The sequence below is a fragment of the Aulonocara sp. 'chitande type north' Nkhata Bay genome, linkage group LG12, assembly GCF_057382095.1.
Source record: "Aulonocara sp. 'chitande type north' Nkhata Bay isolate Kocher_YH1m ecotype deep benthic linkage group LG12, A_spYH_male_GT1.1, whole genome shotgun sequence".
Lineage (NCBI taxonomy): Eukaryota > Metazoa > Chordata > Actinopteri > Cichliformes > Cichlidae > Aulonocara > Aulonocara sp. 'chitande type north' Nkhata Bay.
In genome coordinates, this window is record NC_141355.1 from 35,204,638 (window position 1) to 35,314,515 (window position 109,878).

The 109,878-nt window shown below is 40.2% G+C and overlaps 8 protein-coding genes and 1 long non-coding RNA gene across 27 annotated transcripts; 5 read left to right on the plus strand and 4 right to left on the minus strand.

Annotated features, from left to right (window-relative positions):
• The first annotated feature begins 548 nt into the window (after positions 1-548).
• Positions 549-3,197, plus strand: LOC147317938 (sperm-associated microtubule inner protein 10-like). Its single transcript, XM_086315360.1, has 4 exons — positions 549-939; positions 1,632-1,740; positions 2,812-2,984; positions 3,100-3,197. The coding sequence occupies exons 1-4, from the start codon at positions 908-910 to the stop codon at positions 3,143-3,145; spliced, it is 360 nt and encodes a 119-aa protein (XP_086171486.1). The 5' UTR covers positions 549-907; the 3' UTR covers positions 3,146-3,197.
• Positions 3,198-7,930: 4,733 nt separating this feature from the next.
• Positions 7,931-26,856, plus strand: slc12a2l (solute carrier family 12 member 2-like). The gene is made up of 26 exons (XM_086315361.1): positions 7,931-8,666; positions 10,270-10,392; positions 11,461-11,536; positions 12,374-12,469; positions 12,621-12,760; positions 12,848-12,958; positions 13,436-13,544; positions 13,665-13,792; positions 14,078-14,162; positions 14,442-14,590; positions 19,475-19,582; positions 19,752-19,875; positions 19,971-20,072; positions 20,359-20,514; positions 21,480-21,579; positions 21,854-21,965; positions 22,062-22,202; positions 22,285-22,391; positions 22,655-22,734; positions 22,807-22,947; positions 23,445-23,558; positions 23,876-23,987; positions 24,103-24,189; positions 24,534-24,669; positions 24,757-24,824; positions 26,224-26,856. Exons 1-26 carry the CDS (start codon positions 8,217-8,219, stop codon positions 26,357-26,359), a joined length of 3,291 nt encoding a protein of 1,096 aa, XP_086171487.1. The 5' UTR covers positions 7,931-8,216; the 3' UTR covers positions 26,360-26,856.
• A 990-nt stretch (positions 26,857-27,846) lies between these two features.
• nudt12 (nudix (nucleoside diphosphate linked moiety X)-type motif 12) lies at positions 27,847-33,493 on the plus strand. Of its 5 annotated transcripts, none has more exons than XM_086315383.1 (8): positions 27,847-27,956; positions 29,097-29,303; positions 30,019-30,322; positions 30,404-30,671; positions 30,762-30,929; positions 31,297-31,410; positions 31,569-31,768; positions 32,007-33,492. In XM_086315383.1, the coding sequence occupies exons 2-8, from the start codon at positions 29,098-29,100 to the stop codon at positions 32,115-32,117; spliced, it is 1,371 nt and encodes a 456-aa protein (XP_086171509.1). In that variant the 5' UTR covers positions 27,847-27,956; position 29,097; the 3' UTR covers positions 32,118-33,492. The 5 variants fall into 5 exon arrangements, with proteins under 5 accessions (XP_086171509.1, XP_086171508.1, XP_086171511.1 ...); XM_086315382.1 differs by having other exon boundaries at positions 27,858-27,956; positions 29,057-29,303; XM_086315385.1 differs by lacking the exon at positions 27,847-27,956 and adding an exon at positions 27,969-28,207 and having other exon boundaries at positions 29,057-29,303; positions 32,007-33,493.
• Positions 32,216-44,432, minus strand: LOC147317941 (interleukin-6 receptor subunit beta). The gene is made up of 15 exons (XM_086315363.1): positions 44,154-44,432; positions 43,008-43,112; positions 42,487-42,607; positions 42,274-42,401; positions 42,028-42,158; positions 41,385-41,532; positions 41,198-41,277; positions 40,874-41,087; positions 39,468-39,668; positions 37,558-37,656; positions 37,117-37,254; positions 36,809-36,934; positions 35,643-35,727; positions 35,090-35,171; positions 32,216-34,707 (listed from the first exon to the last, which is right to left on the minus strand). Exons 1-15 carry the CDS (start codon positions 44,251-44,253, stop codon positions 34,201-34,203), a joined length of 2,265 nt encoding a protein of 754 aa, XP_086171489.1. The 5' UTR covers positions 44,254-44,432; the 3' UTR covers positions 32,216-34,200.
• A 177-nt stretch (positions 44,433-44,609) lies between these two features.
• Positions 44,610-68,260, minus strand: hira (histone cell cycle regulator a). Its single transcript, XM_086315362.1, has 25 exons — positions 67,964-68,260; positions 61,889-61,951; positions 61,596-61,706; positions 60,704-60,794; positions 59,451-59,545; positions 58,991-59,086; positions 58,701-58,861; positions 58,400-58,567; positions 58,193-58,306; positions 57,876-57,946; positions 57,546-57,651; positions 56,253-56,474; positions 55,855-55,940; positions 55,225-55,425; positions 54,906-55,049; positions 54,611-54,833; positions 54,391-54,498; positions 53,488-53,636; positions 52,909-53,070; positions 52,642-52,700; positions 51,842-51,947; positions 51,630-51,752; positions 51,374-51,537; positions 51,044-51,132; positions 44,610-48,296 (listed from the first exon to the last, which is right to left on the minus strand). The coding sequence occupies exons 1-25, from the start codon at positions 67,998-68,000 to the stop codon at positions 48,180-48,182; spliced, it is 3,066 nt and encodes a 1,021-aa protein (XP_086171488.1). The 5' UTR covers positions 68,001-68,260; the 3' UTR covers positions 44,610-48,179.
• LOC147317943 (uncharacterized) lies at positions 67,973-78,302 on the plus strand. Its single transcript, XR_015131903.1, has 3 exons — positions 67,973-68,251; positions 72,703-72,908; positions 78,044-78,302. It is a non-coding gene; the product is annotated as an uncharacterized LOC147317943 (long non-coding RNA).
• On the minus strand, positions 69,855-82,292 carry slc2a8 (solute carrier family 2 member 8). 5 transcript variants are annotated; one of them, XM_086315380.1, is made up of 12 exons: positions 82,268-82,292; positions 81,831-81,900; positions 81,493-81,628; positions 79,701-79,863; positions 78,095-78,301; positions 77,386-77,485; positions 74,770-74,981; positions 74,496-74,645; positions 74,043-74,151; positions 73,834-73,956; positions 72,728-72,873; positions 69,855-71,124 (listed from the first exon to the last, which is right to left on the minus strand). In XM_086315380.1, the coding sequence occupies exons 3-12, from the start codon at positions 81,579-81,581 to the stop codon at positions 70,978-70,980; spliced, it is 1,446 nt and encodes a 481-aa protein (XP_086171506.1). In that variant the 5' UTR covers positions 81,582-81,628; positions 81,831-81,900; positions 82,268-82,292; the 3' UTR covers positions 69,855-70,977. The 5 variants fall into 5 exon arrangements, with proteins under 5 accessions (XP_086171506.1, XP_086171505.1, XP_086171503.1 ...); XM_086315379.1 differs by lacking the exon at positions 82,268-82,292 and adding an exon at positions 82,030-82,236; XM_086315377.1 differs by lacking the exon at positions 82,268-82,292 and adding an exon at positions 82,030-82,236 and having other exon boundaries at positions 81,811-81,900.
• Positions 81,581-91,457, plus strand: LOC147317945 (tetratricopeptide repeat protein 16-like). 11 transcript variants are annotated; one of them, XM_086315371.1, is made up of 15 exons: positions 81,581-81,906; positions 82,245-82,469; positions 82,779-82,957; positions 83,238-83,328; positions 83,508-83,645; positions 84,410-84,510; positions 84,697-84,826; positions 85,546-85,760; positions 85,879-85,996; positions 86,090-86,216; positions 88,504-88,648; positions 88,764-88,929; positions 89,314-89,447; positions 89,549-89,720; positions 89,829-91,457. In XM_086315371.1, exons 2-15 carry the CDS (start codon positions 82,437-82,439, stop codon positions 89,862-89,864), a joined length of 1,785 nt encoding a protein of 594 aa, XP_086171497.1. In that variant the 5' UTR covers positions 81,581-81,906; positions 82,245-82,436; the 3' UTR covers positions 89,865-91,457. The 11 variants fall into 11 exon arrangements, with proteins under 11 accessions (XP_086171497.1, XP_086171496.1, XP_086171500.1 ...); XM_086315370.1 differs by having other exon boundaries at positions 81,582-81,906; positions 85,879-86,002; XM_086315373.1 differs by having other exon boundaries at positions 81,591-81,906; positions 86,090-86,186.
• Positions 91,458-95,069: 3,612 nt separating this feature from the next.
• mymk (myomaker, myoblast fusion factor) lies at positions 95,070-98,911 on the minus strand. The gene is made up of 6 exons (XM_086312998.1): positions 98,777-98,911; positions 98,543-98,657; positions 97,253-97,401; positions 96,838-96,954; positions 96,537-96,677; positions 95,070-95,279 (listed from the first exon to the last, which is right to left on the minus strand). Exons 1-6 carry the CDS (start codon positions 98,909-98,911, stop codon positions 95,070-95,072), a joined length of 867 nt encoding a protein of 288 aa, XP_086169124.1.
• Between the last annotated feature and the right edge of the window lie 10,967 nt (positions 98,912-109,878).

Genomic DNA, 109,878 nt, shown 5'->3' on the forward strand with positions numbered 1-109,878 from the left:
TTAACCTTTAAAAAACAAACTTAACTTACAGAAAACTTTACTCACATTTTTACAGAAATTTAGAAAGGTTTATTTGTTGTGTGCATATATTTTTATAGCTAGTCCCAAAATCAATCCCTTAGCATGCCGGGTGCAGGGCCGATGAGTTAAAGGCTACCAATTTTAGCCAGTATTACTCTGGATTAACTTCTGTGCAAAACTGTAAATAAAAGCTGAGTGTCACTTTAGAGTCTAAAACAAGTAAAGCCAAAGCTCAAGTGTCCTAAGGGAAACACCTCTGGTTACAATGAGATTACATAGAGGTCTATGGCGAAATAATCCTATGCTTCCTGGTTCTGTGACCACAGTAAACGGTTTCCTGGTTAGTTTATGGTCTCAGTCACTAGTTCTCAGTCTTATTAAACACCAGCATTATGTTTAATTCGTGATTTATGGTCCTATTAAAATGAAAAAGACACGACAGCCATGCAGTGTGATGATCATCCAGATTCATCCCTGTCTTGGAGTATCTGGTTTCCAAAATCTAACAGTGAGGACAAAAACATTCAGGTGAAGTTTAAAAAATGACGATATGACCATACAGCAAAGAAACACATGATGTGGAGCTGTAAGAGGGAAACACATTAATATTTTTTCTTCCATCAGTCCTACTGTATGTTATCCAGTTGCTAAATCTTAATTTATTTCCTCAAAGATCCATTTTACACAGCTTCAGTTGGTGGTGTTTTATTTTTTTCCTGAGTTACAGTGTATGTGATGTAGGAAACAGAAATTACTCGCTGCTCTTCTCCATCGCTGACTGAAGTTACACAAACAGCCCCAAAGTGTCTACTTGTAATTCTACCCAAGACCCATAATGCACTGGGGGGAATGAGGGTTTCTATGGTGACTCTGACAGTCAACAAACATGGCTGACACAGGGAGCGCTGACCAGCACGAGTAAGTACATTTTCTGATTATTTCACACTGAACACAGAGCTGTAAAGTGTTATTAAATGCACGGACGTACTTCCTTTCTCCAACCAGCATTCTGCACAGTCCGATTCAACAAATGAGTCCCGCTTTTCAGTGTAACAGCAAATAATACAAGAAGTTAATACCATCTGTTTTATTTAGTACATTAAATGGTTTGTTACCGAAAATAAAATCTGTACAAAAATATGTGTAAAATCAGAAAATGTTCCCTTTTTTTCTGAATGTATTTTAGATGCATTATCTTATTTCAAGAATCTATTTTAGTTCTTCTGATATGGAGAGTAACTGCAACCATCTCCCAGTGTTTCAGACTGTATTGGGGTGGAGTGGAGTCTGTGAACCAAAGGAAACTATATTCAAGGAAGCAGGCAGTTCATTATTGACTTTAAATCAAGTTTTTTTTTTTAATTCAATAGAGATTACTGGGACTAATTTAGAAAAAAAAATGACCCAACGTGATTGCATTGCACTTCCATTTCCTCAGGCTTATCTACTAACACTAAGAGGCACAGTCTTTGCAGCACAGCAACACCAAAACTGCAGCTCCTTTAGTTGTCTCTAAACTTTACAAACTAGCAGATAAACTGAACCAAACTGCATGAATCCTCCAGAGTGCCCAAAAGCCACACCTCATATCCTGTTCTATTTACTCCCAGACGATCATCATGCCACGTCCCAACATTTTCAGCCCGACATCCAATGATCCCCAAACTCTACGTGATGCCGTGGAAGCAGGACATGAAGAACCGGAGACTCCTGATGAAGGCAGGTGTCAGTCAGGAGAACACATCCAATCAGATTTCTTTATGGCAGAAACAATGTTATTATTGGTTTGTATTTTTTTTTTAAATTTATATTTGCTTTGGGGGGGTTTTAAACTAAGGACAGCGTGGTGTGTGATGGGTAGGACGACTCCATCATCTGGCTCTGTGGAGTGTGTCTCTTGCCCTGTGGCAGCTGGCTGAACCAGATAAGCAGAATAGGGTACATGGGTGGAAGTTTAGAAAAATATTCTCATAATAAAGTGTGTGACATATTGTGTAATTTCCCAACATTTACTGCATAACTTTTCTACACAAAAATGCTTACCAGTAGAAGGGTTAACAGCTTAATGCTTTAAAGGAAAATGTAAGCTTTTTTAATGTAGCGAACAATTAAAACATTTTATGACAAAGGTCTAGCGGCTCCATAGTGTGGTAGTTTACTCATTCACCTAACAAATGAAAGATCCCTGATTTTATCCTGGGAGGAGACAAATCCATTTGGGATTGCATGAAGAAGGGCGTCTGGTGTAAAACTCAGGTGACCCCTGTGAGTAAAGGAGCATTCAAGAGCAGCTTGAATGGGAAAGGCCTAATCATTACAATGCCTCTTGTCCACACACCACCTTAAGAGGTGCAAGTCATATTAAGTTGAAAATGACACCCTAAATACAGAAAAATTACATGAGGAATGTCAGGAAAGTAGGATCTATTATGAAGTTTCACTTAGAGTAAGTTTGCTCTTTATAGCTTTCTTTTTCCTGTTGAAGCTTGTTACACGTTAGCTTTCAAATTGTCATCTTTTTTAATACTGGCTGTTTTGGTATTAAGATATATATATCGTTTTAATTAATTAAGTATAAAGTATAAACACAGGCATGTATATAGTGCAGTCTCACTAAGAAAAAGCTTCCTTGGGCTTGTTGTGAAAGTCATGTAAATGTAAAAAAAAACCAAAACTTTTTCCCATTGATTCAGTTTCATTTCCCCTTTTCCTAAAAGTCGGTTTGTATTTTTATGTCAGTGAACTAAACTGATTTTCTCACTTTTTGTTAACTATGGTACGATTGCTCAGAACGCAGCTCTGGCGGGGATCCCCATGGTTCCTCTTGAGGAGTCTTTGTGTTTCTGTGGTCGAGAACGTCTCTGCCACAGCCAGGACTCCGCCTACAGAACCACCTCTTCCTCCTCCTCACCTCCGTTCAGCCAGACAGGACTGCCCGCTCATTGCTCCTCCCACTTCTCCAGGTGAAACCCCACAGAGACTGACTGAGAAAAGGCCAGCTGTAACCACCTATGCCAATAAATTTTTGGACGATTTGCTTAAAATAAAATAAAATCTTTGCTACTTTTCTCCTCACAGGTATAACAGCTCTGCGGTGACGACCAGAGGGCTTTTCCAAACCTGAGTACAGATCACAGAAACACCAATAAAACATGCATATCTGATATAGAAACAAAGCTCTGAATCCTGTGTGTTTTGTACTAATATCCAAAATATAAATGTAGCAGAAATGCTTGAGTTTAAGTATTTCTTTGGCTGAACTTGAGCCGCTAGTAAAGAGTAAGAAGACTTGAACAACTTTAAAGCTTCTTCCATAAAAACAAAAAAAGAAAGGTAGAAATAAAGGTGGAGACAGGGTCAATGAAGGACATAAGAACTGTGAGCACCAGGAGTAAAAGTGAAAATAAAACAAATAAAAAAGCAAACAAATAAAAAAAAACAGATAATTTGACCTTAAACGTGTTAAACGCTCCTTCTGAGAAGAGAAAACACGCACTTACTCAGGCTTGAGTGTCCATTAATGGGCCCATTGTTCTGCTTGTCTTATCAGATTTCATTAACTTCAGGTTTTAAGGTGGTAAAGTTGTGCTCAGGGACAGGGAGGCTCACAAAGCTTCCTATTGATGAAATTCTAAGAAAAACTCTATTAATCATGATCCTTTCTAAGAATTTCCCCCGAAAGTTAGAATAGTAAATCCTGGTAAAGATAAATGTTATTCCCAAAGCATCCTTGCCCCCAGAAGAGTTCAGGTGGAAACCTGTTAGGAGCAGGTAGGAAGGATTTTAAGAGCTTTGAAAGTTTTGTTAAGCAAAGGAGACAACATGCTGCCAGTGTTTCCTCTCCAAGAGAGCAAACAAAGTATTTGCACAATCTGATAAAATTTATCTTGTTTAAGCTTTAGAGCAGGGGAGTCAAACATAAGGCCCGGGGGCCACAGTCAGCCCAGCAAAGACTCCAGTCAACAGGACGGCTTTGGAAAATGTTAAGGAAGGTATAAATTTTGGACTTTTAAGTGTATTTTCACAAGTTTTACAGCTTTGGCTACTGATGAACACCTTCCCCATTCATTCAACACCAAAATATCATGTTTAGAGACAAACGATAAAATTCCAGAAAAGCTCCCTTTTTTTCCACTATTTACTACAGAAATCTGAGCGTTTTCTGTTTGTTTGTCCAAAGAGTCATGCTGATGGATTTCTTACATTTGCTACAGCAGCATGACATTAGAAAAAAGAGACCTCTGTTTGTAGTTGTACTTCTTTTCCTTATATTAAGTTCATTAAATGTATATTATGGTTTTACACTAGCAGAAAAGGGAGTTTCACTGCTCCAGGCCACTTAAGATCAAAGTGGACTGTTTGTGTCCTGCAGTGTAAAATTAGCTTGAGCTGCTTCAGAGGCTCAGATTATTATACAACATGAAAAAACAAACTGAATGGACAACGCTGGCATGTTCATGTTTAACATGTAGTGATTAATTCACAACAGTAATATGAAAGAAACCAAGACAGACAGAGTCGGTGTCGCACTAGTTATTTAAAATGTCTCAAAAACTTTCAGTATTAAATAAATCTATCAACAGAATATGAAGAAACAACTGTTTAATGTATACATGTACACACTGTGAAAAAGTATTTTTTCACATTAAAGTATTTAGTATTAGGCAAACAGTAAATACAAAATAAGGGAAACAGCTTTCCAATGCTGTTAAATGCTACAGATTAAATTGTGCACGGGTCAGTCTCATCAGCTCTCTCACTGAATACAACGTCTCAATCAGGGCAGAAAGTGCGGCGCTCACCACAAGAAAGGACGACTGAAAATGTGAAATATGCAAACAGAACAGGAATGATGACTTGGATCTTTCAGAGCCTTTTAACCTGAGTTCCCCTGAAATATAAACTGTTAATCTGAGAGTGCCCAACACTCTGAGTGAGAGCATGGATCAGAGCAGTGGTGGAATGCACCTTAGTACATTTGCTCAAGTACTTTACTGAAGTACAGTTTTAATGTACTCTGTTTAAGTATTTCTGTGTTATGCTGCTTTCTTTTTCTGCTTCACTCCATTACAACAATCTAACCTTTAACAGGCCGGAGTCTTGCTTCCAGTTTATTCAACAGAGATGTTCACTGCATGAAAGTTTTGATAATTGCAGTATGCAGTGTAAACAGAGATTGTATGATAAGGTTATTTTTTTATGACCATTAACTATTAGATCATTGTCACTACTTTTTGTGTTGAAGATAAAACTCTTGCTCCTTTCCCTACTCAGAGTTGCTCGAACTTTCCTTAATCCATAAAATCACATTTTAGGCTCAGTTAAAAGCTCTAAGAATGTTTGTTAATCCCGGCCAATCATTTTGTTTTTCTTTGAGAAGTGTTAAACATTACTCATCTATGGTTTGCACAACTGTTTCCCATCCGTGAGTCTTATCCTTGTTTGAGCTTAACTTGTTATTTCCTAGAACTGTTTCGTTGCACTTTCTTGCCTTGCAAACAGTTTCAGGGTCAGTCTTAATGCCAGATGACCTGGTGCCCTGGTTTAGCTGTGACTGGCTGATGATTTGTGTCTGTGGAGGGAGGAGATGTTTGAACAGATTAAACAAAGCTTAACCTGAAGTGATAATGATGGGACTTTTTGTGAGGAGTCAGTCACTTTTTTGAAATGTGTCCTAAAATATAGACCCGAAACCACGTGGTTTCGGGTCTATATTTTAGGACAATCTACACCAGTACTGGTGTAGATTTTGTGGGGGTATCTTTACCTTTAAATTGCATAAGTAAAGACTGTACATTGTCAGTGAGAGTACCATCAACCAGATGTTCTCCTATGAGCAACATTTGGAAAAAGTGTAAAGGAAGAATTCTCTTCTAACAGGAAGACCACCAAGAGAACCAGGAAGAAGCCTTGGAAGGCTGATATGGGATGAGGGAAATGGAAGGAGACAAAAGAGGAGCATAGAGAGACCACAAATAAGAAACAACTACAGAAGAGACAAGAAAAAAAGTTCATTGTATTAAACAAAGGTCTATAAAACATGGGGAGTGAAGGAGAAGGTCTCAGTCCATCATGGGAAATCCACCAGTAGCTTCAGCCTACAGCAGCAAGTCTACAGGAATCTAAAAAGTTTAATCCTGATGACATCTCTCTGGGTGCTCTGGCTTCCTCCCACAGTCCAAAGTGGTTAGTGAGGTTAAGTTAAGCCATTCTAAGCTGGTCATAGGCGTGAATCTCTGTCTGTTAGACCGACAACAGACTGATGACCTGTCTAGAGTGTTTCCTGCCTATCACCCTGTGGCAGCTGGGATAGACTCCAGGCCTCCTGTAACTCTGAATTGGTTAAGTGAAAGAGAGTGGATGGATAATTTGTTTTAATATATTATCCATATGAATTATATCTATACACCATCATCATCATTATATAAGTCATTGTACTTTTCATGGTCCAGCCCACTTGGGCACCTGATCTAGAATGATTTGTGTCTTATCTACTTTCAGGAGTCGAATTATCCCAGTTGTTAAAGCTAAATAAAGTATTATGAGTATTATGTAAAATAAAATCAAGATTATTTTTGTATATTTTCTAAGATGACGATTGTCTTTAAAACAAAGTAAAAAAAAAAACAGTGTAAAAAAATTTGTTGGGCTCTGAAAGCATAATCATGTAAAACAAAATAAAAGAGAAACACCCAGGGACACTCAAAGGAAAGCCAGGTTTATATAATAAACATCAACTCACATAGTAAAGACAGCTTTGCGCCTGCACCTCAGTCATTATCAGAACATCCTGGCACACTGCTATTTCCTGTCAAAACCAGTGATGAGCTGATAGCAAGACTGCAGGTTTAAGCAAACACTGCTCAATTAGCAGTTCTGCACGGTTTTTTATGAAAACCACATTTTGCTTTTAAATATTTTCAAGACCAGAACTTCTGTATTTACAGGAAAGGCAAATGCATCAGATCATCAACTCACAGTTCACAAAAGCCAACCAACATTTGATGCTGGTGTTACTCATTTCTCATACTCCAGTTTTCAGGATTCACTCTGAAACTTTTCATCATTCCATTAATATTCGAACGTTAAGCTGTTAAACCAATGCAGTCCTTAAAATCAGGGTTAGCAGGGTTACCAAGGCAATAGCAGTCAAACATCTCTCATTAGTTTTGCAAAGTTTAAAAAACGTATCTGAGTTATGATGAAGTGTTGCCACTAACTCACAAACCACATCCTAAATAAAGATTAGATGGTCAGGTTGAGTTAACTGGTTTCCGTCACTCTTTGTTTTTATTGTTCGGTGTTCGGTTTCAGCATCAAGAGCTTCGACAGAGAAAGCAGCTGTTGTTCCCCATGCTAATGCTGCTGCTGCTGCCTCGCTTCGTGCGTATCTAGGCCTCTGTGTGAATGTCTCAGTGTGTCACCAGCAGTGATTACAAATGTCATTGTTTAATGCCAACACACACTCACATGCAGCGGAGCGAGAGGGGGTGGTAAAAAAAAGGGAGTTGGTGTCTTTTACATATATTATTTACGGCAGTGAGCCTTGATGCAACAGAATAGTAAATTAAAGTCATTGTGTTTGTGTTTATAATGATTTTACAGTTTACTTTGCACCTACTGGATGAACTGGCACCAAAACAGTGGTTTTTCTTCCCTGCGCAAGACTGCCAATGAAAACTAAACATGCTCGTATGCTTTACAAACTTTATGAGGAGGAACTCTGTTGCTCTACCCTTTGTCTAAGCGTCGTGTTAGTCTCTTCCTCTTGACTGAAACGCGCTGGAGCGCGTGCCGGAGTTTGGTGCGTAATGGACACCCATCCATCCTTTCTACTCTTGCCTCCTCCTCATTGTTCTCCGTGTTCCTGGCATGCTGGGCTGTCTCCCGAGTCCAGAGAGAGGAGGAGACAAAGCCAGAGATGACAATAAATCGTCTGAGTCACCATCTGAGGGAGAGACAGAGGGAGTGAGAACGACTTCGTGTCCTTTACGCATGTTATGAGCACTTTCAGACACGCTTGTCGTGCGTCCTGGCGCATCCAGTGATTAGAGGTTTCCAAAGTACAGCGGAATAGTAAATGACTATATTTCAGTTTATCCGTGTTTGGAATTAAATGTGGCAGCTTCCCTGTAGTTTTGGAGCAGGTGCTTTTTCCCGCTAACCGTTTGTCTCTCGGTGCATCACTGACAGAAATGTCGGGTCAGAAACCGTCGTTGAAGAGCGACGATTCCGCGCAGAGCCGCTTTCAAGTGGATGTGGTAATGGAGGCATCATCTGCAGCGCCCGGTCCGGCTGCCCCTTCTGCTCCGGCATCCACTGATGGATCCAGACCTCCCGAGGAGTCCAAAGGCCGGTTCAGGGTGGTGGGCTTCATGGATTCGGGCGCGATGGACATTGGACTCCCACCTGATGTCTCCCATGAGCCGGACACGGCAAAAAGCGACTCAGTCAGTCTCCATTCAACTGGCACGGGGCACACTCACATCTCTGACTCCCACTCCAACACCTACTACATGAGGACCTTCGGACACAACACTATAGACGCCGTGCCTAACATTGACTTCTATCGGCAGACAGCCGCGCCATTTGGGGAGAAGTTGACCAGACCGTCGCTGTCGGAGCTACACGACGAACTCGATAAGGTAACAAAAACATTTTTTTTATTGGCTTCGTTATTAAATGATGCTATTAAATTTGTTATTAAAATAGTTGATCTCAAGTTTCACATCAAACACAACGAAGGCGACAGTAAAGAAAGAGTCACGTTATGGTAAAATCGTCAACTTTAAAAGGCAGTTTAGACGCCGAGAGTTGAAAGGTTATTTCCCAGATTTAAAAACAGAACTAACACATCACTACGCACTTCCCTGTTCACCGGACACAAGTCAGTTCATTTTTCAGTAAACAGAAAAGATTCCCTTCGCTCTTCCCTCTACACAATACCGCTTCTCATGACCCTGCAGGCACCCCCAGCCGCGCTCCCACTCCTTACATACAGTTCAAGGTAACAGACCACCATTGTACAATAACAGTGAGCCAGAACACCAACTGGGCAAAGCACCACCAGGACCTTTAGGCGTGCCTTCATTTAAACAGTGAAAAAACACGAAAATCAGGCATCTCGTAAAGGTGTCGCCCTACTTCCAGTCGTGCTTCTTGTTGAACAAGTTCACTAAAGTACATCCAAAGTTATTGTTTTGGTGATGGAATTGGACAGTCTGACACATCTCTCCAAATTCTCCCAGTCTGGCAGTGGATTGGGATCCAGTGACAGTGAAGGCCACATGAAGTGCTATGTGTCATTTATCATCAAGTCCTCTTTGCCTCTGATTCACTCACATTTTTCGTTTGATTTGTCATAGAAATGAGATGTGTTTTTCTTGATTATATGCGTCAAAAATCATAAATTTCACTGGTTCTAATTTCTGTGGTTAAGCCTATAAAATGCCTTTATGACTGGACTCAAAATCAAACCTGATGGACTAAAGTGCCAAACTGGAGGCACTTTAGGGTGTTTAGTGGAATCGTTCCTTGTATGTGCACATACACAGATATTTAGCCATCTCACAGAATCACCAGGATACACATACACGGACATCAGTTTGTTTGCTTGAGCGAGGCTGTGGATAACTAACTGCTTTGCTGCTGTGGGGGTCATGGAACATGAGATATACTGCACATGAAATGATTTCACTTATTATATAACAAAGCCACAGAAAACTAATTAACACACTATCTTTATCCTTATTGTGGTGAAACGCCACCTTTAAACCAAAGATGTAAGTTTTCCAACCCAGGTAAGTTTAGTTAACTAAACAGTTTTACATTTTCAGATGTCATATTTCAATTTGAATCCACTTAATAAGTAGATAATTAAATAGTAAAATGTTTTAAATCAAATATATATTGAAATAAATAAGATAAGACCACATTTATTCATTGCTTTTATTGCTTTTATTTTTTCCTGTATACTATTGACCAGTCAATCAACTTATTTAACTTCTACCCAGAGTTTCAGATTTTCTGTTAGGATTAGCATTACATAAAGCATATATATATATATATTTATCATTTGACTAAAAAACTTCTCTCTCACAAAACTAAGACCACTGACTGTCTAATCAGAACTCAAGAGTCGCAAGTTCTCAACTTTTAAGTGATTGTAATTATCCTGTTGATTGTTAGGCTTCACCTCTGTTCAAGTTTCTGCTTTCCTGACTTGTCTGGATTTTTTTTTCCCATCAGGAGCCCTTTGAGGATGGTCTGGCCAATGGAGAAGAACCATCGGCAGCTGAGGAAGCGGCCGCACTGGCAGCGAAGGAGGCCAAAGGAGGAAGTGTCAAATTTGGTTGGGTTAAAGGAGTCCTGGTTAGTGTTCATGTCATGAATGAAAGCACAAGGTGCACTCTGCTTCTTCTTGTGGTATTTAAATGTGTTGAACTACTTAAACAAAACTGTAAACAGTCAACTTTCTTCCCACAGAGCGGGCAAGAATGAAACACTTTAGTGTCCCATAATTAGACAATCAAATACATAATCTCATCATCTTAAGGTATAAAATGTATTTTCTCTGGTTATATTCCTGTCAGGTTGGATCATTTGAGAATAATTCTAGATTTAGGAAATGTAAACGAACTTCAAAGATCCCTATACAGACAATGAGACACTCACTTCTTCTCTCTATAGCTACAGTAAGCTAAGCTAAAATATTGCAGAAACTGGTTCTGCATAGAGTCTACACAGTGGTGATCAGGGGTGGAAATGTGCTGCCTCTCATCCGAATATTACTGCATCAATGAGAATGCGCTGTATAGAAGTATAGAAGCTTGTCTGTCATATTGCACATGAAAAGCTTGTTATTAAGGTTGGTGCAGGAAGGAAGACAGTAAACTCTACCCGAAAGCAAATGATGTACGACATAAATATAGCATCGTCCTTTTCTCAGATATTTTTAGCTTTCTTTTTGGCAGCTGTAAGGTTTAATTCAATTCAATTCAGTTTTATTGAATTGAAGCGCCTTGAGGCGACGACAGTCGCCTCAAGGCGCTTTAAATTGTAAGGTAGACCCTACAATAATACATACAGAGAAAAACCCAACAATCATATGACCTCCATATGAGCAAGCACTTTGGGACAGTGGGAAGGAAAAACTCCCTTTTAACAGGAAGAAACCTCCAGTGGGACCAAGCTCTGGGAGGGGCGGGGCTATCTGCTGCAACCGGTTGGGGTGAGAGAAGGAAGACAGGATAAAGACATGCTGTGGAAGAGACAGAGGTTAATAATGAGTGTGATTGAGTGCAGAGAGGTCGATTAGCACAGAGTGAATGAGAAAGGTGACTGAAGAAGAAATACTCAATGCATCATGGGAATCCCCCCAGCAACCTACACCTGTTGTCTGTCTTTACGTTTTAACTGACTTCTGTTTGTGTGTTGCAGATCCGCTGCATGCTGAATATCTGGGGTGTGATGCTCTTCATCAGAATGTCCTGGATTGTGGGACAGGCTGGAATTGGTGGGTACAAACAATTAGTGACTCAGGGAAATGTGTGACACCCTTCATCACCCAGTGCTCATATGACAGGCTTACATGCAAACAAACGTTGCTTTGCAAGCCATCAGAATATTAAAAAGCTTGTTTGCAGAAAGAAGATGAGCTGAGAGGCTGAACCAAGATAAATGAGGATTGTTTTGAACTGATTCATGTTATTCATGCATGCGTAAGGAGGGAGGCTGCTTTTAAGGTCTGATTTTGTTCAAGCTCCTCTAATAAAGTCTAAGCATAAAATCACGGAGTCTGAAATAAGCAGAAAAGGTCTCTTTTAAATTTAAGTAGAGATAAAAGTATTAAACAGTCCTCCACCCACACAGTAAAACACTTAAATGGAATGCATACTATCTTTAAGTTGTGCATAAAGGTACAGTAGAACCAGCTAGGAAATGGTGTGCTGGCTACACACTGACAAGATTTCAGATCAATTACATTATACATTACTGCTCATTTCTACTGATAAGTCATTAAAAATAGCTCCTCTATGTTTTGCAGACTGCTTATTGACCACATAAGCTCGTGTACAAATATAGCAGGCACTAGCTCTAGCTAGTTAGTGTACTACAATAGTTTTTTCTTAGAACTTTATTTAATCTTACCTGTGATGATGAACTGAATCTAAAAATAAATAAATAAATAACCTGCGAGGAAGCCCATTCGGCCCATATGCATGTTTTATATTTTGTTTTCAACTGTACTGATTTGAACTTGGATAACATTATCGTGTTATTTTATTGAAGACTGCTGATTTTTGCTCAGTTGCCTGTAACTTCACATATTTTTCATGTTTTTGTAAAACAGGACTGACCATTGGTATCATCTTGATGGCCACTGTGGTCACCACCATCACCGGTCTGTCTACATCTGCTATAGCGACCAACGGCTTTGTACGAGGAGGTGAGACCCATATAAGACATTTTACTTTTACAAAAGGTCTTTAACATCTAGAATTTTAAAACTAAACCTACAAATGGACTAGAAACTGCTCAAAATGTATGACAGCAGCAATAATTTATATCACTTAACATCTGAATGTCATGCCATCCAGGAGGAGCATACTATCTGATCTCCAGAAGTCTGGGGCCTGAATTTGGAGGCTCCATCGGTCTTATCTTTGCCTTCGCCAATGCCGTAGCTGTGGCCATGTATGTCGTAGGCTTTGCAGAGACAGTCGTTGAGTTGCTCAATGTAAGAAATGCTCTGGTGTACTTATGGAAATCTCTCTGTGATATGCAAAAGATTCTCATTTCGAATCAACCTGTTAATTGGTTGCAGGACGTTGATGCCTTGATGACTGATGAGCTCAATGACATTCGTATCGTTGGGACTTTGACCATCATCTTGTTGTTGGGAATCTCTGTAGCTGGGATGGAGTGGGAAGCCAAGGTATAATTACAACAATGTCCCGGAAAAAAACGTCAAAACCAAAGGCTTCAGTGAGATTTCAATAAAAGGGCATAAATCATTTGTGTCCTTAAAAATGTTGATTATGTATTTCTCGTCAAAGCTGCTGAGTTAACTTTGGGATTTGGAGCTTTTAAGAAAAAGTCTGCCAGTGTATGTGTTCATTTCTGAATGCAAATCTGCAATCAAACTAAATATAAATTAAAAAAAGAAAAATTTTTGGTGCGTTAGCACCAGAATTAAGCATGTACTTCATTTAGAGGATATAAAGTACTGATACAATTGATATCTGGATCGATCCCTCCACCTCTGCCTCTACCTACCTCTGTATACATTGGTGATTTGAGTCTCTGCACAGACAAAGCAACATACATGTTTGTAACAGGGTGATTTTAACTGAGAAACTGGAGCAAATCTCTCTTCTTTCTTACTCATGTGTTTTCTTCTACTGTCCATCAGGCTCAGATTGTCCTCCTGGTGATTCTGCTGGCAGCCATTGTTAACTTCTTCTGTGGATCCTTCATGCCATCAGAAAGCAAAGAGCCTAAAGGATTTTTCGGATACCACAGTCAGTCTGCATTCTTGTCATTTCTTCACACGGGGATTAGCATCCTCTAAATTCAGTGTTAGGATTCATGTTGATAATCTATCTTACATAATCTTCTCTCTTGATTCTTCTCTCTTTTAGCGGCCATCCTTTTAGAGAACTTTGGTCCAGAATTCAGAGATGGGGAGACGTTTTTCTCCGTATTTGCCATTTTCTTCCCCGCAGCTACTGGAATTCTGGCTGGAGCCAACATCTCTGGAGACCTAACCGTGGGTTTTTCATCTTTGTACATTTATATAAATTCACGTGATGATTTTGGTCATATGTTGTGACAGTATTGCTTTTTGTTTACACAGTAACCAGATCACACAGAGACTTGTGAGAAAAGAAAACTCACCTTCCAAAGTTGTTTTTTTTTTTACATAGAATCTTTTTTATTAGTTTATCATTTTTGAGTTTAGTTGTTGCTCATACTTCATGCACCTGATGTTTGAGATGTATAACATAATTCATCCTTTCCAATAAATTAAAAATGTATCCCATTCTCTCTTTAGGATCCTCAGTCTGCAATCCCTAAAGGCACTCTGTTGGCAATCCTCATTACAGGGCTTACCTATGTCGCTGTCGCCATCTCTGCAGGTAGATACACTTTAACAGTTGTGAACCTGAGAGAGAGAGAGAGAGAGAGAGAGAGATAGATAGATAGATAGATAGATAGATAGATAGATAGATAGATAGATAGATAGATAGATAGATAGATAGATAGATAGATAGATAGATAGATAGATAGATAGATAGATAGATAGATAGATAGATAGATTGATTGATTGATTGATTGATTTAGAAGTAAAAGCTTTGTATACATGTCACTTTACCGATTACTGATCTACATTTGTGTCCTGGTTGTGCCTCCTGCAGGCTCCTGTATTGTGAGAGATGCAACTGGTGACCACAATGACACAGTGAGCCCCACAGTGAACTGCACCGATGCGGCCTGCACGCTCGGCTATGATTTTTCCATCTGTAAGGAGGGAGGCTGTCCATTTGGCTTGATGAATGACTTCCAGGTAACACTGAAGCAGATGATCTTAACACTACCTGTTTTCTTGGTACTTACTGTGTTGATTGTTCCAAAGATTATGGCGAATATATCACAATTCATAATTCATATCATAATTGTGACAATGACCAGTTTTGAGTTTGAGTATAACTTTGGCATAAAACTGTGTAAAATAAGTTATTTATAAAACCCTGCTTTGATGTGGGGATACTGCGCGTTTACTTTATGACCACTGTGATAGGAATTATGAGATCTAATCAATTAAGTGCAAGATGCAAGGTGCTTGAATTATAAACAGGATGTCATGTTCCACAAACAGTGGGTTAAATTAGCAAGAAGTTGCATTAATAAAAGACAAAATTGTGCTTTTAGGAGGGAGAGAGGAAAATATATTTTGTTTCTCTTTTGGTTCACGGCCATTAATGACTAAACCTTCATTCATGCGCTATTATCTGTGAGTAAATATCAAAGCTGTTACTATCTGTGTAAGTAGATTTTTTGGCTCCCAGCTGCACATGTGAGACTATTTAAGTTTTTTATTTATTTATTTATTTTTATGATGAGCATCTTTTATGGATCAAGTGTGTGCACACCACTGGGAAGGATCTTAAGATTAAGTTCAAGTAAATGAGAGTCTGGAGCACCACCTGGTGCAGCATCCCTTCTTCCTCTTGTGGCTAAAGGCAGTTTATTTTGACTCAGCTGGATGTTTGGGCTCTTTGCTTTAATGCTAATCAGATGATTGCTTGGTGACGCTGCTAAAGGTCAGGGGCTGAAATTGGTCCGTTTCTTCCTGCTGCTATGAAATATTAAAAGTACTTTATGCTCAACTAGGGTACCGATGATTTCACCCCGGCAGAAAGATGCGTCGGGATACAAGCAGAGAAAAAAGTCAAACTTAATTTGTATAGCACCTTTTCATGCAGGTCAGTCAGATCACTGACAAGCTGTTTATAGGCCGGAGCAAAACTAATTGTAAAAACACCGAAAGTAAAATAAAGTTTCAGTAGACTACAATTACACTACAATGAAAGAAATAAAATAAAAAGAGATTAAATAATATAATACTGGATAAATTGGATTAAAAGGAGAACATCACAGATGAGTACACATAAACAAATACAATTAAACTGTAGTAAGTAAAGCAGAAAACATTAGTAAAGTAAGTAATGTCTAAAGTACAACCAAGCCAGAATAGAACTGCTTTAAATTTACATTTAAAAATTTAGTTCAGTTTTATTTTGCATAGCGCCAACTCACAACAAAAGTTTTGGGGTTTTTTTTTATATAATAAAGAACCTACAAAAGAGAAAACACCAAGATACAAATGACCTCTATGAGCTGCACATGGCAACAGTTGGAAGGAAGAACTCACTTTTAACAGGAAGAGTCCTCCAGCTGAAACAGACTCAGCGAGGGGGAGCAATGTGCCATGACTGGTTAGGGTCTGCAGGGAAAGCAAAGTAAGAAAAGGAGAGCATCAAAAGAAACGATGAGGAAAATGTGTGTTCGCAGCAAGGTGGGTGAGGTGACCAGGACGCCACCACCGTATGGAAATTGATGCTTTCAGCTGATATTAAGACACATTAAGAGATATTTATTGTTTACTTCAGTCAAAAATTCCAGACAATCCTAGGAAGTTGTATTACATAAAGTCGTTCGCACACAGGCAGCTTGACGTGAATTGAATCACCCACTTCTATTGTTTCCAGTGGAAGCCTACACACTGGCGTCAGTGCTGTGTCAGGATGCAAAACTGTCCCATTTCCTGTCGTCCACACACCTCTACAAAAACAGCTGTTTAATCAGACTGACAGCGTTTTTACACATAAATTGTGTGAGCAGTGGGTACTCGAAGACACAGACACACAGGTGAAAGTAGTCAAGACAAGTGAAGACTGAAAGACATAAAGCCAAAAAAGACACAAGTTAAAACTAACTATACACTCAGCAGGACAAGACTGACCGTAAACACAGTAAAGATGAGCATACAGACCAGGAAACACCAGGAGACAAAAAAACAATAATTAAAATTAAAAAACAAATATCACCAGTCCAACTTCTGTGGAACCAAATCTCTCTGTAGCATAAAGCAACAATCCAAATTCAACAAACTATGATAAATGTATTGATTTTCTTGACTGAGCAATATGATGGCATATATGGCAAGACAACTGAAATCTCTGTATGCGTTTTATGTGGACCAAACTGTATCTCAGAGGACTTTTTGAGACATGCAACAATCTAATCCAAGATATTTTCATTTAATGGGTTAAATTAAATGTCAGTAAACTGTCTATGTATATGTTTGACAGTCTGGGTGTCTGCACAGGCACTGGGTGCACATTTCTGCTGTGATTATAACTCGTTTATATAAGTCATACTTAAAAAATGGATGAGCAAGACTGCTGCTCTGACCCTCTTTCACTGTATGTGCATGTAATGTAGATGGCTGGAGTGTGTGTGTGTGTGTGTGTGTGTGTGTGTGTGTGTGTGTGTGTGTGTGTGTGTGTGTGTGTGTGTGTGTGTGTGTGTGTGTGTGTGTGTGTGTGTGTGAACAAGAGAGAGAGAGAGAGAGATGAAGCTGTTCTCAAACAAAGTGCAGCAGAAATAATAGCGACTGTTGTTTTGAGTCACAAGGTTCTCGTGGCTCAGTGCTGAATGAGAGCATTGAAAACATCCACCTACACACACACACATACACATACACATGCGCACACAGAGCTCACTGACACTGATAGCGCTGACATGTTGCAGCACTACAGACCGAAGCAGCTGCTCGAGTTTCATTATTACTGTTGTTGAAGGAGAAAAGCAGATCTGAATGAATCTGATCGTCTTTGACCCGATAATGCCTTTGAATCATATTTGCTACATGAGTTTCTGAGACCTCTGTCTCATCAACATGATCAATACTTGCCATAATGTCTAAATGTTATGGACAAAACTCTTTTTTTGTCTAAAATTAACACCCAAGGTATCAATTGCGATACAAAAAAATATAATAAAAATATATCACACACAACATGATATAGCAAAAAAAAATGTGGATTTTGTTATAAGGGTTAATGAACATCTCAGAAAATCTGAATTTTCTGGAAATTTTTTTGATGGGTTTGGTCTTCGACATCATACATTGTTCGTAGGTGACTGTGTAGAGCTGTCCTCCCTCCTTCACTTCCATCAGATATGAAAATATTCTCTCTTGAGATGATTTATACAATCGGCTCCTTTAGGAACAAACTCAGTTGAATGGGTGATGTTTTTGCACCAAATATCTACGTCACTGCTTCATAATGATGCACCTCGTCCTAGTGAGTTGAGTCAGTCCTGCTTCAGAATACACTTTTAAAATCTCAGAGTTGCTTTCTCATGTGCAGAAATGTTCATGTGGATTGTGATTTTCACCAAAAACACACAAAAAACGTTCAGGACCTCCTACCCGACCGTGTAAGAACAAGCTGTTTCCAGCCATTTTTAGCTAACTTTTGCTACCAGGACCATTTTCTAAGCATTATTTCAACTGTATTAAATAAAATTTCTAATAAAGTCATGACTGAATACAATGGGTGTGAAATTTAAAAACAACATTGGTATTCAGACTTTCAATATAATGTTTCAAATATATCTGTGAAGGTTCTCAGTCATCCAGGTCCTCGTAGTCAAAGGAGCTTACAAAGAAAAGCGTCTGGACTTCTTTAAGTTGCTTGAAGACGTTTCACCTCTCATCCGAGAAGCTTCTTCAGTTCTAAGGTCAAAAGGTGGGGAGTCCCAGATTTAAACCTAGTGGGAGTGACCCCCGCAGAGGGACAAAAAGACCCCCTGATGATCCTCTAATCGCCTGAGCCAAGGTGTGAAACTGGGTGTGGGTCCCAATCAGCCAGAGTTTCGGGTGGGTTCATTGTGAAACCTGGCCCCACCTTATCATGCGAATTCCTGAGGTCAGATGGCCCAGGATGTGAGTGGGCGTTAAGGTGTCTGGGGAGGGAACTCAAAACTGGATTATAGATGGCAGGTTTAAATCTGGGACTCCCCACCATTTGATCTTAGAACTATAGAATATTTTTCTTGCAGCAGAAGGGCGGAGGGCACTAAAGTATCAATCAGTTAGGGGTGCTCAACTGAACATATGTGTCACAGTAGTTAATTAAAACTTTAGTAATATAAGTAAAAGTGTTATGACATCATGCGCCAAAAGAAAACTTTCACGAGTTAAAGGCAACAAAGTAACAAAATGCAAAACAAGCATCCACTGATTCTGAGATCTTCTGTGAGGGGTCAGCTATGACCGACAAAACTATATCTGCAGCCTATAACTTGGAAAACATTGTATTATGCAGGTATGCGTGCTTTCATGAACTATAATATTTGTGCTAAAATGGTGGGAAGATTTTTCAGATGTGTTTGATTTTATAGAAAAGTAACTAAAATTCAGAGGGGGACAGTTGTGTCACTTTGCCGTGCACACCTGTCAGAACCTCTGTCCCAGACATATCAATATTATCAGAGCAGAAAAAGCAATATTCAATCTCAAATATCAGAAACCTCAATACTGAACAGAGTTCATTTAGAAGCAAATTTACAGAAAACACCTCTGTGGAAATGGCACACGAGTGACATAAACAGAAGAAACACAGTCACACAGGTGGAATATTGAGTGAACTATTATTATAATAATAATAATAATTAATGAATTATTGAAAATAGAAGAAATTAAGGTCACACTGCACACCATCAATTATCTACAAAAAAATCAGAGACTTTAAAACTCCACTAACATTGGCCAATGTATATAATCTATCTCTCAAAATACCTGAATCATGTGACTTTTTATATACTCTAGATGTTTATTGGTCAGTGTGACTTTTAAAGATGCTCCTATGTCGTGCAGGTTATGAGTCTGGTGTCTTCCTTCGGTCCTCTGATCACCGCGGGGATTTTCTCAGCCACTCTGTCGTCAGCTCTGGCCTCGCTCGTCAGTGCACCCAAAGTCTTCCAGGTCAGAACCATAAAGCTCCAATTTACTTCTGTTTCAGCTGTTTTCTGACTTATTTCCTCATCTGCCTGCTCCTGATTGTTTCAAAGTTGCTTGACGAACCTGCCAACATTACTTCTATATTTATTAAACTGAGTGATTTCTAAGTTAATAAAAGCTGTATTTATTCTAGGCTCTCTGTAAGGACAACATCTATCCTGGACTTAGTGTGTTTGCAAAGGGTTATGGCAGGAACAATGAGCCGCTCCGTGGTTACGTTCTGACCTTCTGCATTGGTCTTGCCTTCATCCTGGTTGGTAAGCTGTTTAAGTAAACCTTCAGCTCCTGCATAAGAAACATAAAGAATAAAAATATCTACAAAAAAAAGTTAAACCTGTCTTTTGTCCACTAGCGGAGTTGAACATCATTGCTCCAATCATCTCCAACTTTTTTCTGGCCTCGTATGCTCTCATCAACTTCTCAGTTTTCCATGCCTCCCTGGCCAGCTCTCCAGGTAATCTGTGGAACTGTAAAGGAATTATGACTAGATTATAGATTATATGAAAATTACCATAGTGTTATGCTGGTATTTCTGAAAGTTTTCTCAATCTTCCTTGTCTTGACTCATCTCTTAATGGCATTTTAGCTAGTATACAAATTGGTGAATGATGTTTATAGTACAAAAAGTTCTTTGTTGTTGTTTTTTCACTGAACTAAACATAATTTCTATTAAAAACATCAAAAGAAATCCCTCTGTTTGGCCTGTTAACATCTGATCTACTCTCGCCCCTCCACTACAGGGTGGCGCCCCAGCTTCAAATACTACAACATGTGGGTATCCCTTGCCGGGGCGATCCTGTGCTGCGTGGTGATGTTTGTCATTAACTGGTGGGCGGCCCTCGTTACGCTGCTCATTGTCCTCGCACTCTACATCTACGTCAGTTACAAGAAACCTGGTAAGAAGACAATGGCACAATATTTTATCCTTTCCAAACTTCTAACAACGACCTGCTCGCCAATATGAAGCTCTGGGTCAGGTACTTCCAGCTGATTTCACACGGCACCATTTAGTGGCCGTTTCTTTAATGGCTACTAAATGCTGGGTGTCACCAAAGAACATCTAAATACTCAACACCTCCCATTCTCTGGATGTCTGACTTCTTGAGAGAATGAATGCACTGGTGTCATCCTCCAGTCACTGGGAAATTAAATAAAAATAGAGCAACTGCAGCAAAAAATAATAAATAAATAAATACAAATAAATAAAAAAATGCATGGTACTGATACCTGAGCTCAGGACGGCGGACATATTTAATGTATGTAACTCTTAGTTGTGCCCATTCTTTACTTGAGCGTTTCCATGTTTATCCACTTTAAACTTTTGCTCCAGTAGGAATTTTTTGGCTTTTTAATCAATATGTTTGATTTCTCCCAACATTTTAAAAGAGATCTGTGTGTTAATTTAAACGGTGCAATGAACAGAATAATAATCATAATCTTATAAATGAAAGTTTTCTGGCCTACTTCAGTTTTGACTCTGTATAGGTTCTGCATCTTGGCTTTTACGAGCTATCTGAGGAATTCAAGCAGCTCATGGAAAACAAACTAAATATAATCACTTAATAAACTGTGATGTATTATTTAAAACATATAATGCAAAGCAGTTAACATTAGTCCCACCTGCACGACCTGCAACAATACTTATTGTATTAACATATTAATATTGCATATACTGTATTATCCACTTTTACTTTCTTTAATGTTTATCTTGCTTTATCTAATTACAAATTCATCTTTTATATGCTGCAATTAATAATAACGACCATGATGATGATGATGATGACTATCATTATTATATTGTGGATAATTGAACTCCATGAGCTGACCAATCTACTCAAATTCAAACTGCTGTTTCCTCTAGATGTGAACTGGGGTTCATCCACTCAGGCTCTGATCTACAACCAGGCTCTGACTCACTGCCTGAACCTCACCGGAGTCGAGGACCACGTTAAAAACTTCAGGTCAGCATGAAGCTTTGAGTGGAGCTGAACTCATGGACTAAAAGTGACTGAAACAAAAACCAAACCCTACCTTTAACTCTAGACATGCTTAATTCTCGGCACTCGTTACCAACACAAAGGCATTCAGTAGTAACAGTGGAAACTTGGCTCTAACTGAATTTAAATGATCAAAATGTAATCCAATTTTAAAAGTAATTATTTAAACCAAAATAACCTGACTTCTTGTTTTAAAACTACCATAACTTGACCTTCTGTATAAAATGTATATTGACAGGCCGCAGTGTTTGGTGTTGGCGGGTTATCCAAACGCTCGACCCGCTCTGCTTCAGTTGGTGAATTCTTTCACCAAGAACGTCAGCCTCATGGTCTCCGGCCACGTCAGAACTGTACGTACCAAATGTCGTCTGTTAGGTCTGCATGTTACGCTTTCTTTCACACGGCTGAAACGTTTTGTGCTTCATCTCCTCCCACTCCTGCTCCAGGTGTCCCGTCGGTCGAACTTTAGGGAGCTATATCAGGATTATGCCCGCTGTCAGCGCTACCTCAACAAAAAACGCATCAAGGCTTTTTATGCTCCTGTTTTTTCAGACAACTTGAGGCACGGAGCTCAGTTACTCCTGCAGGTACAGAAGAAGCCTTCTTTTTGCACCCTTCATCTTATATTAAAGTCACCATTTACAAATATGTGTTTCCTCCCCATGCTAGGCTGTTGGTTTAGGTCGTCTGAAACCCAACACGCTGGTCATGGGTTTCAAGAACAACTGGAGTGATGGAAACATGAGAGATGTGGAGAATTACATCAACACTATACAGTAAGGGCTAATGCGTCTTTTTAAAGAGCTACCAACAACCAATTTTACAATCATACTGTTTTTTGTAGTGCTGTTATCATTAATTGTGTTAAAATGACGTTAACGCCATGTAGGCTCTCTCTATCAGATTGTAATGTTAAAAGTTAAGGTTAAAAAAGTGGACTAATCTTTGTCTTTGATGCAATTTTGCAGCTGAGGTTCTGCATCACACTTGGAGTCATTTTTGTATAGCGTTTCATTTATTTATTTATTTTTAATTCCAGTGATGCCTTCGACCTTTTGTTCGGTGTGGTAATCCTGCGGCTGCAGGAAGGACTGGATATTTCTCACATCCAGGGACAAGGTACGTCTGTCTTTTTCTTCATATCCATCACTTTGTCTACCTTCTGTTTATACTGTGTTTGTACTCCTGCAGACGAACTGCTATCATCCCATGAGAAGCCTCCAGTCATCACTAAGGATGTGTTGATTTCTGTCATTCCGGCTAAAGACTCAGATTCTGACTCCTGTCCTTCAAAAACCACCAGCAACCAGAGCAGCCCGCTCATCACGAGAGGTAAACAGTGAGGAAGAATTAAAATTATACCTCAGCTTAGCCTATTGCTCTAATGTTTACTTTTTATACAACTCTCACTGTCACAGGACTTGTTGTTCTTATATTTTATTCAAGTATTTCCATTTTAAGGCAGCTCATCGTTAGCGGTGAACAAAAAGGAAGAAATTAAATTGATCTCTTTTTCTTTTCTAGCCATGTGCTATGCTATGGAAATTATTTAAAATCAGCAATGATTGAAATTGACTGACTTCTCGTCCAAAAAACATTTGGCACAATCCCTGCACAGTCTCACGGCTAAGCTTGTGAAATATTCCATTGATTTATGTTTCTAGCATTTTTTTAGCAGCAAAAGTATATAAAGAATTAATTATTTGAACAGCTAAGGCTCTGTTTTACTATACTGTACTGTTGTGAACCCTGGTGATACAGCTCAGGAGCTTTTGTGTTTCTTTGACTTTACCTCGTCTTGTGCTCTTCCATGTGATGTGGCCTACCAGAGACCAAGTCTCCTCTGAGCCTGACCGACCAGCGTCTGTTGGAGAGCAGTCAGCAGTTTAAGAAGAAACAGGGCAAAGGAACCATTGATGTTTGGTGGCTCTTTGATGATGGAGGTTAGTGTTCTCATTGTTATATGAAAATAAAAACATATCTGGTGAACTGACTTTGGGTCCTATGATTCTGTCAAAAAGTCTAAACATAGCTAACTGTTGGTTGTGCTTTTCGATTCATACGTGTCACTGTCGTAAAAAGTAAGGTGAAAAATGAATAGACTTAAAAAACATTCAAATCTGTGGTTCCCTGATCTACACAGCAAAATCTCCAGTGTTAAATTAACACTGGAGATTTTGCTGTGTATACTGGAAAACAGATTTTTGTTCAGTTTGGGGTTTTTAATGACCTGTATAATCTCTGATCTGTTGGTTTGCAGGCCTGACTCTGCTGATCCCCTACTTGCTGACCAACAGGAGTAAGTGGGGCGACTGCAGGATCCGCGTGTTCATCGGCGGAAAGATTAACCGCATCGACCACGACCGCCGAGCGTGAGTCAACAGCTGCTTATCCACCTATGCCAAGCAATAAACTTTACTTTACTACAAACTTGACTTTATATCCACATACATTTATTATTGTGTTTTTGTTTTTGTGTCACGTCAGGATGGCCACGCTGCTCAGCAGGTTCAGAATCGACTTCTCTGACATAAACGTCCTCGGTGACATCAACACCAAACCCAAGAAACACAAGTAAGTCCTCTGAAACTTCCTGAGCTCAGCAGCTTGATCACTATGGATTTGCACTAAACACTATTGTTTTTAATGTCTTTAGCGTCTGTGTTACGTGTGTAAATTGCTTACAAAGTGTTGGAAAGCCAAAGTCAAAAGGTGAATGATTTGTTCATGAATCCTCTTTTTTAATTTATCGATTACTTGATGACTGTGAAAGTCAACATGTAGAAAGTTTGTAATACTAAAAGTTTAAGTGCTTTGAAATATTTTTTTAAATGTTCTTTAGAATGAAGCATCACGTGGGGAGGATGAAACTGATAGCGCTACTCTAAAAACCTAATGTATGTGTTTTGTTTTTACAGTAAGCTGACCTTTAAGGAGCTGATCGAGCCGTACAGGCTGAAGGAAGATGACATGGAGCAGGAGGCTGCTGAGAGGCTGAAGGCCCAGGAGCCCTGGAGGATCACTGACAACGAACTGGAGCTCTACAAGGCCAAGGTCTGCCCTCATGTTGCAGACACACTCAGACCAATCACAGTGCTCTGTTCAAGTGGTTTATGTAACTATACTGTGTGTTACTTTCAGACCAATCGTCAGATCAGACTGAACGAGCTGCTGAAGGAACACTCCAGCACTGCCAAACTCATCGTCATGTAAGAACTTCGTAATAACTTTGTCATCATCGTGTCATCATTTGTTTTAATTTACAGACAAACTCGCATTTAAAAAACCTGGTTAACCCGGCTGCTCATTTCCATGAATCAGGTGTTTCTGTGTGAGCTTGCATCTTCTCCCTGTGCCTGTGTGGGTTCCCTCTGGGTACTCCAGCTTCTTCCCACACTCTAAATACATGCGTGTCATGTTAACTGGTGATTCTAAATACACCGTGGGTGTGAATATGAGCATACAGCTGTCTGTGTTGAAGTGGTGACTTGTCCAGTGTCCAGTGTGCACAACAGTGTCTTTGGATCCTGGAATACTCACTACCAAAACAATCATTAATTGACAAAATAATGCATGACAAGCCAATCACTGCTTGTATGGACACCACTTTCTGCAAAATGAAATAAAACCATAAGAGGCCAGATTAAATTCTTATAACAATGAAAAAGAACACCAGTGAACTTACAAAAGCTTTGGACATTTAGCAAATGCACCAGGGGGATGTTAAAGAAGAACAATCTCCAGGAGAAAGCCATAAGTTCCAAGTTCAACCATAAAGAGAAGACGCCAATGACAGAAAATACAGAGGATTCACCACAACCATTTATCAAACTCAAGAACAACAAGTTAAACTTCACCGAAAAAACCTTCACCAATTCTGAAGCAGCATTCTATCTGTTCAAGTCAACCTGTAACAAAGCGACAACAGTGTGGAGAAGTCCTGGAACCATGTTTTATGCTTCGGAGCCGAAGCATAAAACATCAGCAGCAGCAGAGCTGGTGTGACGCAAGGGCATGCTTGGCTTCCATCCATGTGTGCAGCAGATTGTGAAACATGTTCCATCACAGTATTAAAAAAGGCATTTTATATGTGATTGTGTTAACTTGTCCAACTAAACTGGAACCCAAAAAACAGTTAGCTATCCCGCGGATTTAAAGTTGAGAGTCTGAAATTTTGACTATATCTTAAACTTTGATACTGAAGAAATCTTAAGACACTGATGACACTCAGGGAACTTCAGAAGCATTAAAGTGGATGATCCATAATGCTCTGAGCTCCAGAATTTATAGTTAATATTTTATAAGCTGTTCACGGTTAATTCAGTGCAGTTAATTGAAAAACAAGCAAATATAGTTAAAATAATGAGACATAAAGTGTGACTCATCACAGCTGTTACATATAAAGTAAATTAGACCTCTCACATTGAACTTAACACGTCAAAATAATTTGACCTTTAAGCTTACATATTAATTTAATGACATTAACTGCTCATAACTCATAATTACAAGATCATGCAGTCTTCTTTCTAACGCTGCTCTGGGTTTGATTTTGATATATATAAATATCATAAAAATTAAATTTTTCTTTCTCTCTCTGTGTGTGGCTAGGAGCATGCCTTTGGCAAGAAAGGGCACAGTGTCGAGCGCCCTCTACATGTGCTGGCTGGAAACTCTGTCCAAAGACCTCCCACCACTGCTGCTGGTGCGAGGAAACCACCAGAGCGTCCTCACCTTTTACTCCTAACACACACACACACACACACACACACACAGAGTCATATACCTACTCTGCTCACGCACAAACATACAGTGTGTCCTGCTCTCCATATTTATTACAGTATGAGAAAGCCTCCGTCTGCACAAAAACAGAAACGTCGTCGTGCTTTAAGCTTGTGAAACTGTCCAGCTGTGAAGGGAAAAATTATTAGGACTAATATCTTTTTCCACTTGTCTTAAATCGATTGTTTTTAACATGTTAATTAAACTCAGTCAACAGATTTGACCATAACACTAACAGGTTGCTTGTTCCGTTTCCTCTGTGAGTTTTATGTGAATGAGAGTAACTACAGGTAAATTCATGTAAAAGTTTATTTATAAGGATAAAAGTTTGGATTTGAGAATGTAAGCTTCTGTGATTATAAAATGACGTTTTTATGGTTTTTCCCCACTGGGTTCACAAAGACAGATGCTCCATCTTTGTTAACTTTATTTTGTACTTTATTTTAATAAAGGATTAACTAAAACATATGCTTTATTGAAGTTTGGTTTTTGTCAGCTTTATTCCTGTTCCTGTATTAGTGAAGTACTTAAAGTCAAAATCAGAAAATAATCTCATCCTCAGCAATGTAACTTTAATCTGATGACACAATTCTTTAGTGAAGGGCTGAAAAAAACAATTCACATAAACTCTTTTTTATTTGTATGAACTCCGTAAGATAGTGGCATTAGAGTAGAACAATGACATATACACTCAATAGCCACTTTATTAAGTATACCTTGCTAGTTGGACCAGCTTTCGACTTCAGAACGATCTTCATTTTTCATGACATAGATTTAACAAGATGATGAAAACAATCCTCAGAGAATTTTGTCCATGTTGACATGATCGCTTCACATTTGTCAGCTGCACATCCATGATGAGAATATCCTGTCCCAGCCATCAGAAGAGAAGCATACTGTGGTTATAATGGGATGGACATGGTCAGTGACAATACCTGATGCTTTCATGCTGTTTACACCAAATTGTTCATTTTAATTATAGCCTCAGTTTTCTGTTCTGGAAGCAGGACATTGTGTTGTGTATTCAGAGATGCTCTTCTGCATAACTTCTTTTGTAATGACTGGTTATTTAAATTATTGTTTCCTTCCTATTTTCACACAGAAAACTGATGGCTACTTTCTGATGATTATTGGGAACCTTTCTGTTTCTAAAAAGTCAAATCAGTCTCTCTGACACCAGCAACTATGCAATGTTCAAACTCATTTTAATTACCTTTCAGTGAGATTCTGATGCTCAGTTTGAACTTCAAAGGGTCAACTTATCAATGGCATTATGCCTAATTGCAACAGATTTCTTCTATGTAATAATTAGAGGACTCAGTTAGCAGTAATACTTAATATAGTAGCAGGTGAGAGCATATAGGAGGAAGCAATTTTACTATGTAAAGAACTCTAACACAGCTTCATTCTTCTATGACAAGCCTTTACAAGTCGGAAATACTACAGCGCCGGGAGGACCTGAAGGCAGCACCACCCCTAATCAGCGTGGTTGTTGCTCTTGAACACACCTCGTAACATTTTCTCCAACAGGAGACGGAGGGGAAGTGAACGCCGAGCGAAAGGCAAGATATGACGCATTAATAATCTTTCACATGAAACTCAAAGTGAAATGTGATGCTTGGTCTCGTTTAAACGAAGCTTAACCGGCGAAAGGCGCTCCTGTTCGTTCGTGTTTTCGTTTCCTGAACTGTTAGTGAAACAGAGCCGATTCAGAGGCCTTTTAAAACCACATGACAAACAAACACTGTGTCCAAGCTTAATCTTCAACACTGTGGGATTTGTAAAAGCAAACCTGCAATTCAAGGTGATTCCTGTAAGTTTATTTCGCAACCATTGTCGAGGTCAAAGGGTTCAGTGATTGACAGCTCGATGCGCTAATGAGACAGGGAGGACTAATTAAAGGGACAGTGTAGAATTGATGCTGTAGGTTTGTTTTTGTTTTTTTTTACTAAATTATAAGTTTATTAACTTATGCATTTGCCATTTTTGTTGCCAGAAAATTACAAAATTTGATAAAAAAAAATTGTCATGGAATTTTTTTTCAAAATAACTATTTTGAAATAGTTAAAAATATTTCAAAATTAAGTGCAGCTGTCAAGTGAATGCGAATAAAAAATATTTTGTCTAAATCATAAAGAGCACAGCGATATCAACTGAAGTGAACAAGGGTCAAGCTGTTCTTTACAGTAATACCAGTGAGTGCCACAAGATGGCACAGTTAGTTAGTAACTTTAATTAAATTGGAAACATTGTAATTAGAATAATTGGAACCAAATATTCTTGGGTCTAACTGTTAGTAAACAAGAGCAAAATGTATTTGTTTTCCATATTTTAGTCTTTCTCTGGATGTTATATCAAACCACTCAATAGGAAGAATAGATAGCATTCTAGTGAGATATCAGTATTTATTTGGGTCAATTTTGCTGTAGTACTTTTAGTTTTTTCAGCATTTTAAACTCTGAGCTATATTTTGAGGTTGTTAAACCCAAATTCCCATTTCTTGACATTAATCATCAATCAATTATTCAAAACGTTTTACCTTTTTATCTATGATTTAGCTTTAGCTCTTATGTGTCAAATGAATACTTTTAAAATACTTTTATCATTTTTTTGTAAGTAGCTGCTTCATCTGTTCATAATATCTCCTCTGACATTTTGCCAGATCATTCCCCAGGTTTCATTGTCTTTGTCTCGGGATCCAGGATGACGAGCTATCAACTGAGCGCGAAGGAGGACATGGTGGAGAAGTTTCTGGATGCTGCAGCAAGAGGAGATATGTCCCAGGTGTCCACCTTGCTGTCCCATGTGCCCTCGCTCATAAACCAGACAGGATACAGCGGCTGGACCGCACTAATGCTTGCAGCTCGCAATGGACATTCTCATGTGGTGGAGAAGCTGCTGTCACATGGGTACATCACTGCATTTAATAATGATAATAATGGATACTTTATTGATCCCCATGGGGAAATTACTTGTTTTTTTCTCTGCATTTGACCCATTCACTCAGTGAAGCAGTGGGCAGCCCACTAAGCAGGCGCCCGGGGAGCAGTGTGTAGGGACGGTACCTTGCTCAGGGGTACCTCAGGGTAGCCGTTAAGTGGATTCGAACCGCCGACCTTCCGATCATGGGGCGACCACTTTACCTACTGAGCTATCCCTGCCCCTCTTAATTTGTAATGTTATTAATGTACCATTTGCTTTGAACAATACTAAAGAGATATATTGTGGAATATTTATTCAAAGCTGCATTAATAATTTTTAGCATTTAGGGAATGCGTCTATTCCACATATGTTATGTTTAGGTAAGTTGCAAGAAAACCAAACAAGACAAAAAATAATAAACCTGCATGCGTGATGAGGCAAAAACCTTTACTGAAATAAATCAATATAAAAGCTGAAGAGACAAAAACTAGTAGCAAAAAAAAAACCATTTAGTATAGAAAAACATCCTCAAAGAGGCTATAATAAGCAGGTACGGAAAAAATATTGGTGCAATTTAAATGAAAACATCTAAAAACTTAAAAGTCTAAGTTGTAAAAGCCCCAGACTTTGATGTGTTGTAGCCTTGAATGTATAAATGGATTCCTGACTTCTCTAAAACCTCTTTTTTCTTCTGTCTTTTAGCTGTGATAAGTTCATAGTAAACAGTTCATCACAGACCGCCTACGATGTTGCCAAGTTCTGGGGTCACAAACACATCGCTAACCTACTCTGCCAGACAGACGATGGCTGCCGGCGAGTCCTGCCGGGCTCCGACATCAGTCCGCAGGAAAACTACTTCAGCAGGGAGACGCTGGACCGCCTGAGTGGGAAGAGGACTGACAAGGCCTGGTTGGAGGCCAAACAAAGAGAACCAGATACTGTCTACCTCATATTCTCGAACCTCAGCCCCATGCTCAGCACATCCCAGGAAGACGACAGCGCAGTGGTATGTTTATGACCTACAGCCTACGGCTAGTTTACATGACAAAGATGAAAGTCATGTGAATTGTGAATCTGATTGCAACAGGTTGAGAGCAAACTGTGCCGGTTCAGATATGAGGCAGTTAAGGATCTTCTGCAGAAACCTGCAACTGTGCTCATTTTCCTCGGAGTGGAGAAGAGGAAAAATCCCTCCCCTTGCTCTCCTGAGGAGGGTATCCGGGAGGCTCCTGCTTGGTTTGCTTTCAGCACTGATGAAGATGCTGCTGACCTTGTTAAACGGTGCAGGGAGAAGAACTGCTCCTTTTCAAAGATGCCAAACAGAGACCTGCTGAAACTAAACGAGGAAGAGGCCGGTGAGACACACAAAACGTGTGTTGTTGTTTGATCACCTGCCTCTCTTGTGTCACAGTATAATACTTCTTCCTGCTCTCCTTGTCTGCAAGGAATCGTGGCTCAGGCTCGATCGGTGTTGGCCTGGAACAGTCGCTACAGCTTCTGTCCGACATGTGGCAGCAGCACCAAACTGGAGGATGGAGGACACAAGAGAAGCTGTCTGAACTCTGAATGCAGGAGTCTAAAGGGGGTCCACAATACCTGCTATCCACGAGTTGGTATGAATCTGCTCATCTATCAGCTCATCTCCACTGTAGTTAATACTGTGTAGCATCATGCTGTGCACAAAAAACATTACCAAAAAACGTAAAAGCTAAAAAGAACAGAAAACTGTAGTTTCTCCAGTGGCTTCTTGAGGCTGGCTCTAAGTCAAGTCCTGCAGACCCCCATATTAAAAAAGCCCAACGTGGGTGCCTGTTATGCTGGTTGAAGGCACGGCCATATGCAGCAGCCTGGGCATGATCCTGACCTGTAGCCCTTTCCTGCTCTCTTCCCCCTTTTTGTTGTCTACTCTTTATTGTTGCAATGTCAGATAAATTCAAAAATGTCCAAAGTAACAAAGTTTGCATATGTTTGTGATTTCAGACCCAGTGGTCATCATGCTGGTGATCCACCCAGATGGAAACCAATGTTTACTGGGAAGGAAGAAGGTCTTCCCAGCTGGGATGTTTTCCTGTTTAGCGGGATTTGTAGAGCCTGGTATACCACACTCACACACACACAGAAAAACAGAAAAACTGCTCAGCTGTTAAACAACTGATGTGAGCCTGAAGCTCATCCTCACAGGAATATTAACCATAAATCAAGTCTCAGCTATAAAAATTAGGGTGACAGCTTCTCCCTGTCCTACCCCGCAGGGGAAACGATTGAGGATGCAGTAAGGCGGGAGGTGGAGGAGGAGAGCGGCGTGAAGGTCGGACCGGTTCAGTATGTCTCCTGCCAGCCCTGGCCGATGCCATCCAACCTCATGTTTGGCTGCCTTGCTGTCGCCATATCAACAGACATCAAAGTGGATGAGAATGAGATAGAAGAAGCTCAGTGGTTCACACGGCAACAGGTAAGTAACAGTGCGACTATTAGTGGAACTGCTAACAGGGATCATGATGTTAAGAGTTAATAATAAGTCTACTGAAGATAATTTTATAACAACAACTTGGAAACTGTTAGCATCAGCTGTATCAACTAGAAATTCTCCAGAGCTTTCATGCATATCCCATGGCCAATTCTTCTAATGCTTAATAATGAACAATTCTAGACATTAATGAGACAGTAATCCAACTTTTCTGCTTGCTCAGGTAATCGACTCCTTGTTCAGAGGAGCATCTCCAGCTTTTAACATCCCCCCCAGGCAGACCATCGCCCACCAGATGATCAGACATTGGATCGGCATAAACGCTAACCTCTGACAGAACACCTTCATCACTCGACCACCTGCCCAGCTGAGGTCGTCAGATGGATAGGAACGAGTTTGTCCCCAGTAGATTAACTCACCACATTCCTCAGATTGTTCATGTTGTGCTTTAATATTAGTTTACTGCAAAGTGACTTTACGCATGTACAACAATCTCAGGTTTGACATTTCACCTCGGAAATATCTGCAGTACGATGATGAAATATGGAAGAAGAAGCATGCTCTGTCCAGATTCAGTCCAGAAGTAGTTGTCAGAAACTGTAATTATTTAAAATAAATGTATTTTAAAAAATGTAAAGTAGTATTCTCCTCGCGTGTTTTATAATAAACTATATTCAACTTTCCTTGGATTAAACAAAACATTTTTGACAAGAAATTAATTCTCAAACATCCATTTCATCTGCCAAACCATTCAGAGTCCTCAGGGTGGGGGGCCTTTTGTTTATGTTTAATTTGTTTTCATTTACTTTAATAAGTTCATTAAATCTAAATATTTCAGTAAAATTGCACAAGAGATTCTGATGATTGCTGGATTATTTCTAGGAGCCAAAATAAACTTCAAGTATTAAATAAATTAAAGCCTATCCTTTGCATCCTTCTGTCACACCAACCCTATGTGACCACATCATTGACTCTTCTCTGTGGTCTTCCTCTTTTCCTCCTGCCTAGAAGCTCCATACTGAGCATCCTTTGTGCATCGTATCCACTATCACTCTTCTACACTTGTCCAAACCATCTCAGCCTTGCCTCGATTACTTTCTTCAAAATGGTCAAATTATGCTGGCGCGACAGCTCATTTCGAATCCTGACCTTTCTGCTCACTTCCTATGAGAATCTTAGCATTCCGGGTTGCAAGAAGTCTGAAGCCCATCCCTAAATATATAAAGGTTACCCCAATGACTCAGTTATATATTCCCAGAGTTAATTCACAAACAAGGTTCCTTCTAAAACAGACAGCGATTTTGTCTGATTGTCTTCAATGCTTCAATGATCCATCTGTCTCCTGTGCATTCATAGAGAGCATGGTTTGCTTTATGAGAAAAGCGTCGCTTTTCAATAATTCATTTAATAACTTGAACTCATGAAGAGAATTTCTAGATGTGTTCAAGGAGTGGAAGGTGTTTTGCAGATTATATGGTCTTGCAGGGAGTAGAAGTGGTTCAATATCTGACTAAGATGCCGCCTGGTGGCACTGAGGATGCCTCAGTATCTTTCTAGAAGACTTGGTTGTAGCTGGACAGGGGCTAAAAAAAAAACTGGGCACTATTTTCAGTCTCACATGGGTCCCTATTATGATATTTTGTAATAAATAAGACTCCACAGAAGCATTACTTTGCCTGTGACTTTGTCTGTATCTTGGCTGTCCGTGCATATAAGGTCTTTCTAATGACTTGTCTGGTTAAATTAAAGTTCCACTGACTTCCTGCAACATTTTGTGGTGTGAAATGGTGAAAAGTCCAAGTTATAACTCTTTTGCACAATATAGGATATTTTTGAACATAGCGTATAAGTGTCTGTTAATGATTTGAATTACTTGTACTGTACACTGCTGGGTTGCTTTATCTATATTAGTGCAGCATAATGCAATAGTAGATTAACATTTTCAAATTTGCAAAATAATTAGTAACCAGATCTTTACAATAATTGGTACAGAATAAAAGTATAATGTTCATAACCAAAACATAGTGAAGTAGAGAGAAGAACATGTACTTCAGTTAAGTATTTGGCTGAATGTTATCATATTTCAGAGTGTCTGGTGGCACCCACATCTTACAACGATGACATACGTTCACATTATGAAATACATGTAATATACAGCGTATTAAATGCAGACACCAAGATGAGCATGTCAAACATGGAGTAACAATGATCTTAAGATAAAAAAGGAGGCCCTCCTTGCTTATTATGCTGCTGTGGAACTTTCCATATTTTCTTTATACAAAAATACCAAAAATGCAGAGCCGATGAGTCTGCCCCACAAGACAGGCCATTGTTTTCCTTGCTGTAATAAACCTTTGGGCCACATCTTATCTGAGCTCATTTGTTGCTGAAGTTGCTGAGTCTGTCTCAATGTGTTTTCACCCTGTGTCACTGTTAGAAATGTAACCTGCATCACAGATCAGATAAGAGCAGTCACTCTGCCTGCCCCAATTCAACACGTGCTCTGTCTCACAGGTCATCAGATAAACAGGCTGACTTTCAGTCAACAAACTAGGAAAGTGACTTCTCACAGCAGCCTCGGTCTGATGTGATATCTCGGAGATGTCAGCCTGATTTCTGTCCTTGTCGCTCTGAGGAAGCCAGAGCTTGGTTTCGTGTAGCGGAGCGCCGGCAGCCTCTTGATTTTCTTCTGATATGAAAACCTTGATAGGAGGACGGGACTGGTTCTCTGTGGGTTGTGCACTATAAGAAACATACTCAGAGTCTAGAGTGAGGCAGCCAATCAACAGCAGAGAGGTATCCTCACGCTGGTCATCATCTGGTAAGAGCTGAGAGGTTCGCTCAACTATGATGAGACTTTTGTCTCTGAGGACATCAGTCACCTGGAAGTCTTCAATATTAAGGATGCTCCTCTCTGCAAATTTCTGTTGAAAAGAATGAATGAGTGGTCATTTTGTGGCTGGCTGCTGTAGCTTTACATATATTTGTGTTTATTGTTTCTCTTTTTTTTAGTTGTGCAAACCCTAACGGGTCATTTTGTCAGTCTTAGAAGTTTTCTTGTTCCCGTTTCTGTATGGTGTCTTTGCCATTCCCCCCTTGTTGTCTGTTTATTAGCATCCACAGTTTTCAAGATATCATGTTCAAATTTTGTGTGATGGTAGATATCATTAACAGGTGTTTTTGTTATAATTAGTTGGACTAATATTGTAAATCTGAGTCTGACGATGGGCACGAAGTCTCCCATGCACAGATATATGAGCTGTAAGTAATTAACCCAACTATGAAAGCTGTAAAAAAACAGGTTACCTCGTGGTTTGGGTCCATCAGCCACTGGCCTGTTTTGCTTAGTCGAGGGCTAGAGATTAGCGGGAAGAAGTACGACTTGTACCTAAAAAGTAATGTTGATTAAAGTCATTATCAGTGACAAGGACTAACCGCGTACTATCAGAGCATTCACTTCTGATTTTTGGAAACTGTTCCTGTAAGTCCAAGAAACCAGGAGAATCTTCAGGAAATTGTTCGCATTTTTGCAGCATGTTTAATCTTTCAGAGCCAGATTGACCAGAAAAAGCAGGTTCATGGGCCAATGACTTGAGGTCAGATAAAAAAAGATAACCGCTGTTAAATCCCATAAATGTTTGTGAAATACTGGTAAATATTCACATTTAGGAAGCTGTTCTCAGACAAGTTTTGGTAATGCTACTGCAAAATATGACTAGTTAGTAGCAAATAACATTTAACGTACATTTTTTCCCTTCATGCCATGCCTTGCATACAGTCTTTGGGCCAAAGATCACATGACATACATGAAAAACAAACACATTAGTATTACTAAAAGAACAGATTGCCCAGCACTCACAGATTCCTGGACAGGATGGAGAGGATTAACACAGTGGCAGCAACCAGCAGCAGAGGAATCGCTGTAGCCACCACCGTTACATCATCTGGAAAGAAGAATATCAGATTCTCTTTGTTTCAAAAAAACAGAATAAATAAATCACTTTCCTGCAGTCACAGCAGTATGTTTCTATCGCCTGTACTTATGTCCATCATCTGGGTCAGTTGTGTACCTCACTGTCGAGCATTTTCTGTAATAGCCACCTGCACTTTATCCATCCATCCGTGCTTTTCAAATTAAAAGCCTATATAACAAATTCAACATTTTATTGCTCTCTATTCTGTTATTTCTCTTATTGTGCTATAAGAGTTATTCAATTTTTGATGCTGAAAGAAAAGCCATCAAGCTGGCTTTGATGTAGGCAGTGCACTCATTTATAATTATAATAGAAAATATCTTAATTGCAAAGTGTGTTTCACATAATTGTGTCTTGTAACATGTGAAAAGTTCTTGTTTGCATTTGTATGATATAGACTTTCATTTTTTGGGGGGAAATCCTCCAGAAATACAGCAGAAACATGTTTTGATTTTTTTTAAGATAGTTTAAGTGTATTTTTGTTTGTCTCTTGGGTTGACATGGGTTGAAAATGTGAGGTAGCAAGTCGTGCTGTCCACTACAAACGATGCTGTTTTGTTTTGAAAGGGGTAAAGTTACTGAACATTTCTGAAATCCTGCAAAATCAAAGTCAAGACTGTCAAATTGGACCATTTCAGTTTTGGCAATAAAGTGATAATATCTGAAAATAAGTTGTCGCTTAACCTCCCTTGCGGCTTTGAAATGTGGAAGCTGCAATTTTTGTCCATTTTAAATGAAAGTCCATGTGCTCTCTTAGCCCAGCCCCAACAAATGAGACATCAACAGAAAGAGATACATAAGCAGTGCTTGATATAGAGATCTCAGACTCAGACAGAGAATCAAAATTAATTGCTGGCTCTTAGGAGGATATACAACTGGTTTCACAGGTGAACAAATGCTGCAGTCCACACACCAGGGGGCGCTGCAGATATGGCTTCAATGATTGATTCTAAGTATATTGAGTAGAAATCTACTACAAAGAAATGTAGCCAACGCTGCAATGCAAAAAAACCACAGAAAGGAATCTGGTTTTGGGTCCAGTGAAACTCACCGAAATCTGTCGTCATTTGAACGATGCTTTTAGAAACATTATCAGCCAACAGCGTAACAGAATACTGAGCGTTGGGCATCAGGTCATAGAAAGTGTGCTGCTGGTCATCTGGCCACAAAGGTAAAGCTGCAAATGGGAGACTGTATGTTGCATTTGCAAAAAGGTGATAAAATATGCATAACAGTTTTGTGTAACACCTCTGCAAGTGAGAAAATATACATGGACAAATCTAATGAAAAAAAGACAAACTTTTTTTTTTTTTACCGTGGAGTGAGATTTTATGTTAAAAGGCTCATTAACCCACATACATTGTTTGTCTGAGTCTTTCCTCAGAACTGCTTCATATCTGCTCACTCTGACTGGCTCAGACTTCCTCTGCCACTCCCACATAATGGTCACTGATGTCTTAGTCACACTGACACTCAGATTGACCACCTCCATCAAAGCTGAGAAGACGAACACACACAGATAGAAAGTCAGATATAGATTCCTCATTTTTCCCCTGCATTTAGTTCAATGCAAATAACTTCTGTTCTGCTGTAAATTACTTTGCATATTATTCGCCCATTTTACTGCATTAGCATCACTATTAATTGACTCTTAGATAAGACTTTTCTCATTTTCTACTCACAGAAACAATACTAACTGAGAATACTAATACTGAGAGCTGATGATTCACATTACCGAGTCATCCGGTGCAGATGCAGATGTTATCACCCCCACACATTTCTATCTGAGCTCATATTTACCTCCGTACTGCAGACTTGCCGGCAGAGACTGACGAGACCCATACTGCTGGTTGTAAACGGGAAACACACTGATCAGGTACTCCTTATTAGGGTCAACATCTGGAAACATGCACAGTAAACAGAACAGCTGTATAAAATACAATGTCTGTTATAGACTAAAATACCATATATAAGTCACTCTTTCAGTTTGATTTATTTCCCCTCACCCCCAACAGGTTGCAGCAGACGGGTGCCCCTCCCTGAGCCTGGTTCTGCTAGAGGTTTCTTCCTGTTAAAAGGGTTTTTTTCTTCCCACTTTCTCCATGTGCTTGCTCTTAGATTGCTTTTTCTCTGTATTATTATGGGGTCTTTACCTTACAATATAGAGGGCCACAATGGTTGTTGTGATTTGGTGCTATATAAAACAAATCTGAAATGAATGAATTTAGACTTGATTTGTCAGGAAAAATGTACAAAGAAAAAAAAAAAGCTAACATAAAACTTCTCCTAAGAGAAAAGATGCACCTACTAGCTAATTTCCATCTGCACTATTTAAATCCACATGGACAGTCTCCAGCAGTAATACATCCCCGCACAGCGCCCCCCAGCATTCAGCAGTATACATAAACTGCTCTGCTTCCTCAAAACTCAGCAACAGCCCAAAGTGTGAAAGTGTGAGAGTGTGTGTAGAAAAAATTAGTCGCTAACAAATGCCCAAACATATTTTTAAAGACTTAATGAAGAGCTGTTTGAGGAAACTGCTGTAAAATTTATCACATTTTTGTTGTAGATCTTATTAAAACACAACATAATTATGACATTTACCTGTTTCTTTATGGTAAAAATGGTAAATGGCCTGCATTTGTATAGCGCTTTACTCAGTCCCCTAAGAACCCCAAAGCGCTTTACACTACATTCAGTCATTCACCCAGTCACACACACATTCACACACTGGCGACGGCAAGCTACATTGTAGCCACAGCTGCCCTGGGGCGCACTGACAGAGATTTATCTGGAAATCTCCATTTTAAAAAAATCCCCACTAATCAAATGCAAATCAAATGATAGCTTTTTCTCCCATGTTGGGCTCTGTTATCTAACACCATCTAGATTGTGGTGATGAGGTCCTATCAGCACAACTGCACTTGCTATTTTGCATCAGCTTTACAGTAAAAGCCTGCTAGTGGAGAAATTTACTCAGCAGCACGTAGCAGCCTTAAGGATTCAAAGATAAAGCCAAAGAACAAGTGGCAGAAAGCGGTTTGCCCCAACAGTGAGTCAAACCCCATAGATGTGAAAATGCACTCCTTTACACCAGAAACACTTAATATGGCTTTTTTTTAAAAAAGAAACCTGTTTAAAAGTAACCAATTAAAGATATGCATTATTAGATCTGATCATGTTTTGCACCACTGCTGGCTGCTGTAGCTGCTGCCTCTCAGCTTTGCTTCACTTCCATGAATTTGAGTCACTGAACTGGACTTCTCTGTGCTGTCTGTGCCTTCTGGAGCATTTTAATGATATTATCTGACAAATAATGCAGTTTACTAACAATGCTATGGCAAAAACACTCATATTAAGGCTAATAAGGCATCTGTGATGTCACAGCGGGTTTGTCTATATAAAGTCTCTGGTTAAAATGCTCAGTTCTAGAGTGGCTGACTGCTTGGCCCCCACCTCTGCTAATTGGAATCCAATTTAGTGAACTGACGTTTGTCTTGTTGGTGGCTTTTTGAGCATTTTTAATGGAGTTATCTAACAATAATATGGCTTGTTGTATGGTACAGCTTCACGAAAAAGAAGATGATGCCTGAGCAGTATGCTTTTATTCTGAAGTGACTGCACGACACAGAATTCAAGGTGAAGCCAATATATCATATTCATTAAAAAATAAAATGACTTTTGTTTTGGGGTTTTTTCCCCCTTTTCACCTCGTATGACGGTGGAGGTGATGAAGCCGTCAACTCGAGACCAGTGGCTGGTGGATGGACTCGTCTCAGGGTGCCACTGAATCAGGAAATAACTGACAGGCAGGGTGTGACCTTGGTTGATGGGGATCTTCCACTGGACCAGAAGCTCATTTTTTTCTGGGTAAGAGGTGGAAATCCACATGTTTCTGACAGAGGGAAGAGCTGCGAAAACAGGGCCCACATTATTACATAGATTAAGATGAAGAAGACAACGCTCATCATCAACAGTAAAATAAGCTACCATTTTTAAGTCTCCTATTTTTGAGATCCGCACTTGTTCCAATGCACTGTGCATTTTTGAAATTTCTCTTCTTGTTAAACATATGAGGCAAGTTTTTAAGAAAAAACAGACGAGATCGTGGAAAGATTTTGCAATAGGTTTTGTAAAAACAGCATGTCACTGGTCTGCTGCTTCCTTCGATGAAAAAATAACATGCAGGATGTTGCAAAAGTGAGCAGCATGCGTATCGTATCTAATATCTAGAGCTGGAAGCCAATAGTCACGATTGTGTAAGATACTGCAAATGTCTTTTTTAAAATTCAAATTCAAAATTCAAATTCAAATTTTATTTGTCACGTACACAGTCATACACAGTACGATATGTAGTGAAATGCTTGGACAACTACTCGTGACCTAAAGAAAACAAAAAAAGGAAAGGCTATGAATAAGATAGGAAATAAATATGCAAAATTAAAAAGGGTAAATTTAACTAGGAAGGAATAAAATATAAATTAAGGTTAAAAATGAAATAACTGTACAACACAAATTAGAATGAAGGGTAAATTTAACTGGGAAGAATAAGATAAAATATATAAATTAAAGTTGAAAATAAAATAACTGTACAACAAAATACACAATACACAATATAGAACTATATAAGAATGTATGAAGAAATCGAAATCTAAATAAATATATACACAATAACAGCAGCTGTACAAGTATTAACTGGAAATGAAATGTTGTTGGAGACATATACATACAGAACAAGGATGCTTTTGGCCTCTGCTATTTTTGGCAGTTAATATAGTTGGGTTTTTATTACATATCTAAATTTTGACCAGGTGACTGACGAGCTAGCCTGGGTGTATATATGTTTGTAGCGACCAGATATTATCAGTGGGTTGCTGACTGCCTCTACACCCGTAAGACTGAGGCCTAAAATGCATTAATTAATTCTTCTCCTCTTGGATGCTTTTAGAGCTGCTGTCAAATATTCCCTTTATGGAGGAAAGAGTTCAGTAGCTTTAGGAAGAAATGCATTATTTAAAGCAACTCATGTTAAAATTGTGATGTCTGTGGGGATCAATATTCTACAAATACCCCAGCATATCACTCAGAACATTAATATAACAATAACAATAATTACATGTCATAACCAGGATCTTCTGTCTTTTTGTGCTGAAGCTGAGATGGGCAGCAGGGCCGTAGCCAGCTGTGTTGAAGGCTCTGACTGTGATGCTGCAGTTCCCCTCCTTCACCACTAGGCGTGTCACATCAGTGGTGCTTTGAATCAGTCCACCTTCTTTATAGCTCATTTGGTATCCAAGGATTCGACCTTCAGTTTCAAGAGACTCAGGAGCCTAAGATGGAAAAAAGAAACAATAATAAAAGATTCATTTTAGTAAATCAGAACGGTATTTTTCTGCATTTATATGAGAACTCATCATCATAGGTAAGTGAGACACTATACCTTCAACATAATGAGATGAACTTCCAGAGATCCACCTTTTTTCTCCAGTCTGTAGAACACCTCTGGTGGCCTGGAAGGAACTAAAAGAAAAAAAAATTGAGCTTCTTTTTAAAAATTTATTAATTTATTTTATATATGTCAGTGTTGTAGCTCCTGGTATTCTGTCCCTGATGTGCATGCCTGTTACCTCTGTCCAGTGTTCTTCCTCTGATTTCAGAGCTCCAGTTACTCCAGAAGATCTGTTCCCTGCAGGCCACAGCAGCTCTGTAGACTGTAAACGGCAGGAGGTCTTTGATGGTGTAATTCAACGTCAGGTTTGCAGATAAATCTGGAACCTGGACACAAAAGCACACAACCAAACCTATGGGACAAAGCTGACTGTAAGTGGACATACTATGCTCTTCTATACTTCTATCCTGTCTACTCTGTCACAGTGCTGGATGGCCGAAGGAATAATGAGGTTAGTGCATGTACAAGAATCAATGTAAGTCAAAAGATCAGGTTTCAGCCATTTTTATTTTGGGATCAAAATGTTGCCTCTATTAAAAATACATTTGTGATTTAAGGAGCTTGGAAAGAAAAGCGACTGGACTTCTTTAAGTTTCTTTAAGATGTTTCATGTCTCATCCGAGAAGCTTCTCCTTAGATTACTATGACATGGATGACCTACATGTTCATATTGTGATTCCCTTTTTGGTCATTTTTACATTTTCCAAAGCTTATTAAGCTACAAACCCTGTTCCAAAAGAAACTAAACAAAAACAAAAGAAGTTCACATCTAACGACCACAATCGCCTACAGAGCCTACAGAGTGTTGGCATGATGCTAACCTTGGTCCATATGTCCTCGCTGTCGAGTCTGTAACGAAGCTGACATCTGCCATCACCGCTGCTTGTCCAAGACACGACAAGTGAGTCCTCAGTAGAGCTGAGCACAGTTAATACAGGTGTAGGGGGCTTGACTGAGAGGAGGAGACAAAGAGCAAATTACTTCATCATCATTTTATATGAGCGGACAGCAGAGGAAGAAGCCAGGTGGATTACAGGTGACAGTCACAAAACGTGTGGGTGTCTAACCTGCTTCAAAAAGAAAGATACTCTGAGGCTCAGACCAGATCTCTGTCATGTGGTTTTTAATCCTTGCTGTCACATTGACAACGGATGCTGAGTTGAAGATGCCCTGACAGGATATAATTTCGTGGTCCCTAAATAGAAAAGATAAAACATCTGAGAAGATTCCACAAGATCACTTTGTAATTATCATCGTAACGAAATCATCAAGTTTTATACCTGCTGAAAATCAGGGAGGCGGTAGTCTCAGTGTCGCTGTTTGAGTCTAGACTCCACTCACATGTCATGGATACTTGTCTGTCTGCAGACTTTTGGTAGTAACACGACATGTTCAGAGTACCTGCAGGAAAAGACGTTTAAATAACACGTCACTCCAAAAAGCTGAAGACTTTAGTTTTGGGTCATGTGAACGACATGTCTACACATCAGAGCGGGTTAACTGAATACGTTCTTCTACTGGGCCTACATTTAATGTTTTACAAAATTAACATGATTAAATGAAAACTTCAAACCAGTCACTGAGACCAAAAAAAACTAACATCCAGAAACATATAACCAGATATATTTTTTAGCTTCTATTTACATAAAAAAAAACCCTTCTCAGTCATGTTTAAACAGATCCGATTTCTCATAGATCCTTATCCTTCTGCTGAGGTCCTTTTAGAAACAGGCAGCTTTACTTCATGTTTCTATTTTTTAAATCAGATGATAAAAAACAATAAGCAAACATGTGTGCTCACTCTGTGTGGATGAGGGTGGGCGAGGGTCACAGTCTGCAGGGGTGGTGACACACACCCGTGTGTTTTCTTTGCAGATCTCCAGCTGAAAGTCTCTAACTGTCACTCCTGACGCGAAGAAACAGGGAAACAGAGAAAGTCAATGAAAAAAGAATAAAGATCATTAAAGATTTTAATGATTTTGGTGCCCTGGATGTTTTTGTAAAGTGTGAAATGGAAAGTGAGACAATGTTTATTCACTAAAGACAAAGACTATATTGCCAAAAGTATTCACTAACCTAACCCAGTCACTGAATTCAGGTGTTCCAATCATTTGCATGGCCACAGGTGTACTACATCAAACACAGACTGCTTCTACAAACATTTGTGAAAGAACTGGTTGCTTTCAGGAGCTCTGTGAATTCCAGCATGGTCCCGTGATGGGATGCAACCCGTGCAACACATCCATTTCCTCACTACTAAATATTCCACAGTCGACTCTAAGTGGTTATAACAAAGTGGAAATGATTTGACTAAAATTACAGAACTTGTCTGACTGTGTTGTGCAGTGTAAAGAGCATGAACAATTTCATGCTATAAACTTTGTGGGAACAGTTTGGGGATGGCCCCTTCCTGTTTCAACATGACAGGTCAATAACAACATGGATGAGCGAGTTTGGTGTGGAAAGGACTCGCTTTCACAGTCCTGACCTCAACCTGCTAGACGCCTTTGGGATGAATGTGAACAAATGCTTTTTGCATTATAGTTTATAACTTCTCTACACCGATAGAAAGGTGAAAAAATGCCCGCGTAATTCTGACGCTCTGTTTTAAAATGATTCAATAAAATAAATTTGAAAAAAAAAAAAAAAAAAAAAAAGCTGTACTTCAATCAGAAAGTGTGTTCCCTTAAAAAAAAAAAAAAAACACGTCAACAAGAGCTACAGTTCAAACACAAACACACACACACACACACACACACAACTGAACGGATCAATAAAAGACCTTGATCAGAAAAAAAAAAAAAAAAGTCCTGAAATTTTTCTTCAGGAATTTAGCGAATTCAGTTTGGCTCCCTCACAAGCCAAACACTTCCAGTCCAGAAAACACTTTAGTAACATTAAAATGCAAAATCTGACTTTTAACATGAAACATTTGTGGATAACTTACCATAAGAAAACACACCAATCAGGAGACTCATCACTGTCCAGGTACAGAAGTGCACTTTAAGAACCCAAACATCCATCTTAACGGTAAAAATGATTTTCATCTAAACATCCAAGGACATCCGCACTTAATCTGTATGGTCTTTAAAAAAAGGTTCAAACCCCACAGAGAACGTCTCTGGTGTATGCGGGAGGAAGGAGGAAGACGCCTCTGCTCAGCTCTGAGCTCGCTCAGGAAATTGCTCCACTCATGTAATCAAGCGACAAACTTGTGAAAGTATGTTTATGCTTCACTTGTATGTAGAGGATTATATGTCTATAAAGTTTAGTAGGATTACGGTAACTTTCAGCGCACTCTGGTGGATAAACTGTGTACAGCTATTTGACTCATGTAGTGAGCTACCAATCACAAAAACAAAAGCGTTAGCTAAATATACATTTGTACATGTTGGTTAGCAGCCATAGGCTGTAAATTTTTTAAATGTTATTTGTTCATCAAAACAGCCACCTGTTGAGCCAGTCTAATGAAAAAACGAATTATTAAACTGTTAGAGGATAAACTGCCAGAGATACAGAAGAAAATATTGATAGTTTCAAGAATTTAAAGGAAACGGTACAAAAGAAACAAACTTGATGGACAGAATGGCTACGCTGCTACTGTTAGCTAACGATATTTAAGTTATTGCTAGCTAACATTACTTTTAAATAATGGTAGCATAATGAATACATACAACAAATAAATAGGCGCTGTGTGTTTACAAAGTAGTGGCCAGAATTGCTATAAAGAAGGAGAGGAAATGGGTTAAAAAAAAAAAAAAAAAAAAGGCCCAAGTGAATTTCAAACAAGTTTAAAAAAATGTTATCATAGAAAGTGGTGTTGATGATGGGATTCCGAGCTGTGGGGGAACATTAGCTGAAATCTGGTTGGGAATTATCAGCATCAGGACCCATTACTTGAGAGCCAGTAACACACACGAACACAAAATGAAGCAATACCACACAGGAAATTAACAAGCCACAACTGTTCCTCATTTGTTTAATCTTTCCTCTTTTTTTTCCAAAGCAAAAACTTCAGCTTGTCTCTGGTTATTTTTTCTTTTTCTTATACAAATTGAAAACAAATCAAACAAAACGTCTTGTAGAAACATTTAAAAATGACTGACAGCGAAAACCCCCCGAAAAAACAACAACAAAAAGAAATGAAACAAATAAGGAAGGAAGTTCTGTACAGATAAAAAAAAAAAAAAAAAGAAGAAGAAGAAAAAATAAAAAGGGGGGTGTTAAGTAAAAGGGATTCCTCTGTGCTGCTTACCACACTCAGAAGTGAAATATAACACTAAACAAGCTTCCTGTGTGATCACACAGAGCAGGCAGAGGAGTGCATTAATGTTGCTGCAGACTAACAAAAGGCTAAACACACGTACTATTAAGGTAAATGAACTTCATTAATGTGTCACTGGGTTTCTTGACCTTTGGGTCAAATGTCAAGTTAATGGATATCAGAAAACAATTTTCCCTCCTTAATCCTGAATTGAAAGCAGTGATTCTTGCACAGCAGCAGAGAAATGTGAAGAGAAATCGAGAGAAATCGGAGCCTTTATCGGCTCTGGTTGTGTTTCTGAGTTCAGCTTATTTACAAACCAAGTGGGAAAAAAAAAAAACACATATACAGAACATTTCACCGAGTCTGGTCTCCTGAAATGTCCACATGATTTCAAATATAAGACATAATTATCTGACAAATCCAGAACCATTTTTGGTGGAGTTCAGAAAAATAAAACCCTGCAGCTACTCTGGACATGCGAGTTAAGAGATTTTTTATCTGTGATTAGCCTCTATCCATTTCCATCATTCTGAGCCCGCAAACTGGTCACTTTTAGACTGAAGTGGGCCAGCAATGTTGCTCGCCTGGACAGAGGAAAAATTTGTCACTGCAAAGTTTGGACAGATCACACATGACAGAAAACAAAACAAACTAAACAAACAAAAAAAGCAGAACTTGTATGACAGCATGTGGCTTCATTATTACAGTTTTCTACATGAAAACATTCTTCTGTGGTCACAATTTGAAGATTCGAGAGAAGCTTTTTCGCTGTTGCCATCTTGGTGTTTTGAAACTGGGTATGACGAGCAAAAACCAAACAACTGTGAAATCATAAGCTAAACTTACAAAATAATCTTGATGTTGACGAAGACCTGAAATGATTGACTGAGACCTTTAACTCACCAGCAAAGTTTTTACAGAGGTCAAGTATAAGGGAAGCTTTCCCAAAGGACTAGAACTCTTTATCGCCCTCTGGTGGCCAATATTAGACTGCAGCTTTAACGGCATACATCTTTTATACGGTCTGTGGGTTAGATTTGGAGATAATACCAAAAATACTTGTTACCACATGTGCGTCAAGACTTTTGCAACTATGACAAATTTCTTGCACATCCCATCACTTTGCATTTTTTCACCGCTGTCAGTAAGTCTGTCTGACGCCACAGTTAAAGTGTAAAAGTGCCCTACGAATGACAGAGTGCCATTACTGTAACAGACTGGTAAGTCAGCCATGTTACCCATGTCTGAAAGGCCTACTGTTGGGTTAATTTAATATTGTGCATTATGATTCATGCAGCCACCGTATAACACCGTGCAATGACTAAGGCCGGCCTGAAAACAGAACCATTTTCTCAACACTCTAAAACGTGTCTTGTGTTGAGAAAACAGTTAAAAAATAATGAAGAAATTTTGATTCCATAAGCTGATTCTTTCTCTCAACCTGTAACACTCGGCACTAACAGTTTACAAACAATGTCTAGCACCAAGAGCTTGTACCGATGTACAACTATTGCACATCTACCAGGGATTCCTGCAATGCCCTAAACCATCTGGTGTCTCGTTCATTTTTTAAGAACTTTATTTTGTCTGAATTTGTGTTTACGATGATTTTAGTGCAGCCAGAGATTCTGAGATGTGATACTGGTTTAGCCTAATGATCAGTCGTAGCGTCAGACGTGTTTCCCAGTTGCACCAGATCCTATTCTCTGTAGGGCGATGACTTTTTTAAAATCACCTTCATCTAGATGCGCCAGCCCATCTCTGCAGAAGTGAAGGATTATCCTTTTACAAACAAAATCTATTTTAAATAGCTAAGAATGGAGCTACACTGTGGAGAGATTACAGAATGTAAAAGCTCATTCAGTCGAGGGAGGACCAAGGAATGGCGAATGCACCAATCGAAGGTGCAGACTCACAGATAGCCCTAGTTTAGTGCTTACATAAATTTCTGCTTAATGTTTGTGCACAAATTCTTTTTTCAATTTTCCAATTTTATTTCACAGACAACAATCCTGCATTTCAGTCATGGCCTTGCATTTTACCACCCTTTTCGCATTTTGGTATGAGAACTGCTGATTTTAAAGATAACGGTACACTCGGGAATACCAACCTGTAAAAACCCAGCTGATCCGTAGTCTGGATGCCCTTCATTTCCTTCACCTGGCAGATGCAGGTGAGAGACTATTTCTCACTAAATTGGCATCACTTTGGTGCAAGCATATTGCTCCTATAAATCTGTTCTAATTTACATTTCTCTTTACATTTTACCTCTGATCTCTCTCCAAGACCTCTGAGAATGATTCCATACAGCTGCTGATGCTGCACCTGACGACCGTTTCTATCACCATCTCCCTTGAGTTACCTTTTCTAGGTTCATGATTAGGAGGGCAAGAGGTGCATAGGTCAAAAAGATCACATTTAGAAGGAATAAAGACAGGAGAGGAGAATTGAAACTGAAAACCAGAAAGAAAAAAAAAACTGTCTGGTGAACGACAGCACTGAAAAGTCCCAGCGCTCAAAAAGCTGAGGACCGGCTGATGTTAAAGTTCTCAGAAGACACCCAGGTCGTGTTTTTCAGGTCTGAGCCAGAGCAGCGTTTCAAGTTGAAGAAAGCAGTCAAAGTTTACCGGAGCTGAGCCGAGGCAAACCGAACTGTTTTAAGTCCGTGTGTGTTTGTGTCAGTTTCTGTCTGCGTAGCAGCGCGTGCTATTTGTTGCGCAGCAACTCCAGCTGATCCTGGTACTCAGTGAACAGTCTCTGGAACCGAAGGTTTTCACCGATGACGGGTAAGACCTCCCGCAGCAGCTCACGCTTACGTAGACCCTAAAAACACACAAGTCAAACAGTGAACGTGTGAGGACGAAGCGACTCATCTTTTCCTCTTTGTGTGCAAAAAGAAGCAAAAATATGGAAGAAATCAGAACTGTCATCTTGCAGAAGTGACATTGTTTACAGCGTGTGCGCAGTCGTTACAAAGTGTTCTTTAGTTCAGATAATTTTGGTTTATATCATCCAAGCATACTTACCAGTAATGTGTATCAGAGATTCTGGGAAATGAGTAAATGATCAAAACAAAGTAGCAATCTCAAATACTAAAATAAAATAAAAAATACGAGCGGCTGCCAGTGTTACCCCTCAGCCTCCGAGCAGACACACCTATGGTATCAATTTCAAAATTCTACATTCGAAATCATTCACCACCTTGACAATGGGGTGGCGCAAGCTGCATAAACTGTCCAGGTGTAACACAGAGACACAGACATCCTAAGTAGTGCTAATTAGGACCAGACTAATAAAATATTAGATTTGCAAATTGAAGCAGACATTTCCTAGACGGTCGGTACCACACAGCAAGACATAATATTAATGAGGCAGTCCATCAAAAAAGTTCAAAAGACACCAACAGCACAGACACAGTGAAGCAATACAGTCTAATGAGAGACAGCAGATGCTGATCAGCTCCAGCTTCCACTGTCTGAACATCTGCTGATCACCTCACTACCGTATTTGTAGTATTTTCACTATTTTCAGTTTGACTCCACTAATACCAATCAAATCTCTGAAATTGTTTCTCACAACCAAAGATAAAATATTAGGCTGTCAGAAACAGATCCTGGTGCAGTTTATAAGTGCAAACTTTCAACTAATCTGACATTTAGCCCACGTCCAAACTGCACCTCGGCTAACTTGTCTCAAACATCTAAATAAACCCTTTAAAGACAAAGCTGTTCTGTGCTTCACTTACTATTTAGTAAAAGCTGTGTTTCATGTCACATTTTGTAGTGACTATACTAATAAAAGCTGTTAATATTCAGTGGACTTTGGATCATGTTAAAAGTCAAGTCATGCGCGGCTCAGCTGGCTGGAGTGTTCACACACATCTTCAACCTTTCCCTCTCTCTGTCTGTAGTCCCAGCCTGCTTCAAAATGGCCACCGTCGTCCCTGTACCCAAATCCTCCACCATCTCCTCATTGAACGACTGGCGACCTGTAGCCCTGACCCCCATCGTAAGCAAATGCTTCGAGAAGCTGGTCAGGGACTTCATCTGCTCTGCACTACCCGACTCACTGGACCCTCTACAGTTTGCATACTGCCACAACAGGTCCACTGATGATGCCATAGCCCTGACACTACACACTGCCCTGTCACACCTGGAGAAGAGAGACACGTATGTGAGGATGCTGTTTGTAGATTACAGCTCAGCATTCAATACCATCGTTCCCTCGAAGCTGGACAGGAAACTGCAGGATCTAGGACTGAGCAGCTCCCTCTGCAGCTGGATCCTTAGCTTCCTGTCTGACAGACGCCAAGTGGTCAGACTGGGCAGCATCACCTCATCCCCCGTCACACTGAACACTGGTGCTCCACAGGGGTGTGTACTGAGCCCTCTCCTGTACTCACTCTACACCTACGACTGCACGGCCACTAACAACTCCAACATCATTGTGAAGTTTGCGGACGACACTACAGTGGTGGGTCTTATCACCAACAGTGATGAGACAGCTTACAGGGAGGAGGTCAGCGCCCTGACCCACTGGTGTCAAGACAACCATCTCACCCTCAACGTCGCAAAGACAAAGGAGTTGATAGTGGACTTCCGGAGGTGCAGAGAAGTACACACCCCCATCACCATCAACGGCGCTGCTGTGGAGAGAGTGAGCAGCTTCCGGTTCCTTGGTGTACATCTGGCTGAGGATCTTACGTGGTCAGTACACACAAACAAAACAGTGAAGAAGGCGCAGCAGCGCCTCTTCTTTCTCAGGAGACTGAAAAGATTCGGCATGAGCCCCCGCATCCTCAGGACCTTCTATCACTGTGCCATTGAGAGCATCCTCACTGGATGCATCACCACCTGGTATGGCAACAGCACCGCCTACAACTGCAAAGCTCTCCAGCGAGTAGTGCGGTGCTCTGAACGGATAATTGGAGGTGAGCTTCCCTCCCTCCAAGACATCTACAGGAAGCGCTGCCTGAGGAAAGCGGGGAGGATCATCAAGGACTCCAGTCACCCCAGCCATAAACTGTTCAGACTACTTCCATCAGGAAGGAGGTTCTGCAGCATCCGGTCCCGTACCAGCAGACTGAGAGACAGCTTCTTCCACCAGGCCATCAGACTGCTGAACACTTCATAGACACCTCAGCTTCACTACTGGAACTTCAACATTATGCACTCCATACTGTACAGTAACGCCACTGTTTTGCACATATTCAACTCTGTATATTTTATATATTTTATTTATTGTTTACTCTATTTAATTTGTAAAATATGTACACACACACACACACACACACACAGAAAAATATTTAGTATACACATCCAGAAATGCATACACTATTATATATTGTACATATATTTATTAGTTTCAGATGTAGCCATTCTTGTATTTTGCTTGTTTACATTATTGTATTTTGCACAACTCTGTTGCTTGTGAAGCTCGCACACAAGAATTTCACTCACATGTGCTGTACCAATGTACCTGCACATGTGATGTGACAATAAAAGTGATTTGATTTGATTTGATTTGAAAAGACAAAATCAAGAGGAAGAGACTGATTTTTGTTGTCGTACCAGTGTGGTGGGCTCCCAGGATGTAGCCGCTGATTTGTGGACAGGACCCAGGAGCTCCTTGCAGAGTTCTCTGAGGCGATACTCTGAGCCTGGAAGGAAAAACAGAAAAATATATGAAATATAAGAGTTGTTTATATAAGGCTTGTGTACTACATATGACACTGTGCAAGCTTGCTTTTCTACAGTTGCCGCCTGTTCAATCAGACAATTGAGTCCAAATTTTCTGAAAGCACCTAGGTTGTTTTAGTTTCCACCATTTCTCATTTTCTATCAGAACACATCTGCAATACTCAAAACTGATGTTTGTCCCTTCAGCTGAAAGTTTGGTACCTTCATTGACGAGGAAACGGGCATAGATGAGCAGCCAGTAGCGATACTCCTGTGCTGACTGCAGAGTCAAAGCAGACGCCAGCTGATTCTCCAGGAAGGCCAGCGTCATGCTCTGCTGCAGGTGGTGAGGGGTGGAGGAGAGGCGGGAAGCCAGCCGACCGGCACTGCGGGGAGCACCGAGACTTTTTTATTGACTTTCTTTATTACATTTTATATTACTGAAGATGAGAAGTGCAGATTAATATTAAAGACATACTTGAGGTTGCGTCCCTGCATGACAGCCAGAGGCCCAGAGGACACCGGTGTATCGTGGCTAGGCAGGCAGCTCCTGAAGTCAGCACACTGAACCAGAGAGTCACTTTTATCTGCTATCAGAGTCCTGAGAGAGATGGTTTAATCACAGCTGTCAAATCCATTGGTTCATTATTCATCTGTGAGTACAGTGAGTACTTCCATAGTGTTTCTCACCATGTCTCCAGAGAGGAGCTGAAGCAGTACGACTTCCCGTTGGACAGTCCAATGACTGGAACTCCCTGCTGAGTCAGCAGAGACTGGGACACTGTAGTGTCAGCACCTGAAGACACAAACAAAGTAGTTTTCATGGAGAATAACACGGCTCGATTCACTTATTAATAATCACCTGAGTCATTATATAATCAAATCAAATCTGGCCTGGAGAGTGCAGTGAAGCAAGTTGGACATAACCACACGTTCCCTCTGTTAGCCGGCGCTACAAACCCTAAAAACCCCAGTGAGAGATAACAGGTGGGTCTGCCTCTGTCCCACAGCTTCATGGTGGTCATGGGCTAATACTTTCAGCTTTTGGTGAAACGCTACTGATTTTATATTCTCAGTGTAAAATGGCCTACTAATGAACTCATTTTTAAATACTTTTGTTCCACTAGCTGCAAGGCCAGCAGTGTAAAACAGAATTGGCAGCAGATTAGAATCAAGCATAATATTTGTTTTCCTCATAACCAACTGGGTGCATGCAAATTTCGTCAGTAAGGCACAGCTCAACAGACTGCACATTTAAAATAAATATCAATGAAAGTATACATTCTAAACAAAACTCTGAATATGACTTCTCTGGAGCAGGTTATGTGTTCAGCATTAGTCAGTTTAGCGTTAGATAAGCAGCTTTAACTCTAAATATACCCATTAACACATTAGTCTCGCTACACAGTGCACCTCACTACATCTCTCTGCTGTTTTATCGGTCAAGCTTGTTTTGATGTGAGTAGATATCAGCTGTGGCGATGACTCACCAGACAAAACAGTCAGCAGAGACTCGTTCTTGACCAGAGCCTTCTGTTTCTGAACATCCCTGCAGAAACAAAAAAATGAATTATTACAAAGAGCAAAGATTTTAGAATAAAGACAAATATTCATTAAATACTACCAGCGTAAATTAATGCAGTTTCTAAATGCGTAGGCATCTCTGTAAAACTAGTTTTACCTCAGAGATCAAAGATAAAAAAATGCAACAAAAGCTCCCAAGCAATTCAAATCAAACAGAGCAGCTGAACACTGACCACACGGACAAAGTCGCTCCAGCGGTCAGAACCATGACGTAGTGGGCAGAGCAGTGTAAGGCAGACGCAGGCGTGCCTAGCTGAATGGCAGGAAGGAGTCGCCGCCCACAGGAAGAGAAGACTGACAACATCCTGTCCTCACAGGCAACTGCAAGGATGTCACTGAGGGAGTGGAGGAGAATTAGGAAGACCAGATTTTGTGCTGTTAATTCATTTTTTTTTTTACATTTTCTGTCTTTGGTAGACCTGCTGATGTTTTCATTTCATAACAGTGTGGCCTAAATTAAAATCAGTAGCACTGTGTGGGAATATCCTCCACTTTTCAGTGATACCTCGAAGACTTTCCCTCCTCCAACTGGGAGTTTAGAGGATGACTGCACACATAAAAAATATTCTGCATGTAATTTCGGCAATGAATCTGCGTTACTTTACTTAAATGTCTATTTTAGCTTTAGTCCCTGACCTTTTAAGTTCTGAAGCTACTAGTTTTTTTTCCAAGTCACATCAAAAAGTGAAAGTAAATCAATTCAAGTATAAACAGAGATTCTGTCTGTATGAAAACTCAGCAGCGCCTCCTACCTGCTGCCTGCAGCAACGACCACAGAGCTGGGCAGGAGCGTGTTCCAGTCTCGTCCGTCTCTGGAGCATCGCAGCTGGCTGAGCTTCGAACCTGCAACCATGGACACCTCATTCTCCACCTCCAGGAACACTGAGGGCTCCATGCTCACCTGAATTGAATTTGAATTTAATCTTTATTTTGAACATGTTAAAAAAGTACAACAACATAGAAATCAAAAGAGAAACAAAGGAAAACAAGCGACCACAAATACAAAAACAAAAAAACAACAACAACAACTTTCATGTTCAAAAACGAGCAGGAAGAAGCATAAGCTGCACAACAAACACTCTCGATAATGTATGGAGCATCGCCTTCATCAATTACAAATCCACCAAAGCTGATGTTTCAAGACAAGGGAGAAGACGACACTGCTCAAACAGAAAAGGGAGAATTTCTAACTGAAGAAACTGAAACGATAAGTGTCCAAGGAGGAAGCCAGAGAAGGCTTTCTAAAGTGCTGATGGCTATTTATTAATAGATATAAACAAAACAAACAAACAGGCTTGAACTAAAATAAGAATTTCTACCTCTGAGACGTGGGCTTAAGAAAAAAAAGCTACAAAATGAGTAGCCACACAGTGGAAACACTAAAAAGAAGAAAAAGACAAAAAAAAAAGCAGGCAGAGAACAACGACGACCTTAGCTAGAAGAACAAGAGAACAAACTTAGCAAAGAAATAAAAAGAAAGACCCAAAGCCAAACCGTAGAGCTTGTGAGAGATCAGACGGGGGATGCAAACAGATATAATTCGAGGTGAAAAACTGTCAATTAAGGTGGTTATAAAAGTACAATACATCTTCCAGCTGGATAAACACACTAAACACTTAAAGTCCAAACCAAAGAGATGACAGACGGTGTGTTACCTGCAGACTGAAGGCCTTCTGTGTACTTGGTGTTGGTAGTTTGAGAACAGCGACAGGAGCTGGAGGAGCTACAACCCTGCTGGGCTCCTGTTCCGCGGGAGGAGTTATCTGTTATGACGAGATAAGTAGAAAAGCACACTTGGTTAACCTATTTTAGCTGCACCCAAAGAGCTTAAAATAACAGATTTTCAGGCTTCAGATCATCCACATGTCCCTCTACCTGAGTGAAAGGCTGGGCCATGGAAGCAGCCATCTTGTCTTTCCTGGGCCGTCCCTTCTTCCTCTTCTCCAGCACCTCTCTTCCATCCAGCAGCAGCTCTGGTTTCCTCTTGCCAAATGTCAGGTTCTTGTTGATGGCAGCCATCTTATCCTCGCTGTCACTGCTGGTCTCTTCTTTGGTTTTTGCCTCCTTCTGGGCGGTGACGCCGTCTTTCGGCCTGTTGCTAGAACAGGACATCAGATATGTCTCTGTGTTCTGTTTTTGTGTTTGATGTTCTTCACTTGCAGTTACTCACCTGTCTAACGGTGTGAGTCCAGCTGTGGACGAAATGGCGGCTGTCACGCCTGGTGTGGCCTTTGACCTCTCTGTAAACCTGGAGTCCAAAGCTTTCATTGGCTCAATCTTGGAGGCAGAGGTGAGCAGCAGACTGGATTTGACACTAGGACGAAGATAATGAGAAAGACAAGTGAAGGCGGGAATGAGAAAACCAAGCGCCATGTAAACGACTGGGAAGAGGAAGTGGGAGGTTTGGGAATTTAAAGTATGAAAAAGACAACACAGAGAGGGTAAAACAGAAAACAACAGCAAAAATTCCCTATCTGTGATCTCCATACCCATCATTGTTGTCCTCCATTGGCTTAGCAGTGTTGTTGGGAGGAGGTGAGGTAAGCATGGGGTCGTGTGTGGGCTTAAGCCCCATAGAAGAGGCCTGTCCTGGGCTGGAGTCGGAGCTGAGCTGGGGGGTGAGCTGGCTGGACATGGATGAGCCCGAGGGCAGGATGGGAACACTGTTGAACAAAGCCGGAGAGAAATCCCTGCAGAGAGAAAAGGGCCTGTGATCTTCTACTCTTCATCTGGTTAACATTATTATTACTTTTATACAACAATAACTAACTTTAACCATCACTTTTTCTACATTGCATTAGCTCTGTGGACCAGAATCATCTTCAGTTTGCACCACGTGGCTTCTATGTTGTTAAAACACGCAACAATAGCCCCCTGTTTCAACTGTTAATTAAATCTAGATCCGGTTCAGACTGAGAGGAGTCTTTGAACTTGTGTGGACTCAAAACCAAAGATTTGACACTTCAAGCTCTTCTCTTATTGTGTTGCTGTAGCTTTGATGGCACAGAAGAAACCTGTAATCAGTCCAGCCGCTATCTTTGGAGTCCAAACATGATCTACCAGCTATTTTTGTGAGATCAGCCATCTTGTTCACCGGAGTGTGTTTCATGCCTTCCTACCCCGTGTCCAGCTGAGCAATGCAGAGCGGTGTGATTCTTCTTCTGCCATCTGCTGTTCTCGTCTCCACCTGCTTCTTCAAAAGATTCTGCCAGATGAGAGAATAAAGCATCCAAGAAATTTACGCTGCACAGATATAAAAAGGATGTTTTGACAGCTTTGGAAAATTAAAAGTTTAAAACATTAATATATATATAAAAAACATAAGTATTAGTATATTTTAAACTGTGTTGGACTTTGATTTCTAATGTATTTTGTCTCTACTCTAACAGTTTTCCAAAAACCCAATGAAAATATAATTATCAGGTTTCTGATATGCTTCCAGGAAGCACCTCCCAGAACTATGTAAGCATTTTTTCCCCCCTTAATTTCATTTATTATAGATGGCTGCTCCATCTACCTTCCTGATGTCCTCCAGAGACTCCCCGTTCATCACACTGTTGAGTTTGGGTGCTGAGGATTCAGGTGCAGCAGCACCTGGTCCTGAGTTGGCCTGGGCAGAGTTCTGCCGCTCCTGTTGGTATTTGAGAATCTCTGGGTTCTCGATGATGGTGGTGGAGAGCTGAGCCTCGGTGCTGGTTATAGCCAGACTCTTACCGTAGATGTTCTGATGGATACTGTTCTATTTGTCACAAGAAGAAAAAGAAAAGTTTTCTAGGAGGGAAGAAACCTTATTTAAGCAAGAACCACCAACAAAATTTAAAAAATCTGTTAAACTGCTTAGCAATAAAAACCTGGAATATAAAGATGTCAACCAATAATTATACATAAAGCAGAGTCTGGGCCTCATGTGGTGCATTTTTCATTCACTGATTACTTTTCTCTACTTCTAAGAATGAAAAACAAGATGAGAAGGGACAACTTTGTTATGTGGTTTAAATAAAACTTTGTATTTGTTAGCTGGTTTAGAGTTTATTATTAGCTAAATAAATAAAAGATCAGGAGAAGACTTTGACTTTAAATATATCAGCAGTACATATTTTCAGCTCTACGTTTTCATTGCTGCACTCTACTAGAGTAGATGAGGCACAGTTCAAATAATCTTTATTTATCTTACTGGGCTCCTAAATTACTCCCCACAAGTAAAGAAAGACAGTACATAAGGCAAGCTGCTCAGATGGTCAACACCCCTGGGCACTTACTCAGGCTCCAAAAAAATGTTTAAATTGGACCTCGTTTTTTCCAGCTCCATATATTTATTGTTATAGTCTACTGGAATAGCTTTGCATAGTCTGCACTTAAAATAAACCTTACTAATCTTACACAGGGCCTTGGTCTCTATCCCTCAGTTCATCTTCTGTTTGAAACAAGCCGTCTTAGCTCCTTATTCTCTAAACCTACTTTCTCCTGATTGGCTGCAACTCACAACCAAAATTAAACAGTAAGTGGGGCAGATTTCTCCACACACCGGCAGAGCCATGTGCCTGAGATGACCACATTTGGGATATCCCCCATATGTCATAAAACACAGCCAAGAGCGGAAAACACCATCTGAAACCAAGCATTCAAAGCTTGAGACTTGACCTACATGATATCCTTGTACACAAGCTGACCTCATTATTTGAAACTCTAGCTATGTTTAACATGAGCATCTACCATTGGAGTAGAATATATATGACACAGGTCTTAAGTGTACACAGGACTAGTTGTAAACATACAGTCACAATTTCAGTGATGCCTTGATGCTTCTTACCTTCTCCTCTTCATTCAGCGGGTCTCCCAGTTCATCCAGGGAGAAGTCCAAATAGGCGACTGTGCCATCCATCGAACAAACCAACATCCCCAGACCCGTCAATGTCCTGATACACACATACATATCAAACTCAGACATTTATCACCACCAGTAATGTTTAATAAGCCTACACAAAACACCTGTATGCAAACAGAGAAGGGTGCAGGTAAAAAAGCATCCACACACTGAGACATTAAAAATGATATCTGAAGTCAGATATCTGATGTCAGGGCGGTGGACTTAGAATAAGAGAGACTGCAGAATGTGACAGCCCACAATGTCTTCACTCACCAGGAAATGTCCATAATGGATTTATCGAAAAGATCATGGATGACCACAAGAGGGCGCTTCAGTGAGGTGAGCTGGAGCAGAGAGAGCGAGAGAGACTTTATTTTTTTATATCCTCCCAAACAGCTACTAAAACTGGGTTTGGCGATTCCTGGTGAGAAACCACTGAACTGGAAAAACTGCCCTCACTTGGTTATTAATGTACATGTCATCACATCAATAAGCCATGAAAACTGCAGCTTGACTAAGGAATGAGAGTACTAACTTTTATGTTTTACTATCATTATTTTAAACTTTAAAACTGTGGGTTTTTTACTGACCCAGACGGAGAGCGATCGGTCTTTGCTGCCAACAGCGCAGCAGCAGTACGGACAGCTGGGCTTCGGAGAGCTGCCGTTCTTCTGCTTCTTCTTGAAAATCTTTGGGTTGAATTTCTGTAGGAACAGAAACCAGACGCATCAATAAGTAGCTTTTCTTTTGTTTAAATATAGATTTACTGGCTGAACATGTTGCTAGCACATCCTCACCACCACAGTGACAGCTTTACGGTGGCCCACAAAGTCCATATTAGTCTTCCAGCCATCTCTCTCCACAATCTGAGCGGTGGGGCCGGAGTTGTTCATTGCATGAGCCGACACAAGATACTGACCGTCTGGAGACCAGGACAGACGCAGGACGTGGGTCGTCCCACCGCACTGAGAGTGAGACAGAAAGAGAAAAATCCCTTAAACTGTGATGACAAAATAAAATCAAAACCTAAATCAATTAGTGGAAACACACAATGTATTCAGTGGGTTCCAATCAAAGCGAGAGTGAGTGTTTCTGTACCTCACTGAAAGGTTTGGTGATGTTTGCATCCATCTGCCAGTCCACCGTCCGCCACACTTTCAGACTGTGGTCGTCAGCCTGGGAGGCGATGTATTTCCCCACTGGATCCCATGTGAGGCCTTTCACCAGGCCAGTGTGTCCTCGCAGAGTAGTGATCATCTCTGAATAGATCATTAAGACAGTTGCAGAGTGTGCAGAAAGTGTTTTTTCCCTCTCAGTTAAAAACAAAAGACTTTTGTAAATATGAGCATTTTCTATTTTCCAGAGGCTGAGCTGTGGTTAAACTTTACCTGGAAATTTGCGAGCGTTCCAGATCACAATGGTGTTATCCACACTGCAGGAGGCCAGCCACACGTCACGAGGAGACCACGCCACGTCCATCACATCTGCAAACACAGCACAATGATAACAAATGATGACAATGGTGTGACACTTTTCTTTTTTTGACATTAATATGTCAAAGGGGATTTAAAGAAAGAAATTTACCAAGTAATGTACTGAATGTTGAAGGGGAAAAAATCTGGCTATTATCTGAAATATTTTTCCACTTTATTTTTGTTTTTATGATTTATTCATCGTCTTGTTTCAGGAAATTCTTTTGTTTTTAAACATTTAACCACACAGCTGTTAGACCTCGAGAACACACACAATGAACAGAGGCTCTTTAACTAGCCAGGTTGGTGGATGTGTGCAGATGTTCAGTATCTGTGAACATCTGCAACTTCTCTGTGCATTTTCTGAGTCTATTACCTCCAGTGTGGTTCCTCAGGATTGTGACACACCTCCACTGCTCCACATTGGCCAACTTGCTGCTTGACCCAAACACTGTGCTGGGACCGATGAACCTACAGGGAAAAGAAACACACAGACAGACAAAATTAAAAAGCAGCAAATGTGAATGCTGACATAATTATCAACAATGGAGATTCACCAGAAAACATCAGTGAGAGGAAGTTAGCTTGAACTAGCAGGAAAGGGATAGCATGCATCCAGTCAGTTCATACACAGAGAAAGAACTGGGACATACTTTAAAGCAGCAAAGAATAATAAATATAGACTTTGTTACAAAAAATACTTGTGTAATAATCATCTTTTATGGCTTTTGGCAACAAGAGCACTTCGTGTGAGTAACATATACCAGCAACTGAACGAGGTATCAACCTACTGCAAGTTCTGGTTATTCTGGTTGTCCAGCTTGGAAGCAAATTTCCAGAGAAGAGCTACCAGCTGCAGTATAGGATGTCGAAGTCTGTCCAAAAACCCCCTCTGGCAGTCTTAGTTACACTCTGGTGTTATTTTTATTCATGCAGCAAAATAAATAAATAAAAGCTAAAATTAGGTCCAAAATATATTTAGATATATTTATGTGACCGTTCTGCCGTCGGTGGCCCACCCAAGTAAAGTATATGTGTAGGAAACAGTGTGTCAAGATCCAAAAGTGGCCAGTGGCATGCCTCTCCTGGAGCTGTGGAATACACCGATTATAGCTGTATACCATCCATCAGCAGCAGCACATCATCCAACAGTAGCTGACAGCTGTAGAATCTGCATATGCCCCAACTCCAGCAGTAGCATACCACTGACAATTTTTGGATCATGGTGCTGCAGAATTATTAAGGTTACAAAAATAGTAGATTTTTGGTTTTTTGGCTTAATTAAACAGCCCTAGTTTACAACAGTGACTCATATGATTGACCATTGAACAGCATGCTGGTGTTACTAGAACAAAAAAATAGAATAGGATAAATAAATAATATTGATGCAAGTTTATTAAAGTGTAGATCGTTGTAATATAATGCACTGTGGAAAGCCGTAAAATTGCCGCCTATCACACACACACACACACAATCTAGTGTGCGTTCACGCTGACACAAAAAGTTTCCCATTCTGCTTTCAGCTCAGTCACCATGGAAACGTCCTTGTTTGGCTGTCTTTCCAGACGTTTCTTGACAGATAGTGAATGCTGTTTATCATATTGAGCGAGTGACTGTGTGTATACATACGCAGCTCTCTTCCACACCATGACCAGCTTGTCGTCTCCTCCAGAGGCCAGATACAGCCCATTGTTGGACCAGCGCACACAGTTCACACAGGCTGCAGAGACACACACAAACACTTCTGCTCACTGAGGCTATAAATACAGTTTGTATGGATTAGTGCTGAGGAGGCTGGTAGGGTGGACAATAACAGCACCTGCAGATCAAGATGCTCTCATTATTAAATATGGCTGCTTGTTATTAGGTCACTGAACACAGCAGCAGTTTATGTCAGTGGCAGTTCATGGAAGGCGAAGTGATTTTAATTTCCTGCCGCTGTTATCTCCATCCATCCAAGGTCAACGTTTCCGAACGTTTTAGTCAGATGGGTTTATAGTTATAGATTTCCTTTCTTTCTTTTTTCATAGTGTAAAAGGTCTACTTATTTTTTTAAATGGTTACTTTTCCTTAGTTCTTTTTTATTCAAATCACATTCTGAATACATCTTGAACTCTTTCAGACTTATCTTATAGTATTTAACTAACATTTTTACTCACTGACCCCCTTGTTGTGTTATATTCAGCTTTATACGTCGGATTTGTTGTATCTGATTTACATTTTTACTTAATGAGCATTTTTATTTTTTTACTCTATTTCATCAATTTAAATGACCTCTTGTCAAGGAAATGATAACAGCTGTGCATGTTGGTATTGCAGTACAGTCTACATGCATCAGATGTTTATTTGTGCAGCTTTCAATAACTGTTAAAAAACTAATTAATTAAAGAAAATTACATATACACACAGTGTGGCGCTATCGTTAGAGACCATAAGTAACCCTTAAGTTTAATTAAGGGGAAAAAATGACCTAGAGAACAAGCACACTCATTAACCAACCATATATACAGACTTTGATTACCTAAGTGATTGTCCATCTGGCAAAGCATTTTAGAAATATTCTCGTTCTTCTCATCCTCCTCTCTGAGGACCGGCGCCATGTTCCAGATCATCACCTTCCCCGAATCCTCCCCTGGAAACAATCCAAGTATTTTAAACATGAAACACCTTCACAAGGAGCAACAGGGAGAATTTTTCTAAGCTGGAAAGTAAACCTGAACCCAGCTGTAACTTTCCATCAGTTAGAATACTAAGCTGTTGCTTAAAAATGATCCTAAAGGGAGAAACTTTCATTTTAGCAGTTGTTGGTTTTACCTTGGCCACCAGTTGCAAATTTTGTTCCATCAGGGTGGATGTCAACTGAAAATATGGGTTTACCTGAGAAACACAAAAATCAACATTTAATATCAGTCATCTCAATTTTAATAGATCTAAAGAACACAAAAACTGCAGACTGATATTGTACACAGATAACCTAGAGATACTGAGAAAACTGGAGGAAATAAAGGAGTAACTAAAAGGAAAGACACCAGAGTGCATCTGGAAAGTTTACAAAACCTTTTAAGTTTTCCGCATTTTGCTGATCCAAACTCATAATTTTTACACCAATCCATACAGCACACACATGTCCCACAGTCACAAGCCAAAACAGGTTTTCTAGTGTGTTAAATGACAGCACTGACATTTTCCATTGACAAGGGTATTCAGAGCGTTTGCTCAGTACATGGCTAAAGCACATCTGATAACAACGACTTCCTGGAAATACTTTCTTGGCGATATGCTTTGGGTTGACATCTGAAGCTTAACACTGCTACACTCTCTCCTAAATTGTCTCACTAATATGCCCACAGCATGATGCTGCACCACACCATGTTGTAGTGATGGCACTAATGAGATGACTTCTGATTACCTTTAAAAACTAATGGCGTCTATGGTTGCTGGTTAATTGACACTTCACCCCAGAGGCCTGATTAGTACCCTGCAAGCTCTACAAAGGAAATCTAGATCCTAATTGATTGTGACAGCTGGGCTCTTGAATATCTGGTCTGACAAAGGCCTTTCATCCTCAGTTACTCAGTTTGGTTGGGTAGGCAGCTCTAAGAAGACTGCTGATCACGGCAAACTTCTTATATTTTAAGTTATGGAGGCTAGGGCTGGGCCATATCATACCGTTCACGGTAATACCGGTATAATGTTTGGCAACGATAAGAAAATGAAATATCGCGATAGAGTATGGGTAAAACGTAGGGCTGGGCCATATTATACCGTTCACGGTAATACCGGTATAATGTTAGGCAACGATAGGAAAATGAAATATCGCGATAGAGTATGGGTAAAACGTAGGGCTGGGCCATATTATACCGTTCACGGTAATACCGGTATAATGTTAGGCAACGATAAGAAAATGAAATATCGCGATAGAGTATGGGTAAAACGTAGGGCTGGGCCATATTATACCGTTCACGGTAATACCGGTATAATGTTAGGCAACGATAGGAAAATGAAATATCGCGATAGAATTATGAGTAAAACGCGCATGCGCAGTGCCTTTGTTTTCATACGCACATGGCCGATTGTTGAGTGAAACAGATGAACCAGAATTGGTTTGTAAAAAAGGTGCAACTTCAGTGATGTGGAACTGGTTTGGTGTTTGTCCGTCAGATACACGACAAAGCACATTTTTTTGCAGAACATGCAAGCGGCCGTCGTTATCATTGTCAGACTAAGATGCTCTTAAATCTGGGAGTAATCTGGGTCCTAAACGCCGTATGCTTCAGGTCAAACAACACTGCAGCATCACTGAGAGTTAAAAACTGTCTAAATTCTTTCATCTTTAATAAAACGATCAGCATTGCTGCTTTACCAGGTGTAACTATGAAGTTTGACTTCCAGGCATCCATGAAAACAAAATTTATTACATTTAACGGAGTTAGAAGTTAGCAGGAAGCTAGCGGAAGTTAGCTCGCTAGTTTCGCTAGTTACCCAAGCATGATATAGCATGTTCTGACTGAGAGATTTCTGAAAAAATTCAAACGTACAGCTCTGCTATCACTTCCAACATAAATGAAGACAGGAAACTAAACAGCAGTGACGTTTGTAGGGTTACTGAAGTTGGGCTAGCTGGTACATAATGATGTGCTACGTGATCGCTAGCGACACAGCTATGTTAGCATAACATAAACAGTGAAGCTGGAGGACGAACACTTAACACTTTTCCACTTATAAAAGTTAACGCTAAAGTTCCTGATAGTTAGAGACAAATGCAATCGCATGGCAGGATGCTGTAAACGGAGCAAACTTCAGTCAGGAGAACAACTGAGATAATCCATCCACAATACAAGGTTAGTCATTAATATACTGCAACAACATGGGAATAAAGCAGCTACCAGAGAATTCAACATTAATGAATCAATGGTACAGAAGTGGAGGAAGCAAGAAGAATGAGTTTAATAAAGTTTGATTTATCTGACTGCTTTGTTTCGCTTAATGTGCCTTATAATCCCGTGCACCTTATGGTCCGAAAAATACGTACTGCACACTGCAGTTTAATGTTGCAAAGCACCTCTTTTTTACTTCAGTGGATATTATACATGGTTATGCTCAGGATATGTCAGCCCATTTCTACTGGAAATGCCTTTTGGTTAAACTTTCAGCAAGGAATTTGCATTTGCACTGTTAAATTTTTATAAAGCTTTAATGTACATAAAAACCAGCTTCTTGTTTAAGTGAAAATAAATGGAAGGTTGTCTTTTTGCGGAGTTGTATTTTGTCTCGCATCAATTATATCGTCAGTTATATCGTTATCGCAAATTTTAAAATATATATCGTGATAAATATTTTTGGCCATATCGCCCTGCTCTAGTAAAACGTGCATTCACAGTGCCTTTGTTTTCATATGCACATGGTGGAAAAAGCATGGCGGCGACGGAGAATGAGAAGGGCAAAAGCGGATCATTGAATGAAAAAGATGAACCAGTATTGGTTTGTAAAAATGCTGCAACTTCAGTGGTGTGGAACTGGTTTAGCTTTCGTCCGTCAGATACAAAACAAAGCACTATTTTTGGTAGAGCATGCTAGCAGGCCGTCGTTATTACTGTGTTTTTTGGAAAAATCTACAGTGCCCCTTATAATCCCGTGTGCCTTATGTATGAATTCTGGTTGTGTTTACTGACCTCGAAATGATTGTATGTGGTACACGGCGCTCGAAAATCTGTCAAATGTTTTAGTACAACTTTGCTAAGCTACGAAGCCGCACCGCTTGATGGATTGTCAGAGCATTACGGCTATCGTAGGCAGGAGCCTCGTGGAGTGATACATACTGTGCTTCAACATAATATTACCGTATTGTGTGTGTATAACCTCTTTTTAAGTTTTGTAGATAATCTACATGGTTATGTTGAGGATATGTCGGCCAATTTCCACTGGAAATGCCTTTTGGTTAAACTGTCAGCAAGGAATTTGCATTTGCACTGTTAAATTTTTATATAATTTTAATGCACATAAAAAACAGCTGCTTGTTTAAGTGAAAATACATTGATGGTTTTTTGCATCATTGAATCTTATTTTGCTTTGTTGCTGCAAAGTATTGTGCACAGATCCGCCTGAAATGCAAAAAAGCATGTAAATGAAAACTTTCCAAGCACACTGCATGTTGGACACATTTCAACATAACACAGGAACATGGCATTGACCTCAGCTGTTTGTTTTTTACCAGGCTTTGTTTAGTCTGCCTTATGGAAAGTTACTCAACTGTTCTGTGATTTTCCACAAGTATGTTAGTACATGCCCACACCCGAGACTGTATTTCAGTGTCTTGTCAGGTTTACAATCGACATGCACTCGAGGATTTTCCTGAAAGGAAACCTTTCTGGTAAATCCTCCAAAATCTCTTTGGTAGTATAACCTAATTCCCTAACTCTTCCTTTAAGCCATGGAGATACATTACTAGGGATGGGTACCGGTATCCGGTGCCACGATGGCACCGGTTCTGACATAACCAGACCGAAAAGCAGCGCACATTTCGGTGCTTTATTTTCCTGAGCTGTGATACACTTTAGATTCTAGCCAATCATTTTACATTTCTGAGGATAGTAGGCGGGGCCAGGTACGTACGTTCTTTTAGAGCAGAGCTACACATTAAAAATGACCAAGGCGAAGCGGTCAAAAGTCTGGCTGTACTTCACAGCAAAATATGCAAACTCAGCAGCCTGCAACAAGTGCTTTAAGCTGATACTGTGATACTGTGCAAAGGAGGTAACACCTCGAATCTGATGAAACACCTGGCGACGCATAGCGTTTTTTTTAAAAGCCGAGAAATGCGCCGTATTTGATAGCTTGCTGTGAGACCTCACACCGAGCACATCTACTGCGGGTGTGGTGCCTGTTATCGGACCCGGAGTTAGCAACATCCCCCAAAAACACGAAGAGGAGAGTCCTGGCCCCTAGCCCTGCCAGTGTAGCAGAAATGATGACGGATGATGATGCAGCAGCAGCCGTTCTTCTCTGCGTGAGTAGCTTAATGTTGTTCGTGTGTAATTTACGTTGAGTAGGCTAACCACGTTATTACATTAATGCAGGTAAGGTGAACTAGCAAACATCATCATAGCTACATGCGGCTGTCTTCTTGTTTGATGGCAGATACTCCCTTCACCCTGGCCAAAAAGGCTAAAATGACCAAAGAAAAAGTGGAAAACAGTTAAACATGAGAGGTTTTTGGACAAAGTTTATGGTTTTTTTTTAAGCACTGCTTCCAGCCAAGAGTGATACCATATATGCCCCATAGCTGCAGAAAAGGCTAACATTGTTATCTTTTTACAAAAAAACAGCTGAACATGAGAGGTTTTTGGACCAATTTTGTGTTCTCCATTCTTTAAGCACCGGTTTAAGCACCGGCACCGTTTCAAAAGTACCGGTTTGGCACCGGTACCGGATAAAACCTAAACGATACCCATCCCTATACATTACACAGTATTTCAAAAACATCATCATTAGCTGGTTTCTATGTAATTTATACTTTTTTATTTTTAGCTAAAAAAATAATGTGACTTGCTGTGAAGTTATGCACACACTGTTTCTTTAGGATCAGTTGAATGAAATGAGCAATTAAATACAAGAGACAAATATGGCAGTATCTTCCTATATTTCAAAGTGAAATCCAAATTACATTAAAGTAAGCAGCAGGGTCATTGCTGTTCCTCGAAGTTCGAGTCAATAGAGGCTCTTGGGGATAATTTTTTTTCTTTAGATAATTATCTTGTTAATTCAGATATGGTCAAGCCAATGCATTGAGCTTCTTCGAAGAACTAATAGTGAGGCTTCAGAACAGAACCAGTGTGTGGCATATCCATCCTTCTGTGTACAGTCTATGCAATACACCCTTACTTAACACTCGGTGCCTTTTTTGCCTAAGAAACCACAATTTGAAATAAGGTTATAATTGCTAGAATATATTTGAAAAAAGCTACTGTACAATAAAAAACTGTGACTTATTACAAGCTTCTCATTACTTAAAGTGATATTTATAAAAGATACAGTACTGTGTACTACGTGACTAAAGCTGAAGTTCATACCTAACCGTGCACTCTGTATGCACCCCTGAGTACGTGCTTTATTTTAGCAACAGTGCAAAAATGTATGTCTAAAGATTACAAAGAAACTCTCGTTGAGTGCTGAATTAAAAAACAAACAAACAAACAAAAAAACAAAGTATTATTTCCTCAGTTTTCTTTGTAAACATATCAGCAGCTGGAATCCATCTGCTAATATAATTATACATTTAATACATTTGGTTTCATTCTATATTGATGCTGTTGTGCAATTTTGTTGGAGTCTTCCAAATGTCAAATATTTCACGGGCAAAATGTGCTCTACTAACAACAGTCGTTAGCTGCACCCTAAATTCAGGCCATTTCCCTGGCGGTTAACTTTCCAAACTGACAGCTTAAAAATTATCCCAGCAGACACTTGTTTATTTTTTAAGCTTTCTGTGAAGCCGTCACACAAATAAAATGTTAAAAATCCCACGGGATGTGAGTAAATCTGACCCCAAAAAGTCACTGCGAGGCAGTAACTTCGACACGGGTCATCTGCCAGGTAAGTTAGCTAACGTCAGGACACCAGAACTAGCCGGGGGGGCTAACTAGCTAGCTAGCTAAGGTTAGCAAACAAATATACTTTGAGCACAGAGACACTGACAACGGCACAAACACCAAATGCAAGTGCCCAAACGTTGGCTTAGATTTAACATGTGAGTGACTTTTAAGTGACTAACAAGTCAAACAAGTGTGCACCAGCACCATAACCATCATCATCATCATGCGTCCTTATCAAGTCGCCCCCCTCCGACAACAAAAGCCCAACTTGATCCAACAGATTCCTGCACAAGCTTACCGTTGTGGCTCACCCAGCTCGGCTTCAGCAGCTTCATTTTCACCCCGGGTATTTTATTTTAAATCCCTTCGAAACAAAAATCCATCCAGCGCTCACTTTCGGTTCATGGGAAAACTAACGAAAAGCTCCCTCCTATTGTCTCAAACTCCGTCCGACACTTTGTTGATTGCGCGATTCAACTCCCATCTCGCAGCATCCCCGAGTCCCCGAGTCGACCAACGGACAGCAACAGACAGGCGGCCCCGGATGACAAACGGGCGAACACCAGGCAGCTCAGGAAGTGTTTCCGTAAGTTTTGACCGCGGACAGGAAGAGGGTGCAGGCAACATATCATAATACACCCACGGGGAGAGTTAAAATAGAAGACAACTACCAAAAGATAATTATTTGTGATTTTTTACTTATTAATTTTTTCGAGTGCAAATACTCAAATGTTAAACCCGAAAATCAACTCAAATTCACACCGTTTGTGTCGATTGGATCTGACGCGGCTTTTATTTTGAAAGGCCAAATGGCAGATTAGTGCGCAAACTCGGAGTTTCTTTTCGACAATTTAGCACAATTTAAAATGTCTTTTAAATATTCTTGAAAATAAAACATTAAACATACACTAAGAACAGTTAAAATATGTTTTTATATTGGAGCTGAGAAGTTTCTGGCCAACTTCTAATTTGTTTTTGCTTCACCCCTTAGAGCTGGAAAAACAAATATAATAAAATTCAGATATTGTTTTGGATGCTTGTGTGGTGGCAATCTAATCCTGTTTACAGTGTGTTTATACAAAACTTTGTCCTTTATTTCAAGTCACTGAAATTTGCAGAAAAATTAAGCAGAAAGGTAAAACAAGCAAACAAAAAACTGCACACATCCTTATCACAGTCTTTGCTTTTGCGAAAATGTGTAAAAGGATGCATATGGTCAACAATACACAGGTAGACTGAGTAGGCCAAGTAGACTCAGGAGGGTCCCAAATTTTGCACAAAAGTAACCTCTCACATTATACCAGCAGCAGCTTAAATTGTTGAAACAAGTATGTATGCATAGAGGATGGAGCCATGCATATATGTTATTTATGCCAAATGCTGAATCTGTAATTTGAATATTGAAGCAGAAATGAATACTCAGCCTCAGTTTATGGTTTTTACCTGACAGGAATGACACCGGGTATGGTCATCTGTACATTCAGAGATCCTCTTCTGCTTACCTTGGTCATAATGAGTGGTTATTTGAGTTACTAGTCTCAACCATTGTATTAAGGCTGATGATAGAAGGTGATTTGAACAACAACCCCAGGTGTATGTGGCTCAAATTCACCAGATACACAACAGGCATGGGGCTGATTACCAACAATGATGAGAGAGCGCCAATTGACAAATAACATAGTAGTGGATTCCTGAAGGTCCAAGAGAACAGACCCACCCCCCAAATATAAATCAGTGGTCAGGATGTGGAGATTAAATTTGTCTCTGTCCACCTCTCAGAGTACCTGACCTGGATCACTCACATCTTTACTGTCACTGGCAAGGCTCAACAATGTGTATACATCCCGAGGAAGGTTGGGCTACCTCAGAACCTAATTTCTGCCAGGATCCAGCTACATGCAATCAGTGGCATCTTTAAGACCTGGCACCAACAACAACACTTAAAGTGACTTAAATTTCCTACTTGTTAATGTTACCGTTAAGTGGCAGTCAAAAACATCTTAAGGGGTCTTTATGATAAGATTGAAACATTTATCACCTGGAACTTAGATGTTTCATCAAAAAATGTTACGAGTGTAGGTAATAATTCTGTGTCATAACAGAGTCATAGAGGAGAAACTAGGGAAATAACCATGACTTTATTCTGTTCAGGTGAAATTCACAATGAATTTGTAAAGAATACACAGACACAATAGAAACATCTTTATTGATCACAAACTAAATAAAAAAAACAACAACAACATGATTATTATTCTTTTCCAGTAGAGTGATCAACAAAAACAATATGTTTAAGAAAAGGTGATATTTAATTAACATAACTCACTACTTCACAATGTGACTTACGTGACTATTATCATAACCTCAAGGGTGTATAAGTCATATAATGTGTGTTTAAAACATTTTTCAAGTGTATCCCAAAAGAAAAATGATTATAAAACTTTAAAGAAAAAACACATTTTTACAGTTCACAGCTAAAAAACCCCCCCAAAAGAACAATGCCATCACATAAATCTTCCCTGATGGTGTAAATTACACACAGGTAAATTAGTGTAAACAGCTTACTCACTTCTACCAAAATGTTACACTTTTGTTCTGTCTTTTGCTAGAGTCCTTAAAAAGAGTCAGAACAATAGGAAATATTCTTATCCAGCAACGGAAAAAAAATGTAAATGACCCGGAAGAAGTCACTGCACGTGTCTGCCTGCTCAATTTAGAAGCTCTGTTTAAACAAACAGAGGGAAAAACAGTAGCTTATATGTATTTTTGGCATTTCATTTTATAGGGAAGGCAACACTGGAGTCCATTACTACAACCCTCAGTGTTTTCCAACTTCATGCTAAACTGCTGTCCTGAGGAAAACTTGCCAAAATTGTCTTTACTGATCAGAACTGCAAGAAAGAGTACACCTGGGGGCAGTATAGAGTCAGCCCCCCTTTAGCCTGAATCTGGTCCCCTCTGTAGACTGTCAGTATCACAAAACTGAAAGGACTGCACTTAATTGCCTTATCAGATTATCTTACATTAAAGGATTCTGGACAGATTTCACATGAAAACAGCTCAAATTTGGCAGAACCTTACTGATGCATTACAGTTCAATGGCATCATGAACAACAGACAAATCAATGCCTCGTACACAAATACTGAAAATCATAACCTTCACGAAGGATTACTTCTTTCAGCAGTTTCTGTAATATCCAAAGGTGATAAAGTGTTAATAATAACAACAACAAAGAATACCCACACAGTGCCCCAGGTAGAGCAGTGAGTTCAGAAATGAGCAGTTTTGTCTTTTAGTCTTTACATGTGGCATCTTCAGGGACCTGACATCCCTCTGAAAGTTGCTTCAATTTGCTCCAGTGTCTTGCCCTTGGTTTCTGGGACGAAGACCATGGTGAAGATGACATTCAGGATGCACATAGAAGCAAATAGCCAGAAAGTTCCTGCACTGGTTAGAAGATTCTGCAAGGCAAATAGGTATCGGGGGGGGGGAGCAAGAGAGAGCGAGCGAGAGAGAGAGAGGGGGGAAAGGCCACAGAGAACTATGTCAAAAACACTCAAAATATCCCGACTGCAGCGCAAATTCAATTCAAATTTTCATCCCTGCATCAAAATATGTTTTCACAGCTTCACAAATTGTCACTCATATGGATTTAACTGTTATTTTTCCATCCTCAGTATGTTGGAGAGGCTTCTCCAGGTAGCAGAGGTGGCCTTCAGCAATGAGACAGACAGCTACACAATCCAACATCCAAAGCCAATTTAGAATGACCAATTAATGTAACATGCAGTTTTTTGACCTCCAGGAGGAAGTTATACAAAGATATCGCTGTACAGTAATCTAGATGTTGGTGTAGAGTAAACTTTGTTTTTTAAATTCACAAATACAGATGGTTAAAAAAAAAACAAACAAAACTATAATCCTGTACAAAAAAATGAAACCCATTATCCTTTGAGCTGAGAATATCCAATCTAAAAGTGACAGCGCTTTGAGACAATACAGCGAACCTAAGCAGGCTATGGAGTGACTACTGACTACTTAAGCTGCTGTTATGGTTGGCATGTTGGTCACTGCTCAGTCTAAATGTGACATCAGACCCATAACTATTCATAAGGGTGCTTGTGGCACACTGGACGTGGTGAAGTCTTCTCGTAAACAACATGTTTTGCAACTCAGCGGAAAAAAAATTATACTAGAACAAGTCCAAAGAGGAAACAAAATAATTATGGTGGTTTGAAAGTTTTCTCCACAAAATCTCATCTTTTTTTGCTCCAGCTGTTACAGCTTTTCGCCTTTGTACCCTGGTTATCTCAATGTGCCTGTACTGACCCATCACTGAAACAGCAATAGACATTAAGCTTTTCAAACACTCATTTTTCCAGCCTGACTAAGTCAGGAGTCATGCAGCATTTGTGAGAGCAACAATGGTGAGCATAAATGGCCAGTTAAGTCTGTTATGACTGATGGCAAATTAGGGCCGTTACAACAACTATGTGTATACTGGACTAAATGCTTCCCTTAATATGCTCGTTAAGTAGGAATGCACTTCTCTGCAGCTCGTCTGGTGTTGGCAGGGAAGCTTTCTGGGAATAAACTATGTTTGATGGGGGCGAGTCATCAACATTTTGCCATAAGTCAGTGATGATGTGTTTCCAATGTGTTCTGCTATCTCATCACAACCATAATAACAAACAATAATGATTACTGTGTGACATCATTTTGACTTTCTGGTGAGTTACGTTATGCTAACTGTTCCAACAGGATCTTATTCCACATCCATTGAACCATTTGTGGTAAACATGCGGCCTATGTGCCAGAACCAGCCCAGCAAAGGGCTCTACTTTGTCCCTCGGATGGTGCTGCAAAGTGCAAAATTTGCAGTGAAGTCTTTTTATGGCATCTTAAGTAAACATTCTGTATGCTCATGTGTTCACTAAAAAAAGGATCCCAGATGTAAGATAAAATTTCACTTCTGTTTAATTAAATTTCACTTCTGTTTACAATCCTGGTTGAAATGTGGTTTTATGGATCTTTAACAGATTTGGTATTCTGTTCAACACTCACCATCATATCCTGGAAATTTTTGGTGACGACGAATGCCATGCTCCAGTTGGTGAGGACGCAGACAGCGCTGGCAACCCCCCTCACTTTCACTGGGAAGATCTCTGACATGACGAGCCACGGGATCGGACCCCAGCCGAGAGCAAAACCTGAACAGGACAGCAACAGTTATTAAAGTGGCATGGTCTGTTGGGGGAATACACCCACAAGTTTAACAAAAAAAAATCCCCATCAGCAGCACTAATTTGTTTGGGTTTTGGAGTATTAAATGTAGGGCTGTTCGATATAACGATATAACGTCTAATGTTTCATTTTACGCTATCGCTTGTTTCGTGGTGTCGCAAAATAAACTGTTTACGGAAATAGTTTTTCATCGTTTTGATGGTCACTCCAGGATTTCTTAAAGTTCTCTCTTTCTCTTATATATAAAATAACCACACTACTGACGGACAAGCGACTGTTTGTTTGCGTTGTCGTTAGCAACAACGACGGTAAAACCATCGTGTGGCTCCGCCTTCCGCTTGTTTATTTTCCACGTAAACCTTTCACAAAAAAAGCTGAAGATCCTGTTGAGATTTTTCAAAATAAACTGAATCAGGTGAAATTGTATGTGGAGTGTTTACGGATGAGAAACTAAAAAGAGCCGATGGGTGCTTAAAAACATAAACCTTAGGACAGGCTTTTACCCTCAGCATGCCGTGTAATAAATACTCACAAAATTGTGAAAATTGCGGCCGTTTCAACTTATGTAACACTCGACTCCAGGTACAGCACTCCCAGCTGAAAACACTTCACGCAAGTTGCCCGAGATTCACAGAATTTACAGAAAATGTAAAACTTTTGTGATAAATATCGTCGTTTGGGACGATAAATATAGGATATATTAGGATATAGGATATGAGATTTTGGTCATATCGCACAGCCCTAATTAAATGTTTTGCAGATGACTGACAAATTTATCTTTGAATTTGTGATGGAATAGCCAAAGCCATTAAATATCCAAAGTTATTTGTATTAAGTATAAGGTAAGGAAAAGGTGTGAGGACTAAATCATTTTTGCATCTTGAAGTGGAGCTGATTGACCCATTTTTATATGCTGGAAAACTGACCTGTGATGAACACCGCTATGCTGGCCAGAGCCATCCAGGCCAGGTCACCATGGGGTTCTGGAAGTAAGGACATCAGGTAGAAGTAAACTCCAAATGCTGTGGTGCTGATGGCCATGGCAACACCTGTGTTATGAAATTACAATCAAGGAGGTGTCACAGAGAGATCTCAGGAATTATGGTTAATAATTACATTTAAAGATTCTGGCTACCTGAGATAATGAGAAGGACTTTCCTTCCAGCTTTGTCCATGATAAGCGCTGCTACTCCAGTAAAGACGACCTGAATGAGACCCACGATCACTGACGCCAGGTCACTTTGCTGCAGAATAACGAGAAAGACAGGTCTATAATGAATTTATGTTTTCACTGAAAACTTGTAAATTGATAATTTTGCTGTTGAATTCAATTTTCACCTCCAAGGGGAGAGCTTTCTATTAGTGTGTTCACTGAAATGTTTCGCATTTTGTTACACTAACTTGTGACTTTTGTTTTTAGCCCTACTCCTATTTCCCAAAAAAGCCTTTTTGGGAAAAGTGCAACGCGACAAATCCATTTTTGATAAAAAGGTGCCAGCACTGTCCTGTGAAGTCTTGCTCTTCTGCTCCTTCATCTGCTTTGTTTAGTGAGTGATAGAAAGAGCAGTAGCGCCTGTGAATGAGCTACCTTAAAATGTGCCTGTTCAAATATATTCTCAGCATAGAACATGATGGCGTTGATCCCGCTCATCTGCTGGAAGATCATCAGCATGATGCCAATCACCAGAGGCTTGTAGACACCAGGATCCTTCAGGTCAGACAGCTGGAATTTAGAGCCCTAGGAGGAAAACAGAATAACGTTGTCAATCATCAAGCCAAACTGCCAACATTTTCCCACAGTGGTTGAATTACAATTGAGGAGGGCAAAGGCACTGTGGCCAGAAATTCTTGTCTTATATCACCTGCTCATCACATGCTTCCTCAATGCGGGCGCACTCCCATTCGACAGGAGCGTCTGGTCCACGTAAGAAGCGCAGTGACTCCACAGCCTCCCTTCGCTTGCCCTGTGACAGCAGGAAGCGGGGCGTTTCAGGCATGAAGGACATAAAGACCATCAGCAGCGTCGGTGGGATGGAGCAGCAGATCGCCAACCAACGCCAGTCCATAAAGAGACCTGCAGGACAGGTTCACACACACTCAGGATGAGCCATTTCTACAGCTATTCCTCATCTTTTGTTTAAAGAGATGTGGAAAAGAAGTTTTAGAAGCCATTCATTTTAATTTTACAATAACAGGAACAAGGATATTTCAAAATCGGCATCTAAAGTGTTATATGTGCTCAGAGAAGGTTGTTAATTTTGGCCAAACAGGTAATCACTAAATCACTGAATGAGTTAAAAAATGTCTAACAGAGACATTTCCCCCTTTACCAAAAAAAAAAACAAAACAAAACAAAAAAAAAGCCTCAATAGAAATAAGCAACATTTCTTGTACATATGAAAGACAATTTGATTCATATGGCCTTTTAACAAATTCCATGATGTGATCCATCGCATCAAACCATGCAGCTGTTTTGAAACAACTTTGTCTTAACAGTGAGAACCATTTGAACTGACACTTTTAGTTTTTACTGAAGCCTCAAGGTTAGCATTTATACTGCCCCCATATCTAAGTGTTTAACACCAAACATTACAAGTGAGGGGCGGATTTAAGTGAGAAAGGCAATGCATGCTCACTGGGCAGCAACGTGTCAATATTAAGGTGAGCCTGTCCTAATGTGTACTCTTATGATCCTTCTGTATGCTAATGAGACAATAATTTATTCAATGAACATCATGTTATATTGAGGAAGACTTGAGGAGGCTAGTGACTGATACAATAAACTAATTAGGAACCTGTTTACTGAGGTTATAAATCAAATGAGCAATAAGCTATCTTTGCAACTGAGTAGTGAGCCCCTGCTGGCCATTAAAAGCATTAAAGGTTTAGCTTTATTTTTCAAACCTGGAGACTAGACCAGAGGTGGGCAACTCCAGGCCTCGAGGGCCGGTGTCCTGCAGGTTTTAGATGTGTCCTTGATCCAACACAGCTGATTCAAATGGCTAAATTACCTCCTCAACATGTCTTATAATTCTCCAGAGGCCTGGTAATGAACTAATCATTTGATGTGTGTGTGTTGACCCAGGGCGATATCTAAAACCTGCAGGACACTGGCCCTCGAGGCCTGGAGTTGCCCACCCCTGCTATAGACCAATGTAAAATGTCGCAGTTCCAACACGTGCTTTTTACTTCAGGTTTTTCCTGCATTCTTATACAATTGCCTTATTCCTTAGCATTTTCCTGTTTCTCAAACTTTATCCATAAGTTCTATTTGTCAAATGTTACCCAAGTTACCAGATTGTCTATGATACACAGTTAACATAATACTGTGTGTGTGTGTATACACACGTTTAGACGTCTTTGTAAGGACAGAAAATTGGGATGCTACTATACCTGTGGGGACCAACAGTCACTTATGGGGACAAAATGACCATCCCCACCAGTCTGAAGGCATTTTTGAGGCTCATAATGTGGTTTTAGGGTCAGGGTTACAGTTAGGTTGTGGTTAGGTTTAGACTGAGGGTTAGGGTTAGGTATTCATTTTTCATGGTTAGGGTTATGGTAAGCAGCTAGGAAAAGCATTATGTCAATGACATGTCTCAATGTCTTCACACTTGAAAACAAGTGTGTGCGTGTGTGTGCCTCTCTTTCGATGTTTTCAGTACTTTAGTGAATACAGTTCTCGATTAAGCCAGTCTGCCAAGAATGAGAACAGAGCACCTTTTGCACAGGAACCATTTGTTCAGAGCGTTGAATAAAAAGAGGTTTGGGCTTGTCTTTTTTTGATTAGTTATAAAACTCAAGCGCACACTCTAAATTGATACGCAGAAAACTGAGTTTCAGTTGTTTTTTTTTTATTTGAGTAATTTTAGCTTTGGGGGGCACACAGAGGGATTATGGTCACGTCAAAATTCAGTCACAAGGCTCACACAGAGAAACAGGTTCTAAACCAGTTTACTGATCAACTGATTCATAAATAAATTATTCTATTTTTAACCTCATGATGTTATTCCGCAAGTTATCACTGCAAACTCTGATAGACCTTTGATACAATTCAAAAACCATATCTACCCACAACCAAACAGCTGTTTGACTGCAGTGTGACACAGTTGCTGTGTTTGCACAGCAACTAACCTCCAGAGCACCACGAGACAAATCCACCTCTCAAAACATACCAGCTTTTATTAGGAAATCATGCACAGCACACAGCTAACAAGATTAGCCAGAAGCAGCCATTTTCACACAGGTCAAGCAGTGAGGCTGTTGTCTAAGAGGCAGCAGAGGAATCGGATCATATATGACGATGATCATGGGAATGCCACATTTGTTACATCATCTTTCAATGATTTGTAGGTTGTAAAACGTTGTTGTTATCTGACACTTTTTCTTGTATCTGACACTGCAGTTCTTGTAGCCATGTAGACTTTGCAAAGGGAGTTTTAAAGATGCCATAAAAACTTTAAACATCAGTTTCATACCTCCAAGATAAGCTCCCATGATGCCTATCACCACCATGAGCTGCACACAGGAGCCTAAAGTCCCACGGACCTTTTCATGTGCCATCTCAGAAATATACACCTGTTTGAGGGGAGACAAGGGAGAACATCAAAAATTCAAACCTTTAGTATACAGAACTGTTCTCTTAATGGTTTATAAAGCAAACACATATAATTTTGTTTATATAAAGTTAAGAGCACATTTATGATTCACATTTGAGAAGCCAAAGCCAACAAATGTTTGGCGTTTGAATGGACTGATCCACACTAACAATCATTTATGTTATTGAAGCAAAGGTGGTCTTATTCTGTTCATTTCTAGCTCCATATTTTTATTCTACAATGGCTTTGCATGATTCACTGTTCAAAACAATCCTTATTTATCTCACTGAGTGTAGGTGCCGCCCATCAGGTCATTCGGTGTCTGGCTTTCACACCATTTAAGGCCATGTGTCAGATTATACTCTCTAATTTTTAATCAGTGTTCAAGTGATACTGTGCAGCTACTTCTTAATCCCACAAAATGAAAGCATACCTTGTTTTTTCTGCCTGACATTTCAATTTACTGTCTAACAACCAAGTTTTTTGGAGATGGATTTTTTTCTTCTGGAATCAAACTGTCTAATCTTCACATCAACAGATGCCGGGTCAAATATTAAAGAGGCCTTTAATCTGCTTTTAAATGACATACCGGGACAACCAGCGAGGTGATGCCGCTGGCGAGGCCTGTCAGAATTCTGCCAACGTAAAACATCCACACGTTCTGCGCCGCGATGATGATGGTGAAGCCGGAGACAAATGGCAGCGCGCATAACATCAGACTGACCTTCCTGCCAATCTTCTCCACCATCCAGCCACCAATCAGCCCGCCCAACGCTGCTCCCACCGTCACTATGGACTGAAACACAGAACAGATCGTCAGCAATAAACGTTAATGAATTATTTGAACTTTATGTTGCATTTGATCAATTTTATTATTTTAAAAGAATAATTAAACAGGGTTTAACTATTTCTGTTGAGTTAACATCTGGACTATATTTTCTATTTTGCATTAGTGCCTATTTTGAAAAAGGCCAAAGCTCCGGCGCTTGCAGTATATAGACCAACTTTACACCAGTATGCCATGTAACACATGACCATATGTTTAAGTGAAATACTTTCAACGTATTTTAAAACAGACAGCTTGGCTTTAAAGGGTGCATATACTCTTTATACCCAACATTAAAAGGGCAAAAATTACACAGATCCTCTCATTACAGTGGACGGGACTTGAAATGAGTGCATCAGTGGGAAACCTCAGGTTAAGTGTTTTGGAGACAAAGTTCAAGAGGCAACGCTACGATAATTTGGGCATTTGCAGAGGAGGGATAGTAGATAAACTGAGCAAATGATGTTGAGGATTAGGCTCCCAGGCAGGAGAAAAATAAGGAAGATTCATGAACATAGTAAAGGAGAACATGCAGACGGTTGATGTGACAGAAGAGGATGTGATAGGGTGAGATGGAGGCAGATGAACTACTGTGGCAACCCATAAAGGAAGCAGTGAAAAGAAGAAGAAGATTACAGTATACTGGAGGCAAACCTTAGGTACTGCCATTCATGAAGATGTTACCTTTAACACGTATACACACAAAGCTGACTGCAGGTTGGGGAAACCTGCAGTCAGCTGAGACTGAAGGAGTGATGAAAAGATTCTCCCATTGAAATTGCTACGTCCGGATGAAAAGAATCAACCTTTTGGGGTCTCTATGGCTAGTTTCCCCATTTATCAGCTACTATACAGGAGGTGACTTCTTTTATAGCTACTCAACGGTGTGATTGTCCTAAGGCTTAGCGTTAGAGTTGTGACTGTTATGGATGCCAGCTTCTATTATTTTAAACAATTAGACTAAACAATGCAGCCTCTCGTCCAAGTGTGGTCACTTCTGGCTCAACCCCCCCCCCCCCCAAAAAAAAAACAAAACAAAACAAAACACAAACATGGAGGCGGCCAAAATGTTACCACTGGGTTACCAAGAAGGGAACCTACAAACCACTAGGCACATGGCTTCAGTGTTGTGGCTGATCAGTATATTAAGTTGTTCCTTCAGTGACTCTTCCACCGTTTTATGTCATAAACTGTTATGACCATGATTATTGAAGCTCTTAAAATGTGCTAAAATGATTAATTTTAAACATACAGTGAACACATTTTAATTTCATCCGGCTCTTTCTTGTGTGTCTTTTTTACAGGATGTGTTGGATGAAATGAGATGTCACACAAATCTGCTGTTAAAATTGCCTGGCTGTCATCATACCCCAAACCAGGAAGCCTGGTTATTGTCCAGTCTCAGCCGAGAGTCCTCAATCTTGGTGAGTTCGGGGATGGCGGGAGAGCTGTATCCCAGCACGAACCCGAAGCTCATGGGACCCAGAACAGAGGCAAGTGTCGCAAGGTACAACTTTCGATTCTTCACTTTGCTGTGGAGAGAAAGAGGAACACAGATGAGTGTAGGAGGTAAAGGTCAGGTCTCACATATGATAGAAAGAAGCTCAGCCTCATTAATATGCTTCAGGGACAAAAGAGAGAATAATTTCTGCTTCTTCTTTTAAGCCTATAATATCATGGCATGGGTGACATGCATCATTTCTAACGGCTGTTCAGTCAGGAACACTGTAATCAAGAGAATACTGATTTGTATTTAAACTGGGAGAGCACCAGCAACAATAGGAATCCAGTACAGAATAGAGCAAGTATTACAAAAACTAGCAGATATGACTGTGATTAACTCGGACTAAGAATGAAAAAGCAGAGCTAGGATCACGGTGCTGCACAGTACTTTGCAGCTTTAGACTGAATGCAGGAAGAATAAAGCAGCTTTAATAGGACATGAGATTGTCTGTAAGCTCCAGTGAGTTTAAAGGGAGCATTGGTGTACTAAATGATAATTGTTTCAGGGTTTGTAACATTATTTTGCAGATTTACATTAATATATAAAAAATGTAATTACATTAATGTTATTAAAACTTAAGAATATAAAAATAAAAGCTTTTTTGCCCCCACTTTACAGCTACAACACCAGTATGTGGTGTACCACATGACCATATGTTCAAGTCACCCTTGGACTGTTGGAAACGAAAGCTGGTTTTGCAATCATCACTATAATTCAAACTAAAGGTGTTGAGGTCAGGCCAGTCAAGTTCTTCCACACCAAACTTGCTCATCCATGTCTTCATGGACCTTTCTTTGAGCCATGGTGGGCAGTACTGTTGGGACAGGAAGGGGCCCTCCTACAACTGTTACTGCAGTGTAGATCAGTATAAGCTTTCTGAAGCAGGAAACTCTGCATCAAATCACATGCTAAAATCTAGTTCTCAGAATGCTGATGTACTCGCTTTACTTCATTGTAGTGACGTTTTTCCAAAAGATATTCAGTCACTCTCTCTGCTGATGATGTATGCGAGTCTAAAATCCCTATATTTGTTCATAGCAACATGGTTTACATCATTTTCATCCTCATCAAACTTCTCCGTGCAGGACAGAAATGTGTCACTGTAGGATAAAGGCGATCACTCAGAAGAATATTGTATTGTATTGAAAAACCCATCCATGACAGCATACCACATCCCCCCAATGCAGAGGTGAAGGGCTCAGTGTTTTCCTTTAATTTGTCACTCATCTGTGTAATTCTTCTAGTAGCCATTGACTTTGGTCTAGGTCAACATAAAACAGTTGTTATCAAGCAAACTCCAGATTCTCCTCTGTGGCCCTTTCAGGTTCCAAATAAGCAAGCAAAAAGAAGCTAAGCAAAGATCAACTGCTTGTTCAGTATGCCATAATCTTTAAATTTAGTACACACACACACACACACACACACACACACACACACACACACACACACACACACACACACACACCAATAAATTATGCTACACCGTTAAAACTAAACAAAGCAATAATATCCGTAATTAAACTGGTTTCCCTAAAACAGCAAGGGGAGAGTAAAAACTACAAGTCGGAAACATAATCTGCATGGTCTAGATAACTCTGTATATTTAGATGATACGTAAACCCTCTGAAATGATCTGCTGTGGTAGAGCTACACTGACCTCAGATAAGCATCTTGTTCAGACATGAGTCCTGTTGGATCTCCACCCTCGGCATCCAGCAGCCTTCTCCTCTCATCTTGGATGTCCATACCGACAGCAGTAGTAGCAATCTTTCCTGGTTTTTACCTCTGTTCACCTTTGACAATGATCACATGTCAGAAAGTAATTTAAAAATCCCCGAACAAAAGCTAGAAAAGCAGTCGAAGAAAGCGAAAAACCACCAGGACGGAATCAGAAAAAAGAAGAAGTTAGACCATCTGAGATATCCGTGAAGAAAATATCGGACAATTCAGCTGGAAAAAACAATGTGACCATTACCGAGAACATTTGCTTCTCACCGGCGGTTAACTTGCTTTGTCAACATTGAAGTCAGCTGATCGTCCTGTGTTCCTCTTATTTCCTGTTTCCCTGCGTGTAAGTAGTTTCACAGTAAAACTCCTAGTATGAGGTCTATCGCCCAAAACAGACTGCAGTCTCCTATCTTTATTAAAGCAAAGATAGAGTAACAGACACCTTTACTCTAAAAATTAAACTCACTTTAATTTTTAACGTTTTACGAAGACGGGCAGATATTCTGGTTAATCGCGGTCATTCCTTCAGAATTAGTTAAAGCTCATTCCTTTAAGCTAGCAGATACGTAGCGTTACACAGTTCATTAATTTTTGCATGTGTTTTAATTTTACTTTATAGCTACAGCTTATTAAAAGACGTTAATGTTATTTATTTTGCATTTTAACATGGCGAAAAAACAGGAAGGAAGCGATCTCTCGCTTACGATTTGTTTCCAAAATAAGAGCTTCTAGGAGTGTTGAAGTTGGTTTCCATGGCGACCCTCGGATTTTCAACATTAGGCAACAACTTTATACAAGCAAAGCAAAAAATAAAGGTCGTAAAAGTGACTGCGTAAGTGTAAAACAGCTCGAAACAGCAATTTCAGTGACGCAATGGACACATCTGAGGAGACAGATGACCAAACGGTAAAAAGTGAATTGGTTGTGTATAAAATATGTTTGTTTCATTTATGATGCCTGAGCTAGTTAACTAGCACAAACCCAGGTTAAATAACGTTACGGCTACTGAGTGAACATTGAAAGTGACGCAAAGTGTTTTTAGGTTGGAGTAAGACTTGTAATTTAAAAATTTTAAATGCATAACAGCACACAATAAATGTTTTCCACTACCTTAATAATAGCCTCACTAATAAACTGTTATGTGATGTTGTCGAGATAAAACAGTGTGCCACCTCAGAAAAAGTGAACTGAAATCTTTTGATTGTCCACCTCCAGGATGCAGAGCAGAGTTTTTTCCCCACTGCTGTATCAGAAGAGGAGCTGGTTGAGGCCAAAAGAAAAAACAGCCTAAAACGGCTGTTTGGCTCCAGTAAAATATTTCTTCACACAGAAAAATCCTGTCAAAGACCAGACCTGCAGGGCAGCCTCATCATTCAGAGCAAGGCCGCTGAGCAGTGAGAATCAACAGTGACTGATACCTATGTGTCTTGAATACGTACAGCAGTACATTTAAAATGGTGTTATACTTCTTATTATAGTCATTATTTATGTTATATTGGGCCTTTGTGCTTCATCTAAGTTCATCCTCTGTGTGGAATAAGTTGTTTTAGCTCCCTTCCACTTCCTTTAAAACCAAATTGTGTCTGATTACCTTCCACTTATATATAGACAGTTTATTGAATTTTAAGTATTTTCATTGTTAAGTAATATTTGTTTTTGTTTTTGTTATTGCAGTTATATAAATGGGGAAGAGGCAATGGGGAAGTCTCAGTATGAGAGGGCTGTCATCTGCTTCTCCAAAGCCATCACTCTGCAGCCACAACAGGTCACCTTCCACAGTGGTCACACAAGATGTTGCTGATTTTCCTGTAAAATAGATCAGATGAGGCTTTTTTTTTAACATAACCGTTAGTTATGCTTTCTGGATATTATGTATGCATCTCTTTTCTGGCCTGCGTCTTATCCTCTCTATATTGTTATATCCTGTGATATTACATGTTCTAGGTTCAGCTATATGTGAGCCAGGCAGAGGCCTACCTACAGCTGTGTGACTTCCAGTCAGCAGCAGCCTGTTACAAACAGGCCTGGCTCTTGGAGCCTGGAGCCTTCGAGGATCGTTTGGCCTTCATTTACTATCTGCAGGTAGAAGTATTCGCAGGGTCCAATGATGAAGACTTGTCATGTCGTTTCTTATTTTCTGTCATGAATATACTGCTACAATGCTGGATACAAGGTCTGAACACTCAGTTTCAGAAAGTTTTTTTTCTATTTGAGGATTTTTATTCGGGTCATCTCAGGACACGACTCTAGCTGTGAGCACCTCTTAAGTAAAAAATAATTGAAAAGAAAAAAACATGTTATTTTCTGTTTGATTTAAAGTTGTTGACATGAAAAATATTGCATATTGTTTGACAGTGTTTCTCTCAAATATACGTTCATTATATCATATATCTCCTTGGAATCTAAGTTTATTCTACATAGAACTGAGCTTATACTTAGTTCTAGTGGCTGAGTCAAACTCAGCCACAGGCCTGGCAGATCAGCTGATCTTAGTGCCAAACTACACACCCAAGTTGCAAATCTCATATAGCATGCACTAATTTACCTACTGCTGCCAATGTATGCCTCCTTGCAACCCACCTACCATCCAGGTTCTCTGTTTCCTTCTGTTTATGAAATAATCAAGGTTATATTTGTTGTCATTAATGCCTGTTCTGTTCTATGAGAAGGGTTTTTGTAGCGGTTTTCCTTGCCTTTAGCCTCCATGGAAAGGCGGGGATGTATACTGCTGCAGAGCAGAGCAACCAAACATTAATTACTACAGTTGAAATAAGAATCCTATCTTAATTTAAGTGGGCATTAGAGAACTATCCTAACATAGATCCCTCTGCCTCTTGTTGTCCCAGGGTCAGTGTTTGTTCGACCAAGGTTTTTTTGTAGATGCACTGGAGGCTTTCAGCAAAGCTGCTGAGGTGAAACCGGGTTGCAGAGCTCACAAGGTCAGAAGGTCAGGAGCCTGAGCCATAACATCTAGACTGAAGTACAATATATGTTTAGTGTCTAAGTTACCTTATAGTTCCCTTATAATTGATTTGAGCATTTGTTATTCGTGTACAGAAGGTAAAAGATTAATAACAAGTCCCCAAGAGTTCAAATGTGAAATTAACAAACATACATATACTTTGCATCCCAGCTTGGCCTGTCTGACAGCTTTAGGTCGCCACACTGACTGTCTGAAGCTGGTAAATGACTGGATGGCATCAGAAGGTCCCACCTCCGACCTATACATCCTCAGAGCCCGACTGCACAAAGAGCTTAACAAGGTCACATCTCTTACACCTCTCTGTATAACCTATGTAAAAATCTCAACATTTTGCGTCTTGCATTCATGTTCACGATATTTTAATACCAAGATTCTTTGACTGATCTCTGTGTAATGGCCCAATGTACTAACTATAGCTACAGAGCAGGACAGAACATGCAGCATTACAAAACATAGGCTGTAAAAAACAGTTGAAATTGGGAACTGAGGCTTCCACAAACTGATTTTGGCAAGAATAAATCAGCAATAAGAGAACAAAGTGCTGAGGTTGTGGATCCATGGATGCCTCTCATGTAAGATCTTGTCTGTCATCACATTGTAACCACAAAGATATCATGTGGTCTCAGTTAGTGTTCAGCCAAGCGGAAAAAAGTCATATGAAATGTTTGTGTAAATGCTAAGTGATGTTGTAGATTAGTGTCTACAAACAGTATACACTAATGTTGCTATCATAATGACTGCTGCAATAAAACAGCCAGATTTGGCCAGATTTGCAGTTGCTGCTATTTCCTATTTGCTCAATCTTTAAGTGTTTAAGTTTCATATCAGATATAACATGCAAACTTTCTTGAAATGAAATGTGCTTTAATTCTCAAAAATTTCCTTTAGTCTGTTTTTTTTTTACTTCTGAAGATCTCATCAGTTCAAAGTTCTAAGTATACTTTGTCTACTGTTTAACATTTATGATTAAACCAGCAGAAACTTTCTTCTTCTATCCAGACATCAGTTTGTTATCATGACGTGCAGTTGGCGTTGGCGTTGAACCCGACCTGTCCGGTGGCTGGAGCTCTGCAACTCCAGCTGCGGGAAGCGAGTGAACAGGCGAGACAAAGGGCTGTGGACAAAGCTTTGTGTGGAGAGTTGCCTGAAGCCCTTTGCATGATTAATATCGCTCTAGCCAACAGCCCAGAGGACGGAGGCCTCTACCTGTTCAGGTGTTTCCAGCCAATGTGTAGACCTTAACAAAATCTGTTTTGGGACTGTTACACAGCGGAATGTTGACTTGCTGACATGTATTTAATTCAGCTGAATGCTATTCCCTTGCATTTGCAGAGGGACTCTGTATAGACGGATGAAGAACTTCATACCAGCCATTGAGGATATAATCCAGGCTGTGGAGCTGAGTGGAGAAGAGGAGAAGGAGGGACAGCAGGAAATCAGGAGTCAGAAGGTGGAGGTCAGAGATGATAAGGCTGAGAGTTGCTCTGTGCAGGAGGAGGCGCAGTTTCAGCTGGCTCTCATCTACAATGATTTTGCCGTTCAGTGCTTTTGCAAAGGTCTCTACGCAGAGGCGACTCTGCTTCTCAACAAAGCCATTGAGGAAGAGAAGGGCCAGGCAGGCCTGTACGTGAACCGAGGAGGTGAGGCTGTGACACCTGACCTGTCTGTGTGTGAGTCCTCTGCTCTTTTCACCCATGCAATGAAACCCCAAATGTTCTTAGATCGAGCACCCCCCAAAATACTGAACATCTTCTTTGACTCACCTCAACCTTTAATCAGATCTCTGATGGAAATGTAAAACTTAGATAAATTATTTCCTGCTTTTTGTTTTCTTTTTCTGTTGATTTCCTTGTTCCTTGTTGTTGTTGATTCACATCAACAACTTTTCTTTGACTGTCTGATAGACACCAGTTTTTTAACATATACACATAACTGCAATCTCATAGCATGATTTTAATAATTAATATTCATTACCTACTGAAATGCTCATGTTTGTGCTCTCTTTTTTTAAATGCATTATATATTTCTTATATACATCCCATGTACAGTTCTTATGAAAGGGGAAACTCTGTTATTTCTGCTGTGATACTGTCCATTTTACATAGGAGTTTATGGCAGTTGACTCACTCTTGGAGTCAGCCTCAAGTGGCCATTGGAGGAACTGCAGCTTTTGGCCCTTCAGCATTGGCTTTGGCACTCAGCCCCAGAGATTGCTGCTTGCTCTAAACATTATTGATTTGAGTTGAATGTAAGAAAACTAATGTCGAATGTTGTGTGCAAAGTATGTTTGATGTCCCCTTCCGAGTGATTGCCTGGACAACAACTTTGCATGATCTCAAAACCTGTTATGACATTTTTGAGAATTAATGTGTGGAAATTTCTACTTTCTGTGCAAGCGCACATTCATATTCAGCACTTTGGAAGTTTGAGTAATGCGACAGCCAGAACGTGAGGCTTTAAAGCCAAAAGTACACCTTAAACTTGACGAGCTTTTGTCATGGATCATCAGCACTGTGAATCAGGGTATTTAGTCAAAGAGGATCTTACACTGAGTGTCCTTCTAAGTGTTTGAGTTGAAGCATGTGACTTCCTGCACAGTAAAAGAGGCAAAACATCTAATGTGACAGGGGAAACTTGACAAACCAGATTTTTAGGCAGCAAGACTGAAGAGCTGCTCCAACTGAAGATCATGCACTGTTTTTAGAGTTTCACCACTCTACACTCTCCATCAGGAATGGATGGGGATAAAACACAATTTAATAGCCATGTATTTGGATAGCCCCTGTATCTCACATCTTACTATGTAACACCAGGGTGATTGGAAATGAATGGTTCAGCGACAGTAGTGCGTTGAGTCTGTTGGCAATACATATGCAGCTTCAGACTGCAGAGAGCATCTGCTGTCAGATGCGGGCTGTATAAAAAATATGTTGTACAACCGGTCTGTGGGCCAGTTATGCTTACGCTGTTGTTGGTCCATTAACCAGTGTCAGAGAAGAACAGACATATCACATGCAAAAAGGTGATGTGAAATGTGTGAAAGATGTTTTTTCTTTTTTTTGTTGTTTCATACTTTTCCCATTCCTGGTGATCTCCACTGAGACTCCTCTCCCTATTCTGGCCCACTGTCAGCTAATCAGCGTTTGATTGATGCACACTGTCATTCATGTCAAGCAACATGCAGTTGGGATTTTGGAGGACTGCATGGGAGCACGTTTGCAGTTGTTCAAAACCCCTCTCCGTCTCTCTGTAGGCTTTCTAAAGGGAAATCCCTCCATAAGCTAACACAACCACGGGAGCATAAGTTACGCATGAATCCTTCTTGCATTTCAGTTCATTCCCAAGCCCTTTGCTAAACATCATCCCACTCCCACTACCCTGTCTTTCATTTTCCCTCTCATTGTTATATCCAGGGGCATTTGCAGGATTTTTGTTAAATGGGGTGGCACAGAGAGGAGGGGGAATGAGGCTGAGGCGAGCAGCACTGGAAAATGAAGCCAGTTCAATATTGCCAGGTGCTGGAGTTGGGGACTTTGTTGATATGTTTTGGCCACACGTGTTCCCTCAGAGAGAATCATCACTGAAAAACAACACAAAAATAGTTTCCTGTCATCATATGATGAAACATTTTGATCCTGCTGGACCAGACTGAATGGTTTGAAGATTATGTGAATCATTTGCTTGGCCTCTACAATTACCCAGCTGAGTGCCTGTGGGGAGATTTTGGACCAACATGTGAGACCCAACTCTCTTAGCATCAATCAAACACCAAATATGGGAATATCTGTAGGAAGAGTGGCGTTCATCGTGTTAGGGTTTTGTTTTTCACCTGTCTTTACATCATCAAAGCAGCTATTATGAAAATTAAAACCAGAGTTAATGTGTGTAAAGTTAATGAAATATTGACACTAAATGCTTAACTGAGGAACCATTTTGATGCTTATATGTGTATGTCAGACTGTTTCTTTAAGCAGAGTTATTGGCACTATGCTCTGGCTGACTACCGGCAGGCTGAGGAGATGATGCAGCCAAAAGACCCTGCTGTCCGCCTCCGCCTCGCTGTCATTTACAACACGCTGGGATCTTTGTGTTTCCAGGATGGGTCAGAACCACACGGAGAACATCCCATTAACACCCACACAGAGAAACTTATAAAGTCAAGTTATCAAATGTCACTTAGCTGATATACTGTTGAATGTGTGTGTCTGGATCTGCAGGCGTTTCCAGGAGGCAGTCGATATGTTTTCTCTGGCCATCCAGCACAACCCCGCCTCTAGCCATTACTACGAAAGCAGATCGAAGGCTTTTCGAAAGCTGCTGAACCTGAGCGGGGCCAGGCAGGACTTCATCTGCATGCTGATTCTGGACCCCACCCACGAGGAGGTCTCAAATTCTTTAATCTTTTGTGGTTTTCAGTAAAGCCACATTTCATTTCAAAAGATTTCATTCAATAAGATTAACACAATGTCTGACAGAGCCCTTAGATAAGGAGAAGACATGACACTCAAATAACCCTGAATGGAAGTTGTTTTAATGTGAACAGTCATCCCAGCCCAACACTAAAGGAGCCAATTAACAGCTAAAATAAGGAAGTTAATGGCTGGTCATCTGTTAATTTCTAATCAATTAACAAGAAACTTTAAAACCTCTTGTGGGATAAACATTTACTGAAAACAATTTCAAAAGTTTTATCAGTAAAACTTTACTGATGCATTTCATTTTAATATTTTAAAATCTTGTGTTAATTGTGTGTGTCTGTTTGTGTAGGTGGCTGCTATGCTTATGAGTCTGTTCCCTGGCTGCAGGGTCTCTGATGTATTGTCCAGCCCAAAAGGACAAGTGATCAGAGCTCAGCTGATGGAAACCATGCAGAGCTGTAGCTCCTCCTCTGATCCACAAAGGTCAGAAACATGGAGGTTAATTTGAAGGCTGGATGATACCTGACACTGAGGTAGCTGACAAAGTCAGTCTTTCGTTGTCTTGTGTTGAATTTTGTTCTTAGACTGAGTGAGAAGCTCTGCAACATGACTCTCACTAATGAGAGCACAGCGAGCCAATCAAAAGAGCCAAGTAAAGAAGGCAAGGAGCTGGAGCTGTGTGTGAACAAAGAGGAGATGCAGATAACTGTGAGGAGCCTCCTCCAGGTACCGAGCAGGACTTCATTTATTTTAGAAGTTCAGTTCTTTAAAAATTCTACTCAGATAATTTAAGTAATTTTCAGCTACAAATCAGTTTTGATCTTTTTTGCAGTGACTTCACAGCTGTTCTGTGTTATTGTGCAGCAGGTCAGCCGTTCATTCCTGACACTGCATCGCTAAACCACACTGGGACGTGTCTCACTACACACCACCTACCATCCATCAGTGCGTCTGTAAACATGAGAGGATGCAGTGCTGCAGAGTTGGCCTGTTTGGGTTCCACATCTGAGAAATGACAGCAGGAATACAGAGAGTGGAACAACCATCATCAGCTGTAACTCTGTGTTTTCCTGTTATTTAGAATTACACAGGAGTTTGATGATCGAGAGAATCATTTTTAACAGTGCCCGATGAAAACGTGCTTCCAGATACATCGGCTGTAGATTGATATCAGAGTTTAAAATCCCAGTTTCACTGATAGCTAGTGCATATTTTTGTATTTGTACTTTTTCTTTTAGTCGTTCCTTCTGCTTTATCAAAATCTATGAGACACAGCAAAGGTAAATGTCATGTCAGTCAACAAGGCTGATATCAAACAACGTATCAGTTCATCCCTGCACAAAATTGTGTATAACTGTGTTCCTTATAATCAAGAAAAGTACAACAATTCATGTGCCTTAAGGAAAAAGTATTTCTGTTCCTCTAGATGTAGCGTTTATTAGTAGGAGAAACATTTCATCACTCATTGAAATGACTTCTTTGGTCTCAGAGACGACATTCTTTTTGTTGGTCAGCAGGGGTCAGTGTTTATCTCACTGCAAATACTGCATTCAGATGAACAGGATCACTTTTCTAGGATTTTTTTTACCTGGATACATCACAACAAACCCTTCATATGAAGATGCTGAATAAAAATTAGAAAACTGCAGTTTCATGCCTGTTGAGAAGAACATAAAGGATACTAGGCATGTTTATTTTTTGTGAATAAAACCTTTACATGAACCTAAAGTTTAATACATATAGCTGCTGCTACAAATACAACTATGATTTCTAAATTATAGATGCTGTTTCTACACAGGTCTTCTATACAGTATTTACGGTTTGGAGATAGGCTCTAAAGATTAATGTTGCACAGCTTAGTATCTGACCAGAAATGTAACGTGGTTTCCCCCTTTTAATTTTACATGGACTGGTACTTAACATTGTTATACTCTAATTGTGCACTCAATGTGGTTCATACAGCATTTTGTTGTATGCCTTTATGGAGTTTGTATCTATCAAGCCCACAGTTACACTCTAATGGATGCATTTAGGTCTAAATTAGGTTTCAGTATCTTGCTCAAGGGCACTAAGACAAATTTACTGGAGAAGCCAGGGATCTTTATAAAAGAATTAGTAGATGACCTGTTCTACTTCCAAGTGAGTGGCAAAAATGATTTTGCAAAACGTGATGTTACTGTAAAATTGGTCCCAGACCTTTTGATAATTAAATGTCACAGTCAAGTTATTAATGTTCAACAAACAGAAATTTTGAAATTTTCTCATATTTAGTGCAAAAGTTATTGGGTTATGACCAAAAATGGGGTTAGTTTTGGGAGGCCACAAAGTCAAACTGCAAGATCAGCTGAAGTGAATTCTAGCCCAGAGTGAGTGATTGGTCTGCTTATAGCTGAAAGTACAGCTGTCATATAGTCAGATATGGGTGTGCTGTTTAAACTTAGTCTGCCTACAGCTGTGCTGTTTCTCTCTTAATAAATGTCACTTGTGTTGTCACTGGTATGTGCTCTGTTCTGTGCTTAACTGGAGTGCATACGGGCAAAAATAAATTCTTACAGATAAAAAGGAGGACCTGACTGAAATGTGTTTGTTTAGGTCAAAGTGGCCTCCGACATTAATTTTTGACTACTAAAATCTAATCAGTTCATTCGTAAGTCCAGGAAGATTTTTGTGAGAAAGACAAGAAACTAGTTTAAAGCCCTTCTTCAATATTATGTTCACGAGACAGACAATGGAAAACATATTGCTAATGATTTATAGTCTTAAATTGCATCATACAACAACAGTTACTTAAACTCTAAATCAAAGGTAACAACATGTATCTAAAGCACAGTGGTATTGTCCTTTAATGATCATGTACTGTAGCAGGTAGGTGCAATAGGTGGCAGCAGAGGCATAATATCCTAGTATGGCATTTTCACATGATGTTGGACTGGTAATATCTTCTTTTATATTTGGCATTGCACAAAATGTAGGCTTCTGTTTCTCTAAATCCAGCAACAGTTCTGCATTTATAAATGTAATTTGTTTAACTAATTCAGGTGTGATTTACGATGATATTGGTTGCCTGACATACAGTGTGATCGCTTAATGCGACAACAAACAGGTGCTTTGGTGAAAGGGTAGTGCTGGTGAGCGTCTCCTCGACTGATGAGTGAACCCACGCTGAACTGCGCCACTGTTCACAGTCAGGAGTTTAGTTCCACATGTCACTGCCAAACCACAGATTTGCACAGAATCATGTGACTTAACATGAATAGTAAACTAGTTTCAGTTCCTCTTATTTCTCATTCTGATTGAGCATTAATAACTTGATTTATTGCCCATATACAGTAAAACCACCTGCTCTTTGAAGTCACGCTGTCTGAAACCTGATCCTTTCTAATCCAAAGACCAAACATGTGCCACAGCACATCTAATATGGTATTATTTCCTCACAAAAATCCCTTTGGGAGCCATATGTGTTGACTGACAGCTGTCTGAGGACATGGAGTGGTCTGTGCTGGTTCAGAAAGCTATTCTAAAAAGCAGAACAATAATACTGATGTCTTAGATAATGGGGGTGACGTTGCTAATTTTTTGTCTTACATGACATGTGATTATGTACACGACTAGTTGTCGAGGCTGTCCAGTAATTTGAAAGTAGTTGTGGGAATTATGTACCTGCTGCTTTTCGTCACCTTTCTGCTTCCTTGGTGAAGGGAACCCCTTCTCAGGTGATAGAACATGTGGATGAGCTTTCATATCTTGAGTCTGAATGTGAGGGCACAAATCAAAATTTGCCTCCACAGCACACATATGCCTACCAGTTCTCTTTTCCTATACCTCTGGTGTACCTGAGGTCTCTTAGGTGGAACATCAGTGTCCATGTATTCAAGAAGCAACACTGTGGCATTCACTGGCTCTCACTTATATGTAATTAATTAATTAATTAGAAATTTATGAGAATGCATCAGTTTGTAAGAAGTCATAGTTACACACTAGTCAAATACTTTTTTTACAGTACTATTTGTTACATCTTGATGGTTAATTTTCCATTTAGCCTAACCACGCCATACTTCAACAGAAGGATTAGATCTGATTGTATCACAGGTGATCGGCAGTGGAGATCTGTTGTGGCTGCAGCTCTGTTGTTGTCTCTACGAGGCAGCTGACCTCGCGGCATTGACAGCAGCTGTGGCAACAGCTGACGCAGAGAAAGGACCTGTGGCACAAAAGCTGCTGTCACACCACAGAAAGTACAGCATAGCTAAAATCACAAACATACCACACATACCAGAGTCTGTCACAGTCGCTTCACGCCGTCCACTCTGGTGTTTAATTGGATCTAATAAAAACTAATAATGCTTATTATTTTCGTCAGCATTTTTAATTCTGGGAAAAGTTGTGCTTTCTGGCCTAAAAGTGCTAATTTCCATTTGTCATTACATTCCAACTGACGTTAAAATTCCACTCTGCCGTGGAGTGTGGTCACGCTAATGTCAATCAAGGCTTACAGTGATGATTGTGATCATGATCGTGAGCTGGCGGACTGAGGTTCAGACGATGTGAGTGTGTATGATCCACATCACCCGAGAGTCTGTAAAAAGCTCAGATTTACTTGCATTCTGTAAATGTTAGGCCTTGTAAAGATTAAAATTCAGGTGGTAACTTAATGTATAGAGTTTGTTAGCTGGATCAGGGATTGTGAATAGTGTAAAGCATTCACAAGTGTAGTCATACAGTCTTGAATGTGTGTGGGCTCTCTGCAGAGCAGTGTGGCACAGACAGTGGTTGTAAAGGAGCCGAGAAGTGCTTCACGCTTGTGCAATAAAAGGCTCAAGTTACTCTCCGCTCAGGGCCGGGACGTGCAGCCAGCCAGGAGGTGCCGGTGGCCCAGCCAGCCAGGTTTCTGAGTCCAGACAAAAACACCTTTCTCTGGGCACAGGAGCTGGCGGCTTGGCCCCAGCTCAAAACATTCCCTGGTGGAGGGGAGGTACATTCTCTGTTTTGTCTAAGATACGCTGAGCACGTTTGTAGTCTTTGGGTAGTATTTGGGGCAGGTGACGTGCTTGGACGCATGGCTCCTTGTACTCCTGAAGTGAAAGCAGAATGGGATATGTGGGACTGGAATTAGATTAGTGCTGCTAGACTGAAGAGATCCTTGAAGTATGTGCCATTCAGGGCCTTTGTCAATGATTTGCTTCTGTAAAGTACATATCACTGCATTATGAGAAAGAGACTTAAAGTTCCACCAGGTTCATAAAGACAAGTTACAGAGTCCTGACTTTTTATTTTCATTTAGAAACATTATAAAACAAAAACTCTTCATACGAAGTATTGAACTTTTCATATTATAATAAATAACAGTATATTACACATGTTCAAATATAGTCAAAGCTGTCCAGTCAGAGTCCATCTGCACCTCCAGAAACACATTGCACTTCAGACTGATGTCTGGGCCTCTGCTTTGCGTCACTGATGCTCCACATGACATATTTGGCACCTCAAAGATGCATAAAATGCTAAAAGGTGCTTTACAATCTTATAATTCTCACAGGCCACGTGGTTCCTTTCCTTGAGAGAGACTGGAAAGAGAAAAGAGGAGGGGAACAGGGCAGACAGAGGCGAGCAGACGAAGGGTCTCCCCTGAGGAACATTTCTAAAGACAATTGATATATTTTGGAGAGATAAACCATCTGCCTGTTTGTTCTTCTCATAAATTTTCCAGTCAGTTTTACTGGCTTGTCTCAGCCACCGTCTCCCTGTTCGTGCTGCGTGTGTTCTTTAGTAGCGTGCTGCCTGTCCTCAGCTTCAGACAGCTGGGTTTTTTATCGGGTCTCTGAGGGCACCAGAGACCTAATTCTGTACTTTTTTTTTCTTTATCTGCTGGTGGATTCCTAAAGTCGCTGCTGACCTTAAATAATCTACCAGCCAAAAATGATTTCTTGGAGTAGAAGGGAACATCCACATGATTGTTGGTTTCCTGCTGAAGTAGATTAACTTACCAGCCATATACGAGTCTATCAGCATTCTGTCAGTTATTTGGTGATTTTCCAGTTGACCTCTATCTACGCCTGATCTTCTCCATGAAATTACGCACACTGACATGTAGGTATGTTTTTGGGTTCACTTCCAGCCGTTCATCTCTTTGAGCTTGCTGATACTGGTCCCTTTGACAGGTGTGGATGGAGGGGGGTTATAAAGAGGCAGGGTGGGGGTGCTACAGCCTCGTGCCCACGGCTTTTCTGTGGGGACCGTCCACACAGTCCGAGATGACTTCTTTTTCAGTTTGTCTTTCTTGTCTTTCTTCTCTTTAGAAGAACCGGGGGACATGGTCTGCAGTAAGAATAATTAGGCAACAGGATTAGAGCAAAATTAAGGACATGAGCTTAAAAAAGCTGAAATTATCACCTCCAAGGCTGTCAAACACATACAGCTTTCTTGCTGGTGTTCAATAAAGGCTTTTGCGGGTGGCATTTATTTCGAAGGTAGTGGCACATCGGCCCCCTTGTCAAAAAACAATAACACATACTCTGATACACTTGTCTGTGTACATTCTCATTCATTGAGGTCGTTTTGAGAGCCTTAAAATAAAAGGCAAATTGACTTCTGTAGGTGTTTGAAGAAGTTGCAAAGCAAAGGAAGTCCAGTTTCCCTCTTTTTTCATACTCTCATGACTATAGGCTTTTGGATTATCCCAGAAAATAAGCTCATTGGAAAAAAAAGTATATACTTACAGGTTTTGCTCGTCAGTATATTCTCCCCATTCTGTCACTACTTTCTAATACATGATTTTTTGAAGCGTAAAAACCGTCCCAAGAGGTAAAATGCTAATCACGGGTGATAAACAGCCTGCATTTAGCTGCTCAGCAAACACCTTCTTGGGGACATATAAAAGCAGTGGCGTATTTATGGCCGTATTTCTATTTTGTACAACAACATAGAATAAAAATGTCGTGTTAACCACAGACCTTATTTACGGGAATGAACATAAAGTCATTGAAAGAATCAGCCTACTCTCGTAAGCTGCTCGCTTACACTGAAGTTGTATTTTGGCATCTGTGGCCTGGTGCTCTGTTTATAGCATTATTCAGACAGGTCTGTCAAAGTCAACCAGAAACCTAAAAACCCGTCAGTGGCACCACCGCCAAAATAAATGGTAAATAGACTGTTCTTATATAGTTTTCTGCTCTGCTTGAGCACTCAAAGAGCGTTATACTACAAGACTCATTCAAACAGGCAATCATAAGAAGCACTTTTTCTAAGTGTAGGAGCTTTCTGTCATACACATTCACACTCCAGTGAACATATTAGGAGCAACTTGAGGTTCAGTGTTTTGCACAAAGATACTGTGGCATGCAGACAGGAGCATCCAGGAATCAAACCACCAACCATCCGATTGCTGGATGACCTGCTGTACCTCCTGAGCCACACCCACATTCTCTACCATTGTAGAGAAACACATCTCATAAAACGCCTTTGTATTGCACCCCAGTATAAGATAGACCGGAACAAGCTCATTTTACTTTAAGATGAAATAACTGAAAGTCTCATTACTACAGGATTTCTATAGTGTATATAAATGGAACGTACACAGCAGCAGAGGGTGAAGCAGCTGAGCTTAGCAGCGTTCTCTCCCGTCCCTGCATAGCGGTTCTTCTTTGGCAGCAGCAGCACGAAGGAAACAGCCAGAGACAGATGGTAGAAGCTGTGGACATAGGCGTAGTCCCACTCCTGTGGAGTGAAAACATCACACTCTTTCAGTATGTAACCGGATATCGATGAACAACACAAAATGTTGTGACAGAAGATAAAACCTCAGACTCTTTAAGTAGATGTTCTAGTATTCTGTATGTTTTTATTAAATATCTGTTTGTGATTTGGCGGCAGTCACCTCAAAGTAGAAGCGCAGCATTAGAGCGAGAGCACCGAAGCAGCAGCCTGGACCGACCTGCTGCGTGTACACTGTCTTCTCCGGATAAACCGCCCTCAGCTGCTTCATCTTCTGCAGCTGCAACAGCAGGAGTTCATCACAATCATATTCACACATCAGACTTCACACAAAAGAAAAAAGAGAAAGTGCAAAAGGCGAAGAAGAAAGGTGCAGGGGATAGCAAAGAAAGGAAAGAGTACAAGGAATGGATGGATTAGTTGAAAAGAAGAAGAAATACACAAGAGCACATTAGATAACAGCAAGGGTGAAGTTATTCAAGGTGGAGATAATGAATAAAGAGGGAGAGGAGGAGATAGAGTAGAAGAAACACTGAAAAATATTTGAAATACACGTTGCCATTTTTTTTGCCACTGACCCATTTGACAGTAATGATGAAGACAGCTGATCCGATTGGCCCGGAGTAGATCCCGTAGCCCCAGCGGTCCTGGTAGATCCTCACAGCGATGGTTAACACTCCAAACATAGTCATAGTGGAGCGCTGGGGTTCATCAAAGTCACCCAGAGCTGAGACAAGCAGATGAAGGATTTCAAACTCTTTCCCTCATGGATAAAATCATTACACTGCAGAGGTGCTGCACTGTTTGCCAAGTAGGGATTACAGATGAAGTTTATTCTCTTGTTGGGCTAAATTTGATCAATTCAGGGCCAAAATTTCACTAATACATAGATAGGAACTGCAAAATTTCATAAAACCACTGATGTGAGGTGTGAACAATATGTTCAGATTGAAGTGTATAAGGAAAGAAGACTAAAAAGGCTGAACTGAACATTTCCTGCAATGTTTTTACCACCAACTGTCTACAGAGTTTGGTTTACGAAGTCCTGTTGTGAAGCATGCTACATTTTATCATACTTTTTTACTCTGATAGAGACCGCAAATTACAAATTCTTTCTTAAAATTAGCTATAAGGTCCATAAACTCTTCAGGAACATTGTAAAGACTTTGTTTGAATTTAACAACAGACCTGATTTTCTTAAACTAAGAAAAAAAGGTTTTAAGAATTCTGAAATTAGTAGAAGAAATCATCAGCAAATGCAGTTAAGTACACAATTTTAAAATAACTAAGGAAAGCTACAGCACAGTTTGTCGGCACTATTAAACATTAAAGGTTTTATATAAATAATTTCAAGATTGAAAACAGTCTGAATGCGTCCTATCATGGTTCAAGACCATCTTGCAAAAGAAGTTCTAATTTTAAGAATTTCCCTTCCTGATTAAATGAAGGTGACAAAATGAAAATGGATCAATATTTTACTGGCAGCCTTCCCACAGACACAGGAGGACCCCATCAGTTAAATCAGCTGTCAGGGCATTTGGCTCTTAGCAGCATGTGATTTAAAGCCCTTGTTGCAAAACCTCTGGGGGATCAGGTGGGAGTTAGAAGCAAATGTATTTATGTCTGTGTGTGCAAGTCTTCATGAGCACTTGTGTGCAAAGCCTGAACATGTGTTATCACCAACTGCTGCAAACCGAGCTTGTTTTTCATCGCTTGCTTGTGTCCTTTAAAAATCTGGTACCGAAATAGAATGTAGTGAAAAAGATCAATCCAAAAAAACATATTTGCTGTATAGAGATACATGTCGAAATGTTGAATACTGCTATTAACTAGTCAAGCCAGAACACTTTCTGTGTAGCAGGACTCACCTATAAGTGTGACCCACATTGAGAGTGCAGTGCTGTAAACACTGAAGTACTCCAGGATGTCGTATCTCATGAAACACAAGATGGAGAGACCTGGCCCATCACATGCATGGTAGATCTGCAGGAATACAGCATTCAGGAGGTCTATTAACCACTCTCACATTATCCCATTCACAGTTCAACACAGCTAACTGCTTGTCAGGTCATTGAGATTAAAGAACAGCAACAGTTTCTCACCGCAGTGAAGAACATGGTGAAAAAGTAGACCATGGCCTCCATGTGGAAGCCCCTCTTGGCGGCCACGCTGGCTGTAGGCAGGAACACCAGGCTGCTGACTGTAGGGAGCAGCATCTTGGCAATAAATGCACCCATGGCTGCTGAAGGGATGGTCGACTCAAAGCTTGTAGATGATAGTTTATCCTTTAAGCCTCAAAGGTTCTTGAGTCTTTGGCAGGTAAAATTAAAGTTATCCAAAGTTCAATAAAGTGTGAGATCAGATGGTACAGTCCTTGAGTGTCTTATGTCTTTCGGTGTGTGAGTGAATGAGGATGCTTATACAGCACACACTCCCACGCAGCATGAACACACCCAGCTGTCCACTTTGGCCCTTTAAAGTTTAAATGTCCGCGTGGATGGCAGGTCCACTGAGGCCTGTATGTGCAGTGTCATCGCTGGTCAGCTGTTTGCATACCAGTGCAACATGGGAGGGGCTGTGGGCAGGGTGAGAGCCATCATAACATAATGTAGCATATCTATGGACTATTTGAAACCAGGACTGGACACTAAGTGGTTGTGAGTCAACTTGAAGTTTAGGCTGGAATGAGCAGACGTCCAGCTGAGAGACCAATCCCAAAATCTTTATTGTGGTTAACTTGTTCCAAAGATCTGAGTCGAATCCACATTTGTGCAACTTTATCTAATGATATCATCCCAACACAACTCTCGCACAATGTGACCACCTCCCCTCACAAGGCCTTCACATAACTATTGGTGGAAAGAATGACATCTAAACCCCCTTGGATTTAAAAAAAAAAATCCATGTAAACATCTTCTTTTGCTAACTGCAGATCATTTTTGATTAAATATGATGCAAGTTTTAGAAATCTGACTCATCTCGTGCTACCCTCCATCACCACCTTCTTAACTTTGCAAATTTAACTTAGTGTCTATTCCTTATTTTGCTGTTTTTATTTTATGTGAGGAACCCTGTGATTTTATTTTGAAAGGCTCTATATAAAGAAACGTACTTATGTCACACCGTTTTAAAAAGCCTTGGAAACAATCTTGCTAAATGCATTATTCAGGACTGCATCTATCTTTATGTGATGTCATTCAAAGACCACTATGTCTGACTATGTCTCTCCTCTGAACCTTCATTGTTGGAAGGAGTCCAAGTTAGGCACAAAAGCATTTTTGCTAGGGTCTTTTCTTTTCTTTTTTTAATAAAGCTTTATTAATAAGTTTTTGTGCAGTTAACAGCATCCCGAGTGAAGTGTGTTTTCCATTTGCTTTAATCTCATACATCTTTGCAGTTTTTTAGTTGAAATTCATTAAATATAACTCCAAAATTGCTATCTTGCAAAGGGAAGATGGCAACCAGCTCTAGTAATGCATCCATACACAACCGTACCACAGAGGACACGTGGGAAGGAGACTTTCTTACCAGAACGGATTAACTTCCATCTCCAATCCAGCTTTGCTTTCAAAAAGCACTTTCTCAGAAGTGCTTCGAGGTCAGTCTGGTACTTTCTATCAGCTGGGATGATTGGAAAATATGTACATTTGGTGAGTCCAGGTCTCTTCAAACAGCATGTTTGCAGACAGTTTGTATTTTTTTCTTGTCCCTTACTGTGAGGGAGCAGACTTCATAGTCAGCTCTTCTCTGCGGTTGCTTTCCTAGTGAATTAGTCTCTTTAGATGACCATATTTCTCCAGTGAAATATTGCATCCGATAGCAATAGTTGGCAGTTAACCTCACTAACATATTAAAAACTACAAAGAATATGTTGCTCAGTGAGGTTTAAACAAACCAACCATTTTTTCTGAATTAGATTTTAACCAAGTCTGGAGTCTCACTCTAAACCAACACATGAAATCTGTTGAGAAACAGCTGTCATATGTTTCAGCGTGTTGCGGCTGTGCGATGTGGCATTGAGCCGACCCTGCTGAGGTCCTCCCATTAAAGTAAAGACATTCACCCGGCTCTGGGTATGGTGGTAAATACTTCTGCTGCTCTGGAGAATCGTCTGTTTTTCTGGAGAATTGTCATTATCTCAACATGACTCAAATACCAAAACATAAAACTCACTTTTAGTTTTTCTCTCAACTGACTGTGCTGCTGCTCTCCTGCCAGCCGATCTTTTTTTTTTGTCTGACCTAATAAAATGATATAAAATGTATTCATTCGTAATATAAAACAGGTAGTTCTAGCTCAAAATCTCTCTCTTTATTCAAATATTTCACAACTTGCAATAGCAGTAAACTCAGCAGGGGTAGTCTGCATCGTTAGGAAGCCAAGCATATACAAAAAAACATCAGCTCTTTTTCTAGCCATACATTTTCTTCATCGCTCGCCCAGTTAAGGGTCACCGGGGGGGTTGAGCTGGATAGATTACTGGGTTAGAGGGAGGATACACTCTGGACAGGTTGCCAGTTCACCTCAGGATTAACACAGAGGGCTAGACAACAATCACATTCTCACTCAACATTTAGTCCATTTAGGATCCCTGACTAACCTAAAAGGCATGTCTGTAGACTGTGAGAGTCATATGTGACTAAGAAACCTACTGGAATCAGACCGCAGACTGTGCAAACTTTAAGGACTGTAAAGTCATTACCAGGAGTGTGAAAACAAGTTTTTAAGCCCTTTTTAGAACAAAAATCTGAAACATTTTTAAGCATTTTCCTTTTTTTCCATTCATCAGTCACTCTATGCATGCAGTTTTCATTTCATTTCATTTATTTATTTATTTCACACTTAGTACAACAGATCAAACAAACCAACCACACTTTCTATCAATAAAGCACTACAACCATGTGTGAAAAGGAGCAGGAAGAAGGAAATATTCTTATTAAACCCTGCCCCCTATCTACATTCCAACTTATATTACAAGTGGGCACCAAAAATCAGGGAACAAACTAATACTAACATTTATCTCCGGTCCTAACCCAAACCAAACAACAAATTTACAATCAGAATATACCTCTCCACATAGTAACAAGGAGAAAATAAACATCTTCTACTTCCGCTGAAATAAAGTTAATTTTGATCATAACTAAAGTAACAGCCCGAGAAACTACCTGGAGATCTTAAAGATGGCATTTGAGTGTCGAGCTCTGCTTGTTGACAGACTTTGGCTTGATGGTTGGGTGTAATGCTTTCCAAAATAACCCGTTACTGTAATCACATTACATTTTTCTTTAATACAGTAATGTAATATTTTATTGTACTAAATTCAGTAATCACATTACATTACGATGGTTTTTCAGCTATCTGTTTGCCTGGCAGACAAAAACATCCTTCAGACTTGTGCTGCTCTTGTTTTTGTGCAGCGAGCAGGACAACAGCAGAGAACTCAACCAGTTTTTATTATATGAAAGAACAAGAGCACAATGGTAAAGTGCAAACTACGTCCAGGACAGAAACAACTGCATCATACACAACACTGCGTCTTTGCATGTCAACAAAAAGCCAGCAAAGAGCTCAGAGGGATATTCAGAATCAGGATCAGAAATACTTTATTAATCCCGAAGGAAATTATAGGTTACAGCAGAGTGCATGATCATCTCAGCCTATCAGGCTGATCTTCAACAGGTAACGAAGCCAGCGATGAGCCGGCTTGTGCCACTGTAGCCACCTTCTGCCTATAAATGCTTCTTAAGTAGAATCACTGTGGCGATCGCTTTGAAGTGACTTTGGCTGGTTTTCTGTTGCTTTGTGTTGTTGTCTTTGTGTTCATACAAAACACTAAAAGAAAGATCACATGTGCCAGGATAGGGATTTGTGTCAGTGTGGGAGTGATTATGCATTCCAGGTCATGTAATGGAGTAATCCAAAAGTAATGTAACAACTGCTTTCTGTGAGTAATTCAGTAACATACTCCACTACTTTTAAAACGTAATGTGTAATACAAGTAACAATGAAAACAATGAAACCAAAGAAAAGCTTTCATGGTTTTTAAAAGAAGACTTGAAATGCACAGTAGAAAACATGCCTGACAGCTCATCTTCCCAAATATATAAAAAATAAAAGACATTTCTTTTGAAATTGAGCTGAAGAGACTGCAATCTGACCTGGGAACAACTAGATCCCCAGAACGATCGCAGTAATCGATCACAGCCATGTCATTTTTACGGCACACGATCTAATCAGATTAATGAATGTTTCAGCCGAGTCAAAGCTCTGTGTAGAAACTTGAGCACCAAATAAGGCAGATTTCTGTTTGCCTCCTCAAAGCGAAGCCATATTTGACTTCTCTCGGCATTGTTGTTCCCAGAAAGAATTTCAGCCTGAACGTTTCCCCTTTAGCAGCAAGGCAGCAGCTGGTGCTCTCCTGTCAGCTGCTACACCTGCTGAACGGCACAAAGGGTGCAGTATTGCTGAGGGCTTTCACCACACGCCTCAGATTCTCGGAGTGCTTCAGTAACCCGAGTCGCCTCACCACGCCCTCTGCCGGGAACTGCACACTCTTTTCCAAAAGTGTCTGCAATCTTTGTGGCCACTCTAACATATGAGTGTTGAAGTAATGAGTACCTATTTAATTAGGTGCAAATTAAATGTGGGTCAGTCTTTGTAACCTTTGGCTTCCCACTGCAGGACCCAGCACAGCTTCATTTTCAGGGAGAACAATGTGTGTCTTCAACTCACTTTGTTGAAAAGTTGAAAACGCTGCACTGGATTAAACTGAGGCAGCAAAGCAAGTTTTCATCATGACCACTGCCAGTGGCAGAAAGAGTCAGATGGCCTTAGCTGACCCTGAACTGAGCCCTCTCTCACCCTCAAAACAGCGGTCAAAAGGTCAAAGAGGCCACTCCATATGAAGAGCTGACGGCCGAGAGCTGATCACTGCAGATACGTGAATGTGTCGTTTAAATGATGTAATCATTTCTCCCAGGAGGCAAAACTGTGCTGCACTTGAAAAGCACTGAAATAGATCATCTTCATAATCAGCATGTATTTGCATTTCATGAACTCCCCTCTATAGATTTATTCATTAACCAGACTCACTCACATCACAAACAGCTGATTAAATATCTAAGTCAGGAGAATGCCAAAAAACTAATTGAAGTGGTTTAGTCGAATTTCTACTGAGTCAAATTTGCATTTATTTTTTAATTTTGGTGGTTTCTGTCCTCCATGTAATGTCAATAGGAATTAGGAAGAGCTGAAAAAGCCCTTCTAATGCAGGTTTGAGACTTACATGCCCATGAATGCACAGTTTTTGGCAGCTCAGTGTGAGGACCATTAGTTCTTCTTGTTGAGGAGAGTTTGTGGCCTGTGGTGACTTTCACTTCAGCACCCCTCTGTCTAAACACGGCGGGTTAGTGTGGGAATGCAAGCCAGACTTCCTGAACGCATCTGAAAAAACAACAGGCTTCTTTTTGATTCAGTAAGGAATAGCTGCGACCTCTGACCCCTGGGCCTTCTTTTCCAAATAACTGGAGGTGCTTGAGTTTTAGTGAGCCCAGTCACCGAGGACAAATGGAAAGCAACTTCGAGAGATTTCTTCAACACGCTGCTCGTGTTGTTTTACTTTGAGAGCTAATGTTCACCCCAGACTAATGTATTTTGACTCTTACTTTTAGTTTTTCAGATATTTAGTTGTCACCTTCTCAAATGCTCATCTACTTTTGCCTTTCCTTCTTCCTGAAAGTACAAGTGGGTTTTGTTTCACACATTTAAGGCCGAGGCTGAAACTGGCAACTTTTTTTTCTCCTAATTTCTCCTCTTCTCTCTGTGGTTGTGTTTATAACTGCTTTAATTGCTTTTTTTGTCTGCATGCGCCAACCCTAATGACTCCAGACTTTGTTTGGCATGCTGCAAATGGTCACACTCTCACACACGCACACACAAATCACACCCATGGGAGTGTTGTATGCCCTCGCACAACACATTTTCATAATAGCTTTTATTTTGTTGTCATGCGGAGGGAGGGTAGCTTTAATTGGTGTTGCTAGTGGTTGACGGGGCATATTCCTCTGGTTTGGCAGCCTCCATAAACTCCCTCTATCAGCTTGTAAATCTAGCATTGGAGCGGAGAGCCAGCAGACACACCGGCAGCAGGCTTAGAGGAAGGAGAAAAATGGATGGAGGAGGATCAGTGGAAAGTTAGAGAAAGCACAAAATGATGGAGAATATAATAAAAGGCACATTTGTCACCTGCACTTGAATGAAACACTGCAGAAGATGTGGATTAAACTAACTACAAATGAACAAGAATTCTCAAGGATTAAAGACTTTAACCCCTTTAGCTCAGCTAAAGTGTCATGCTGATTACAGAAGCAATAAATTTGGCTTGTTGAGTTTGCGGAAACTCTACAGAATATTTTTGGAATTAAGGCTTTTCTGTGCAGGAAACTGCCCAAAAGAATTCACAAACAGCCTCTAGCAAGGGTGTTTGGAGGATATTTTGAATGGGGTGTCAAAAGGAGGGACCAAGAAGAAGGGTAATTCATGAGGAATCAGAAAACCATATCAGAAATATACACCAAACCAAACCACTCGATAATTTCAAGTCTGGACAGAACTCCTGCTGTCGTAAATAGTAGGAGACGTGGTTGTTCCGTAACAATATGGCAGCTGCGCTGAAGCACAATATGCAACCACGAGGAAATGGAGCTAACAGAGAACTGGTTAAAACCCTAAAACATTTTACTCTAATGAGGGTTGCAAGTTAAAAACAAAGTCTCACACATCCTTTGAGTTTTTAGTAAGTAAATGAATTGGAGAATGATAGCCAGTGGATAAATGTGAGGCACATCTGTTGAAAACTTAAAAATATATTGTTTTGCATCTATAATTAGCATAAGAGCTATCAGTGCACATTGATCATTCTTTCAGAAGCGCATTTGTGAGGTCAGACACTGATGTTGTTTCCCAGTCACCGCTCTAATTCATCCCAAAAGTGTCTTTATGGACCTTGCTTTGTGCACTGGTGTGCAGCACTGTTGGAACAGGATGGGGCTATACCTTAAACTGTTCCCACAAAGTCAGGAGCATGACATTGTCCAAAATGTCTTGATATTATGAAGAATTAACAGTTCCTTTCAGTGGAGCTGAAGGGCTGTGCCCAACTCCTGAAAAACAACCCCAAACCATGATCCTCCACCAAAATTCACACTTGGCAACATGTCATCAGCTATGTACTGTTCGCCTGGGAACCAGTTCAGTTCAGTTTTATTTATACAGCGCCAAATCACAACAACAGTCGCCTCAAGGTACTTTATATTGGAAGGCAAACCCTACAATAATACATACAGAGAAAACCACAACAATCGTATGACCCCTATGAGCAAGCACTTTGGCGACAGTGGGAAGGAAAACTCCCTTTTAACAGGAAGAAACTTTGGGTAGAACCAGGCTCAGGGAGGGGCGGAGCCATCTGCTGCGACCGGTTGGGGTGAGAGAAGGAAGACAGGATAAAAGACATGCTGTGGAAGAGAGACAGAGATTAATAACAGGCATGATGAGTGTTACACACTTGGATTAAAATGAATTGAAACCAGTGTGGCTTTGTGAGTTCGCCTTCACTGTATCTGCAAATATATATATATATATGTAGACATAGCACAACCTTACACACTTTTGCAGTCTCACACAACTCTTATAGGCGCACTGCCTTATGGTTAGTGGCTGGGCTTATTTACTCCCGCTGGAGCTGCTCATTTTAGGGGATACTCCCTCTTGTGGTGTAACGGAGGAATAACTACCCTTCCTGCACTATGTCATTTTTGGAGACTGGGGCACACATTATTTTACAACTATCAAAGAAAATACATATTTGAACAATCAGACCATTTAACTAACTATAATATTGTAACTAAAGATGATGGGGGGTGTCCTGTTTTGTCCACAATGAATTTCTCGTCCTTACAAGAGGCAGGGTACACCTTGGACAGGTCGCCAGTCTAACACACAGAGAGAAACAACCATTCACACTCACATTCACACCTATGGGCAATTTAGACTGATCAAGTAACCTATCCCCACTGACTGCATGTCTTTGGACTGTGGGAGGAAGCCAGAGTACCAAACATGCAAACTCCACAAAGAAAGACCCCAGCCTGATGGTGGAGTTGAACGCAGGACCTTCTTGCTGTGCAGCAACATTGCTAACCACCGTGCCATCGTGCTGCTGATTCAATGCAAATAGGTCTATTAACACATAGTGAGCGAGAAAGGTGATGGGAGAAGAAATAGTGCATCATGGGAATAGCCTACGCCTATTGCAGCATAACTAAGGGAAGATTCAGGGTCACCTGATCCAGTCCTAAAGTAGAGATAGTGTCTGTCTCCTGAATCCAAACTGGAAGTTGGTTCCATAGAAGAGGGGCCACCAAATCCATACACATCATTCGGATTACCAGACTGAGAAGTGTGATCTGCCACTGCAGAGAACACATCTTCACTGTTCTAGAGTCCATTTATGGCGTGATTTACACCACTGCATCTGACACTTTGCATTGCGCTTGGTGATGTAAGGCTCGGATGCAGCTTCACAGCCATGGAAACCATGAAGCTCTGTACGCACTGTCCTTGAGCTAATCTAAAGCCAAATGAAGTCAGGAGGCCTGCAGCTATTGAGTCTGCAGAAAATTGTGAGGTCAGAGTAGGGACCACGTAAAACCAGAGTGGTTGCTCTGTGATTTTGCGACACCTACCACTTTGTGGCTTAGTTGCTGTCATTATTAATTGCTTCCACTTCATCATAACACCACTAAAAGTTAAATATGGAATATTTAGGACCAAAGAATTTTCACAGCTGGACTTGCTGCACAGGTGGCCAGATTTCACTTCTTTGTTAAAAGAACAGTACAGAATGTTGCATTATGCTTTAAATGGGGCGCCATTTACATAGGATACATTGCATACCATACATTCATAAAGTGTTTAATACTATGCACTTAAAACACTTTACCTACCTCCAACTGATGGCCAACTTAAATCACCAAATAACCCAACATGCACCTTACATAATTTCTTCCAAGGCGCCACACAGTCACCCACCTGAATGACTCACATTAGGTTTCACAATGTGCCAATACAACACAAAAGTAATCATTAATGGAAATTAACATCTGTATCCCTATTCAAAAAATATATTTAAAGTTATTACCAAGTGCATTATTAAGTAACTGACACATTTTATTTGGATTAAAATAAGGACATAAGTTACACATGGACAGAATTAAATGAGAGATCAAGGGGGGAAAGAGACAAGACAGTAACAAAGAGAACAAGTGCAGCGCTGCAAAAACAGCTGTAGAAACAGAGAAGCGAATAAACTGAAAGAGGAGAGAGACACATACGGAGAGGAGGAGAGGGAGGGGTGAGAAATAAGAAGCCGATAGAGAAAAACATACGTGAGAATAGCAGAAATCGTAATGAACAGGAGGGAGTGAGGCAGACAGATGGGGGGAAAAGAGGGGAAGACGACATGGTGGGCAGACACGGTGGTCCTCAGATGTCTGCTTGTCCTCCTCATCATTCACTCTTCCCACAGCGTCTCTCATTCCTCTGTCTGAATCGCTGTCCTCCCGTCTGTTGTTGGCTTCCTCAGAGTGTTTCGGATCACTTAAAGGACTAGTTCACCTGAAAAAGAAAGCGCAGCATGAAAGGACAAACCCCTCACACTAAACACAAAACAGCTCCATGTCCACTTTGTTCAACACAACAGATATTCATTGATCGGCCACAGCATTGATCACCTTGTTACTATGTAATGCTCTGTGAGATCCTGACAGTCCTGTGGATGTCACCTTGACACATACCTTGTTGCAAGCCATCGCTCTTATAGCTCCAAATTTTATTTGCAGCTATAATTTTATTTTTATTTCATTTGAAATGTTTTATTTTCAATTCAGGTGCGTTTCAGGTAGAGTGCTTTTGTTCTTTTCAGTTCACTGTTCAGTTTGGATTATTAGTTCACAACAGTACAATAATACGATTAAAAAAATGCAAACACACAGTCGCTGTCATATAGACGTCCCATGATCAGTAAACATTTGCATTATTGCCCTTTTAGCCTGTGGGTGCTTACAAATTTCAATAAATTGACAAACACCAAAGCCAAAGCCATTTCATGCAGATTTGTATTATATTTTATTGTATTTATGGAGCATTCTTTCAGGGTTTTGTTTTTACTTCAATTTCCAAGCAAACCTACAAATGACAGCTACACTCTTTGATTGTATCAGCCTGTTATAGCAACAGTTTTCCCCAAAAAGCTGCAAAATCTACTCAGGAACAAACTGAAGAAAGAACTCGAGGTGTTAACCCAGACTCTTAACTTTCCTGTTTCTTGAGAGATCCCCCCCACGATCCACAGTACCCAATGTGTCTGCAAGAGATGTGCTGGTATGCCCCTGTTGGGTCTGTGCTCTTGGTGGCGTGTGAGGGATCAATGCAAATTAGGTGGTTTTCAAAGTTGCTACAAAAACAAGCAACTTGACCTTTTTTTGTGCTTCCATTTGCCATCGGTTGACGTCACCAGAATTTATCATTAGAAAGAAAAAAAAAAAACCTTGTCAAATGTCTGTGCCTTCCTTTCACGTATATCTAAATATTCAGTGTAACTGAATTTGAAGTGGCACATCTCTATCATAAATTCAGCGCATCCACCTTGAGAAGTTTGTGATTGTATTTCGGGAGATTACAGCTGTCCTTAAATTGCAGGACAGAAGCATCTTGCTCTGTGTGTTCTCATAGAAAAGTGTATCAGCATCTATTTTTGCTTCCATAGAAAATCCAGATCAGTGCAACACAAGAAAATGATTGAGAACTTCCGGAAAGTGAAGTTTCAGCTCAGTATGGAGGGCAGAGGACCCAGGGGAGGAGAGCACTGTGGGAAATGGGCAGTTCCTGTCTGTCTGTGTCTTTGTTCAATCATTTGTCTGCCTCTCAGAGTGACACGCTTGATCCCAACGGCAGTCTCCGAAGGAAAGATGGAGGCAGACTGAAGTTAAGGGACATTTGGATGGAATATAAACATATGAAGTTTTTGTTTGTATGTTTTTGGACTTGAGATTCTAATAAACTCAGGAAGAAAACAGAAAGAAGCCAGAGCACCAAACCAGGGGTGCTCCTGTTTTTTTTTCTTTTTTAACTTTACTGATCCTCC

Excerpts from the sequence above, each read along its gene's own strand:
- slc12a2l (XM_086315361.1), top strand. The coding sequence starts at position 8,217 with ATGTCGGGTCAGAAACCGTCGTTGAAGAGCGACGATTCCGCGCAGAGC. Across the intron at positions 19,876-19,970 it reads TCTTGCCTTCATCCTGGTTG|CGGAGTTGAACATCATTGCT; the intron begins GTAAGCTGTTTA and ends TTTGTCCACTAG. Across the intron at positions 22,948-23,444 it reads CAGCCCGCTCATCACGAGAG|AGACCAAGTCTCCTCTGAGC; the intron begins GTAAACAGTGAG and ends GTGGCCTACCAG.
- LOC147317945 (XM_086315364.1), top strand. The coding sequence starts at position 82,437 with ATGGACACATCTGAGGAGACAGATGACCAAACG. Across the intron at positions 86,217-88,503 it reads GACACCTGACCTGTCTGTGT|ACTGTTTCTTTAAGCAGAGT; the intron begins GTGAGTCCTCTG and ends TGTGTATGTCAG. Across the intron at positions 89,721-89,828 it reads GGACTTCATTTATTTTAGAA|CAGGTCAGCCGTTCATTCCT; the intron begins GTTCAGTTCTTT and ends GTTATTGTGCAG.
- LOC147317938 (XM_086315360.1), top strand. The coding sequence starts at position 908 with ATGGCTGACACAGGGAGCGCTGACCAGCACGA. Across the intron at positions 940-1,631 it reads GGGAGCGCTGACCAGCACGA|ACGATCATCATGCCACGTCC; the intron begins GTAAGTACATTT and ends ATTTACTCCCAG. Across the intron at positions 1,741-2,811 it reads ACCGGAGACTCCTGATGAAG|AACGCAGCTCTGGCGGGGAT; the intron begins GCAGGTGTCAGT and ends ACGATTGCTCAG.
- hira (XM_086315362.1), bottom strand. The coding sequence starts at position 68,000 with ATGAAGCTGCTGAAGCCGAGCTGGGTGAGCCACAACG. Across the intron at positions 58,862-58,990 it reads GAACGCTCGCAAATTTCCAG|AGATGATCACTACTCTGCGA; the intron begins GTAAAGTTTAAC and ends TGATCTATTCAG. Across the intron at positions 55,050-55,224 it reads ATGGAGGACAACAATGATGG|TGTCAAATCCAGTCTGCTGC; the intron begins GTATGGAGATCA and ends TCTTCGTCCTAG.
- nudt12 (XM_086315383.1), top strand. The coding sequence starts at position 29,098 with ATGACGAGCTATCAACTGAGCGCGAAGGAGGACATGGTGGAGAAGTTT. Across the intron at positions 30,323-30,403 it reads AGGAAGACGACAGCGCAGTG|GTTGAGAGCAAACTGTGCCG; the intron begins GTATGTTTATGA and ends TGATTGCAACAG. Across the intron at positions 30,672-30,761 it reads ACTAAACGAGGAAGAGGCCG|GAATCGTGGCTCAGGCTCGA; the intron begins GTGAGACACACA and ends CTTGTCTGCAAG.
- slc2a8 (XM_086315380.1), bottom strand. The coding sequence starts at position 81,581 with ATGGACATCCAAGATGAGAGGAGAAGGCTGCTGGATGCCGAGGGTGGA. Across the intron at positions 79,864-81,492 it reads GAACAAGATGCTTATCTGAG|CAAAGTGAAGAATCGAAAGT; the intron begins GTCAGTGTAGCT and ends TTCTCTCCACAG. Across the intron at positions 74,152-74,495 it reads TTGAACAGGCACATTTTAAG|CAAAGTGACCTGGCGTCAGT; the intron begins GTAGCTCATTCA and ends GTTATTCTGCAG.
- LOC147317941 (XM_086315363.1), bottom strand. The coding sequence starts at position 44,253 with ATGAAAATCATTTTTACCGTTAAGATGGATGTTTGGGTTCTTAAAGTG. Across the intron at positions 43,113-44,153 it reads GATTGGTGTGTTTTCTTATG|GAGTGACAGTTAGAGACTTT; the intron begins GTAAGTTATCCA and ends TCTTCGCGTCAG. Across the intron at positions 35,172-35,642 it reads TCCATCCTGTCCAGGAATCT|GTACAAGTCGTACTTCTTCC; the intron begins GTGAGTGCTGGG and ends ATTACTTTTTAG.
- mymk (XM_086312998.1), bottom strand. The coding sequence starts at position 98,911 with ATGGGTGCATTTATTGCCAAGATGCTGCTCCCTACAGTCAGCAGCCTG. Across the intron at positions 96,678-96,837 it reads TGCTGCGCTTCTACTTTGAG|GAGTGGGACTACGCCTATGT; the intron begins GTGACTGCCGCC and ends TTCACTCCACAG. Across the intron at positions 95,280-96,536 it reads GCTTCACCCTCTGCTGCTGT|ACCATGTCCCCCGGTTCTTC; the intron begins GTACGTTCCATT and ends TTCTTACTGCAG.